General features: G+C 35.3%; 21 protein-coding genes and 1 pseudogene across 27 annotated transcripts; 11 read left to right on the plus strand and 11 right to left on the minus strand.

Moving 5' to 3' along the window:
- Window positions 1-3,363: 3,363 nt before the first annotated feature.
- LOC125195681 (ras-related protein RIC2) lies at window positions 3,364-5,914 on the minus strand. Its single transcript, XM_048093828.1, has 2 exons — window positions 5,511-5,914; window positions 3,364-3,954 (listed from the first exon to the last, which is right to left on the minus strand). Exons 1-2 carry the CDS (start codon window positions 5,729-5,731, stop codon window positions 3,522-3,524), a joined length of 654 nt encoding a protein of 217 aa, XP_047949785.1. The 5' UTR covers window positions 5,732-5,914; the 3' UTR covers window positions 3,364-3,521.
- A 1,141-nt stretch (window positions 5,915-7,055) lies between these two features.
- LOC125195680 lies at window positions 7,056-10,670 on the plus strand. Of its 2 annotated transcripts, XR_007171772.1 has the most exons (9): window positions 7,056-7,130; window positions 7,214-7,343; window positions 7,720-8,052; window positions 8,152-8,198; window positions 8,350-8,412; window positions 8,569-8,701; window positions 8,893-8,952; window positions 10,171-10,297; window positions 10,580-10,670. XR_007171772.1 is itself a non-coding variant. In XM_048093827.1 (8 exons), exons 2-7 carry the CDS (start codon window positions 7,232-7,234, stop codon window positions 8,907-8,909), a joined length of 705 nt encoding a protein of 234 aa, XP_047949784.1. In that variant the 5' UTR covers window positions 7,056-7,130; window positions 7,214-7,231; the 3' UTR covers window positions 8,910-8,952; window positions 10,171-10,383. The 2 variants fall into 2 exon arrangements, 1 of the variants encoding a protein (XP_047949784.1); XM_048093827.1 differs by lacking the exon at window positions 10,580-10,670 and having other exon boundaries at window positions 10,171-10,383.
- Window positions 10,671-19,227: 8,557 nt separating this feature from the next.
- Window positions 19,228-21,308, minus strand: LOC125191996 (protein GRAVITROPIC IN THE LIGHT 1-like). Its single transcript, XM_048089447.1, has one exon. It carries the CDS (start codon window positions 21,107-21,109, stop codon window positions 19,745-19,747), a length of 1,365 nt encoding a protein of 454 aa, XP_047945404.1. The 5' UTR covers window positions 21,110-21,308; the 3' UTR covers window positions 19,228-19,744.
- Window positions 21,309-26,080: 4,772 nt separating this feature from the next.
- On the minus strand, window positions 26,081-29,095 carry LOC125195994 (protein transport protein Sec61 subunit alpha-like). Its single transcript, XM_048094327.1, has 7 exons — window positions 28,962-29,095; window positions 28,211-28,584; window positions 27,860-28,087; window positions 27,386-27,740; window positions 27,178-27,302; window positions 26,892-27,027; window positions 26,081-26,613 (listed from the first exon to the last, which is right to left on the minus strand). Exons 2-7 carry the CDS (start codon window positions 28,552-28,554, stop codon window positions 26,374-26,376), a joined length of 1,428 nt encoding a protein of 475 aa, XP_047950284.1. The 5' UTR covers window positions 28,555-28,584; window positions 28,962-29,095; the 3' UTR covers window positions 26,081-26,373.
- Window positions 29,096-29,977: 882 nt separating this feature from the next.
- Window positions 29,978-32,330, minus strand: LOC125192632 (ER lumen protein-retaining receptor A). Its single transcript, XM_048090256.1, has 6 exons — window positions 32,075-32,330; window positions 31,306-31,571; window positions 30,933-31,048; window positions 30,529-30,602; window positions 30,388-30,451; window positions 29,978-30,310 (listed from the first exon to the last, which is right to left on the minus strand). The coding sequence occupies exons 1-6, from the start codon at window positions 32,163-32,165 to the stop codon at window positions 30,274-30,276; spliced, it is 648 nt and encodes a 215-aa protein (XP_047946213.1). The 5' UTR covers window positions 32,166-32,330; the 3' UTR covers window positions 29,978-30,273.
- Window positions 32,331-33,116: 786 nt separating this feature from the next.
- Window positions 33,117-36,021, plus strand: LOC125192898 (ubiquitin domain-containing protein 1-like). Of its 2 annotated transcripts, XM_048090572.1 has the most exons (5): window positions 33,117-33,261; window positions 33,357-33,404; window positions 34,313-34,435; window positions 35,577-35,696; window positions 35,767-36,021. In XM_048090572.1, the coding sequence occupies exons 2-5, from the start codon at window positions 33,359-33,361 to the stop codon at window positions 35,829-35,831; spliced, it is 354 nt and encodes a 117-aa protein (XP_047946529.1). In that variant the 5' UTR covers window positions 33,117-33,261; window positions 33,357-33,358; the 3' UTR covers window positions 35,832-36,021. The 2 variants fall into 2 exon arrangements, with proteins under 2 accessions (XP_047946529.1, XP_047946527.1); XM_048090570.1 differs by having other exon boundaries at window positions 33,135-33,404.
- A 5,837-nt stretch (window positions 36,022-41,858) lies between these two features.
- LOC125192507 (U-box domain-containing protein 17-like) lies at window positions 41,859-44,455 on the plus strand. Its single transcript, XM_048090102.1, has one exon. The coding sequence runs from the start codon at window positions 42,113-42,115 to the stop codon at window positions 44,258-44,260; it is 2,148 nt and encodes a 715-aa protein (XP_047946059.1). The 5' UTR covers window positions 41,859-42,112; the 3' UTR covers window positions 44,261-44,455.
- A 221-nt stretch (window positions 44,456-44,676) lies between these two features.
- On the minus strand, window positions 44,677-47,038 carry LOC125192509 (heat stress transcription factor A-4c-like). 3 transcript variants are annotated; one of them, XM_048090103.1, is made up of 3 exons: window positions 46,884-47,038; window positions 46,072-46,701; window positions 44,677-45,956 (listed from the first exon to the last, which is right to left on the minus strand). In XM_048090103.1, exons 2-3 carry the CDS (start codon window positions 46,285-46,287, stop codon window positions 44,970-44,972), a joined length of 1,203 nt encoding a protein of 400 aa, XP_047946060.1. In that variant the 5' UTR covers window positions 46,288-46,701; window positions 46,884-47,038; the 3' UTR covers window positions 44,677-44,969. The 3 variants fall into 3 exon arrangements, with proteins under 3 accessions (XP_047946060.1, XP_047946061.1, XP_047946062.1); XM_048090104.1 differs by having other exon boundaries at window positions 46,072-46,319; window positions 46,884-47,032; XM_048090105.1 differs by lacking the exon at window positions 46,884-47,038 and adding an exon at window positions 46,766-46,838 and having other exon boundaries at window positions 46,072-46,319.
- A 7,198-nt stretch (window positions 47,039-54,236) lies between these two features.
- On the plus strand, window positions 54,237-57,352 carry LOC125195914 (BES1/BZR1 homolog protein 4-like). Its single transcript, XM_048094201.1, has 3 exons — window positions 54,237-54,557; window positions 56,132-56,880; window positions 56,964-57,352. Exons 1-3 carry the CDS (start codon window positions 54,342-54,344, stop codon window positions 56,965-56,967), a joined length of 969 nt encoding a protein of 322 aa, XP_047950158.1. The 5' UTR covers window positions 54,237-54,341; the 3' UTR covers window positions 56,968-57,352.
- Window positions 57,353-58,999: 1,647 nt separating this feature from the next.
- Window positions 59,000-62,243, minus strand: LOC125191942. The gene is made up of 6 exons (XM_048089377.1): window positions 62,207-62,243; window positions 62,012-62,108; window positions 60,165-61,528; window positions 59,851-60,048; window positions 59,487-59,682; window positions 59,000-59,380 (listed from the first exon to the last, which is right to left on the minus strand). Exons 3-6 carry the CDS (start codon window positions 61,455-61,457, stop codon window positions 59,196-59,198), a joined length of 1,872 nt encoding a protein of 623 aa, XP_047945334.1. The 5' UTR covers window positions 61,458-61,528; window positions 62,012-62,108; window positions 62,207-62,243; the 3' UTR covers window positions 59,000-59,195.
- A 7,714-nt stretch (window positions 62,244-69,957) lies between these two features.
- Window positions 69,958-73,595, plus strand: LOC125191944 (aquaporin NIP1-1-like). The gene is made up of 5 exons (XM_048089378.1): window positions 69,958-70,200; window positions 70,261-70,485; window positions 71,980-72,177; window positions 72,460-72,521; window positions 73,175-73,595. The coding sequence occupies exons 1-5, from the start codon at window positions 70,078-70,080 to the stop codon at window positions 73,392-73,394; spliced, it is 828 nt and encodes a 275-aa protein (XP_047945335.1). The 5' UTR covers window positions 69,958-70,077; the 3' UTR covers window positions 73,395-73,595.
- A 2,257-nt stretch (window positions 73,596-75,852) lies between these two features.
- LOC125191945 (aquaporin NIP1-1-like) lies at window positions 75,853-78,945 on the minus strand. The gene is made up of 4 exons (XM_048089379.1): window positions 78,653-78,945; window positions 78,346-78,570; window positions 77,684-77,745; window positions 75,853-76,223 (listed from the first exon to the last, which is right to left on the minus strand). The coding sequence occupies exons 1-4, from the start codon at window positions 78,779-78,781 to the stop codon at window positions 75,986-75,988; spliced, it is 654 nt and encodes a 217-aa protein (XP_047945336.1). The 5' UTR covers window positions 78,782-78,945; the 3' UTR covers window positions 75,853-75,985.
- A 6,589-nt stretch (window positions 78,946-85,534) lies between these two features.
- LOC125197442 (probable carbohydrate esterase At4g34215) lies at window positions 85,535-87,063 on the minus strand. The gene is made up of 2 exons (XM_048096182.1): window positions 86,044-87,063; window positions 85,535-85,890 (listed from the first exon to the last, which is right to left on the minus strand). Exons 1-2 carry the CDS (start codon window positions 86,554-86,556, stop codon window positions 85,693-85,695), a joined length of 711 nt encoding a protein of 236 aa, XP_047952139.1. The 5' UTR covers window positions 86,557-87,063; the 3' UTR covers window positions 85,535-85,692.
- A 516-nt stretch (window positions 87,064-87,579) lies between these two features.
- LOC125197441 (aquaporin NIP1-1-like) lies at window positions 87,580-90,053 on the plus strand. 2 transcript variants are annotated; one of them, XM_048096180.1, is made up of 5 exons: window positions 87,580-87,844; window positions 87,926-88,150; window positions 88,522-88,719; window positions 88,936-88,997; window positions 89,717-90,053. In XM_048096180.1, the coding sequence occupies exons 1-5, from the start codon at window positions 87,716-87,718 to the stop codon at window positions 89,940-89,942; spliced, it is 840 nt and encodes a 279-aa protein (XP_047952137.1). In that variant the 5' UTR covers window positions 87,580-87,715; the 3' UTR covers window positions 89,943-90,053. The 2 variants fall into 2 exon arrangements, with proteins under 2 accessions (XP_047952137.1, XP_047952138.1); XM_048096181.1 differs by lacking the exon at window positions 87,580-87,844 and having other exon boundaries at window positions 87,920-88,150.
- An 850-nt stretch (window positions 90,054-90,903) lies between these two features.
- LOC125195401 lies at window positions 90,904-92,762 on the plus strand (annotated as a pseudogene).
- Window positions 92,763-94,821: 2,059 nt separating this feature from the next.
- On the plus strand, window positions 94,822-100,708 carry LOC125196869 (probable LRR receptor-like serine/threonine-protein kinase RFK1). Its single transcript, XM_048095530.1, has 24 exons — window positions 94,822-95,176; window positions 95,534-95,708; window positions 95,781-95,852; window positions 95,947-96,015; window positions 96,103-96,174; window positions 96,288-96,359; window positions 96,435-96,506; window positions 96,575-96,646; window positions 96,740-96,811; window positions 96,892-96,963; window positions 97,051-97,122; window positions 97,273-97,338; window positions 97,493-97,558; window positions 97,672-97,734; window positions 97,815-97,862; window positions 97,979-98,022; window positions 98,209-98,585; window positions 98,662-98,857; window positions 98,952-99,095; window positions 99,161-99,279; window positions 99,353-99,563; window positions 99,634-99,874; window positions 99,959-100,109; window positions 100,177-100,708. The coding sequence occupies exons 1-24, from the start codon at window positions 95,086-95,088 to the stop codon at window positions 100,555-100,557; spliced, it is 3,018 nt and encodes a 1,005-aa protein (XP_047951487.1). The 5' UTR covers window positions 94,822-95,085; the 3' UTR covers window positions 100,558-100,708.
- Window positions 100,709-101,597: 889 nt separating this feature from the next.
- LOC125196036 (MACPF domain-containing protein CAD1) lies at window positions 101,598-105,081 on the plus strand. Its single transcript, XM_048094387.1, has 6 exons — window positions 101,598-102,021; window positions 102,658-102,896; window positions 103,271-103,466; window positions 103,605-103,788; window positions 103,911-104,065; window positions 104,263-105,081. Exons 1-6 carry the CDS (start codon window positions 101,755-101,757, stop codon window positions 104,890-104,892), a joined length of 1,671 nt encoding a protein of 556 aa, XP_047950344.1. The 5' UTR covers window positions 101,598-101,754; the 3' UTR covers window positions 104,893-105,081.
- Window positions 105,082-107,313: 2,232 nt separating this feature from the next.
- On the plus strand, window positions 107,314-108,827 carry LOC125197141 (cyclic phosphodiesterase-like). The gene is made up of 3 exons (XM_048095851.1): window positions 107,314-107,698; window positions 108,176-108,230; window positions 108,483-108,827. The coding sequence occupies exons 1-3, from the start codon at window positions 107,396-107,398 to the stop codon at window positions 108,683-108,685; spliced, it is 561 nt and encodes a 186-aa protein (XP_047951808.1). The 5' UTR covers window positions 107,314-107,395; the 3' UTR covers window positions 108,686-108,827.
- Window positions 108,828-108,972: 145 nt separating this feature from the next.
- On the plus strand, window positions 108,973-112,461 carry LOC125197140 (integrin-linked protein kinase 1-like). The gene is made up of 13 exons (XM_048095850.1): window positions 108,973-110,113; window positions 110,354-110,428; window positions 110,529-110,624; window positions 110,713-110,795; window positions 110,887-111,007; window positions 111,069-111,148; window positions 111,289-111,351; window positions 111,465-111,583; window positions 111,661-111,746; window positions 111,826-111,947; window positions 112,022-112,133; window positions 112,204-112,312; window positions 112,391-112,461. The coding sequence occupies exons 1-12, from the start codon at window positions 109,805-109,807 to the stop codon at window positions 112,303-112,305; spliced, it is 1,368 nt and encodes a 455-aa protein (XP_047951807.1). The 5' UTR covers window positions 108,973-109,804; the 3' UTR covers window positions 112,306-112,312; window positions 112,391-112,461.
- Window positions 112,462-112,872: 411 nt separating this feature from the next.
- Window positions 112,873-114,567, minus strand: LOC125191753 (GDSL esterase/lipase At1g29670-like). The gene is made up of 5 exons (XM_048089166.1): window positions 114,303-114,567; window positions 114,083-114,210; window positions 113,737-113,979; window positions 113,343-113,592; window positions 112,873-113,265 (listed from the first exon to the last, which is right to left on the minus strand). The coding sequence occupies exons 1-5, from the start codon at window positions 114,544-114,546 to the stop codon at window positions 113,036-113,038; spliced, it is 1,095 nt and encodes a 364-aa protein (XP_047945123.1). The 5' UTR covers window positions 114,547-114,567; the 3' UTR covers window positions 112,873-113,035.
- Window positions 114,568-115,623: 1,056 nt separating this feature from the next.
- Window positions 115,624-117,595, minus strand: LOC125194490 (GDSL esterase/lipase At1g29670-like). Its single transcript, XM_048092736.1, has 5 exons — window positions 117,336-117,595; window positions 116,906-117,030; window positions 116,561-116,809; window positions 116,036-116,285; window positions 115,624-115,971 (listed from the first exon to the last, which is right to left on the minus strand). Exons 1-5 carry the CDS (start codon window positions 117,583-117,585, stop codon window positions 115,745-115,747), a joined length of 1,101 nt encoding a protein of 366 aa, XP_047948693.1. The 5' UTR covers window positions 117,586-117,595; the 3' UTR covers window positions 115,624-115,744.
- A 4,706-nt stretch (window positions 117,596-122,301) lies between these two features.
- LOC125194488 (F-box protein At5g07610-like) lies at window positions 122,302-124,924 on the minus strand. 2 transcript variants are annotated; one of them, XM_048092734.1, is made up of 2 exons: window positions 124,799-124,924; window positions 122,302-123,688 (listed from the first exon to the last, which is right to left on the minus strand). In XM_048092734.1, exon 2 carries the CDS (start codon window positions 123,685-123,687, stop codon window positions 122,482-122,484), a length of 1,206 nt encoding a protein of 401 aa, XP_047948691.1. In that variant the 5' UTR covers window position 123,688; window positions 124,799-124,924; the 3' UTR covers window positions 122,302-122,481. The 2 variants fall into 2 exon arrangements, with proteins under 2 accessions (XP_047948691.1, XP_047948690.1); XM_048092733.1 differs by lacking the exon at window positions 124,799-124,924 and adding an exon at window positions 123,953-124,770.
- Between the last annotated feature and the right edge of the window lie 1,002 nt (window positions 124,925-125,926).

Below are 125,926 nucleotides of genomic sequence, written 5' to 3' on the forward strand. Positions count from 1 at the left end.
AGTAAGTAGGTTCCACATTCTATTAACACATTTTATTCATATTTTATTATAAAATCAATATAAAAAAATGGATCTCATATTGCAATAACTTTTTCAATCCACTATTTTTTACATTTCTTAAAACATATGTCCACAATAAGAGTGACTCCGATTGTGAGACGAAGGAAGTAATATGTTGCCTAGAATATGATGTCTTGGGTCGAATAGTTTTACATGAATAAGTCATCAACATATATTAGCAATGAAATTATATCAGTCATAAAATTATAAAAATTCAATATTTCAACAATTTATAAACTGGCTTTAAAGTTCAAGTATATTACCATCACATACCCCTTTGTATAGTTATGATTAACTGATAGTAATTCTTAATGATTAGGAATGTCAATGAATAATTAAGAACATTATTGAGCATCTTTATGTGAATGTAAGAATAAAAAGAGTTTTAGTGGCATGATGTTATATAGTCGTGTTAATTAAAAAATCAATTAGGTATACCACGCTACCACGCTTTGCTAAGTGCTTTGTCCTCCAATAAAAACAAGTTCAAAAAACAAAGATACAATATTAATATTACAAGTCCAATTTTATTAAGACTTACCAAATTAGATTAAGTAACAGATATGCAGAAAATTGTGAGGAATTTACTAAACCTAAATTATAAATCTTGAGACCATGCCTTGTAATCGCATTACACATGTGTTTTTCTCGTTCCAAATGTAGTTAATTAGTTTTATATTTGTTTTATTTCATATAATAATCATGCATACCCAATCATTATTTGCAAACAAACTAGCAACTTGGACAACATATTTTCACAATTTAAACACTACATAATGATTGAATCTAAAAGGGAAATGAGCTCAAAAGTCTACATCTCAACAACATTGACTTTTTAATGTGAATCCACGGAATTTTGTTTCAAACCTCAGAATTTCTAATATCAACTACTCCTTCGACTATGAATATGCATTCCATTTTAACTCAGGCTCGAATTTTACAGAAGTGGAATAACACAGGTATAATTAGAAAATAATTCAACATAAGTATCACTTTTATAGTATAATAGTCATAAATATGAATTAAATAAATTAGTGGAATATGGATTATGACTTATTTACTGAATATAATAAAAAGTAAGACGTGGAGTGAAAAGAAAATATGTGATACACATTCACACGATGAAAGTAGTATATGCAAAATGTTACTAAAACAGTGACAAACGCAGGAAAAAATATTAATAAAGACTATACGTACTACTATATTTTTCTAAAATAAATAAATATAAAAAAAGTATACCAAACTTTTAACATGTATTTTCTTCGCATTTTCAATCCTCCTCATCATCCAAGCTCGATCATTTTGGTCTATAGTAGATAAGCTTAATTCGTTAGATAAAATCTCTATATTAAGATTCTTCTAATACATAAACAAGATACTCCTATTTGTGTAGTGTTCAAAACACCAATGTAAGAATGGGTAAAATATGTGAATAGCAAAATCCTAATTTGATGAAAACTACTGTACTATTATATTTTTGTGTAATGATGATGCATTTTCACTAATAAGGATAGATTTAGAGTTATATTTTATGGAAAAAGGTAGTAAGAAAAGACAAGTAGTAGGTGAGCTTTGAAGGACCACACAACTGGCCTTTCAATCATTAATTAAGATCCAAAAATAAGATAATTTAGTAGTGATTAGTTTGTCTATGTGATTGGTTGTAGTAAGAGTATAGCTTTATTACAGATGAGTCCCCACATGTTACACGTGCATCTCATCGCGTTGGGTGCGATTCCTAATTAACATTACATAATTATTGATTAACAGCTCTAATCCTCTGCCTTATCCGTTGTAGCATTGGGTGCATAAAATTATGTAAAGGCATCGCTTTTTTTGTCATATATTAATCGACCAGATATTCAAAATATCTAATTCGACGAGGTATAGTACATCGTAAAACAATGTATACTCGCTTTTTACTTTATAATAATAATAGTACTCCCTTCGTTTCCTCATATACAGTCATAGTTGAGACAAAACTTTTTAGCACGGAGTTTAATAAATAAATATTTAGTGTATTAAGTAAATAGTAATAGATAAAAAAATAAGAGAGAGAATAAAGTAGAAAGTGACAAAAAATAGAATAGAGAGAAACAAAGTAAGAGAGAGTAAAGTAAGAGTGAGAAAAAGTGTTACCATATATTGAAATGACCTAACTATGAGGGAACTATCCAAAATAAAAAAATGACTCAACTATTAAAGAACGGAGGGAGTAATACTTTGTATGAAAATAGTCTTGTTTTTTCGTTTAACACCGTCCATCAAAATTAGTTCTATATAGTTTTAATAACTTTTTCATTTGGTAATAGAATAAGTTTTATTTTCCACTAATAATATTTCAATTTTTTCTCTCTCTCAGTCTCTCACTTATTTTATCAAATCCTACCTCCGTCCTCTAAAATTTGTCCCACTTTGACTCGACACGGGTTTTAAGATATGTAATGGAAAGTGAGTTGAAAAAGTTAGTGGATTGTGGGTCCTACTTTTATATATTAGTTTTATAATAAAATGTGAGTATGAATTAGTTAGTGGAATATGAGGTTCATTACCAAAAATGGTTAAAAAGTGAATGAAACAAATTTTGGGTGACGGACGGAAATGGAAAAATGAGATAAATTTTCAGGGAAGGAGGTATACTTTTTAAAATCTTGGCACTCAAAAATTGATAGCTGGTAGTATTATTTACCATATAAATCTATTATCAGTCATATTACAAAGTACATAAAGCGATTAAACTATAAAAGTGCATATATAAACTCCAAAATTGAACACACAATTACACACATAAATGCATTTTATTTTACCCATAAAAAGTGAATACATAAATTCCTAAAGATATAATACAGCTTATATTTATCTGATCTTACTGGTAGAAATTCCATCGGAGAAAACAGAGTATATTCATTTTTTAAATGAATTTGATCAAAAAAAGATTGGGAAAGACTGGTAGCGAAGTAAAACTTAATAAGACCTTATTTAATCCATTTCTCTATTGTAAGTCAGCAATTCTTAATACAGTACTACAATGTTAATAGTCATGCCTCATGATGTATGAGTAAAATTATTTAGATTTAAATCATTTAATTTATTTCAATCTTCAAGTCAACCACTCTTAAATTATCATGTTATAAGTCACTGCTCACGCATGGGTATAGTCACTGAAGTTTAATACATTTTCATTAGTCAAAATATCTTTTGATAATTGATAATCATCATACAGCATTGACAAACTATAGAAAAAACTAAATAAATAAAGTAGTAGTAGTAAGATTTTTTCCCCTTTTTTCTTGAAATGACACGTATATTGATGTCTGAATCAGACAAACATCATGTGAATTTGGCATTCCATGAAAATAATACAAATTAAAGCATGTCCATATTTCTAACATCTGCAGAGGTAAAAGTTTACACCACAATCTCAAAGACGATGCAGCAGAAAACAAAGATGGCACCATACCTCACGAGCAGCAACCTCCTTTCTTCACATCCGATACGTCCTTGCTCACGTCGATTTTCTCTCCCTTGGTCGGGACAGTCTGCATGTTCCCGTCGTCACCTGCCTCCATGCTCTTCTTGCTCACGATGCGGTATATTTGCGTGAGAACCTCCGTGAATGCATTTTCGACATTGGTAGCATCTAGGGCCGAAGTTTCCATGAAGTAGAGCGACTCGGTTTCAGCAAATGAGGTCCCATCGTCTGTTGAGACTGCCACCAGATGCCGGAGGTCGCATTTGTTGCCAATAAGCATGACGACTACGTTGGGATCAGTGTGATCCCTCAACTCCCTTAACCACCTTTCGGCGCTTTCAAATGTGGAGTGCCTAGTGACATCATATACAAGCAAAGCACCAACAGCACCGCGATAGTATGCACTTGTAATGGCACGGTACCTGGAGAAAGGACGATGTTCAGAGTGGGTAAAAGGCAACAAGTGACAGAATAACTGAAACCATATCTTGTGTTCATCTATACGTTTGTTAGTTCCTGTAAACAGGAAAGCTATTTAATTCCATAAGTCCAATGTTTCCGCGGGTCACAATCAACCTTGACTCGTGTTCTTTTTGCTAGTTTAGTCTCTAAACTTGGATCTAACCTCAAGCCAGGATATGAAACCCTCAAGGATAACAGCTACATTTGATCTTACGATTTTGGACCCCGCAACGGTCTGACATGACAAGACAAGGTTTGTAACCATCAAGCCCATAAGGCATTGGAACTGTGTTGACTCATAACAAAAAGCTGATTGTAACTCATATCTCCATCTATTAATTAATTTTTTGGCTGAAACTTAACACCAGCCAAAAGAATAAAAAATGTGCCTCAAGATATCATTTTCCTATCATTTCAGTAACAATTACTCCACTCAAGACATGCAAAAAGAAGCCTGACTGACGGTTATAAGAAAATTCGTTGAAATAAAATGCTGAAAAATTGAAAATAATAAAATGAGAAAAGAGGGAAGCAAAAAGTGTAAATCTTTAGAAAAGCAAATTTTCTCTACACTCAAGACATGCAAAAAGTACCTAAAGTGGGCATTGCTTAGAATTAGGCAAGATTATGCCAAACTAGATTTCAACAACTCCTAGTTACCTTGAATAGATATCTTTTCTTTTTTGGCAAAAGAAGCCTATTTTTACTTTGATAATTATCAAAGACTTTTACACTTCATACATATCTTTAACCTTAGGCATATTATACAGTCAGCAATTTCATCCATGATTATTGATATTTTTGATAAAATGCCATATACACTACTACAACTTTGCAAGAAGGCATAAATTAATGAGACGAAGAAGCTGGGAAAATGGTTACAACTAGGTTCTAGGATTCTGAAGGCCTTGCAAGTAAGAAAATCATCAAGCAGATTTTGCACAAAACTTGCAGATTCATTTGCACTCCTTTGAGCATAAAACCAAATACGGAACTCCAAGCAAATATTTTTGCAGATATTCCATAGGATCACTTGCTTTTCGAATGACTCATGATCATCCATCACAGCTAGACGATTCTCATTTCCCACCATGAGCAGGAAAAGTTAAAGGCATAATTCAGTATATGACTGAATGCACACAGAAAACTAAGACTTGTACAATTTCGTATATTCCTATGAAGTTAGATAAATTATGCCAAGAATCTACCTTCCAAAAATCAAACATTATCTCCAATTATTAGCCCTAGATCACTTTACCCCTTTCAGCTGTTACTCAAACATCACCACAGCATCACACAGCCAATAGATCCATCCAAACAAACCCTCATCCCCCTAGATAACTTAAAAATCTACAAGCACAACTTCCATAAACAGCAAAATTCACAAAATCCATTGCTACTTAGCAATTCTGGAACAATATCACTAGATTCAGCAATTCTCTAACAATACAACTGAAAAAACAAATGCAGGAGCAGCAGATCAGGTGAGTAGCAAACAATTAACATAAATCCGCACCTCTCTTGGCCCGCAGTGTCCCAAATCTGAGCCTTGATCACTTTCCCGTCGACGTTCAAACTTCTGGTGGCGAACTCGACGCCGATAGTTGATTTGGACTCGAGGCTGAACTCGTTCCGAGTAAACCTAGAAAGCAAGTTGGATTTCCCGACGCCGGAATCGCCTATCAAAACAACCTTGAATAAGTAGTCGTAGTCGTCTTCTGCTCGGTAACCCGACATTGCTGCAACGGATTCGGATGGTAGCAGGGTCGGGTCCGCGGATCCAGTTCACTGAAGACGAAGCCTCTGCTGAGAAAGGTAAAGTAGTTGAAAATTGGGTGGGATTTTGGAGAGATTGAGGGAGATGACTACAGTGATAGGATTTGCTTTTTCAGCTCATTTCCTTCTTTTTCACTCCTCTATTTTTCTTTTTTTATTGCATACAAATAATTCCATAATTTTAGATGTCGATATGGCCGTTGAAATAGCAATACACACTTTATTGGAGTAATTACAATTCTCGTACAAAATATTTCCCCAATATTTCAATTGAGTACAAAATATTTTTAGTTAACAAATATCATACAAAAAATTAGTGTTACGAATTAGTACATTCCATCTAAAAGTCACTAACACTATTACTTTTTCTTATTTTTCTCCAAAATTATGCCCTAAAAAATATGATATTATTTCTCTAAATAATACCTTATACATTGCCATATGGGCATTTTATTAAACAATGAATTCACATTTAACTTTCGGCTAATATATGTAGCTAATTTTAGATTCTAAAGGATTAAAAATAAGAAAAAGTAACGATATTAGTGATTTTTAGACGGAATGTACTAATTTGCAACATTAATCAAACTTTTTGTATGATATTTGTTAACTTAAAATATTTTGTACTCAATTGAAACATTAGTACAACATTTCGTATGTAAAGTGTAATTATTACCCTCACTTTATTTAGTTTATTTTTATTTAAACTAAAATTACGCATCTATCATCTATCAATATATCTAAACATAGTACTATTATGTTATACATTTGATTTATGAATATATAAAATTAGAGTTGTTGGCAAATACTACATTTTGCAGCCCATATTAATAAATGTGGTTGGAACATATGCTTAATTATTTGATACATATTGTATATTGTCCAAGATAAACTTTTATCAGATAAATTATCGCAATTTGAGCAAAACCAAGAAACATCGTCAATTGAGTAATCACTTTTTCAATTCTGAGCATATCAAAAACCGGTGTATATTTACACGGGAATTCATTGGAAAATAAAGTTTGATTCATTGGAGTACAAATTAAAATGTGTTTTACAAATTTAAAATGAAAAATTAAATTTAAGTAAAACAGTTTTTAACTTGTCTTAATTGAGGGTATTTTTTTCCGTATATATCTGAATCAAACTTTTTAGAAATTAAGGATTAAACTGAAAATTTCCAGAACCTGAGGGATTTGAACCAAATTATCAAATGTGAAAGGACCTTGTGCAATTTATTTGAATTTTGAGAGGTTTTCCTATTCACAGACGCCACTTTTTCTTCCAAGGAGCTCGGCCCACCGTTCACGTCGCCGCCTCTGCCGTCTGGTCGCGCACCTTGATTCCACGATTAGTTGATGTATTATTGGAAATATTGCCTAAATTGATTCTCATTCTCATTGCTGCCCTTTTTGGTTGCTAATTTTGTAGGTTTACTCGCAGATAGTGTAAAAGGCTTCAATGGCAACAAAAAGAGGAAGACCGCGAAAGAAACCGCGTGGAGAGGAACAGAATCGCAATGATAAAATCGCCTCGCTGAAAGAGAAAGACGAGGCATTTGACAACTACGAAGGTATACTCTTCACCTCCGCAATATTGCTAAATACATAGAAATAGTGAAGAGTAGAAAGGGAAATCAGCATTTTTATCGAATTTTTATTGCTAAATATGTGAAATAGTATGAAGAATGGAGAGGGAAATAAGCATTTCTGTCGAATTTAGGCGCACCAGTTACCACAATTGGATGCTGACTGCTCAACTTTTGATTGACTCTGCAATTGCACATTCAGATTATTAGGTTAGCTTAGCAAAATTATGATATGATACTTTTCTTTTGAGTTGTGACAAACATCAGAAACGACCTTAGGGCTATACTTGTTCTTCGTTTGAAGTATGTATTGGTCATCAATTTTGGCATTTTGAATTTACTTGCATAATTTATTCATCAGCTGAGAGGCAATGTGCTGCAATCAGAGCTCTCCGGGATGTTGAAATCGAACGTTTTAGCACTATGCTGCAGTTACTTCGTTCTTATTTCAGTGAAGACCAGTTGCAGATTCCTGTATTGCAGTTTTTCGATGAAAAACTAACGAACCTAACCCTTGAAAAGACTGGAGAGGATGGCCAGTATGAAGTGAAATCGAAAGGGGAAGCTGTGGATGTGGACCATGGTGATAAAAGAACATTACATGCTGCTCTTCTACGTCGCTTGTCATTAGCTTATCCTGAATTCTCCTCAGGGATTCCTTCTCTATGCGGCTTCAAATTTTCAAATCAAGCTGGTATTGAGAAATCGTCTCTTTAAAGTTTAAACTAGATGACCCGATCTTCCGACCTTTCTCTACATGTATAGCTGGTGATGTTTTATCATTATGTCGCAGTGAAAACAAGCCTTTTTGCTGCTGATAAACTAGAGACCAGGAGTCTCGTATGCCCTGTTCTTTAATGCTTCCTCGATAAATTATTCATTACTATTATTTATCTGTGTTTTATCAGTTGCTTGAGATAGGTAAGGCCATTATTTGCTTTTTGTTAGCTGTTAGATACTCATCTCTGCTAACCTCTGTTAAAATTTTCAGGTTTTTGACGAGCCATCACAACCACAAATGCTAGAACTGAAGGATAACCTGCATACTCCAAATGTATGTAAATGTTTGTCATTATGACATAATAATATGTGGTAATCTTTGCTTATTGATGTAAAATTAGTAGTTACTCCATATTTGCTATCTCAGATTTCTGCATCTGAGTTAACTTCTCATTGATAATGTAACTTCTCATTGGTAATGTAACTACAGGTTAGTAACCATCGATTGTCAGTTGGGGTAACCCCCAAAACCACGAGGTTTCCAAAGTCTGGCGAGATGCTTCTGTCAATACGTGGCTCACCCCTCGGTGTCTTCAAGGAAGATAACATGGAAACTATAAAAGGTATGAGTTTCTTCACGAACAGATTATGTGAAACTCAAATTTTTGCAATGGGTCTGGTCTAAGTGGCTAAGCTTGAACACCAATAGTCTCTCCGTAGCGAGAGGTATATGGTTTGACTATGTTTCAACTAATTTGGGCATGGCCTAGTTTGTACTAGCTTGGTTGTTCAAATCTTTTCTATCGTATTATAGAGAGTGGAGATGGTTGAACTGCCGGACCCAAGACGAAGCATTTCAGTGACTTCAAGCGAGGTAAACGCTACATGTAAATTAGCTGAACTTTCTACCCGAGTCATCCCTGTTAATTTTTTGTTTTCTTGCTGCTTGTCTAAAACGGATTTGTGGTAGTCTTAGAATTTTGTAGTTTATTCGTAATATTAATACTTTATCAAATCTTTAAAATAATTATACTACTAACTTTGTGCCTAAAATAGTACTCCTAGACTCCTAGTAGCTGTGAAATATAAAAGGTAATCCTTAAATCATGTGTATTAATCTTCTTCATTATCTGATTATAACTGGTCCTTTTCTGGAAAATGTAGTCTGAAAATTCAGAACTTATTTAAAATCATGTAAAAAGATCACGTTTTCATTTCCAGTGAAGAGAACCTTGCACAAATATCCATTTCTTAACATGTACCAGATCTCGCAGGTTTTTTAATTTATAGTTGGATTTTTTATTAATAAAGTAATAATTTGAAAGGTAGTTTAGCAATACATCGCATCTTAGCAAATATTTGGATGCATCCCATTATTAATTGCTTCATATGAAACATGTAATCGATCACATTTAAAAACTCTGGTACCTAATTGTCATAAGGAATTCGGTTGTAACCGATTTTGCAATAGAATCTCAGCTCAGCTCAATTTGAAAAATCAATATTGACCTAATTAAGGTTTAGGAAACGACTTCTCCATAGTTGACTTTTAATACATGAACAATATATACATATACCGATCAATTATGATACGATATAAATTATTAAAATAAAGATGGTTGACATCAAGAATGAATTATAAAGATGCATGCACATGAAAATATATACACAGTCATATTCAAATTGGACCTTCCTTGATTAATTTATTAACAAGTCAACGAACGCACTACATAACTTAGTCCTCTGAAATACTATTTTTAAGGACATAAAAATCGAGACGCAATTATTTGCATTGGAAATTTTATAAAATAACAATAATTTAGGATGAAAAAAAAAATGTTTATAAATTAAGGATAGATTAACTTAATCTTTTGCTTTTTAGGGACGCTTTCATTTGCGTTCTCTAATTTCAGTTGCGACACTAACAATGACGTTTTTTGAAGCGTTGATGGTATATTTAGAAACATAAATTTAGCGTCCTTAATTGCATTAAAAGTTCCCTTAACGATTTTTTTTGTTGAAGTGATGGAATTTTATGCAAGTCCATCTTTCAAGTGCTACAATTTTATGTAAGGACAAAATATCTTTGCAGGACATTTGAGTATCATACAGATCTGTCAAACATGGAGTTAAGTTTCTTACCTATCAGATTCAAAGCGTGTCGATCGAATCTGTTGATTGGCAGTTTTCAAAGGAAGAATATATAAATGCAGACATATGTAAGTATGAATTGGCATATTGAATTTTTCTTTTTTGGTTTAATGGCGAATCCAAAAGGAAGTATTGACGGCAGCATTTGGACATATATATATACCACCTACACAGCTGCACTGGTCGATTTTTCAAACACAAAGTCTTAGTATTAATTTTTTTTACGATATATGCAAGGAAAAGTTCTAAATTCTAAGTAATTATTATTCTATTATGGAAAATGGTAAAAGAATTTATTCATAATCGAATTATGATATTGAATGTTTCTTTATATGAATACAACTTGACAGGAAGAAATGAACTTTAGAAAACGAGGGCCGGCCAGCTCAAGTGTGAAAATGAACCACAAAATGGAGAAGAAAAAGTAAATAGAAATTTAGGCATGTTTGAAAGCTACATCAATGGAGCTAGTCCCATGTGATTGGAAACTTGAAAATGTAAAATTACTTTCAAATTATTCTTTATTTCCAAAAGATTATTGGTATTAAAATCACGAATACAGTCGAATTCTAATATTTCTATTAAGTTTAAAGCAGATGAAAAAATTTTAACTTTGACCTTGTAGTTAACTGCTCACAAAAATGACTCTGACCAATGAATTCTGGCATGGGTTAGTGTTACGAACCTAAGAGACTAGTATTTTAGTATGAGTCCTCTTAGTTATATACTATTGATCATTTCATTGAGAGCCAAGCAACTCAGAATGGTGATCCAATCTGATCGTAACTATAAGAACGTATAACAGTTGACTCAGAAGCAGTACCCAACGAAATAGCAGTCTGACAAAGAACTAGTTGTGACCAACGAGGTTACGAGGATATTTAGGAGCTTGACTCAAAGTAAAACATGCACGAAATTAAAGACCAAGAATAAAATGGCCGGCGACTTATCTCACTTCCCCACCTAATTTAGCTTCCACGCGGCCTTCATTCAACTCAAATTACATCTCTTAGTAGTGCCATCCACCTTATTTTGTTTGACCTCACACACAAATTCAAACTAAAATTCTACCAACATTCGCATATTTCAATTTTTTTCCAATTAAATGCCGTACCCTTCAAGTTTGCATTAAAAACTAGTCATATTACATCTCAACACGCATTGAATAAAGTAATACTTACACAATAATATTATCTATAAGAAAAAACATTGAAAAAAAGAAGCATTATCAAATTTGACTTGGCCCAACCACCTTGTGTCCCACTCTTTTCCTAGTGTTCCTTATATAGTAGTTCCCACTTTTTATATTCCACTCAATATTCTATATATACATTCTCCAATTAATCTCTTCAAACTCCTCCTCCCTTTCCTCCACTAAAACCCTCTTTCTCTCTCAAAAAAAAAGAAGTTTCTTTACATCATTTTTACAACAAAAATGGCTCTAAAAGGTGTAGTATTTGTGATGGGAGTGATCATATTTTGCAGTTTGGTGTCGTCTACACAAGGAAGAAAGCTATTTATGAAGGTGGAAAATAGCAATATTCCACCTCACCGGGAAGACACGTCAGCAGCGGAGAAGGTGGAGGCGTCCGGCACCACCCTTGATGAAAAGCTCATCGCCCGCCACCTCGCCGCCCTCGATCGGATTTTGCGCTCCGTCCCTAGCCCCGGTGTGGGCCACTAGCTTTGATCTTCACAATTTTTGAATTCTTTTGTTGTTGAGGCAAATTAAAGGCCTTAGTAATATTTTGATTATTTGCTAGATTATTAGATGATTAAATACACATGTGAATGTATAGAGTAGGATTATTTTTTTTCTTTTCTATTTTATTCAATTTATTTTTCTTTTGATGCTATTTATCGACGTGTTTGTTCCGATCATGAAGACCATAGACAATGTGTGAATTAAAATCAAATTTGGTTACTAAATTGGTATCTCAATGAAAATTTTATTTTACTAAAAGATCTCGTAGATGTTGTCACATGGCTACGTTATACGAAATGGAACCGTGAAAAAACTCAACGCAGTGAGTATCACACATTAATTGCATGTAAAGCAAAATTGTGATGTTTTGTCGGAAAAATCGGGTTGTTCGATATGTGTGTAATTGAAAAAATCATGATGTTTTGTCAAATTATGATCCGTCATTAAATTTATATTTGTTAGCAAGTACTACTATTTCGACACAACTTCTGAGCTTTAATGAAATTGTATATGATATGACAGTCGGGAAATCATATATCTAAGTCACTGTCATTGACTAACACAACGTCGTCTATTCATAGAAAATGGACATTGTTCAATTGAAAATAAACAACTACAGTATATTTTACTGACGGGTAACCAGATTTTTCATTATGAGATAATTGCGATCAAGTTTTTCTGGCTGATTTTTCAAATTATGTATGGAACGGATTAGAATTTGATTATATTAATTATTAATAACAATTTGCCCCAGTTTTAATGTATAATTTGGTTAATTGTTGAGGCAGAATATACTATTAATGCATTAATTTGAAGCAAATCAGAATTTTGTAGACTGTTCAAACTCATGTAAACATAATGTGACATACATGATTATTTATTTATTTATTTGTAAGTATTAACATACAGCTATGTAGATGGCAAGAATGAGAAAGGCAAACATGTAAAGGTGAAAAGGAGACGCGTTTTTTTCGACTTTTTCCACCTGTCGTTATAATGTCGGTTAAGTGACATTAATACTAGTAACTTTTTAAGTAGTATTTTCTCTCACAAAAATAGAAATAAATTAGTAATAAAGTTTTTAAGTAGTCAGTGGTAACTGGTAAATACATCATACGAGAATGACCCTAATTATTCGTGTAGATTGCTCCAAGAATTTTTTCCAATTTTGGTAGATCTAAATTAGTTTGAATTTAATGAAGCAATTGTATATAGTAACATAAAATCGTCACAATTATAAATACTCATACATGTGAGTCATTGATGATCAACATGCTTGGAAGCGGATCAATTATATGTTCATTGAATTCGTGTACCCCTTTGTCATTAATCTTAGTCACTATTAGCTATTTTCTTTTTAGCAAAAAAAAATGCATTTCATTTTTCTTATATTATTTTATTTGCTCGTACTTTATTTTATTTCCACTTAACTCACTTTACACAATTTTCTTAAATCTCATGTCTAAAAAAATGTCTTGTGTAGAGATGGTTGGGGGGGGGAGGGGAGTATTTTTTTTTCGATGTTTAATTTACTAGGCAAGGTGTATTTGAATATTAATCTTTGAATTTTGTGAATTTAGATTTAGTAGGGGATGTTGGATTTTTAACGTGGCGTGTTGTTATCAAGTTGTGTCAATACTAAGTGAATTTTGTTGCTATTGGGTTCATGTTTAAAGGAATCAGTCAATCGGGTGTAATTTATATTCATGTCAAAAGCTTCGTTAACAATTTGTGTTTGGCTTAGGGTTAATCAGATAGTATCATTGTCATATCGACATGACAATGATAATGACCCGGCCCGAACCCACCAATTTGCAAGATCCATATGGCTTCCCTTTTAAGTGGCAAACTTTTTCTTTTCCAAAATTAAATGACCCCATACTACTATTAGATTTCATTGCCGAATTTCTTTGTGGATGGTCCTTTATGATCATTATATTTTTATTCACCAGAAATGCATACAGCTTATTTTTGTGGTGTGAAAACAAATCCTCAAGAATATATTCGACCGCACATCACATTACACTCTAATAATAAATAATTTTATTATCAATTTAGTTGAATTCGCAATACTTGTAAATCTACGAAATTGGCTGTCGGTTTTCCAAATTTGTAAAGTAATCACAGATTCACAATTATGAAGAAATGAATTCAATTATAGCTCTATTGATTAACGTAAAATACGTACAATTTTACAATTCGCTGAGACAGCTAACGTTTTATTGCATGTTTCAAACCAACACTTAGGCTCCACAATAATCTACCTTTTGAGGCATCAAATTAAATATTTAGCTTAAATATAATAAACGTCCTGTCACAATATTAGACTAAAGGCAACAAATTAATTTAGGGTATTATGTTGGGAGGAGGTATAATAATTGACATAAAATCCTAGATCAAATTTTAACTTTATCCTTTATCAATTTGGACATTCAATAGAGTTTTTCAACAAGTTGAAAACATGGAGATCTATATCACGTGCATTTATATCTCATTGTTGAATTTTATTTACATTAAATCAATATCTAAAATTTTAATCTGTGCATTCTATCACAAAAGTCGGATTTAACCGATTTATTTGATTTTTAGATAACCATCGTATACATATATGGTGGAAGTAAGAATAACATTAAAATTCATTGAAAATTAAGCAAAAGACAATTTTCTAAGCGAATAAAATGCATTTAATGAGTTTGGTTAAAAACATGGTCCTCACATTTCGTTGTGCTCATTAATCAACGACCAAAATTCAAAATTCATGTCAGAAGTTAGGTAGCAATTTTTCCAAATTCCACAAAGCCCGACGTTACCAAACAATTTAATTATATCTTCAATATTAGTTAGGGAGTAGTATATTTCCTTTGGAATAACTTTGCAAACACCGTTCTCATCTCCTTGTCTCGGCACATTGTCTCCACAAGATCTTGACCACATCCAATTTTCCGACGAGGCAGATGAAAACAAAGATGGGAATACATGAAGAAGAAAGCAAAACAAGTGCGTCATAGATAGCATATTGTGAATTCACTGTTTCATTGATTGAATTGTAAAGTTGGATACATTAGCATAACAAAGTAGGATCTAGAATCCGTTGCTAATCTATGTACAACCGGATCAAGCTTTGATTACAGATCTAATATAAACAGGATCATCGAACAATTTTCTTCACTAAACGTCTCTCTGTGTACCTTTGCGGTCCTCACTCTTAGTTGTTAAGTGACTCCATAATGTTATCCATTGTACGTATTGTTTTGGCCATCTCCCGTGCTCCAAACATCTTCACGATGCACTTCAACATTGGCTCGAACTTTAATTCTCTATACGAGTTTTATTATACCGTGGAGGAAATCACGAGAATCTTCATAGTATATGTGGATATTAGCGAATATTCAATCATCGCCAACCAACAAAAAAGTACTCTGTATTTGCCTTTTGCAATAAAATTACTGGGAGGTAAAAAACAAGGTACGCCATCGAGGCAGGCCTACATCCAAATCTCATATGCTAATTGAGACCAGTGAGGTTAATATTTCAAAAGAAACGTACATGAAGACTTGGGAGAGGGTTCACCACTGCAAAATATGGGTGGACACTGGTTCGACCGGACCATAAAAACGAGGCTGCGCTTTAAGAAATCGAATTGAATTGCAATAGCAACCCATGACTTAAACAATCTTACTTTTCTAAATGAAATATGATCCATTTCTACATTCCTCACTCATTTCAAAGTGACAATTAAAATTTAATGTAGGAGTTTAAATCAATGTCATTTTTTAGTATTTCTTTAGGTATAATTTTTGGTTTCAAAAAATGTACTAGCTGTTCGAATTTTATTTTATTATTTTTAATTATCTATTTTAATTTCGGGAAATTTTGAGTTATAGTAAAAAGTTATGAATAAAATGAGACTTGCTTATGTGACTAATATGACTAAAATCAAGTTTCTCATCTTTGGGAGGTTTTGATCAGTTTTTCTATTTCAGTGTTCATTACAGAAATTAAAATTTTTTTCTTGGAGATTAGGCTGTGTAAGCATAGATTAAAAACCAGCACATCAATTTTTTTTGTTTTCTTTTTGGCGGTTTTAATAGTAGTGTTGCATGAGATAGAAAACCCCATTTGAAAGAAATCAGATGATATGAGATTTTTCCTTTAGAAACAAGATTGCCCAATTATCACATTTTGTGCTTGTTTATGTTTATTTTGTTGACTATATACATTGTTGTTTGTTTGAAGGTTTTTCTTATTAGTAATAAAGCATCTTGTATATGTAGCTGATGTTGTTTTCTGTAAAGAGTAGTGAATGTTATATAGATGAACTCTGCTTGTTAGAACATGAATGGATTATTTGTGTTTTCGAAAGTGTTCAACGCAGAGTTCAGCTGTATTGGAGAAGGTCATCCCTTTAGTTAACTTGAATTACGACTGGCAGATGGTTTATTGATCTTGTGCTGCTGTCACATATTTGATATTTCTCCTGAAATTAGCTTACTGAATTTTGTTCTGTTACAGATAAGATAAGCTCAATTGCTACGCGAATCATGTCTTTTCACGACAGCAATTCCTTACATGATGATGAGACGGTTGAGCAGCAGCACGAGCGCAAGGTACAAGCAATAAAATTGTTTTCCTTGTGAGTTGTGAATCTAGTGAATACAAAGTTTGTGTTGAAGTAAGTAAGTAAAGGTTGCTACTACTAGTATTTTAAAAATTGACTTGATCATTATGCATTGCATTGCTAGACTGAAGTTGCAATCGAAGGAGAGACTGAGAAAGTATTCAGGACAGGACTAAGACTAGGAAGGTATATTAAAAGACTCTTTAGGATATTTGAGTCACTCTATTCGAAATTGTGCTGTTTTTCCTGAAATTCAAAATCGTCGATTCAGCAGATGAAACATCTGGTTTATGTCATTGAGAATGCCATACTAAATCTCCGAGAAGGACAGGAGCAGATGGCAGGGGTGATTGACTTCACGGGGTGGTCATTATTAAGCATGAACGCAAACGCCTGTTTGGACTCTGTGAGAGCATCTGTCAACATGATGCAAAACCATTACCCTGAGAGACTACCCTTTGATATTTGACGAATTCTGGGAGGGTTGTTTTCTCTAGTCTTAAGTCTTAACAGCGACTTCTATCCAAATGCTTCCATTTTATGCGCTGAGAAATCGCGCGTTTTGCCTGCATCCTTTTTCCTCGGCCACAATAAATGCACTCTTGCTGAATACTTCAATCTGCCAACATGATCTTTGATGCTATTCAGTGTTTTTCGTGATTCTGATGGTGAATATTCATAGCCCTTACTACCATTTTGCATCATACCCGAAGAGCAGAGACGTTGCAGATGTCCCGAGGGAGTATTTTGATGTGGAGCATCTCCCGACTGAGTTTGGAGGTACCGGTAAGCTGCATTACTATCACAAGTAGTTTTATCCAAGTGAATAGATCTCTTAAATTGTACTACATGATGAGATATTTTGTAGTATTTCTTGAAAAAATTATTCGATTGATAAGATTTAACAGGATTTTGTTTTCAGAACCTACTTTACTATGCATTTCATCATAATGATAAAACATTCAGATGAAATGTTAGATTATAAATCACTGTGATTTTTTCATTAGACAAAGAGAAAAGTAAAGACAAACATCATCAATGTTATTAACTCCTTACCTTATTTGAAAGTAAAAAGATAACGAATTTTTACTATTTCTGTTTTCAATAGTAGTAGTATTAATCTTTTGCATTTCTCTGAGTCTTTTTTATCTTTTCCTTTTTTTCCTTTCGATGTTGGCTTTAGTTTTATGCAGTTCAATATCTTCTAATCGTTACAATTTTGACAATATACTATACGAATTTTAATATAAATTAATAAAATATAATCAAGAGAAAGTTTTGTATTTAATAAGAGCATCCACAATGGATGCCCGATCGCGTGCCCGATCGGCCGAGATCGGGCTCAGGCGTGGTCGGGCATCCATTGCAGCCCTCAGTCACGCCCGAGCGCGACCGATAGTTTGGTCGCAACCGATCCCGAGCCCAATCGATTGGGCGTGAGCTCGGGCGCCTATTGCAGAGGCGCGCCCGAGCCCGAGCCCTATTTTTTTTTTTTTAATTATTTAACCCTAATTTAAACCACTATAAATACTCCATTTTCTTCACTTTTCACACACCAAACCTTTCACTTTCTCTTCTATATTCTCTCAATATCCTCACTTTCAACAATGGATCCGAGTCAATACCCGAGTCCGAATAATGTCGACGACGATATGCCGATATTTGGAGGAGGAGGAGGAGGTGGTTGAGTATAGGTTTATACTTGACGCCCAAAACAGCCTTCGTCAAGAAACCGATCCGGAAGTCCGACAGAGGACTAAGAATATGATCAAGAATTTGGCCCAGAGGTTGAATTTAGATGACTAGTTTGGTTTTTTCTTTTTTTTAGTATTTTAGTTTTAATGTAGTTTTTTTAGCTAAGTATGATGTAGTTCCACTTTTAAATTAAGTAGTGTAGTTTTTTTTTTTTTTTGCATTTGTAGTGTTTAAAATAATATATTTTGGTATTTTATAGTAATTAAAAACAAAATTAAAAAACAATGATTTAAAATTGAAATGAAAAGTGGATAAGAGATAGGGCATGCACTAGGACTCCACCATTGCAGAAAAATAGGACATGTTGACGTGGCAACCACTAGGACTCTCACTAGGACTTCCACTAGAGCATCCATCGTGGATGCTCTAAGCACAAAAATTTCATATAAAAAGTTTTGTTCATGTTTTATTTTTATACATCTCATTATTTACGTTTATATTATTAGTACTATCTACGTGAAGTATAACAGATTTATTATCACTTGTACAAAAAGGTGGAGTATATTATTGTTTTATATTGATAAAAAATCATTATTTGTATGTCACGTAGATAAATAGTTAATGTCGTTTGCATTCATATAGTGTCAGGAATCTATTGAAGTGACAAATAGCCGAAACTTTTGTATAATAATTTATTCAAAAATCAAATAGTTTGTACTCCAGCAAATTTGAAACAAATAGAAAATATTTATAAATAAGTAATTATCCCAAGAAAGCCGACAGGTATGGTAAATTAAACACAGGCAAATATTCCAAAGAACAGGCAAATATTCCCAAAAGGAAAATAATACTAATTTTTTCTCATCAATTTCATTCCACCCCGCGTTACGAATAATTAATGATTGCACTTGCACTCACAAATTCAGCAACGAAAAATAGTACTAGAATAATTGAAAATGATATAATGATGTTTCCTCTACTTATGTAAAACGTATACTCCATATTTAAATAATTATTTACATGACATTAATTTATTCCATACATCTCCGATCTGTCTTTTCCTCGTCATGAAATACAAAAACAATAATAAAAAAAACCACTACCATAATTTAACCATCTCTTTTTTCCGGCCAAAGGGCCCCTCTATTCTCTACTTTTTGCGCCGCCGCCCCCACCATCTCACCGCCTCTCTCCACCGCCCCCTTCCCGCCAAAAAAAACCACTTCATTTCTCCCTCATCCGTGGGCCCCACTTTAATTCTGTCTCACTACTCCCATCTTTTAAAACTACCGCATTTCATAATACGCCCACGCGCCGCCGCTGCTCCGCCGTCTTGAAAAGCGATCCTCCTCCTCACACCTTTTATTTCCAAGCGGACTGTCAACATCACAATCCTGAAAAAGAAAATCCGAATGGTGCAGAGGGGATCTAATTTCAAGATTGTGAGACCCCACCGTAGCAGGGGCGGCGCGTGGGAGAGCGCGTGCGGGGAGCTAGCTAGCTCTTGGCCGGAGAGTCTGTTGGAAAGAGATACACCTGGCTCTGCACCACCGTCTGCCCGACCTTAAATCCAGGAACCACCGTGAACGCCACCCTGACGCCGCCGTCTGCGGCGGCGAAAGCCTCATCCATCACGCTTTCCATGTACACTTCGGAGAATTTGGAATTCCGACTGATTTGAAACAAGCTGACTCGCCGATCAAACGAGAACGACAAGCTATGCAGCAGCCAAATCCTCCTCCCCATCTCCGCAAACGCCTTGAAGAATTCCGTTTCCGGAAACTCGCCGGAATTCACCATTTTCCTCTGGTTCAGGTTGCCGGAGAACGAGAATTCCATTTTCGGATGCACCAGCTGAAGGTATTTCGATTTTAGGAATTTTCCGAAAAACGAATTAGGGCTTTGCTTCACGAAATTGATCGCGCTCGCCGATCGCAAAACCCTAAATTGATCGAAGAAGAAATCGCGGCGCTGACGTGGCGTCTCTCCGCGAACGGAGGATTCGCCGCCTTGGACGGCGAATCCGGCATCGTTGAAGCCGGAGAAGATCTCTCTGCAAACAAACGATTCAAACGCGAACGCTTTATGATCTCTGTTTCTAAAAACGACGTCGTGCTGGATCGCATCTGCCGCGGCGTCGATGTCCCAATTTGCCGACTCCATTTCGCGAATTAAAAGCTTGACGAATCCGCGCACAGATCTCAACGCGCAGTGCAAAACTAGGATGAAATCGCGAGGACTGACGTCGGAGAATCGAACGCCGTCGAGAACGGAGAAGGATCCGCTGGCATTCATCTTCTTCTCGAGCGATCTGTTGCTCTCGGCGGATTCTCGGAGGCTCTGCTGCAGCGACGCGATTCGCGCCTCCTTGCTCTCGATCTCGGCTCTCATTTTCTTCATCGTGATCTCGTACGTCTTCATCAGCGACTGCTGCTCCTGGATCTCCGCCAGCATCAGCGTCACGTGCGGCGGCGACGAGTCGATCTGCTTTTTGATGTAGCTGTACTTGAGCTCTGATAGCGCCTTGAGCTGGTCGACCACGGCTTGATCGGCGCACTGGATCGCGTCGCCGTTGTAGGGGAACTGCGCCAATTGGAGCTCGGCGTAGGCGGCCTTGGCGGTGGAGATGGTGGCGAAGAGCTTCGCGACGAAGGCTTCCATGGCGGCGCGGGTTTTGCACTCCTCCATGGCTTCCTCTGCGTCTTCCTTCTCGAATTGATGCGACTCGCAGCATCGGAGCTTCTCCTGAGGGAGGAAGAGGCAGAAGCCTGGGTTGTTGGAGCGGTTTTTGGCGCTCGATTTGAGACTGATTACTCTTGAAAACGTTTTCGCGATTCTGCTGCGGGGCCGTGCTGGTTCCATTGCGAGATTTATTTGGCTGAATTGATGATCAATTCATGGAAAAAGGGAGAAGAAGATGAAATTGGATTTGGATTTGGATTTGGGGAAAAAGGAAGGAGATAAAGGGGGGTTGAGATTTGAGAGTGAGAGGAAAAAAGCAGGGGATTAGTATGTAAATAAATGGCGGGAAATAATTAAGCATGCGCGGAGAAGAAGGCATTATTAGGAATGCATTCATCTCGAATTTATTATAATTATTTATTTCTTATATAGTCTATGGCCAACGGTCGTTTTTCTATTTCGGCCTGTTTATAAAAATTAATTATCTTCCGATTTTGCTGATATAATTCATTACTTTCCTTTATTTATTTAATTTCAATTAACAATATTTCTAAACTTTTTAATCTTAATGTTATATTAAAAGGTTGTGGGAAAAAGAAATGGACCGCTCACAATAAGAGTCACAATTCACTGTTACAATAAGTAGTAAGTAGGTCTTACATTCCATTAACTCACGTCACTCACCTAAATTATAAAATCAATATAAAAAAATAGGTCTCATATTCCACTAATTTTTCCAATTCACTATTCTTTATATTTCTAAAAATTGTGTCCAGACCAAAGGTGACTCCTACTAGGATACGAGTTCAATGTATTTCTTGTGTGCTTTATCCTATTACTACTATATTGGACACAAAAAGACTCAAACTACTTTTCATTTGTTTGGTGATACTCGTTATTTGAATTTTGAAATGCATTAAGGAGAACCGTTAAAAAATACTCTCTCTGTTTCCCATTAAGAGTCACATTTTTCCATTTCGGTCCGTCCCCAATTAAGAGTCACACTTCATTTTTACCATAAATGGTAAGTAGGTCCCACATTCCACTAATTCACTTTACACACATTTTATTATAAAACCAATATAAAAAGGTGGGTCCCACATTCCACTAACTTTTTCAACCAACTTTTCTTTACATTTCTTAAAACCCGTGCTCGGTCAAACTATGACTCCTAATCGGGAACGGATGGAGTAATCACGAATGAAAAAAAGATACTCCAATAGTATTAAATTAAATCAATCAAATTCAATAAAATAGATTTGGCTTAGAAAACGTTGTATTTGTCGGAACTCAATTAGAATGTGAAAGCTACACAGATTTTAATTCACAAAAAAAATACATGGATTTGAGGGATTTTTTTTCTTATAGAATTTAACAAAGTAAATCATATCTAGAATTTGATTTGACGATTTAAATCATCACAAACATGTTTATTTTGGCTTACATGAAAGGACCATATAGCTCAAGGAAAGTTGAGAATCTATGTATCTGTCACTCTAATATTGCTAACTGGCAACAACGATATTTTATTTGTCGATTCCACATATAATTCCATCCCCCATTATATAGCATTATTCATTCAATTTATAAAAATAAGGCACAAAAAATAATTACTATATTATTTACTCATGCTACAAAACTTAAAGCAAGTCTTGGTAAGATAGGTAAAGTGAAGATGTGGACATTAAAGTAGCACTATTCATGGTCTAAAATCGAACGCAAAGTTTGACGTGTGTTGTCTCTCAATTTTCTTTACTACTCCACTTTTTCCTTTGTCTTCTTCAAGTTAAAGTTTCAAATTATATCAAATCGATAAATTAAATAAAATCATGTCTTATAAATATAGAACATACTTAATACTTTATCTCAAAACAATGTCACATATAATTAATCTTCTAATATAAGTCTTGATTTATGAAGACTAGTAACATATTCACTCAATGATGTAGGATTACCTATAGAAAATTTTATTTATTTAATTTTAAAAAAAATAAAATAGTAACTCGTACTCGCCTAGATATGAATCAAAGCAAGCAATAATTGATGAAGAAAAAAGGAACAAAAACAGAATGAATAAAATACAGAAACAAGATCCAACATTAAATGTAGTGTGCATGCATGTATTTGTGCAAGTGACAATGAAACCGATAGTGATGCATCACGTAGTAATAGTATCAATACCTTTTTCTTTTTGGTCAGAAAAAATGGCCCATTTCTTATTATTAATAACATAACATTTCTTTTTCTAAAGAAAGCTACAAACATTCCATGACAGGTTTAATGGCCAAAAGCTTCCATTTTATTAAACTTTAATACTCCTCCGTCCCACAAAGATTATCCCACTTTGATCGGACATGAATTTTAAGAAATTTAATGGGAAGTGAGTTGAAAAAGTTAGTGGAATGTGTGTCCTACTTTTATATACTATTAGTTTTATAATAAAATGTGAGTAGGAATGAGTTAGTGGAATATGGGGTCCACTACCAAAAATGGTAAAAGGTAAAATGGAACAAACTTTGTGGGACGGATCGAAATGGAAAAATGGGACAATCTTTGTGGGACGGAGGGAGTATATTTGTGTACGTTTTTGGGTTGCTATCTCTCTATCTACTTCTCTAATTTTTCACTTCAAGTTATCAATATCAAGACTTTTGATTGTTAGGTAGTAAAAAAAATGATTAATTATTCTTAGGCTTATTTTAACACTTAGAAGCACTTTATTGGGACTTATTCACTTGGGATTTGAAGTCTCCACTTTTATTGTCAAAAGGTCTTGTTTTATGGCTTCAATCCCAATGAGATAACAACATGGAAATAAACATGAAACATACTACCAAATTTTAGTTTTGTTAATCAAAAATCCTTTTGAAATGTAAAGAAACAAATTATGCATGATAATGTTACTAAAAGTGGTAATAGTAGTGCTGTCTAAAATAAGCAGGCAAGCTGAAGAATTTTTTTAATTGGAAATGCAATAAAGTAGTAAAACTTAGTTGATTACTATAGCTACTAATAAATAACTATCTTTATAGTATTATAAAAAAGAGTTTTCTAGTGGTAAAAGTATTATAATTGTGTGGCATGGAGTATGAACCACTGAATACACATGATTGTTTCTATCTTCCTTTTGTATTAATTAAGACTCAACGCTCCTTCATCATTACTCCAAATCAATATCTTTAGACAAACACATTTCCGTTGCCAATTACTTGAAGTATCAAATCACTCTAATGAATTTAAATTCTTTCAATGATTTATTTGCTCCATTTTTTATATGTAAAAGAAAATTCAATGATTCATTTCATTCGGATTTTCTCACTAAGACGAATAAACAAATAACTAATAACACCCCAAATGATTTAATCTATTTTTATTATATGTTCATGGACACTTTGTTGGCATTTTCACAACTTGTTCATCACATTCTATTGGTCTAAGTTGATTCGAATATAGTAGTTCATCACGATGCATGTCAAAAATTCATAATTATAGATTAAATTAGTGTTAATAATGATTGTAGAAATTTGATTAATCCTAATCAAGGGGGCCTACCATGTTATAAGTAAGACTGATCAAAATTACACCTACTAAACTTGAGAATCAAGTCTACTGCCAACATTTGCAATCATAATAATCATAATACTTTATTACTTATATTATTCGGCTTCTTCTACACCCATGGTTGGTCAGTTTGATTTCACGTCAAGCATTAGTCTAGGTATATACATACATACAAACCAAATATGGATATAATTAATTGCACAAATGATTTTAATTGCAATTGATAAATGATTAACAAAAAAACAATTTTTTAAAAGATGATTACCTAGTAAGTAGTAGCATGAAATTGCAATTGAAGTTTTTATCACACTTAAACATATTAGCACGCATGCTTGAGCTCACACGAAAAGGGCACTCCATCCTTTTGTAAGTGAGGTTGTTTTCTCATTTCTATTTTTATTTTGCATTTTATGTTCTAGTATTAAATTTAAGCAAGGCCAGTGATATTATGATATGACTATTTTTTTACTACTATTATGCTACATTTAGAGATAGAGAACAAATAAATTTGAGGAAGAAGTTGTGATAAGTTGAGAATCAAAGTTGTGGGTGTGAAAGTGATGTATTGAGGTAGAAGTTTTAAAGAGATGAAAGATGAAATGTGTTAGAGATATCTACATGTAGCTTATTCAATATAAAAAATGTGAAGTGAAAGTAATATCAACTTAAATATCTAATGATCAGGTTTATTTGGTTTTTTCTTCACTGATCAGGTACGTTTCAACGAATGAAAGCAGATAAAGTGTTTTAGTTTATCTAAATTGTTGACTTTTAATAGGGGGTAAATCTGATTCGGCCACATCGAAATAATGGGATAGATTGTTAGTCAAATGATTGTATATGAGATTAGTGGAAGATGTCATAAATAGAAAGAGTGGTAATGGTCCATCGTGTTTCAGTTTAATCCTTAAATACAGACACAGAGAGAGACAAGGATGACAATACTCAAAATCTATTGAATCCACACGTCTTACTTTCTCAGCATGCTTTCCACCAACAAGGCAACAACTAGTTGAATTCTCCCCACTTTGATACTAATCAAAATGGTATTTTATTTTCTTTTATTATTCTTTTGTGAATCAGGATAAATACACAAAAGGCTATGAAACAAACTTGGAAGAAAAAAAACAAGGAAAGATGATTGGGACAAATTAAAAGACAAAGTAGAAACCGCAGTTGCAGAATAATCCGAAGAGCATTCCCAGCTCCAGGCTGACAAACACTTGCATACATTCCCGAGAGAACGTAAGCACCAGCCTCGTCCATAGCAATTAAGATACCGAGAAGCTTCTGATCACCATCTCTGAGGCCAAAACACAATTCAATCGAGCCAATATGATACGGGATGTCAATTGGCCAAGAAAGGGGCGATAGATCTTCATGTGAAGAAAGTGAGCCGAAACTTCGATGATTTTGGAGGCAGCCAGGAGTTGCATCACCAGACCAGATATAACAATGGGTGTGTTGATACCCAGTTCAATGACAGTTCCACCAAGAATATGAAAAAAAGAAATATAATTTGATACTATAAAAAGGATCTTTAGTCTCTAGTTCCAATCCAATATGGCATGCAAATTCGAAAAACTAAAATAAAATAAACAGAGACGAGATTTTATTAAGTTACATCAAGTGTTTAAGGAAACAAAATTCGGAATTTATATAAAAAATAAAGATACAAAGTATCCGATGATTTAAAGCTAATACAAGACTAAGTAGAAAAACCTAGGCATATTTTGCTCTAAAACCTCGTGTCTTGAGAAAAAAACGAAGACATTACTACCACTAACATTACGCGGTGCAGTTTCTTTAAAGTTGTGGAAGCTCCAGCTTGTGCAGTATAAACTATCCATAACGGTTGAGGATTATCTTAATTGGCCTATGGCTTAAAAGCCAAAGAAACCAAGCTCACTTGCTTTCTCCTTCTCAAAGGTCTCAAAATATTGATAGATGATCGTCACAGCAAGAAGGATTCCAGTTCCTGAACCGATGGCACCCATGAAATCTGCCAACACAGTCAATGCACCAATGCACATTCCTCCAAAAGCTGCAGCAGTTGGGATATAGCGGTTAAGTTCCTTCTGTAAATTTGAGTCCCTGTGTCCAGGCATAACCATTTGTTGCTCCTGCAAATTATCAGCAAGATTGCGTAAAAATATCAGTAAGGCTTTTCTGGGATGTCGTAGCAGCATTCATGGTGCTAAACAAATAGAGCAAATTAATGGAAAGGGATGAATAGTAAATAAACTTTATTCATGATATCCAACAATTGATCATAGAGCTAAGAAAATTGAAATGTGGGATGATAGTATTCAGCAAAATTGAACTTCATAAGCAGGTGTTTTACTGTATGATGTATTGATGTACTATGTAGTTTATGAGTTCAGAAATTAACAATTCTTACCTTTAGCTGCTTAGCGACATCTCTGGCAGAGGATCCGGAAACTTCAATCCAGGTCTTTGAGAACAGGGCACACGCAGATAGCATGAATACAATATAGAAAAGCGCGTGGAAAGGATTTGCTGCCACATCTGCTAAGCTGAGAAAAGATGGTGGGAGATAACAAGATCAATATGAACTCATGGTCAAATAAACTTCAGATATCACACCAGGAAGGAAATAAAAGGTAGTCTTTGCATACATGCTAAAGAGACCTGTAAAAATCAACTAACAATTACAAAAAGTTTACCTTGATGGAGCAGTGACATAGTAAGCAAGGCCGCCAACTGGAATCGATTGGCCTGTATATCCAGAATCCTTCCATGTGCCCAACAAGTTGACCAAGAAATTTCCACCATATTTCTTGTATAGCAACTGCAAGGCGGTACAAAGTAATTAATGAAATTCAAGAGAGGCAACAAAAAAAACTAGAAATCAGAAACAAGAATTGGGCTTACCTGAGAAATGAAGTATAGATTGGATACAAGGGCAGACTGAAGAATAATGGGCATGTTGGAGGTATAGAAAAGCTTAATTGGGTAAGAGCCTTGTTGTCCACGGGCATTTTTAGATCTCACTGGCAACACCACTCTAAAGCCTTGGAAATATATCACGATGAGGAAGATCAGAACGGTAGCGAGAAGATTGGTCACATTTGGAAGATTCTGCCTGTAAAATGCCTCTCGAAGTGCACGAACTTTGTCTGTTCTTGTTATAAGCAAATGGAACAATGCAATGACAGCCCCTTCAAACTCAGCACCTCTGCCACTGTTGATAGTTGTAGGGCTGAAAGCTTTCCAGATAATACTTTCACTGCAAATGAGAGCAGAAAAGTTTATTGCATTGCCAAAAACTAATTTAGTGAACCATTAGTACCCTAGACTCCTACTAGCAAACCAACTAAGAAACTTAATAAAAGTTTAGTTAGTTACCAGATATTGGTAGCAATGAACAAGGAAATCCCAGAACCAAGACCATAACCCTTTTGAAGCAGCTCATCCAAGCAAATCACAATAATACCAGCAAAGCACAGTTGCAGAATAATCAGAATAGCATTCCCCACTCCAAGCTGGCCAACACTTCCATACATTCCCGAGAGAACATAAGCAACAGCCTCGCCAACAGCAATCAAGATACCAAGAAGCTTCTGAGCACCATTCCTAATGCCAAAACAAGATTAAACTGAGTCAAACACACACCTCTGATACAGATGAATCAATTGGAAGTTAAAGGATGGCCTTCGTGTGAATAAAGTGGCGGATAGCACAAAACAAATAACTTACAATAGCGCCCGGTCTTCGCGGACATTGTTGTCAACTTCAATGATTTTCGACCCAGCCAGGAGCTGCATCACCAGTCCAGATGTGACAATGGGTGTGATACCCAACTCCATGACAGTTCCACGGCTCGATGCGAGAATAGCACGCATCCAGTAAAAAGGATCACCTCCAGTAGTTGAATGTATGCCATACAGAGGAAGCTGGCTGCAGACCAAGAATATGAAAAGCGAAATCACAGTGTATATAACTTTCTCTCTAAACGGAATCTTCCTGTCCGCGGTCTGAACTTCGGGCAGAAACGAAAGGAACGGCTTCACAAGATGCAACACCCTAAATCCTCCTCCCATTTTGCAGAAGATGAACACAAACTCTCAAGCCTGCGCAACACACCATTACAAACATGCTATAATTAGGTCCAAATCGTTATACTACAAGCTACAATTGCAATTCAAAACTGACATTACGAGGAAATAAGATCGAAACAATGAAATTGCCTAAACAACAATAAAATTCTGCTCTATATGATTCCTAATAATCACGATTCACGAGTAACCTAGATTTTCGATAAATCAGGAGTAGATCTAAAACAACCTAATCTGGACTTCGAAAACTCCAAATTCGGTAACAATAAGTCCATCTAACTACTAAAACCCCTATAAATCGGAAAGCGTAAAAACGAAACAGATCAATCGAACAGCAATCACTAATTCGCAACAATGAGCTAGAAACGGATAATTGATGCAGCGAAACTCACCGTGAAGAAGCAGATCTGAATTGAAAGTGGGTAGACTTGAGGCGGAATGCCCCAACAACTGCGTAATGGAGTTGAGGCGTTACAATTTAGATATTTCACACAATAATCTGTTTGAAGCTTTCAGAGTTGACAAAGTCTAGTATTTATAGCCAAATAGGCCCACGCCCAAATTCCTAAACCAACTACTTCAAGGATTCTACACGACTTCTAAAAATTTTATTTATGGAAAATAATATATTTATTAACTTATTTACTACGATTTTCACATTTTTAGTTTATTATATCTCGATCTATATCCATTAAAAATGAAATAATCCTATTATTACCATACATAAAATTTCAAATTTTGTCCTCGTTAAACTAAAAAATCCTTCTCCTTTCCTTGTTCTGGTTCGCTTTGTTTAAATTTAGTGATTAAAAAAAATGAACATTCATATCTGAATAATTACTATATTTTGAAGTAGATATCTTCCGACAGAAAAAATGTTATATCTAGATAAGCTGCTCCATTATATATAGGAGTAATGTTTTTACACTTAATACTATAAATTCAATATTTTTTATATATAATTGTATTTAGGGTTATACATGACTTGATCCCAAATATCACTAACTTATCTACAAAATTAGTCGAAAGAATAATAAACTTAAGCCCTTATTGAATTTCTAACAAGTTTAATTTCAGTTCGGAGAAAAATGGAACTAGTGGAAAATTTACAATAAGCTCTAAGTTAATGATTTTTGTGATCATTTTAATTTTATTAAAAAAGATGTAATTTTATGAACCAAAAACCCTTGTATTTATGATACCATCATTTTTGTGATTATTTTCTAGTTTATAACACAAGATCATAATAATCAAGAGATGTAAACGAATAGATAGGAGTACATTTTTGCAACGCTATCCATTTGCAACTAATTAAATTATTCATCCTCAGATTTGTATTCATAACATACTACTATGATTACTAGTGTATTTCACATTGCATAACATTTCACAGCAACTTTACGAAGCGAATCCTCAAAAACAAAAATTTCCCATTCGAACACAAGTTGAATTTGTAAGCATGTAAACTAGTTAACAAAAGTTCCTTCAAGGATTTACATGTGCTGCATAATATACATATACTGACAATAGTTTTGTTTCATTGCATTTCTCAAAAGGAATTTGTAATCTTGGAACATAAATTTGTCATATCCTAAGATCAGACTCCACCTGAAACTCCATCAAAGAGACAAAACTTCAATCAAAATCATGGCATGAGCATATCAATGCAGACCGTCCTATCTGTATATGCGCCCCGTGTTTGTATCAGGCTGGCAATTTCAGCTTTGAATTATTTTTCCAGCTGCAATAAGAGAGTAGATCTTAGATATGAATATGCACAACATAATGGACAGGTTAGGAATTCCGTCAGCGAATCACCTGATAAAGTAATAGTAAAAGAAGTCTGCGTAAAGAGCTGTTTGGACAATCCCGGAGACACAAGCTGAGAAGGAAAAAACGCACAAGGTTAAACATCGATGATGACAAAAGAGCCGTGCAACCAATTTCTTCATGACTTACCGATCCATCTGCTGAAATGATCTTCAGTGAAATAGCGGTAGATCCAGTTTAGGATGTAGAATGCTCGATAGGCCCTGTTAAAGTGATGATACCACAGTTCTAATTATCTGGGAGATATGAGATTACTTAATATGTGTGCAATGGTTTCTCAGTACCTAAAACAAACAATATATGCTCAACAATGCTGAATGGTACCACTTAAAATTGCAGCTGAAAATTCGACATAGATTCAAAACGGAACAGTGATCCTAAGTTTTCAACTAAAAGTTTACTTTACGATCCTGCACCCTTCTTTCTCATCCAAGCATTTATGTCATAGTAATGTCATTATTATTTAGTGCACAACGAAAAGAGCTTATGGCGCAGTACAAATAAAGCTAAAAATAAGATAATTATCAAATTACCCAAGAAAGAAAATGTATTGTCCAGCCAGATTGTCCACATTTCCACTTCTTTGCAACAGAACCAACTGTGGTAGTATTGCTACAGCCTCCAAGTATATTGAAAATGCCCAAAATATCTGAGATGTAATAAAAAAAAGTTGTTAAGAAGTACATATACAAAGCACAAGGCAATATCTTCTGTAGGAGTACTACAATATAGGAAGAAGACAGGGAACGAATGAACAAACAGGACAACTGGAAAATCAAACAAATGCATCCAAAATTAGTTTCTAAGATTAAGATTGTAGACACTGAACATCTCTCTCGCAACCAGAACAATTATTATATACAATTAACTCAACAAGAGTTTCAAACGAGTGGAGATTTAACTAACCTCCTCAAACGAGAACTTCTCATTAACCAAAAGTGCCAAGAGAAAACATGCTCCCACCATAAAATAGTGTCTAAAGGTGTCCAGGTCACGGTCATAGGATCGCCTAATTACTGGGTGAAACCTCATGTACCAAACAATTGCCAAAGAGCTTGCAATGAACACTATTTTCATAGTGGAGTTATAAACCGAAATGAACTCGGTAAACAAATCGAGGTACCGAGTCAAGAAGACAATTGCATACAGTTCCTGAGTCTTTAAGGAGATCCCTGAATTGAATGTATTACTGTCAGTTTCACTATCTCATATAGTCACAGTCACAATACACACAAATGCCCAAACACAATATAATCTCTTCACTTAATCAGAGATTCAGAAGACAAGAAAAATGCACAGAACATCTCCATCACCATCAAAGGCTGACCTATCAACGACACAACTAAGGCAACAAATTCCACGGAGCATAAATGTGATCACAACTCAATTTATCGAAATCTCCTCGCATGATTGCCTCAATTACAAACATCAGTGGCTCTGGCAAATGCTACAGCTAGTGCACCATCAAAATGAAACCCTAAACTATGAAATTCTAGATACTGCATATTGCAACGCACAGTAAAAGGGGGAAATTCAACAGATTAACAAATTAAAGTTCACATAACTTAGTCAATCACTATCACACCATTACAGCTGAAACAAATAAACACGCAAAACGATGCATCAAACAGCTACAAGGCAAAATTAGGGCGAAATTGGGGGAAAATTGCGTGACCTGAACACGATTTGGTGGCATAGATTTTGAGGAGAAGCACTAAAATGCTGACCAAGTGCGTCATGTCGCCGATAAATCTGAAAATATTCATCGCTGCGAAGAGTTCGAGATTTTTTTCTTTCTTTTTACGTTTTCAGTTTTTTTTTTCTTTGTTGTTTCTTTGCAGAAAGAGAAAATAGACTGGGGAGGTGGAGGAGGTAATGGAGTTTAAGCTTTGACGCAAAGCAAAAATTAATTGCAAATATTGGAGTGGAATTGAGACGTGAAAGAGAAGAGGCGATATTTAATTATTAATTAATTTTCCGAAAATGAAATAATTAGCGAGCTGATGTGGCAGTTGGAAGCTCGTTTCAGCGTACACGAAGCCATTGTGCCTCTGACTAAAGTTCATCCTTTTCTATTTATATTTTAATTATTTTTTGATGATGAAATACTTACTTTAAAATATTATATTTACACAATTAATGATAGAGATATGTGGAAATTTATATTGCAATGGCGTGAGAATAACATAATTAAAAATGACTATAATATTAGTGCTTTTTTCAATCAAATAAACCAACATATTTAGGATATAGACATATAGTAAGAGTATTACTTTATCCCTAAACTTAATTGAAAAGATAATTATAATAATTTAAAAGAACTAAGCGAAAAAAATGATGACATCATCTAAAACAGTCTCATGTGAAACGTTCTTCAAGTTTCAAAATTCATGCTTCTACCTTAAGCAACTCAAAAAAAAGAAATAAAAATATGCTTTTCAGTCAAATATATTCCGTATTTGTTTATTATATTTGCCCCCGTAATACAAAATGAAATAGTAAAAGAACAACATTAATCATTTAAACTGATTATTCTCTTAAAAAGGAATTGATTATAATATGCAAAAGGGCCTTCAAAAGTCAAAACAAACAATAGTAGTATAAGAAAGCAAATTTGATTCGAATTAATTAGCAAGAAATTAACAGTAATTTTGAGCTGTATTGACTAGTTAATCACCTAAATACCTAATCCAACTCCGTAATTAAAGTAGTAAAAATTAACAAGAAATTAAGCAAAACCGTTGAAAGAGAGTAGACTCGCAGACTTCCCCTTCCCCAGCAAGAAGCTGTTTTAGAGAGAGAGAGAGGGAAGGAGATAGAAATTCGTGTTTACCCAAACACCAAAAATCAAATTGACTAATGGTCCCCCTCTCTGATTGTTTCTATTTTACTTTAATCCGGTTTTTATTGTTGACACTGGAAATCATTGACCGGACCCAATTTCTGTGACTCGACAGCCATGGGTTGCGCTGGATCGCGGGAGAAAGTAGTTGGCAGTGGCTCAGGTACTGTTTCGATTAGGTATTTGATTGATTGATTCATATCATTGCTGGATTGTTTCGTTGATTGTTGTAGCTGGTTGCTGAATGTGGCAAGGGTTTGATCTTAATTCTGCAATTACTGTTTCATATTTTGATCAGTTTGTTTTTGAATGATGTAGAGTGATATGCACTAATCTGATTGTAGACAAATCATGTGTTGTTTTCTTTGTGTTTATGTTTAATTTTTTTTACTGTTATTGATTGAAGTGGTCAGCAATTCTGTCGTATGTGTTTCAGCCTTGTGTTATCTGTCTTGTAAAGATTAGCCTAATTACAGTGTTTAGTTGCTCATAGAAAAGATAGCTATGAAGCCATCTGGTGCTTCGCTTGTGGTGCTACAAAGAAATGAAAATTTTTGGTTGATTTTTTTTTTTTTTTTCATTTTTCCTGTTTCTTGTTTGCACACCATAGCTGATTTGGTTGATTTGGATTTCATGAATGAATCGTTTCCATTTACCGTGCATTTTGATTCCTGATTTCAGAGTATATGAAAAAGAAACAGAGAAGCTATCCGCATAATAGTGTAATGAAGTAATGGAAGTACTTATTTATAGCTCTCTTAGCTTTCAAGAATGAGTGTACCTTGAATATATAATGGTGCAGCTCACCTATGGTTCTCTATAAAAAACCACATGGAATTCTCGGGTGCATAGTTGCTTACTAAGAGATTGAGGGTGAAAATTTAGTGATGCTGGAAATTTGTTCCTGAGACATGTCGCCTTGAATGATGAATGTGATATATATGCTCTCTGCACATCTATAGATATCTAGTTTTGGTAGTTAACCATTATGTAGAATCGTAACACTGTTGGTGAGTCTGCTTGCCTGATAAAAAGAAGCCCTTAATTATGCTTAATTTTGTCTGAAACCAGATACTTCAAAGAAGATACGGAAACCAAAGCCATGGAAGCACACAGAAGCAATAACCAGAGAACAGCTAACGCAGATGCGTGAGGAGTTCTGGGACACTGCTCCGCACTATGGAGGAAGGAGAGGTAATGTAACAGATGATGTCTTTCTGCAATGTGGCAATACATATGATCAAATTATGGTTCTGTGCACTTAAACTTGTGGGTTTATTCATCTTTAGGGTTGGCCATCTGAACTGGTATATACTTTGAAATTGTAAAGTCCAAATGGACCAACACTGGCCTGTTAGTCCGATTAGCTTTTTCGTCCTTAGCTGTATTCATATTTGCGCTGTTGATCACAAATGAAGCTATATCTGGAAAATCAGCATTATATGGGCCGGTGTGCATAAAATCTACTTTAGGTTGATGCATTTCATCTCATTGAGATCAACTCTTTTTGTTTTCCATCAGATTTAAATTGAACATGAACTGTGAGGCTGTTAAACTTAGCTGGATAAAGTACTTGGTGAATGTTCAGGGTAGATATTACAAGAAGAATACATTGATATGCTAGTAACTCAATCACATGTGTATTCTAAAATTAAGGGTGAAGTGGTTTTTAGTATTGCATACATCTTTGAAAGCTATAGTAGAATTTTATAATCTCCTTTTTGTTTGTTAGTGTAGAACATCCTACCTTATAATGAATATCATGTTTTAAGTATATAGTAAACACATGTATTGTTAGCTTTTGCTACTTTTGTTCATTTTAAACATCAAGTAAATTTCTGTTTCCATATTGAGACGTCTTCTTTGCTTTCACACACTCATGGTATCTTCATGTTGATCCCATCTCTAGTCTCTGAATGAATGGAACTGGTGAGATTAATTGCTTGACCTTTTATATTGAATATAAGGTGTGAGTTTGAGCTTACTCTTACTGCAGCATGATTGATGAATAGAACACTTGTGGTTCCATAATAAGACCACTTCAATGTTAGGTCCTATCGTCATGTCAGATCTTTAAACCATTTTGATGACATATTTGGTGAGGACTGAGGAGAGATTTCAATAAACAACCATACTGACTTGCAGGGTAAATTGTAGCAAAAAACGGTGTTGGTATAAGATCTATACATCTTATGCTTTTTTAGACTTCTGGTATGGTTACTATTCCTAATAAAATGAGGTTTGGTTCATTGTGAGTCAAACCAAACTAGAAAACACTTGAATTTAGTTATCTTTGCTGCTGCTTCATTTCCTTCTTTTTCTGTAAAATCAACAGAGATCTGGGATGCTCTCCGGGCTGCAGCTGAAGCTGATTTGACTCTTGCCCAAGCAATTGTAGACGGTGCTGGCGTTATCGTTCAAAATCCCGACTTAACAGTCTGCTACGACGAAAGAGGTTGGTGAATTTTCCTCTGCAATAATGTGCCATCCAGTAATCCATCCTTAATGGAAGATGTTATTTGCAGGTGCCAAATATGAGTTGCCCAAATATGTTGTGAGTGAGCCTACAAATCTGATCCGCGAGAACTGAAACGATATCACAGTGACAGTATATGTGTAAATCGACCTCGTGATTCTTGTTTCTGAATTCACCATCCCATTAAATCCTGCTCAATTGCAAATTTTAAATTTGTTGAACATGTTGTATGAAGCTCTTACCATTTTTGTACATACTTGCTTTGGGTGATTAACCACAACCCCACCTAAGGTTCTCTCTTGCATATGTTGTTCTGTTCATTTCATTTCTGGGTTTAGGATTTTAGAGAATAAATGAAACATATATCTCTCTCTCCAAAACACACAAACACACACTAGATCAGCTGGCAATTATTGATCATCTGGGCTGGCAAAGAGGGCCAGTTTGCCCATTAAGGAAAAAAAATATGCATGACTAATATAGATGACTCATCCTTTTTTTTTCTTTTTTTAAAGACAACTCATCCTTGAGATAAAGCAAAAAAGAGAATGAATTAACCCTGCACATGTAATATAAAACTATGTCCAATAATTTTGTTCTTCACTTTCAATTAAATTAATGTGTTCCGTATTAGTAGTAAATAATTAACTCCACAAGTACATGAACTCGAAGGGTTCAAAATTTCAAATAGTCAAGAATCATGATTTGGTTGCAAGATCGAAGAGTAAACAATTAGCATTCCCTAATTCTTTCATACTGCTTGGATTTTGACAAAAAGAGGCATTTATCAAGATGTTAAAAACATTCTTAAATAGTGATTCAGATTTGGGCCGTTTGTCACAGCTATTTTTTGTAATCTTATAACTTTCGCCTATTGTAAATTATTTTAAATAGTATCTTTTTGGGATATATTAATTCAACTGCCCAATTATTTGATCTGTTTTGCTATTATTTCTCAATATTTTTTCAGAATAATAATAATAGTAAAAAAATGCTATTATTTTTATTTTTACTATTATTATTAATTGGAAGTCCACATTTTCGTGTAACTCATGCAGGAACTATGTAAGTCAACTACAGCGTAAATATCGCGCCAATAACAGCGACGATTGTGATTTTAGAAAAAAAAAATAGGGTTACAATAATATTGACTTTATTTCCTAAGTAGGAAGGGAAAATATAGTTGGTTTAGACTTTTAAAAGTGTTGACTATTTAGACTACGTGGTCGGCTGCTTTGAATGTCATTATCCAATAGTCGTCCACTATTTTAGACCATGCATCGCTACAAACCAATTTAGTGGTGAAAGGTGTAAATTTTTCTATCGAATAATAGTGAATTATAAATAAATTATTGACAAAATGGTTCCAAATAAATTTATTTTGTTTTTAAATCTAAATTTAAGAGTATTCAAGTGATATCAAAATTTCAAGGAGTACTATTCATAAGCTATAAAATTATTCTTTATGATGTAGTCCATTTGAAATGTTGGTCTGGTATAGAGTTTCTAGCTTCTTCTTTGGTGCACCATATTGTATCAACATGTAATTTACACTTATTACATGTCAATGTTTATTCTTCCGTAAATTTCACTATATTAAATTTCATTGAACTTGAATCATTCTTAGATGTATCGTTTCTCTGTCTTTAGAGCATCTTCAAGGAGGGAAGGAATATAGAAAAAGAAATATCATATATTCACCTTCTTAAAAAATAAAATATACCCTTCTAAAAAATAACATATTTCAAAGGGAAAAGGTATATAGAAAGGTAAATTAATTCTTTTAAATAAAATAATCATACAAAATGCATTAAAAAATATAAAGTGTAATACCTTTTCAAATACCTTTCCCTTGGAGAATGATTTTTCATGAAAAGAAGGTAAATATGATAGTTACAAGATTTTACCTCTCCATTGATGGAGAGGTAAGAGCATCTCCAAGAGAAAGGATAAATGGAGTAAATAGAAATAACTACCATATTTACCTATTCTTCATAAAATTTCATGCTCCAATAGAAAGGGTAACTTCTTTCATTTTGAGAATGTATCTTTACTTTTTTAAGAAGGTATAAGAATCTTTTTGAGAAGGTAAATGAGAAACATACCTTCTCAATATACTTTTTACCTTTGGAGATGCTCTAAGGATACCTCTTCAAAATGAGAAAAAGTATAATAACTTCTCAAATACCTCTCCCCTTAGAAAATATTTTTCAAGAAATAAAGGTAAATATAATAGTTATATTAGTTTACCTCGCCATTTACCTCTCCCCTTGACTATGGTCTTACCAATAGTCTTCTCACAAGACATACTCGAACCTTTCTCAATTAATCCTTTCTAATGTGGAAGACTGAAAAATGTTACAACCACAAAGCATATACTCTGAATATCAAGAGATCTAAATCGGGCTTAAATTAATGCCATTGTTCATAAATCACTATATGAGAAATTTCTACAATTACAATGTTCCTCAATCATTCAACCCCTACACTATACTTATCTTTGAGAAAAACATACACCATTATATTAAGACTCGATCACAAGGGAAAATGAGGATATTGAAACTTTCCTATAGTTAAAATATTTTTAAGTATCAATAGTTCTAATTTTTATTATAAATCATTTCACTTTAGAAATAACATTTTTTTTATGTTGATCTATTTTACAAAATTGGTCTATTTCCACTTTTTTTTAAGTTTTTCCCTTTTATAAGGTGAGCCATGTTATTCACTTACAACTAAATGTCAATGTAAGCCGCAATCCATGGGCCGGTCCAAATAGCCCGCCAAATTTATAGGGTTAGGGCTTAAATTTTCTAGCCAGATAAGATTACAACCTGATTAGCCTGCACCCGATTAACCCGTAACCCGTTAGGGTCAGACCCGAAAACCTGATGGGCTGGCCCGGAAACCCGATAAAATTTCTATCGTTCTATTTGTTTGAGTCTAATTCGACACTTCATTGGTTATTTTATAATATAAATTACTAGAAAAATAACTTTTAATTTTATATATTAAATATATAAATTGTATATTACATTTTTATTAACATAATAATAGACAAATAAATTAAAAACTTCAAAATCACTAAAAAATATATTTAAATTTCTAAAAGATGCTTTAAAATTTATTGATGTTTATGGGTTATTTTGCATAAATCTCAAATATTAGTATTTGATCATGTTTACGTTTGAGATTAAGCATATATCTCAAATTTATCATAATTAAATATTTAACATTTTATAAATATAACTAATTTTCACCATTATTTATTGGATTGATCGCATGTCAATTTTTATCGGTAGCAACCCGATTAACCCGTTAGGCTAGCCCGAAACCCGAGCTTTTAGGGTTAGGGTTGAACTTTTATAACCTGAAAAAATACAACCCGATTAGCCCGCACCCTATTGTTCCACTTCCGCAACCCAAATAGGGTTGACCCGAAAACCCAATAGACTGGCCCGAATAACATCCCTACTTACAACACTCCTATCAGTATATATTTTCTATCTGTTTCGCTAACAATTTTACTTCAAACGCATGTTTTCTCAAGGTTTCTATTTTTAAATGATAGAAAGAATATAATTTAACAACAACATAAATATAAAAGATTGCCCATGTTAGTGGACATCTAAGTACTATCAATATACACAAAAACTCCATTTTCTATGTAACCAACAATATCTAATCCATCAACATAAAAAATAAAAACCGTTAGAGTAAGAATTGGTTTAATGTTATTATTACTAGGTTCAGTGTTCTCGTAGAGCTAACCATTAATTAATCCTAATCTTTAATGAGCTCATAATATTGGACGAATTATTACTCAATTAATCCCAATAAATAATAGAAAAGCATCCAAAGCAAACGGTCTGTGACGGCGGTGGTGACAGATGATAAACACAAGGACAGCTATGGCGGTGAGGTGGGCAGCGTCACAGCGCGGTATCTGTAGCTGTAATTAAATTGGGCACCGTTTTTGGGTTTGACTTTGGTAACCCGCCAAACACGTAAGCATTTATTTGACTGGTGAATCATTCAAACTACGTGGCGTGATCGCACCGAATTCTTACCAACCGTCGTCGTTTCTTTCCACAATTGGAAGTTGGAAATATTATCCGCTCCTTCGAAGAGTTGTGAGATATCCAATTTTTCATTTATTTTAGTGCATTCTTGATAAATATGGATTGATATGGTATAAATTATGGAGTATTTTGTTAAGTCACTATTTTTTTTTAATAAAGGGAAGAGAGTTACTACTGTAGAAATTTAAACTCAATTCTTTTATTAGTGCAATCGACCGCAAATCACTTCTAACGAATCATGCAACAACAAATGCACAAACTTCTTCATTAGCTCAGGTACCATTGTTACAAATTTTGATTTCACACTAAACTCGAGTGAAACTCTATCTACTTGATTTCAATCTTTATTAATAAGCATGGTTTATTCGGATAGATTCTCTTGTATGATGATTCGAATACTTTTCACCAGTGCAAAAACATTTTAGTTCAACATGTGCACAACAACCAAATTATCGTTTTTTACAAATAAAATTTGAACCAATCATGTATGAGAAATTAAAGCCTATCAGAAATCAATCATAATGCGGCTTGTAGTAACCGAGCATCACCCCATTCATATCGGATAACTAGTACTCCATATCCTAGACTATAATAAAAATACTAGCATAGCATTCTATGAGTGTGGAATCTCCGTGCTTCATAAAGCTCCGTCGATCTCTTGTATTAGTACTTTGAAAAATCTAATAGATTAGACTATTTATGAATTATAATTTATATAGTAGCATAATTTTTCTAAGTATATATATAATCTTCATGCTTTTTTTCATTAATTTATAATATATTTTCATTATTAGTATTTTGTTATTAGTTGCTTTGAATCTTGATAAATATTCGGCCATGTGCTCTGAGTAAAGTCTAAACCATATGAAAGAAAAAATAAATAAACGAAGATCAAAAAAAGTTCCTAAAAGAGAAATTCACGAGCATGAAACCGAAAGTGCTTCATAAGCACCATTTCAAATTGCACTGTTCTTATCAAGAAATATGCACATGTTCCACCAAAATACAATTTTCTTTTTACAATTTTTTTCATTTAACAAACAAATTGGGCATTTGTTTCAGTATTGAAATCAGGCACTTTGCTCAATCCACATTTCTGCTTTATTCAGCTTCATCTTGATCTTATTATCCTGTTATCTTTTCAAGAATTGACCTCAATTCCAACTCTAGATTGTTTTTAACAATTTCAAAATGAGAATTTTAGATTTGTTCAAGAACCAATTGTCACTCACTTATGGAATGGGGAAAGTAGATGCATTATTAAAAAAGTCAAAATGAAGTAATGATGAAGCTCTCAGTTCAAGTGATTCTCACCTTGGTTGTTGCCAACTTTTATTGCTCATTATGACTCGTTGTTTTTTTCCAAACAGAACCCTATGCCACTACTTTATTTATTTAGTAGTACTACTCCTACTACTATTTATTTATTTTAATATAAAGAAAAGTTAAAATATTATACTCACTCTATCCACCATAATTAAATTGCATCATTGTCAAAAATAAATTATTCACAATAAAAAATCTAATTTTACTTTTGTTATTTTGATCAAAGATGTGGATGTGGAGAGAGAAAGAGAAGATGAAGAGTGAAATTAAATAATTTAAAAAGAAGTCATATGTAGAAATGAAATTCAGGTAAAATGAGAGGATGGGACAACTGCTAAGGTTAAAAAACTGTTAACGTTAAGTTTCACTTTTGGCTTTAGTCAACTATGTGCTCAATTGCAAAACCATCCCTACTTTTATCATATCTCTTTTTCTTTTACTTTAATTACAACCCACAAGAATTAAAGCTAGTCAACCTTCATCAACCCCTAAGCATTCCCTTAACCCATAAAATTTAAATCACAATGTGTATAGTTACTTGAGAATTAAATTATTAAATACAGTTTAATAAGTTTGACATTGTAAAATTCAGAGAACTATATTTATTTATATATAATAAAAAGGAAAAATAAAGTTAGGTGACATAATAAATCCCTTATAAAAATAGTAAAATGAATGGACAGAAACACAGATAAATAGCACAAACCCACACCTGGTGTAGGCAAAGGTCGCTGTCAAAGCTGCCTGCATAGAAATTGTCGGAGAAAATTCAAGATTGTTTTTTTATCCCTATTTTTTCCCTATTGAAATTTCAGTCAAATTCTCCATTAATCAAATTCTTCCTTTCCTATTTCCTCCGCACGCGGCTTCTTCACAATCCACAGTTTGTTTTTTTTTTGTGCGATTCCCAAATTCAACTATAATAATCACCAGTTTCGTAGATTATTGAATTTCAAACAAAAAATTTGTTGTTGATTCTTCAAAATCATGGCATCGGCGGCGATATTCTCGTCTCTGCGGCGGCGGAGCTCGCCCTCGCTGGAGGCGTTTCTGGCGCCGGTGGATTTACCAAACGCCGCCGTTTTGGAGGCTCTCCGCGCCGTTTCGTTGTCGTCCTTCTCCGGTAAGAGCAAAAAGGCCCCCTTTTTTCAGGGCAAGAATTCGAGATCTTTAATCCGGAAAATCAGCGTCATCTCTGTGCTCCTCGACGCCCTAATCGATTTGGGGATTTCGGGGATTCCTCCGACTCTGTTTCTGTGCTTGAAGGAGTTGTACCTCCTGCTTTATCGGTCGAAAATCTTGATCGATTATGTCAACGGTTCTAGCAAGCTATGGCTGCTGCTGCAAAACCACTCGATTTCCGGTCATTTCCATGATATCAATCAGGAAATCTCCACCCTTTTCGATGTGTTTCCTTTGTCTGAGATTGCTACTTTGTCTGAAGATGTTCGGGAGCAAATTGATTTGTTGAGGAGACAGTCTAGGGAGTCGAAATTGTTGATTGATAAGCGTGATGAGTGTTCAAGATTGAAGCTTTACTATTTCTTGAATGAATTTGAGAATGGCAGAATCCCAGAAATGAATGAGCTGTACATATTCTTTGTGGAGAAATTAGGGATTTGCGATGTGAAGAGCTGTAGAAGTGAGATTGAGTTCTTGGAGGAGCAGATTGTGAATCATGATGGTGATCTTGAGCCCTGTGCCTCTGTTCTCAATGGATTTGTGGCTCTGTTGCGTTATTGTAGATTCTTGCTGTTTCGATTTGAGGATGGAGATGGGGATTTGGGGAAGTGGAAACGTAGAGTTAAAGCAAATGGATTGATCTCTAGAGAGATTGCAGACACATTTGTCACAATCCCTAAGGATTTCTGCTGTCCTATTTCGTTAGAGTTGATGCATAATCCGGTTATTGTGTCGACCGGGCAGACGTATGATCGTTCCTCGATTGCTAGATGGTTGGAGGAAGGGAATAGTAGCTGTCCGAAGACGGGGCAGATGCTTGTTCATATGAAATTGGTGCCAAATCGCGCGTTGAGGAACTTGATCTTGCAGTGGTGTGTGGCTAATGGGATCCCGTATGATCCACCGGAGAATAGTGCGGATGTGTGCACGTCTGCTCCTCCGAGCAAGGCTGCAGTCGAGGCAACGAAGGCGACTGCAGCTGTGTTGGTCGAGGAGCTGGCAAACGGGACACCACGGGCCAAGACTGTTGCTGCTTGGGAGATTAGGCTGTTAGCGAAAACGGGGAGGGAGAATCGGGCGTATATAGCTGAGGCCGGAGCCATACCTCTTTTGAAACTGCTGCTTCCGTCTGCGGATGCCTTTGCGCAAGAGAATTCCGTGACTGCGTTGTTGAACTTGTCGATATACGACAAGAACAAGAGCCGGATCATGGAGGTCGAAGGGTGTTTAGGCGCCATTGTCGGGGTTTTGAGAAACGGGCACACGACTGAGGCAAGGGAGAATTCAGCCGCGACGCTGTTCAGCCTCTCGGCCGTCCATGACTACAAGAAGGAGATCGCGCGGGAAGATGGAGCCGTGGAGGCTCTGGCCGGGATGCTGGTGGACGGGACTGCCAGGGGGAAGAAAGACGCGGTCACAGCTCTATTCAACCTATCCACGCACCCTGAGAACTGCGCGAGGATGATCGAGTCAGGCGCTGTGAGAGTGTTAGTCGGGGCACTCGAGCGCGAAGGCATCGCTGAGGAAGCTGCCGGTGCGTTGGCACTCATAGTGAGGCAGCCTATTGGGGTTGAGGCAGTCGGGAAGGAGGAGAGCGCGGTGCTAGGGCTGACCGGGATGCTGCGTTGTGGGACTCCGAGGGGTAAAGAGAACGCTGTGGCGGCGCTTCTCGAGCTGTGCAAGAGTGGGGGCGCGGCCGCGACGCAGAGGGTGCTTAAGGCGCCTGCGATGGCGAGCCTGCTGCAGAGTCTGCTCTTTACAGGGACGAAACGAGCTAGGAGGAAGGCGGCGTCGTTGGCGAGGGTATTCCAGAGATGTGAGAACACATCGTTGCAATTTGGGGGATTGGGTTTGGGGTATGCGTTTGCTAGAGGAAATGCGGTTGCTGCCATTGATACAAGCTTTGCTGCTGATGTTTCAATGCCTCTCTCCATTTCAGTGCCTGTGTTGTAGAGATGTTTCGTTACCCCATTCTTTTAAGTTCCAATTTTTTTGTTTTCTTAAATTTGTGATAGTTACAAAATTCATTCAAATAGTATATGGAAAGGGGGTTATACATAAAAGTTATTTGTGCCTGCACAGTTTGTTTCTACTGTCAATGTTTGTAATTACAATTATTGTTAGTATTAGTATTGATTGGTCTGAATATGAACTCACATCACTCCTCACTGGAATAATGTGACACAAAGCTACAGAGTTTCATTTCCAATACTATGCTATCTCTCTTGCATTTGATTAGAAATAAGAGAAGCTATAGCCTAAAACTGAAAGTGTACCTTATATTCTTCAAAGAACCATGTATCATCTCTCCATCTCCCCACGACAAGTAACATACGGCAAGTCATTCAGAGAACTATATAACAAGCATGTTCAAAATAAATAAGCAACGAGTTGACATAAGAACTCAAAACGCGGTACCTCTGCACGCAACACAAAAAACGCTAGAAAGCTAAGAAGCATTCCTCTATTATACAACAATAACTATGTGTACAAAGCAAAAAAACGTAGCTCAAAAGGTAATATGTGCAGGAGGGGAGGTTATAAATCGAATGTCTACCTACTGCGAGATCAAACTCATCTCTAAATCAACAGCCGTAGGCATTAGATATCAAAAGTGCATTCACCAAAAAAAAAAAGGAATACCATAAAACCATACTGTAGGTCAAGTTTTTTCCGCGGGAGTGAGATGCCCCAACTGTTCAGTAAGGTTATTCACACTCCTCATATTCCACCAGGGCACTCCATGATCGCCTGGTTTACTCTCATCTTTCTTGTCACCAGCATCTCTCTCTGACTGAAATTCAGATGAATTGTTCGAACCAGGATTTTCTGTTAGAAACTGTTCCCAAAATACATCATTGACCCCTGTTCTTGCAATCGTTGCTGTCATTACTGCCTGTTCTTCAGCAGGAGGTTGCATATCTTGGGCACTAACAGCTCTCGGTGTAGAATTCATGTCAATATCAGGTGTATTGCCTCCAACATCAAGATTAAGTTGGGTGCAAGATATGCCGGGGCTGAGCGCACAACTTGTTGATTCAACTAACTCAAAGGATGAATTAGATTTTCCTAAGCCTTCACCAACTTCAAGAATTATTTTCTCCCAGAACGACATAGAAGAATCTATCTGATCCAACAATTCCTTGTTGAAAGTCAAAAGTGCATCCGCATCTGAATTGTCGAGTGACAAATTTTGTGAAGATGGCCTCTGACAATCTTCATTACTGGTTTCTTCACATAAGTAACTGTTTCCAGGAAACCTTCTCTTTCTATCATGCCCTTCCATTTGCGGCACAAGATCAGGTTGGTGCAATGTCTCGGCTAAGGAGGATAGCATACTTGCATGATGTTGTTCCACATTTTGTGCGCGTTCAGCAAAAGCTCTCATTTGCAACGTAAGCTCTTGTTTCTCCTCCTTGTGTCTATGCAATTCCACATCGAGTGATTCTTTTTCACACTTGAGCCTCTCAATATCCTCCTTATATCCTTTCCTTTCTAACTCCGTTAGGGGAGGTAAGGGGGGCAGATTTGGTGTTGAGTGACTGTGAACAGGCTTGCGTCTATGAATATTCTTCAAAAGGTGTAGCTTTCCTCTAACAAAACCTTCATTTGCAAATTCCCATTGTTCAGGATCAACTTTTCTGAAACCCTAATAACACACAAAAATGGATCAAACACAGATAAGTTATTATAAGAATCTTTGATCAAACAAATGTAAAAGCACTAATTTAAACACATTTAGCTGTTAAGAACGAACTACTCACATATGTATTTAGCTGCCTAATAAAACTAGAGAAATTGTTGTGCTTGAAGTATCTGGGCAGCAGCTCCCTAGAAAACTCCGGAGGGTTCCATACAATGAAACTTGTATTGTTCTGACTCCAAGACACAATCGAGTCTGTAGATGGATCATCCACCATCTCATACGTCTTAGCAAGGAAAGGCGCCACCGAGTTAGAGCTACACGGAGCCTCATCCATCACGGTAACTTTATCTCACAGTGACAGATGCCCTAAACTATCAAGAAGAAACCAACTCAAAGGGCCGCTCAACGTTCAATGTCTCCTTGAACTTTCACCTAACATCAAATGGACTATCTTTTCGTTTCACATTAACAGCAATACAATCTTAAGCTTCCGAATTAAGACTAAAAACATTGGGAATCGAAAGCAAAGCTAAACAATTTTCAGAAAGGAAGATCTCACAATCGTTCACACTGATATTTTCTCCAATTCAATATCCCAACCCCTACAAATCGAAATGAACATCTCCTAATCAGAATCCCCTCAATCGAAATCAATAGCTCCCAAAATCCACTACTACGCCAATCTCTCCAGTAACTCGAGTTGATAACAAGTCAACCGCAACAATCCAAGCAACAACACCTTGCAATTCTACCGAGAAGAACATAAATACTCAAATCAGAACAACTAAAAAATGCAAAATTAAATTACGCACACATGAAAGTCGCTCAAATCTTCAAGCGAAAGCATCAACTTTGAGACTTGCGCGTTGTGAAAGATACTCCAAACGAATTTGTATACATAAAGAAATACGCATGTGTTGAGCGAATCACCTGATAAAAAAAACAATATGATTCCACCGAATACCTCCAATTTCTTAACGGCCGCGTGCTTCGTTTGTGTCGGTTGGCGTCGATTTATATATTGGAGACTGTGGAATTCTTTCCAAATCAGGTAGGGGTATTCTAGGGTTTACACATTGTAGGGAATTTGAGAGCATTTCTGTACGTAACAATCATCATCATCCTTCTCCTTATCTGTTGTGTAGGTTCTAGGCAGCTGACGAGTAAACTAATATTTACTATCGAACGCCCCTCAACTTCTCTAAAATACTGAAGATGCCCCAATATTTTCCGAAATTGCAAAACGGAATGTATACTACGATTAATTTTAACCATTTTAATCTGATTTGAGTTTTTATGTATTTATAAAATTGAAATTGCATCCTTGTCATTTCATTATATTCGGATATACTAGTATTATCATTTATCATCTTTGTAGATTTGTAGTTACCACTAAATCCTATTACTCATATACAGAGGGTTTTAATTGGAAAAAAGTGATTGCTCAAATCTGAAATGGAAATAAGTGGTTGTCCGAATCTGAATTGGGAATAAGAGCATCCGCAGCGGTAAACACTTTCGTTCTCATCCGTCCGTGCCGCTGAGCACCGCCTCGTCCGTCTGTGCCAGTGGCACGGCGCTGCTCTTAGCTAAGAGCACGTCCGTGCCGCTGAGCAGCACACGTGGCATCGCCTTATTCGCCAACGGCATAGCCGTTGGCTTTTATTTAATTTTTGTTAAATGTGAAATTAATTAAAAAAATGTTTTTAAATAAAAAAAATATTTTTCCACTTCCCAAAAAAATATATCCGTTTTCTTCCCACTTTTAATTTATTTTTCAACTTGCAACACATGAGTAAATGATCCGGGGTCTCAAGAGGCAATTGGGGTTAGAGGACTAGTCTTCCAGTGTAATTTTTAATTTGTAGGATTTTAATTATGTATTTTTTTTATTTTCTAGGATTTTAATTATGTATTTTTATTTTTTAGTATTTAATGATTGGTCAAAGCTGATTAATTATTTGAGAATTATCGAATGGATTTTAACAAACAATATTGGTTTTTAGTTAGTACTCCACTTCAAAAAAGAGTATTGATTTTTTCCCCCTATTTTTTCATCCCATTTTTTCATCCCAGTTATGTTTATTTGTTAAGTTTGGAACTATGTAATTAATCGAGGTAGAAAGGACAATTATGTTGATCCTGACCATAAGATTTCCAAGATTGAACCAGGTTATATAAAGAGGTTTTGGTGACATACCGATAGGCGATAGAAAAAACATTAGACATTCCCTCTCCGAACACTTCAAATGTCGAATTAAGATCAAGTAGGAAAAAATTAACGACATTTTACATTGAACTTATAATTAGCTTTTCGAGAATAATTTCTATAAAATCTACGGTTTATTATTTAATCATATCAAATACTTTACATTGAACTTAGAGTTAGTGGCAGATGCATCATATAACGATGAAAGATTTAAGCTCCTACAACACAATTTTTTTCTCTCGAAAGTGTACACAATCATCTTTAGTCCTCACTAAATTAACAAAGATGGAGATCAATTGTCCGAGGTTGAAGGATTAGAAGCTGAATTAGATAAACAAACAAATAAAAAGAAATGATTTGTTAAAAGAAAAAGAAAATGTCAAAATGAAATTTTTTTGGTGTGCTTTTTAATACACATATATACCTATTTAACTAAAACAAATAATAGTTACAATAAAACTTCTAGCAGCTCAGAGTATATCATAAGCAATACTTAGAGCATCTCCAACGGCGGACGTCGCGGTAGGACGTCGCGGAAGTCCTACCCGACATCCGTCATTGTGGAGCAAAAGGTCGGACACGCCCGTCCCATAAGCCCATCGGATGTCCTCGGATATCCTCGTGACGTCCTACCTGACGTCCGCCATTGTGGAGGGGGTCGGACGTCCCGGTCGGACTTCCGAGTTAAAATTTATTTTTATTTTTTTGTTAAAACTCTATAAATACGGCTCTATATATACGGCTTGTTAAATTCCGTAAATTTGAAACGTATTAATTGAATAATTGTGATTTTATTTTATTGGGGGAAGTCCTAGTGAAAGTCCTACATTGTGCAGTGGGATGGGAAGTCCTAGTAACGTGGCAGGAGGTTTTTGTGGGAAGTCCTAGTGAGAATGGCGCTACCGGAAATGCTCTAACAATTTGTGTCATTTTCTATTTGACTAATCTACCCATCGATAGTATTAACCATTTCAACATTTTAGATAGAAGATAACCTGCATTGCACCATCCAAATTGCGCCATAATATAAGGGCCTAGTGTGCAAATTTCACAAATTAAATACACAATTTTGACATAGAATACAACTACCGTAGATCGCGTAAGATCTTGGTTTTTAGGCACCAATTGCGGTTAGTAATTAATAAACCTCGGATTAATCTATTTTGAGATTTATTTTTCCAAATTTGTGACGCTACTTCGTTTAGATTAATACATTATCTTTTGATTGGGGAAGGGGAAAGCGCATGACTTTTTTAATTTTTATAGGCGTTGAAGTTTCGACGCGTTTTCGGCGTTTCAATTTCCCGAAGATTAATTGCGCCAAAGTCGTGTTAATGGATGGGAACTATGAGATGGGAATCAAATCCAATCAATTTAAATTTCTTTGAATCTTCCAAATGAAAATGACTTGTCATCATGGGTGAATCGTTCAATTTAATGCCATGATATATATGAGAGGTTTGAGTTCATGGAGACATGGGCTTGGTTTGAACCCATAACAAAAACAAAAAAAAAAAAATCAAAAAAATCAATTTAAACATTAAAAATGTCCAAAATGTTTGGCTATTCGCACGCCAAGCAAGTGGCAAGGGCGCGCGTCTAGGGACGTCCCTTCTATTTTTGTCCGTTGTGCGAGCACGTCCTGCCATCTTATCTGCAATTTGTCCTTCGTTATCTTGTTTCGCCTGGGCACACTTTCCACTTGCAATATTGTTGGCCTTTATATAAAAAATATTATAAATTCGTTGAAAATATTGAACTCGTTAGGAATTAGAAAAATTGGTTGACGTCTAAACAAAAATTTGATTTTATTTTTAAAAAATATCCTCTTCGTTTCATTCAAAGCAAAACTTTTTTCCGGCAAAAGATTTTATGTGGAGTTGTTTAAGAGCATCCGCAATGGTGCTTAGGCCAGCCATTCTCTCCCCTGCCACGTCAGCAACACTAAAAAAACCACCTGCCACGTCAGATTTAGGCCAGACCATAGGCCAGCCGCAATAAAAACAATTCAAAATATACTATATTTACGAAATTAAAATTGCAATATACGGAATTAAATTTACGACACATATACGGGAAAAATAATCCATTCCATTAAAAAAAAGTACAAAGATTTAAAAAAAAAAAGTACATGATTTTTTTTTTTTAAAAAAAAAGGGCTTCAACACACGAGCCCCGCCACTCTCTACTCCTCATCGCCGTCGCCGTCGCCGTCGTCCTCGTCGTCGCCGCCGCCGTCTCCTTGCGCCGCTGCCGCCACCCGTGGTATCTGAGCCCACGTCGGAACCCCCCAGCCGTGACCTCGCGATCTCTAAATCAGCACGCATGCTCTCGAGCATCTCGTAAAGAAACCTCTTCTCCCGTGGGGTCAGTGGCATTCTTCCACTCTCGGAAGACTTGTAACATCTGAGCCCGGATGCTTTAATGTGTTAGTTTGGGAGAGAATAAAGGTAAAAGACAAAAAAAATGAGAGAGTTGTATTTTTACTTTTAGAACCGTGTCACTTTGAATACGATGTTCCAAATTGGTAAATGTGTATTCATTTTCCTAACTTTTTTCTTAATATTTCCTTCCTTTTTATCGTGCCTCATTTTCCTCTTACTTAACAAATTGTATCTTTCAGTATCATGCTTTGAGTTTATAATCGTCAAATTATCATTGTGTTTAAGATGCATTTATATATTTGAATTTAGGGACATTGGCATGTAATATCATGGAACTTTCAAAAAGTTGAGTTTTTCTCATGAACTTTGAAATTGACAAATAATATCATGAACTTTACCTCGAGTTTGTTATTTCCCACAAAAGAAAAATTCCGGCACATAATGTCATGATACGGATTTTTTTTTTCGAAATTTCTCGACAACAACTTCGAGAGCTTCAAGTTTTTCAATATTTGAGGATAGTTTTTCTTGAAACACACCCTCCAAAATTGTTTTTCAATCTATTAATATTGCCATAATTTTTTCTTTGGTGGGAACTACAAACTCGGGGTATAGTTCGTAACATTACTTATTTGCCAATTTCAAAGTTCGTGAGAAAAAATTCAACTTTTTAAAAGTTTCATGATACTAGGTGCCAATATCCCTTGGATTTATTTGTAAATCTTTAACATTATTGGAAATTATAGTTACTACTAGTAATATTTAAGATTTGTGCTCTAAAATGTCATTTTTTACAAGTCTAATTGATTGAACCACAAACTAGTATATTTAGTGATTCGTTTGTCGATGTACTTTTTAAAATTAAAGTGATATAATCATTTATTTATTTTTATTTGGTCAGGTTAATAAAATGGTTGGCTCTCAATAAATTGCACTACAGTAAAATGGACAGCATATTGGGTGCAATATGGCCCATTCAACTCAATTAAAAAACTCCACTGCCGCCCACCACATTTCCCGCCTATTTTGCCGCTAATTTACCATTGATTCTTTTAATTTATACATTTGGATTATGGAGTACTCCATATGCTTTATTTCTAACCTATTTTAGTATTTGATCATAACTATAATTTAGGTAACGCTTGGAAATTAAAACTCGCGCCTACAAGTTAATTGCAGACCTATAATAGTGCGATTATTGCTCATCATTTGCTATTATCACAACTAATTTACTTTATCAATTTTCAACCAATATATTATTTCTTCTAGCACTGTTTAATTCATTTAAGTGATAGTATGCTGATCTTACCTAATCGAACTACAGATAGTTTAACAAGGTTCATTTATGTGCGAGATTTAAATATGTAATGTCAAATAAGTTAATTTAAAAGAGAATAAAGAATAAAATCTAAAAAATAATAAAGTAGTTAAATATTTATATAGGCTGAATTATACTTTAAAACTTTCGGTTTAAGAACTATTCTACCATTCATATTATACTTAAACTCATTCTATGTGTAAATATCACACTTAAACTCATTTTTAGTGTAAATATCATACTCCATTAAGTAGTGATTTTATTTAAAAAATTTATACGATCTTCATCCTTAGCTGGCCACTGTATATCTTAATTGAACACCCATCACAATACTGTCGAGCCGAGATATGGGGGACAGTTGGAGTTGGGGTTCAGCCTTTTTTGCAAGAAGAATTTAAAAGTATTCTTCATGTAATTATTTACAACAAAGTGACAAACCTTATTAGGTATGAAGGCCCATGCATGACGGTCCAACCGGCCGAATTAAGTAAATAAAAAAGGTTATTATTTGACTATTTCTATCCCAGATTAATTTTATTAATAATCACTCTGTTATGTTAATGAAACCCCAACTCAGTCAATGCAAATATCCTATTTAAAAGCATAGTAAGATGCTATTTTTGCTATTAATAGTGTATTTGCTTATCAACTAAATTAAACTTCGTCCTATATGACATGCACATATATGATAGATTGTACATTTGTACTGATTTAGTGTGGAAATATTCTAATCAAGCTCCTATTTATTTGACGCATGCCTTGCTTATTTTTGATTAATTTTTTAAAAAAGAAATTATAAAGCACCGAAAAATAAGTGGACCCCAGGATTAAACGGTGTGGTCGGACATAATCTTCGTAATCCAACCCAGTTAATTATTTCAAAGTCCTAATCCGCTGCGCACGTGCAAGTAGTTGAATATGTGATCATGAAACATGGGCCCACATCCAGTTGTACTCATCTCAAATTCGAAATTTCCCATCAATTTGGTAAATCTAACAAAAATAAGTTGGTCAAAAGGCTATATTTACTTGATAAGGATCTCCTCGTCCATTTTTCCTACTCTACTCCTCATTTACCTCTCATAATATAATAAAATAATATTATAATTATAATCAATTTTAATAAATGATAATGGATTATTTTATTGTGAAGGTGAATGAAGAGTAGAGTAAGGAAAGGGGATGAAAAGATCCTTACCGTTATTTACTAGTGACTTACTGTACGGTTAGTACCCAATCAAACTGATACTATAATAATTTAAAAATATACTACTACTTGTATTTACCAAATTTTTTAAATGTCCAAATTGACGATTCCCATATTTCTGCATTGCTCATGGTTAACTTTGACATGATATTTTCCAATGTGTATCATCTCAAATTCTCAACGATGAAATTTTAGTAATGCTAAAATATTGAATCATATTATCACTAGATTGCGATTACATTGATCGAAATATGCTTGCGTATATAAAATAAAGAAATAAGCGTTAGAGCATCTTCAAGGGTAGAACATATATAGAAAAGGTATATTATTTATTTACATTCTTAAAAAGTGAGATATATCCTTCTAAAAAGTACTCCCTCCGTTCCGGCTAAGATGACACATTGCTTAGCCGGCACGAGATTTTAGGAGTTATTGGTTAAAGTGTTTAATTGGAGAGAGAGAAGGTGAGTGTGAGTATTAAAATAGAAAGATAAAGAAAGATGAATATTTTAATAGGAGTGTAGGGTGCGGAGGATAGTCGAACTATGCACATATTTTTTTTAAATTTTTTTTTTGTATTTTCTTCTATATATTTCACCAACTTTTATTTAATAAATTTCACACTTTTCACTCCACTCTATTCCCCATTTCAATTTCTCTCTAAATTCAATAATGAATTCCGACGATTTTCCATTTTTGCAAGCATAAAAAATAAAAAATAAATATTGACAATAAGATTTGCCTTTAATTTGTGGTGTTTTTATATTTATTCTTGCTAATTGATATGTTTGCAAACATAAAAGATAAAAAAACAAATGCAAAATAGATGGATATTATCAAAAATATATATGGAGTATTATTACTGAAAAATGAGATCCATCTCATTAAAAAAATAATAATTCTTAAATAAAATTAGTTTATTTATTAAGAATTTTCGAAAATAATAATGTGGTTTATTTTTATTTTTAAGCGAGGGGTTTTATTTTGGTAAAAAACCTCCAAGTGCCTCACTCAACACCTGTCCCACTTCAAAAGACTAAACACGTGCACGACCCGCATTTCTAGGGTACATTACATTTACACACCTCAGTGGCACTCTTGTAATTAACTCCCTTTTCAAGCCCGAATTTCTCTCTCCCTCGTATTTATCTATCCTTTTCCCTCTCCTCTTTAATTCAGTAATCACACTCAACCCAAAAACCCCCCACAATCCGGTTCGCGAAGCCGGTTCGGATCGCCTCTTGCCGGAGCCATTCCCCGACCCGGACCGATGACTTCGGGCACCAGATTGCCGACTTGGAAGGAGCGGGAGAACAACAAGCGCCGGGAGCGCCGCCGCCGCGCGATCGCCGCGAAGATCTTCTCCGGACTCAGGATGTACGGCAACTACAAGCTCCCCAAGCACTGCGACAACAACGAGGTGCTCAAAGCTCTCTGCAACGAGGCCGGATGGGTCGTGGAAGAGGACGGCACCACCTACAGACAGGTATAAGCACCGATCGGAACTTCAATTTGCAAGTTTAGCTACCTCTCAGCTGCGGTGTATGTAGATCTTATTCACTGTCGATTTAGGATCGCGTGCGTGTGTGTGATTGTGTGTTTTCTGCGGTGCTGGTGCCTGCTAAAATGCGCTCGATGCGTACGGTAGACGTTAGCGGTGTCGATCGGGGGATGGATGTGGAAACGCGAGCTGCGTGACGCATCCGGCGCACGATAGTAGCGATGGAATCGAATCTAACCTGCTGAATTAAATATTATATTTAGATATTGCTTTGTGATTTTGAGGAGTTTTTTAATTAGGTTAGACGGCGATTAGGTGTCAAATGGTGCGGTGTCGAGGTCGAGAGCATGTGACGGTCATACTGTGTGTACAACAAATTTACGGTTTCTGAGTTTGATGCTTTTACTGCACTGCACGGCGTACGAAGCACGATTAGATCGTTTTGAGGGTGTGATATTTTGCTTTTTCAAGCACGTACCTTAAAAGATTCTTATCCTTTTTTTCATATTTGTCAGTCAATTTATTATTTAAAGAACATTGGGGCCTTTTTTGGATGTTTTTGCTCAACTTGTGTTTACCTAAACTGTTCAATTCGGTTGATTAGATCCATGAAATCGAGAACCGAGTGTTTCAATTCAAAACAATTAGTAATAAATGCACATGGCATGATGAATTATTCTCTTATAGTTTCTTAGTATTTTCTTTAATTAAGAGGAGGCCCTTTCAAATTCCATTTCGTGAAATATTTAGTTTCATATACTTGCTTCTCACAAAGTTCATAATTTATCATTTGTATATCTGATCGGCCACTTGCATGTAGTTGAGCTGTAAGTAGAGCACAAATAATATCTGCCAACTACTACATGCTAGCATAACAAAGGCTGGACAAATAAACATTTCTTTCATTTTTTTTGTGGGGAGGGTTGTCCGCATATGCTGAAACGCCATGGTACAATGTTCCAAAATACTAAATGCTTACGTGCATGTGCACACACACGCACAAGGTTCTTTTTTTAAAAGATCAGAATCATAGAGGTGACATTTATTTAACATATGCCAGTTATATGTTTTCACAACAACCATTGTCCAAGTGTACAATGCTGTGAAACATTCATTTAAAGTGCTCAGGTCCCTTTCCTAGTAGGAGTACAAAGAACCGTGCTTGAATATTTTGGTAGCATTTTCTGTAATTTCTGTAATGAGTAATGCTCTGGTAGTTATGGCATTCATTTAATCGTCTATGTAAAGCTAATTTTAATTGTCTCTGTAATACTCTTCTGTTGGCATGTTCTTGGAATTCATTGATGACAGTCATGGTTCAGCATTGGATTTTAGTGTTGTGTGCTAATGAAATAATCTTAATAGATGGTAGGTGTCACATCCTATGATTAAATATGAGCACATGTAGAATACTTGGTCCATAATAGGAAGATGGTGAACCTCTTCACTGCAATAGGTTTTCTTCAACTCCTGATTCAGCTTATTGTTTGTTCGATCTTCTGATGTGTACTATTTATGTGGAACGTGTGGTTCCTCTTAACGGGTCTCTATATATGCAGGGATGCAAGCCTGTGGAACGCATGGATATCATGGGCTCAGCTGCAGTAAGTCCTTGCTCATCATATCAACCTAGCCCAGGAGCCTCCTTCAACCCAAGCCCTGCATCATCTTCTTTCGCAAGCCCTTCCCATTATGGCGCTAATGCCAATAATTCGGCCGATCCCAATTCCCTTATTCCTTGGCTAAAGAACCTATCTTCTGGCACTTTGCCAGCATCTAAGCTACCCCATAATCTTTACATTCCAGGAGGCTCTATTAGTGCTCCAGTCACACCACCTCTAAGCTCACCAACTGCACGCACACCTAGAATGAACGGCAACTGTGATGACCCGGCGGCTGCTTCCGCATGGTGTGGGCAAAACTACCCATTTCTACCCTCTTCCACTCCCCAGAGCCCCGGTCTGCAAACTCCACCTGATTCTGGATGGCTCTCTGGGGTTCAGACTCCCCAAGATGGGCCTTCTTCTCCGACATTCAGCCTTGTCTCTGCCAATCCATTCGGCTTCAAGGAACCATATTCAAACGGAGGCTCTCGAATGTGGACCCCTGGCCAGAGCGGGACATGCTCCCCGGCCATTAGAGCCGGAGTCGACCATACAGCCGATATTCCAATGTCCGATGCAATTTCAGCTGAATTTGCATTCGGTAGTAATCACATGGGGCTAGTGAAACCGTGGGAGGGCGAGAGAATACACGACGAATGTGTTCCCGATGACCTCGAGCTTACTCTTGGCAATTCTACCACCAGGTATATAACAAAACCATCTACTCCTTCACATGGCGCTTACTCCTCCTTCCTTGAACTAATGATTGAAAGCGGTTTATTTTCAGGTGAAGTGGTGCACATTATTGTTGTACTACTAATTAGAGCTGATCTTTCTGGTATCCACTTGAAACCAAAATACACAGCAGGATCAGAATTGTTTTTTCTTTTTTTTTGTTTTTATCTTTGAAAAAAAAAAAATTGATTGTGGCCTTTGAGGATACAAAAGGTTGGACTATAAATAGCTTTTTCTCATGTCATGTAGTTGGGTCTGCAATTTTTGAGCAGATGTTTCTCATCCTCACACAATAGCCTGCATATTCTTTTGATTCTTTTTCCCTCAACAGTGATCGATCGTCGTCTTGTCCTATCTGTTTGTTTTGTGATTTTTTTTCCCTTTTTCTTTTGTAATTTGGTCTGTACTTTCAGAGTCAAAAGATCACACTCGTTACAGATATCTGTCGGAGCAACTTGTCTCTCTTTGAGTAATTTTTTTTTACTAATTACGCTTCTCCACATCTCTTTGATCTGAATTAAATTGAAATATAAAAATTTGTTTTTCTTTTTAAGTTTCGATTCAGTTTGAAATTTTTGACAAATTTTCATTTTTTGATTCGAATCAGTTTAGATATAGTATAAAAACTTAAAATTTCAAATTTAAATTTTAATACTACTATGCAATATTTTTTCAAATTCGAATCCAGTACTTATGTTGGTTATATTAGTAAGTGTTAGTGAAGTGAATAATACTACTCCCTCCGTACCTCATTAGCAGTCACAGTTTGACCGGGCACGGATTTTAAGAAATGTAAAGAAAAGTTGGTTAAAAAAGTTAGTGGAATGTGAGACCCACTTTTTTATATTGGTTTTATAATAAAATGTGAGTGAAGTGAGTTAGTGGAATGTGGGACCTACTTACCATTTATGGTAAAAATGAAGTGTGACTCTTAATTGGGGACGAACCGAAATGGAAAGGTGTGACTCTTAATCGGGGACGGAGGGAGTATCATTTAAGGTACTTAAATTATAAAAAAATACTCCCTCTGTCCCAGATAATTCGTCTCACTTTGATTGTGCACGAGTATTAAGAAATGTAATGAAAAGTGAGTTGAAAAAGTTAGTGGAATGTGGATCCTAATTTATATATTAGTTTTATAATAAAATGTGAGTAGGAATGAGTTAGTGGAATATGAGGTCCTCTACCAGAAATGGTAAAAAGTGAAATGAGACAAATTATGTGGGACGGACCAAAATAGAAAAATGAGACATTATCTTGAGACGGAGGGAGTACATCATATTAGGTAATATGATTAGAGAGATATAGAAAATATCAAATTAACTACCTATATTTAAAAGGATAAAAATGTCCTTCATGGCTAAGGGGCATTTTGGGTGTAAAAGGTGATAAATAGTGAAAAAGTATAATAAATGTAATTACACCTTAGTTCAGGGACTACCCACGATATTTTTAAAGTTTAGGTACCATTTGCGTACAAAACGCATAGTTTATGGACCATTTGCGTAGTTCACTCTAGATTTTATATGTTAATTGGTTGTGAGTTGTGACAACATGTTATAAATAGAAAAATAATACTCTCCTTTTGTCCCATTAGAAATGCAACGTTTTCCTTTTTGGATTGTCCCACTAAAAATGAAACGTTTTCTAAAATGGAAACATCACTCTCTCTACTTTTCCCTCTCTCTTACTTTACTCTCTATTCATTAACTCACAAAATAACACTTGCATAAAATCCTGTGCCGGAAACCAAATGTTTCATATTTATTGGGACGGAGGGGGTATTTGAATTTTTTGTTTTTTTAATTTTTGGGATAAATTTATACATCTCGATGTTTTTTTTTTCCAATTGGTTTTTGTAGTTTAGATTTTCTTTTGTCTGGACTTTTTAGTTTTTACAAAATTGTTTTTCAACTTGATTTAAGAAAAAAAAAATACTGAACCATAAACAAAAGCTTCATCCAAACTATTAATCCACGAGTCATAAAATAGGGAGGGTGATTCTGTACAAATTAATAATTGTAAATAACTTACGAAAGAGTTGCATTTCAGTATCATACAAACAAATTTAGTAAACAAAGAATCAGATAACAAATCAATAATCGAAAATGTGATTAAAATGGCACAATTACAGTTTCTTTGTATGTGCTTCACCATTGTATCCACACGCCATAACCATTTCCAACCACCAACTACTTTTATACAGCTAACAAATGAGTGATTCTGTACAAAGATAGACGACTGCAAAGTGCAAACTCCTCTTGCAATTTCACCATACATACAATCATCTCTCCATCTGCCTATACAAGTCTTCCAGTGCCCGGTAAAGAGTGGCTGCCGCAGGCGGCTGAGGTAACGAACCCAGAAGAATCTTTAACGCGTCGAGTGATTGGCTGCCATAAAATCTGGAATTCTCCCGAGCACGGGTTGTGACCACGCTTCCTTCGAGAGAGCACCCGATGAAGGCACCTGCAATACAAAAATCGAGCAAAATAAAACCATGTTATGAATTTAGATTTTCGGCCCTCTCGTTATTTCTAGATTAACTAATTAAGAGGCTAGACGGAGAGGCGACCTTTACTGCAGCTGTATGTATAGCAAGCGGCGTATCCACCATCACCAGCTCTCAAACCAGCTTCCGCAGTACGACCAATGGTTCCTACAGCAGCACTAGCACCGGCTCCGACTGAGACGTGTGCATCGCTGCAGAAGGTTTTCACAGCGTCGTATGTTCTCAACACGATTATGAAGTCGGTTAACTCTCCTCCTGCCTGCAGAGTAATATACATAAATTATTAATATTGAGCACTTTTTTATGAAGCTACTTCTGTAAGCTCTAGTCTCGTCGAAAACAGTTTCAATCACTCGTTTAAACACGATAAATGCAGAACCTCATGAACGAAACAGCTAATGATAACAAAGAAAGTAATCCACTTAACCTGTGCGCCCCAGCCGACACCAAAGGAAGAAATGGCGGAGGGTGGAGACCAAGATCCGTCTTCCCTAAGAGCAACCACCAACCCAGTTCCAACATTGTAGGTAACCACAGCTCCAACCTTCACAACTGTAAGTATCGCGAGCCCCTTTGCATCTCGCAAAATGGCTTCTGGAATTCTCTTCTCTTGTCTCAAACCAACCTGATAAAATGGCACAAGAAAATAACTTTGGGGTGAAAAAAAATTATAGTTTAATCGTATTTCATGTATGGACTTTCAAGATTACTAATAATAACCGTTGGGGTTAAGGTTCATACGCTAGCATAGCTACAGATTGTGTTTGCAGCCTTGTAAATCTCATACTCCATCGTTTGTCCCCATGGGAAATTCACCCAAGATCTTAAAGTGCTCAAGTCTGTCAAATCATGAGTTGGGAACTGCGAAGCACGACTCACTTGATTCATTAAGTAAGGCTGCACAGACTCGAGGCGCACACAGCATACATCACAAACTCTTTGAGGATCTCCGGTACGGAAATTTTCAGGCAACAAGCTCCTTCCTTTGGTACACTCATTACAAAAGATCCCTCCGCAAAACCTGCAATGATGCCTTGTGCACATGATAGGATGGAAACGCACACCACAAAGCATACAAGAAGAAGCAGAGCTATCCGGCAGCCATTTAGGTGGCTCTGATTCGAGAATTTCTTGGGTGCTACTGAAATTGGCCTCTGTCAGGGTCTGAGCCATTTCCTTCCATGCTTGCTCAACTAACTGGGTGGATATCAACGACATTCCTATAATATCCCCAGAAGCAAGAGAATTCAACTTTCCACGCGCTGCAAGTAACATCTCCACCACCACATCCCACATGGTCAATTCTTTATCTTCACCAATGTACTGATTCCAGCCCATATCTTCTTCTGGAACGTAACCACCATTTGAGCAGCGCCCTCTGGTCCACTCTTCGCGGTCATTTTCAGTCATTGGAGGGACAGAAACAGGTATCCAAGCCCCCGTGTCTTCACAAAGAGGTGTTTCATAATAGAAGTACTTCCCTTCTTCACAATTTCTGGAACCCGAATCTCCATTGCTATCAACCACTATATTTTGGGGTGACAGTGCCCCATTGATATTCATAGTGCCTATGTGTGGATCCAAAGTAGTATTCCCTTCATCATTGTCTACAGTTAACGAAGAATCAGATCCATTAGTCCTAGATATTAGATGAGCTGGATCTCCATTCCTAGTATTAGGCTCCCCTTCACACTTAAGTAACCCATCACCCGAATCAGCAGAACTGGATATGTCATGATCATAAACTGACTGTCCTACTCCATCAGGTGAAGACTTGAGGTCAAGTTTCCCAGTATCGGATATAATTTGGCGCATAGAGTCCTCGCTAGGATTTTCAGCCAATTCAAGAAAGTTTTCCAAATCATCGTGTTGGGTCATAGGACTCACTTTCATATTACTTTCCCGGTTTTCTTGCTTAGAACAAAAGTCAGAAACAGACACTTCAGCTAGGACAACGGAGCTTCTGCTACCCGTTACATTCTCCCCATGGTCCTTAAACGATTGAAGATCACTTGTTTCATGAGAAAAATCCATTCTTTAGCTCATAAACTGCCACTCAATTCTTTAAAAAGAACCCCTCTTCTCCTCAGATGATAATAGCAATCCTAATATCAGAAAAATGGCATCAGCCATAGAGCACAAAACAAGTCAAATTTAGTCTCTTAAAGATTTGGTTTTAGTCATCTCTCCGTTAATAGAATATCTCTTCGTAAAGAAACACATATCCACCAAACCCAACAAAATTCTGAAACAACAATGCAATAAGAAGAAGACAATTGGAAACGTTCATCCAAAAACAATGAGACACGAAAAAGAGGGAAAACAGACACACCACAAAAGGGCAACGGAAAACTACAAAGGAGGCATGTCAATCACCACTATCACATGATTTCACCTCAATTTCATTTCTGTTAGCTTTGAGAAAACTTTTAAACACCAAAGAATAACATAGCTTGATGAGCTAAAAGCACTAAACTGAGTCAAGAACCTCAACGAAAATCCAATTACATACAAAACTAATTTCAGAAATTAAACACCAAAGTTGAATCAAGAAATTCATATACGATCATCAGAGGAAGAAGACAAACCGTCTAAAGATTGGAATCAGATCCTCGGTCTTCAAATTCAGAAACGATTCTAAACTCGATCAATAAGCATTTCACAGCTCCAGCATACTAATCGAAACTAATATTCCCAAATTTTCGGTAGTCAATACAAAAAAAAAGATTAAATTTTGATTGCAAAACGAATCAGGGAAGAATATACACAATTTAAATATAAACCTCTATGAAATCATTTGCGGTGACGTCGAAAGGTAGTGCCGTGTTTGGTTTATCAAATAATTTCGGTAATCTTCGTTTGAGGAAAAGCTACTTATATTACTCCATAATTACAAACTGACCTCGTCCGGAATTTTCTTTCGCCCCCTCTTATATTATGTAAATTACAAACTGACCCCAGGTAGGAAACAACAGAAATTTCAGCTCTCTTACTTCAATCTCACTCTACTTGAGAGCTGGAATCGAGCTTACAGCAAGTCTGTGTTTTTCATCAAAATTAATGGAATTATTTCAATTAATACTTACAGTTTTGTTGCTGATCTTCTCTAATCCGTCACAAGCTGCTGTGATTCCCAATGATGCTTCTCGGAATCAAATTCGCGGGCCGAAGCTGAACGGCTCCGACGCCAGAAGTAGGAACCCTAAATCAGTCGATCCGAAACGTGGCTGCGGCGAATTGAGCTCCAGATCCGAGTGCAGTGAGAGCACCAAGTGCCGGTGGTGCCGGAGCGAAGCTTTGGATGACATGTGCTTTTCTAAATCTGAAGCTTGGCGATTGCCTTCCCAGGTCTTCTCTTGTGAATTGTGATTCTATCGCTTCCTTTTTTGATTCGTAGTGTTTCATTTCATTTTTCTGCGAATTGTACGAGCTGTAATCTGGATGTGAATGTACTGTTGTGTAATATGTGTAGAAAATTTTCCAATGTAATTTGAGCTTTTCTGAAATCTGAATTTAGGATTCTTTGATGGTTTCTTGAGGATAGAGTTAGCACTGGGCTAGATTATGTTACTGATTGTGAATGATGTCTGTTTATCATCATGAGGCTTGTTTTTTGGATGTGGTAAATGTTTGTTATAGGCTTGTAAGCATGTTTGAAGTGGAAAGACTCAAACTTTGAGAGAATTCCATTGAATTCTGAGTTTGAAATCAGTAAAAATTATATGGGTGATATATATTGATCTGGCATGTTGTGTCTGGTTTAGAGTTGATAGAATGCCAAGTGATGATTTTCAGTATTAATCGCTGTCGTTTATTGTCGAATGAATGTAGTTATGTTAAGTGTTTGAAACATAGGAGCCTCTTGTAGTTGGCCATAGTAAAGGGCAGCCTCAGTGATAGAACAAGTAGATGATGAAATAAAATCGAAAGAATCTATCTCCCCTTTTTGTTGGAGGTAACTTTGCACCTCTTCCATCAATGCTCACTGCAACATAGCAAAACTGAGAAAATTTAGGTGTTTTTTTTATTCTTCTTGATGTCCATCTGTATATCTTGTCTCTGCAACCTAAACAGACCAGTTCCTGGTGGGGCATTTTCATGTGGTCAGGCTTGGGGGTTACGGATGAATTCACATAGAGTTATCTTATGAGAAATTAGCATCTCATCATCAGGTCAGGGTTGTTGCTATTGTTCTTTTGATGCTGTTCCGTTGTGTTTGATCACACGACAAGTGTATGAGGTGATGTAGAACACTTGAAGCGCGAACTACATGAGATAAGCGCCCTCGGTTTTATCTATATTGCATATGTATCATGCCGCTTATGATGGCAGAGATGGATAATCTGGTGTTGTGGTTGGATTCAGAAGTCTTCCTATTTCCCAAGGATTGCTTAGTTTGTGTAATTAAGGAGACTAACCCAGTCTGTGTTTCTTTTTACAAGTTAAACATTTGTGGCTGGTTTTCCCCTTTGTAATTGTGATGGTTACGGATTCTAGTGAAAGGAAACTTGTCTCACATCGGTGGTGTAAGCTCGGTGTTTATAAACCGAATTGGCCATCTCCCTTGATAGACTAATTTTTTGGGACGAGTTCTCGTGTCATGTTTCTGGATTGGGTCTTGAATCAGAGTGAAAAAAATGGAATTAGAATCTAGCAAGTTTACATATTTTGGGTAGGAGAGAATATTTTCAGTAAATTTATCCAGAACCAATAAATCATTTTATGTCTTCTGAAAAAGTAAAAAAAAAAGTGTGGGCTGGCCTAAGATGAAGCCCAACGACTTGATCCAGTCATTTTGGTAGGAAACAAAATCATAAGCAGAGAATAAAATCCCCATTCTTCTTCATAATGACAAAATAAAAATAAATAAAAAAAAAGAAATTTTCATTTTTCACAATGTAGATTTGTGTTATATCACAAAATCTAGTTCTTTGAAAATGCCTAAACATTGCAAAGAAAGTGTAAAAAATTATAAAAAGAGGGAACAAGAGGGCGTTATCATAGATTTTTTTTTCCATTGTGAATGTTTTTGGATGAGGGGTCCCACTAATTGGTCTCGTCATAATTTAGGATCAATCATCAATATACAAAATTCATCACTTGATGCTGATATTAATCATATACCAAAATAATTTCTTATACCACTTATATAGTGGTAGTTGAGTGGTGAATACAGGTACACATTTATTTTATGGAATTAGGGGTTCATTGCATGAAGAAGTACAGATTGAATTCTTTTCACACTTCAAAATATGAATTACAATGGTGATATATAAATCGAGGTTAAAAAATACCACCAAATATTGTTAGTCAACACTAAATGACAAAATGCGAATGTCACTCATCAATGACATAAGTATGATTCAAGAATGCGATAATATGCTCATTTTCTTTCATAAAATTTGGATATTTTAAATACTCCATAATTTTTATAGTAGTAGTAAAATATTATAACGATGGTGACTTTTATTGTTTGTCATCAAATATCCATTTTCCCTATTTGGGAGTGTTTATTTTATTTGATGTGATGGATTTACCGAAAAATCCAAATTAATTTCGCGATTAGTTTGATGAACCGGTTAATTTTAAGCTTGTTCGATCATGTAATCTAGTCCAATCACTTTAGTGTTGGAAATTACAAATATAAAGTCGTCTAGACATACATCTCTACGATATATTAACTAAAACTAAACGTCCTAAAAAAGGTGTAAAGCAAAACAACTAATCGAGAAAACACTCAAAAGCGAACAAATTAAAAATTAAAAATTGAAACAAATGATCTCGGGTCAAGTCGAGGAGAAACACTCTTCACGCTAACAAATTGACGTACTATCCCTAAAGCTAAAATAATTTTCTTTAATTGTTTAGAAGCACCATAACCGCATTAGGAACTAGCAAACTTGACGGAATTTCAAGAATTGAGCAAACAAACTTCTAAACAGAACGCAAATTGATGTATGCACAAGAAAAAAATAAGGTTGATATATGTGAGATTTCTCACGTAATAATGTTAGTGGGGTAGAACTTAGAAGTATATTGGAGGAAAGTCAGATAATAAATCATACTCGTAACCAATTTGCAATAAATGAATACCTAGGAAAGTCAGAGACAATAAATCATACCAATGTTGCAACAAATTAACTTAACGATATATAATTATATATAGTATACCACATCAATTTATTGTATTGAAAATATAAATTAGTCATTTTCAAAATAAGAAGCATTTCATTTTAACCATTACATATAGTATATATTTTTTCAAGAGATTGAAGCAAGAAAAAATTTTAGTAGTATTAGAATTTAATTATTAATAAATCCCATTATAATTCATAATAATGATCAATCGCACTTAACCATCGAGAAACTTGTAATTCGTCAAAAAGTGCAAGAATTGTGGATGATAAAAATATAGCCTAGCCATGTCTACTAGCCTAAATTCAACCCCCGCATGCAAAAACCCATCTTAAATATTTTGGTGGATCCAATTTTCAAACAGTTGAAACCCATTTGCATTATTTATATTGGTCTATAATTTGGAAAGTTGCTGTAAATATTCTATTAATCCTACGTTTTCACATTGAATTCTTGCATTATTTTCATGTGTTGGAGTTGACGGTTGCATCAACGGTTTCTTATATTTTAAGATAAGATTGGAAAAAAATTGAAAGTGGTTAGGATCCCATGATTCATGGAGTTTCAAATGGTTGCTTTTTTGATGGCTGTTTTAACGCAGCAAGTGGCCGGCAATGAGCTCTCGTGATCTCTTATTTTTCTTCCCACATTTGGGATATTGTCTCCTTCCATTTTTATTTCAAAAATAAGTATGATATTTCAACGTGATTTGCATGATCCAGGGAGAGATATCCTTAATCAACATTTTGAATATAATATTTAGATATTATTGCAATTAATTATGCACATGTAGCTTCATGCATTTGGGGTCGTGCAAAATTATGAATAGTTTCTTGTCTTTAGCGGTTGTTTCAAATGATTATTTTACTAGTATAATACTAGTAATATTATGTTATAGAATTATTTTACTACTTTGAATTAGTAATTCTATTTCACGATAGTGTGTTAATTAGTCGATCATAATTAAATAATAATATAAATCAGCAATTTTCCCAAAAATGGTAAAACAATATTCAGAATTATGTGATATGGTTAAATTAGTCATAAAATTAATTACTATCATTTAAAATACAATCAGTTCGGTCCAATTTAAATATAAAGAGCATTATATACATACCATTTATGTAAATTTATTTTTTATATGAATTGGATTTTGGGGGTTCACATTATACTTTTCAAATCATGGACCCATGCTTTCTAAATCTTTAATAAAGGTTGGAACTTTGTTTCCTCTTCATCTGGATTTGATAAATGTCATTTATTCAACTACGTACTTTGAGTATATCCGAGTAAACGTACACGGAAATGTCTCCATATACGTAATCATTTCATATAAACAAGATAAAAATACGACACTTCATTATAATCAGATTTATGAAAATGAGAGTCGAATTAATAATTAATCATATTGACTGCAAATTCTTCAACGCGTGATTTAATCTAAAATGACAAGAGGGTCATCAAATACTACTCCATCCTATCACAAATCTATATTTATAGATACGCAAGTAAAATTTTACTACTAACTAATTTTTACAAATTCTGAATATACTATAGTAGGGGAGCACTAGGATGCCATCCCCCTTATTTAGAGTCACAACGTACATCCAATCCGGTGCTGCCATGTGACACAAAATATGCAATATTTTAAATACAAAAATGCAATCTAGTTGTATATGTATTTCTGCAGATTGCATTTTTGTTACATGCAGATTGCATTTTATAGTGTTGAGTTTTGCATTTTCACATAAATTGCATTTTATATTGTTAAGTTTTGCATTTTCACATATATAAATGCAATCCGTCTATATATAAAATGCAAATTAAACAGTCAATATCTAAAATGCAAAACTCAACAATAAAAAATGCAATCTGCATGTAACAAAAATGCAATCTGCCGAGATTCATTTATAGCTTCTACAAATATATTGCATTTTTTGTGCCACATAGCAGCACCAGATTGGATGCACGTTGTAACTTTAAAATTAGTTGTTATACTAGTACATCCCTACTATAGTATTTATATGTATGCATGTCTCAATTTTTCAATTTTATCATTTTCAAAAGTGCATTTATTTTTTACTTTTTTCTACATAATAACTAGGAATAAATTAATAAAAATGTATTTTTTCTTAGTATACGAGTTTATTTTGACAATGGTCTTGGATTCAATTAATTGTTGTCGGCTTCCAATAAGAGAACACCGACACCAACTGGCTATACTTCAAAATTTTTGTTTGAAATAACAAGTCGTCACCATAAAATTAATGGGCCACATTCTGGTTAGAGTTCATTACGTACTATGCTTCCATTTTTATAAAGTACTCTATATTAGTACTGTAAATATTTTTGGAATTTATCAAGTTAAAATGGTTTGCAGCCTAAAATGAACGATTCGAGGGGTGTTTGCCGTTCTTGCAATCTTGCCTCCCCTAAACCCGTTGATCACTACAACAAGTCCATCTTATAAGGACACAAATTTGGTGATGCAATTACTTGCATTGGAAAATTTCGAAACATTTATCAGCACAAATTAGAAACACGAAATAATATTACTATTATTTAAAAATACCATTTATACAATTATACCAATCGATTATACTTACTAAATTTGAAAAGAAAATATTATTCAAATCAGAGTAGCCAATGCGATTAGACATGCAACAAGAACAAGTCCAATGAAGTGGTCAATGATGACTTATAGTTATATGCATGAAATAAAGAATAGAAGACCTCAACCTCAAACAATAATAACACAGGTATTTATGATGATGCATTGTTATATAGTAGAAGTAGTATTTATTTAAATCTTAAAATAAACAAAACATATACGAAGCTGTATTTATACAATAAATAACCCTATGAGATTGCGTATATCAAAGATTACTCAGTCAAATTAAGGTTTTCTATGATCAGAAGCATGGTAATTTAATGGTTTGGTTGCCAAATGCATCAAAATAGATTTCTTATGCACATTTTCCTCACCTAAGTTGCCGCTCTTGGGAAAAAATAATTTGAATGAAAATGGTCACAATTTTCTACTTAGGAAATAAGATAGTAATATCAGCATATTCATGTTTTGGTGGTTTAATTGGTTATGAAGCTATGTAGCAGTTGTTTACCAACCAGTTTGCAATACATTGCCGGTCTTAATTTCTTATTTTTCTCTTAGTTTATATAAATAATCATTTAATTTTTTAAAGTTAATTCTCCAAACATTTTTGTAACGATCTCTGATTTGGACTATTTGTGGATGATGGACAGTGGTGGATTGGGGGCGGCCGGATGGCCAGTCCCACCCTGACCGTCTGAAGAACCTAGCTATTTGTCTCTTTAAGTCGACTCGAGTATAAATATATGTAATTATTTTCAATACATGTCGAATTTAACTTGGCAGTCAAATAATAAATTTTATTTTTTTCTTTTATTTATCCATATTATATCTTATCTCATGTTACTAAATCTTGTATCGTAGCTAGATCCGCCACTAACAATGGAATATGCAGTTTTGTTGTGCTTCGTGTTTGTCTTTTCTAAAGAAAGTACTTTGTAATACTGCGGTGTCTCATTTGGTTCGTCTATATATGAAGAAACATCAAGTATGTAACTTTCTAGTTAGTTTTATTATTTTATTTTAGTTAGAAGATATCGATGAGTTAGTGTCGTCGACATGCAATGGTTTGTCGTCTATCTCATGGAGTACTATAATAATAACCACATTGATAATTGCAATGATTGTCTTGATCAAATGTGTATAAATATAGGATATATATTTCACTAATTTATTCCATACATTTACATTTTTTATTTTTTTTGAAGAGCTAAAGTGATATATACATTTATTCATATAGACTATATAACCAAAGGATAATTGCAATGACTGTCATGATCATATACTCAGTAGTAGAGGATACGAGCTTTAATTCAAACATGAGAAAGTATAAGAGTAAAAAGATTAAAGTTGGTGTAGTTGGAAAAATATGGATAAAGCAGAAGAGGAAGATAAAAGTGATCCGTAATAAATTAAAGCAACTTTTTATTTTTCGTATGAGAGTAATGTTGATGGATGAAGAAAATAGAAAAAGAAAATGCTACACCACTAATTTTTTTTCCATATGTACACTTTAATGTATTATTTATAATTTGTGACGAGAAAAGAGATACTCCCATATTTAATTAAAGATAGTAGAGATAGTAGAGATCATACTTTTTTACAAAATTAAAATTCATTAATTCCAGGGGGTTGTTATAGTAAAAAAGTAAAATCTCGATATGAATAAATGCAGCACACTTTTCAACCAGATACTAGTATAATTTGAATGATAAATTAATCTCCAAATTTGTTATCTTTAGAGATAGAAAGAGTTATACCATGTGTCCATATCCATTGACTTGACTCGGCCTTCCTCAACAAAATTAAAGATATTCAATCACCCCATGCTTCCATAAATATAGCTACCTTCTTCCCACAAAATCTCACTAACCCAATATTTCTCCATCACCACCATCTCTACCTGTTATGGCTGAGACATCAAATGGAAACGGAGTTGTGGTGCACATAAAAGAAGACGATTTCAACCGCAACTCCGACGCCACCTCCGCCACCGGATGCTTCTCTCTCACCGTCCCCTTCATACAAAAGGTATGATCTAAATAATTAGTTTGGTTTTGAAGTGAATTTATTAAATAAATTGGTTGGCAGATAATAGCGGAGACGCTGGGGACATTCTTCTTGATATTCGCGGGGTGCGGCGCGGTGGCGGTGAACGCCGATAAAGACAAAGTGATCACTCTTCCCGGAATAGCTATAGTGTGGGGGCTGGTGGTCATGGTCATGGTCTACTCAGTCGGCCACATCTCCGGCGCCCACTTCAACCCCGCCGTCACCCTTGCTTTCGCCACCTGTAAAAGATTCCCCTGGAAACAGGTACTCTCTCCGTCCCATAAAAGTTAAGTCATATTCTTTTTTAGTCCGTCCCAACAAAGTTGACTCGTTTCCTCATTTTCTTTTTTTAACAAAAGACAAAACATCTAATTACTCTTATTTTATTCCATCATTTACTTTACTCTCTTTTATCTTTCATATTTTTTTTCATTTCTCCTATTTATTTAATATAAATTCTTAATCTATGTACCCAAAAATTTTGTCTATAGGACGAGGAAGTACCTTATTTTCTCACGAGTTTTAAGAAATATAGTTGAAAATTGATGATACTTTTATAATATATAATAATAAAATATGATTGAGATCTGTGATGTTCATTATTAATACGAACAGATAAAAATGATGAAGTGGGACATTAATGGTGTTTGATTTTAATTTAATTTCAAATCAACAGCATTTTATGTTGACTCTTAGTGTGTATGTATGTAATGTATGCATACAATTGTGATTGGTTTTTGTCGAATTGAATGTCTCAGTGTTCTCATCAATAATTTTCTCCATTTCACACTATATATATAATACACGTTGATTTGCATTTCGATAAGATAAAACCATATCTATCCATATTTACTAATTCGGTGCGGATAAATCGAGTATATGGGTTTATTTCTCAAAGTCAAACCAAATATTACCAAATAAATTGCTCCTCATTTGTTAGGTGATTATCGTCTCATAATGTGTTTCACTAAAAACGTTAATTTGGTCCAATAAGGAATGTAATTTGTGTTTTTAGACACATGATGATATACAATTTTAAAAAAAAATGTTTAATTTTGGTGTCTCAATTAAAATTAAAGAACATAAATGAAAGCATCTCAAAATATACAAAAATTAGTCGTATTAAGTTATAGTGGACAATTGAATCGTCAACTTAAGTATATTTTTCATGCCACCCTCAATTTTGGTCATTTTTCAAAATATTTCAACGCATGGCAATTGCGTTTTTATTTTGTGTTTTTATAATATAAGTTCGTTATGGTGTTTATTTTTCGTAGTTGATAAAACAAATAGTAATACTATTATAACTAATTTGTACTACCAATTACTATAATTTTTCCAATTCCACGTACGTATTTAGTGAGATATAAGAATTAGGTAAAATTGATTTAAATAGAAGTTATCACGTGCTTTGGGATAATCCAAAACTTCAATTCTTTAAAGTACTAAACAAGGTCTTTTTTATGTATATAGGTTTAATCGATAGTAAATGTGATTTAAATCATTTAATGTTGTCTAGTTTAGGCAGCTAGGACAGGTAGTGAATTCAAAGTCTTACAGTAAATATACCCCACAAAGACTCGACATTTATTATGTTTAGTTTTATATTTGTATTAATTCTATTTCACAATAATTTCGCAATTTTGATCTATGTTTTGTTATTGCTTTTCATTTTAATATATTGCCTACCACAAGTCACAGAAATGCTGTACATGAAAAGTACATATTGAAATAAGATGTTCATAAATATTTTTGTAGGTACCTGCATATATAGTCGCTCAAGTAGTTGGATCAACCCTAGCCGCCGGAACCCTACGGTTATTATTCAGTGGGCCGCACGATCACTTCACCGGAACCCTACCCACCGGCACGGACGTGCAGTCGTTGGTTGTAGAATTTATTATCACATTCTACCTCATGTTCGTCATCTCCGGCGTTGCCACGGACAACAGAGCTGTAATTATTCTAACCCTAATTATTGGCCCATAAAATAGTTAACATAATTTAATTGGAAAAGACAGCGTAGAGTTGGCTCAATTAGGTTGGAATATTAAGATGATTGGTCCACCTACATAATATTGACATAAACTATAATTAAGTCTAACGATTTAGACCATTATCGTTAATAAATGGAGGGTTTGGCATTTATTACATTTTTTATAATTTAATTGATGGTAAAAGCGAATTTAACATAATTGATTTCATACTTGAGAATTGAGATTAAATTTACTGGTGCAGATCGGAGAACTTGCTGGCTTGGCTGTTGGAGCAGTTATATTGTTAAATGTTATGTTTGCTGGGTACGTAAACTCTTCATTTTTTTTTAACTTCAAATATGCACTTGTGATGTTATATTACAATATCCTTTATTGTCAATAAGAAGCATGATAATTGGGGAAAATAAATTCTATATAGGAATACAAAAATCTCTTTTGAACCAATAACATTCAAGAATTAACTCTCTATTAAATGAAATCATATTTGTGCGAAGCCAGTATATATTTTTCCACGTGAAAAAGTCTAATGAGTTCATAAAAATATATGGACTAGCGTCGCAGAATATACATACTTTGTACGATTAACTTTCTTTAAAAATAAGATTAATAATAGTAGTTCACTGTTTACTTACTTCGCTATTAATGGAGAGAAAACGTTTTACTAACTAAGTTGCGCTTGATTGTACTATATTAAATTGCATGTATAGGTTTTAGTCAAATCTCATTTATGTCACAACACATTAGTTTATGTCAATGCACGATATATACCATATCTGAGCACATGGCCTGAGATATGGCTATAATTGAGATACAGATTACACAATATCTTATTCTTAATTTCTCATTTATGATTTACCATAAAAAGAGTCTTACAAGCTAAGTTACATTGTCATTATTTGTACTCTCTCTTGTCTTATAATAAATTAATTAAGCTTCCTATTTAATGGGCTTTGCAGGCCGATATCGGGAGCATCGATGAATCCGGCAAGGAGTCTCGGGCCGGCTATAGTGTCGAACAATTTCAGAGGCATATGGATCTATTTGGTTGGCCCAACAGCTGGGGCCATTGCTGGAGCCTGGGTCTACAATATCGTCAGATTTACTAACAAACCTCTTCGTGAAATTACCAAAAGTGGGTCGTTTTTGAAGAGTTCAGCCCGCAATAATTCAAGCTAGGCCCAATCTACGGCACACTGTTTCTTGTAATTCTACAGAACAAAAAAAAACAGAGTTTGATTGGTCTGAGTATATGGTTATGTTACTAATAATTGTAGGAAACTAGTGATCACATATCCATATATTTTGATGCTCAAAGGGTAATATTTTTAGGGGGATCTCATCTTTAATGTAATGAAGAATTAAAAGTCTTTGGAGTTATGTAACAGACTCAATTATGATTATATCCGTATCATAACAATTAACAAAATAAGCTCAATTAAGTGAAAAAATCTGGACCATAATTCAAGCTAGGCCCAACTACGGCCCACTATTTCTTGACCTCGTTTGATTATGATGAAATAAATTAGAGTTAAGATTGTAGGGGAGTGATCAATTGCTAACTTTCTTAAGTTGCTAACTTGCTAACTCATCAACGCAGTGTATTAAAAATGTCAACACATAATTTTGTTGAACTTCAATATAATATGTTGATATTATGTGTTGTGTTGACATTTTTAATACACTGTATTGATGAGTTAGCAGGGTTAGCAATTTAAATAGTTAGCAATATAACACACCCCTAAGATTGTATTGCAAATAATTGTAGGAAACTTGATTATCACACATCTATATTTTGATGCTCAATGGGTAGTAATTTTGTGTCGTGCCAATGCAATTTATATACTATGTTAAATATTATGTAATGAAGAATTCAAAGTTAGAGCGCAATCCAAGTGAGAGGTTCAACAAAGCTTTACCGGATCTGGATGCTTCTATTTAATAGTCTCTCCGTCCTAGTTTAGGAGTACAATTTAGTTAGGGCACAAGTTTTAAAAAATTATTGGAGTATGTAATAATTGAAGTGGGGTATTGAAAAGTGAGACACTTTTGACTTTTTGTATGTTTAGAATTTTGTTTTGTTTTATTTTTATGAAAGTAATGGCATTTGAGTGTAAATTTCATAAAAAATGGGGTTAAATTTTATGTCAAAATATGATAAATTCTAAATGAGACTCTTAAACTGAGACGGATGGAAATAGCAAAATATGACTCTTAAACTGGGACGGAGGGAGTACTATATTAACTTAGATTTTGAGTTCGAATTCAAAAGCAACAAATTTTCTATATTTTTAGTTCAAATTGATGGCGAATGCAATAACTTTATACTTCATTGCATTCTTTATCACATTCATATAATAAAAGATTGATGCAGTTTCAGCATACAAAACTTCGGGGCTAAACAAATTATTTTTTTGGAGTTTTTAGTTATTTTCTACTTAGTAGAATTAGTAGATAGAAAAAATATTAATAATCGATGATTCTTGGATTGTTGTGTGAGATCTTACATCCTGTTAATCGGCTTCTTATTGTTGTTCTATACTTTCATTTATAGAATAATTATCTCAGATCTGTTGCAAGTCCTTTTCAATTTCAAATTGTAAATATTATTGAGTTAATATTCTTTGCTAAATTAATTTAGTTTTCTTCCAAAAATGTTTAGTCAAGAATGGCTGATTGATGGATATGTTTCTCCTGTGTCTTTTGACTAGTCTACAATTAATATTATTAATATCTTCCAAAAATATTGTTTAGTCAAGAATCACAATGTCGATGTGATGATTAAGGTGGAGATTGAGATATAACCATGCATCACTTGATGAGGGCAGTTGGATGTTCAAGAAGGAAGATCCCATTCGCATGAGCTTGTTGATAGCTGTTTGGATCTCATGTTTTAACTCTGTTTCAGTTTCAGATCCACAAGCAAAAATAGATTTTAGTCATAGTTGGAGTCACATTTAGTGTGAGCACGGGTTTTAAGAAATATAAAAAATAGTAAGTTTAAAAAGTTAGTGGAATATGAAGTCTACTTTTTTATATTGATTTTATAATAGTAGGTGAGTGAAGTAAGTTAGTGAAATGTGAGACCTACTTACTATTTATAATAAACGTGAAATATGACACTCATTGTAGGACGGACTGAAATAACAAAATGTCACTCTATTGTCGTGGGACCAAGGGAGTATTTTGGATTTAGTTACAATTTCAGTTTGGATGAATGCGTGGACTGAAAGTGTATTTGCATGCAATTTCCCTTTCAATTTATTTAGCTCAAGCCCTTGAAATGTTCCCGAGTGATTACCTTTGAAACAACCATTTCTTGTGGGATCTGTCTTGACTTGTTTGTTTACATTTATAATTGGCTAAGTCAAAGATAGAGTAAAAAGCTCGCATTTAAATCAAAAGATAATAGTAGTATATATATATCTGTTCATTTTAAATCGTCAAATTATGTACACATGCGTATATAGTAATATAGTATGATTAATCCATAGCTTAAGTTGGTCTGATAATAAGCTCTGAGCCGTTCGAATATGAGCCAAACTCTTAAAAAAAGAACCGTTTCTAGGCCCTTCTTAGTATGATAGAATTGAATTAGGGTGGAAAAGAATTAAGGCAGGAATGAAACGAAGATATGTATAAAATGATATTTTCTTTGAATCTGCTTTGCAATTTCATTCAATTCCCTTATTCATTCCATTGTACTAAGCATATGAATAGAATGAAAATAGAAATCACTGAGTTAAGACATTTAATAGCAGAAACATCCACTAGTTATTAGCGAGTCTTGTGTAATGCATTCCATCATTCCATTCCATTCTCCCCAAAAACACCTTAGTGATTTCACAAAGAGGTTTATTAGTATACCTAATGAGATTATAGGCCCATGCACCAGCAATCGCCCCACCTGTTGGGCCCAATAGGTAGATCCATATCCCTTTGTAGTTGTTTGATACTATAGCTGGCCCTAAACTCCTTGCTGGGTTCAATGATGCCCCCGAGATGGGCCTGCAGGCCAAGGTCAAATAATGTAAATATGCACGTAATTTTAAGAACTACTCTGTTCGTCAATATACACTTTGGGTTGTGCATAAATTTTAATGCACAATTGAAAAGTAAGAGAGGGGTAGAAACAAAAAGTAACTAATTATATTATTGCTCGTGGAGTATGGGTCCTACCTCTATAGAGAATTTTTTTTTCTTCTATATTTAGAAAGTATATATTCTTGTGGGACGGACTAAAAAAGAAAGAGTGTATATTCTTGTGGGACGGAGAGAGTACTATTTTCTTATAAATTTTTAGAATTTATGATTAATTTTGCTTTTGCATACATATTTTATACTCCTTCCGTCCCATATTAGCGGTCCTATTGACTTTTCTGCACTTATTTTATAAAAATGATAATAAATATTTAAAGTGGAGAAATAGTAAAATAAGAAAAATAATAATGTAGAAAAGAGTGAGGTGTCAATTTCCCAGCCTTTAGCTAATGTGGAAAATTTTTGCACAGGTTGCTTGTTGGGCTAGTCGGGAAATTGACGCGGACTATAAAGAACTATTTTGAAGCGAGAGATAGAGAATAGAGAGCTGAGAGAGCGAGGTGGAGGAGGTGGAGGTGGAGGTGGAGGTGGAGATGGAAGAGAATTTGAGAGAAATTCTAATTATTAATGTCATGTTATTAGTTTGATAAAACAAATACTAAGTGATGTTCCATGACATCGATTAAAAGTCAACTTGTCTTTCGTATCATTTTTAATAAGCCTGAATATGTTATGAGTGTGAAATTAACACCCTAGTCAAAGTTAGTGATATTGGCAAAGTTTAAAATTCGTGGAACAAATTTAAATTTTCGGAAGTTGCGTAATATTATAAGCCAATAACCTTTTATAATTTGCATGCTAGTTTCTCAACTTTAGATTTGATATGATTTCATAACCGATTAAGATTTTGACATAGAGTTGCCTCGATTTGCTGATCAACTGATTTGAATTCAATTTTCTACTCCATAATACAAATTGTTTTTCACGTTGTTGTGACACATGAGATAAATAATGCCACATTGATTAATTAGCATGTCATGTCGGTACCAATGTGCCGGATTTTAATCGATTATAAATTAAACTCGATCATAATTAGTTCAATATAAATTAATTTTGATGGAAAAAAAGTTATAGATGGTGTTAATGTGAATCAGTTGTCATCTATATGTAAGAGACTATATATAAAGTCAAATCAAAGCATAAATATTTTATGGAAGCTGGTAGCATCTCAATTAAGTTTATATTTAAATAATTAGTTTTTGTATCGACTTTTTTTTATTTTTTATTTTTATGTTGAATACATTTCATTCACGCATCGCTTATTTATTGACTTTATTAGTATTATGTTATTTAAATGTCAACTAATGAATATATGACAGCATATTTTGAAAGATTAAACAAAATAATAAAGAACAATTCACACTTACCCAGCAAACAAGACATTTATCGATATGGTGGATCCAATGGTTATCCCAGCAAGCTCTCCAATCTGCCAATGCCATATCACATATCTCACTTTCACCACATGTTAAATTAATCAAATAATGACGTATTATCGGTTTTAAATATATAGTAGCTTAATTAATTAATTTCTATCAAAGTCTATTCTGTTTTCTTTTTAACTAATTTAGTGATTTACATATGCGGGTACCTATGTACAAATGTTCTTATACATAAAATATCATGACAAATTGCTAGGAAAATAGCGAAACTAAATAACTAATTGATCAAAGTTTTGTTTTAACACTTTCTACAATCGTCCTTTAAATTGATTGAATCGTATTTGATGTGAAAACCAAAATTCGGGTATATATCTTCATATATTCAGAGTTTTGCATCAATTTAAGAAATGTATGTGTCAAAAAACAATATTTTACATGTAAGTGACTGTATATTCTATCATGATATAATTGTGAATGATGTTAAACTTCATACTTTTTCGATTGTTTTTTAAAATTGCATGTCAGGCCATAATTTAACAAAACTTCTTTTTTTTTTTTTCATAAAATTCCATCCCTAGATGAGTTATCACCCCTACCAAACATGCCATAAGTGTTTTCCGATACTTTAATTTGATTGGTTATGTTACCTGTCTCCAGGGGAACCTGTTGGTGGAGGCGAAGGCAATGGAGACGGCGGGGTTGAAGTGGGCGCCGGAGATGTGGCCAACGGAATAAATCATGACCATGACGACAAGGCCCCACACCATGGCTATTCCGGGGAGCGTAACCACGCTGTCTTTATCGAGGTTCACGGCCACGGACCCGCAACCGGCTAATATCATGAAGTAAGTGCCCAACAACTCCGCTATCAACTGCATTCCAAATTGTTCATATATTAATTCCAATTTCCACATATATATAATTCAACCATTCAATAAAATTTGTATACCTAACCTTTTGTATAAAAGAGACAGTGAGGGAGCAGCATCTTGAACAGTGATCATCGGAATCTTGATTGGAATCTATAATGTCCACCGCCGCCACTCCGCCGTTGCCATTTGCAGCCGATGATATCTCAGCCATAATTCTTTTCTAATTAATTGCTAACAACTATGTATGTATAATGGATTCTTCTTTTTCTTTTTCTTTTTCTTCTTCTTTTCTTATGTTTGTGACCATATTATAGTAAGGTAGCAAGATGATCTATTAACAAAATATCTCTATTAATTTATGCAAGTCAATCACTCCATCTATACCCCTCCCTCTCTCCCTCACTAAAACACAAATAAGAACTTCTCTATGATTAAATTATACTACTATCAACTTAATTACATATATGTAATCCAAAAATAAACTAGTACTATTTGACTTGTATCTCGTAGATACATAAAATATCTCAACTTGTGAAATATAATTGAACTTTAAATAGTTGATCACTACTAATGATTTTATCATTGTGCACATCAGCACATGTATATTTATGAAAGTCAACGAATGATTTCGATTTTTAATCAGCAAGAAATTGATATTCATTGTAACGTGGAATGAACCACCAATGTTGTGTCGACTGTTCATTAGAACTTTGTGAATTGTGATTGTGTTGCAGTCTTAACAATGTTTGGAAATTTGTACAATTACTGATAGATCATATTGATGGGGCTGGATTAATTCTGTTACTATTAACATATTTGCTGTTGGTGGATTTAAATTTATATTTCGAAGTTATCTTGACAAGTTCTCATTTGAGAAAATGTTCAAGTGTTATGTAGTTTTCAGCTGTTGTAGTTTTTTCCGATCGAGTTAATTTATGTTTCATTTAAGTTTATTGTAGATTTGTTAGATAAAACTTTCAGATCTGATTTATTTAAGAGTTTGCTTTAGAAATTGATTTTCGATTTTGATTTTAGTTTGTCGGGATCGAGTTCTTTAAGATTTGCGTGAGTAGCTTATTTTTCAGATCTCATTCTAGGAAGTAGTTCGTGGGTTTTGAGTTCATATTTTGGTATGTCTTGTTATTCCTGCATACAAAAATGGAATTAGGGTCAATTTTCCTGATTTGAAAGTTATTTTAGCTCATTTAGTTAAGCAAAAAGCTAGTTAGTTTGTTTATTTTTGGAAAAGTTTTCTTTCAGGTGTAGTATCTGTTTCTACTGGAGTTAATTATTTAATTAAGTTGACTTTTAGTTAAAGTAGTTGGTAGATTATAAGATATTGAGTCTGACTTTTAATTAGTTAAAGAAGTTGGTAGAGAAAACCAAAAAATTAAATGTGACGGCATCGCTAAAAATCTTGAAGTGTAAAAATAAACTCTTAAAATACTTTCATAAAATCATCCTTCATTTTTATAGTATAAGCACACGTGATATGTATTAAGAAATTTTTTAAAATCAACTAGTTATAACAAAAATAAACTTACTAAATAAAATAAAGAAAAAAAACTGGCATTTACGTTTCATTCTTTATTTGATGCATTTAGTGCGCAAGAATTGCTTCTGTAATTTTCAATTAAATACACCAAGAAAATCGATCAAACTATTATAATTTAAATTTAAATTTATATATAAATTATTTAGATGAAAATTTTTTGTATGCATCTTAATGGTTGTTTATAGAATTGTATTTACTTGAATATTAATATATTATTATATTTATTTTATTGTTTAAAAATATAGGGTGTTGAAAATAGTGAAACTTACGAGTGAGTTGAAGTAGTCCAAGTTTTGTTCCATTTATTTAGGATTTACGTTTCTGTGTTTTAGTTAGTGGTATTCTATTTAGCTGATTTAGTTATTAGTTAGTTAGAATTTTATGGGTTTCATTTTCTCTATTTATACTTTGTAGTTGTTGTCATTTATCTATCTCCAAATTGACAGAGCAATAAAAACGTTTACAGTTCTCTGTACTCTCTTGTCTTCCTCTATATTTTTGCTTCCATATTTCTTTACATGGTATCAGAGCCTGGTTGCCTATCAGGTGTTTGATTTTATACCTCAAAGAAGATGAATGGTGGAAGTAGTGCCTCTGTAGATAAGCTTGTTGGTGACAATTACAGTTATTGGAAGTTATGTATGGAAGCTTACCTACAAGTACAGGATTTGTGGGATCTTATATCCGGTGAAGATGTACTTCCGGAAGATACACCACAAAATGGAGAAGCAAGGAGAAAGTGGAAGATCAAGTGTGGCAAAGCTTTATTTGCTTTGCGGACGTCGATCAGTAAGGATTATATAGAGCATGTTCGTAATATACAATCACCCAAAGAAGTGTGGGAGACACTTGACAGATTGTTCACTCAAAAGAACACGATGCGGCTCCAATTTCTGGAGAACGAACTTGCTGGTACGATTCAAAATAAGCTAACGATTTCAGAGTATTTTCTGAAAGTCAAAAGCTTGTGTTCTGAAATTTCAGAATTGGATGCAGAAGGTGCTGTCAAAGAAGCTCGATTGCGCCGCTACCTTATTCGAGGATTACGTGAAGAGTTTATGCCATTTATCTCTTCAATACAAGGGTGAGTATATTCAACCATCCATCATAGAATTGGAAAATTTGCTATCAAACCAAGAAGCATTGGTAAAGCAAATAATTGGTGGTAACAGCCAATCTTCGTCTCGTGTTGAAGAGGTTCTTTATGCAAAAGACAAAGGAAAGAATAAGTTTACAGCTAAATCTCCATCAGCTGGGGGTAACTTTTCCAAAGGTGAAGGGCATTCGAAGAAATCTGCTCCAGAATGTTATAGATGTGGAAAGCTCGGACACATAAAGCGCAATTGTCGTGTGAAAGTGAAGTGTGAACGGTGTGGGAAAACTAACCATATTCAACGCAATTGTCGCACAGATTTTGCTAAAGAAGGAGTGAATGTGGCTTATGAACATGATGAGCATGAACAACCAAAGTGGGATCAATGCTTATCTATTGAAGATATATGTCAAGATAAGGTGCCAAAACCAGTTGCAGATGCTGATACGAGGGCTAATGTTTCTATAGACTACAACTATGAATGGATCATTGATTCGCGATGCTCTCACCATGCAACTGGAAATGATTCTCTACTCTCGTGTGTTCGTCCACACAATCAAAAGAAGGTTATTGTGACTGCAGATAATTCACTACACCCTGTAGTAAATGAAGGGCAATTCTGCGTCGAGAAGGATGTCTCTCTTGACGATGTTTATCACGTTCCAGGCTTGAAGAAGAATCTAGCATCAGTTTCTCAAATTGCGGATTCTGGGAGGTATGTTCTTTTTGGTCCACATGATGTGAAAATTATTTCCAACATTAAACATCTTGATGCTAATGTTCTTTTTACGGGAAAGAGAAAAGATGCGCTTTATGTATTGCCTGCAAATGAAGCATATATTGAGAAAACAAGTCAATATGCTAGTGCTACACTTTGGCATGCTCAATTAGGCCATGTTGGATTTCAGTTATTGCAGAAAATTTCTGAAAAGAAGCTTCTTGAAGGTGTCCCTCAGTTCAAGAAAATTTATCCAGATGTGGTTTGTTCCGGCTGCCAATACGGAAAATCACATCGACTCCCCTTCTCAAATTCAAAGAATAAAGCTTCCGCTGTGTTGCAGCTCCTGCATTCGGATTTGATGGGGCCTACAAAAACACCAAGTTATTGTGGCTATCGTTATACGATGATTATTGTGGATGATTTTTCTCGATTCTCATGGGTCTTCTTCTTAGAACAGAAAAGTGAGGCATTCTCCAAGTTTGTTCAATTCAAGGAGCAAGTGGAGAAAGAATTTGGGCAGAAAATTAAGTGTCTGCGCACTGATAATGGGGGTGAATTCATGTCTGATCAGTTTCTTAATTATTGCGAAGAAAATGGTATTCGACGTCAGATGACTTGTCCCGAAACTCCACAACAAAACGGAGTTGCTGAGCGTAAATTGGCACATCTTACATCCATTTGCTTATCATGGATACATGCAAAGAACCTTCCAAGAGAGTTATGGGCAGCGGCAATTCAGTCCGCGAGTTATGTTGTGAATCGGTTACCTCCGTGGCCAGGTACGGAACCATGCCCCTATGAGCTATTATACCATCATAAGCCAAATGTGAGTTTGTTTCGAGTCTTTGGTTCGATTTGTTATGTCCATGTCTCAAAGTCTAACAGGACTAAGCTTGATCCGAAGGAAAAAAGATGTATTTTTGTTGGCTATGACACTCACAGGAAAGGATGGAGGTGTATGGATCCAGAAACAAAGAAAGTTGTTGTCTCTCGTGATGTTGTGTTTGATGAAATTTCATCTGATCACATTGGTGCAAATGATAAAAGTATCATGGCTGACCTTCTGCCCGTTTGTGGCGATACTGAATCAAATGATAAGAGGAGCATCACTACTTCAGGAGAGAATGTTCAGCAATCTGAGACGATAGAGGCTGGAGCTCGAAGATCTGATAGACAGAGAAGACCACCTACTCATTTAGCTGACTATAAAGTTGAGGTAAATCTTTCATCAGTGATTTATGCCTTTCTAATGGGAGAATCTTGCGATTATGAACCAAAATCTTATGATGATGCTAAAGACGATCCTAAATGGGTAGCTGCAATGAAAGAGGGATATTTGGCTCTAATTAGGAACTGCACATGGGAACTTGTTAAGAGGCCAAAAGATATCCAACCTATTACTTGCAAATGGGTATTCAAATTGAAGAAAAAGGCTGATGGCACAATTGATCGCTATAAAGCTCGTCTCGTTGCTCGTGGTTTTTCTCAAGAATATGGTCAGGATTATGATCAGACTTTCAGTCCCGTTGCTAAAATGGCAACAATTTGAACCATTATTTCGCTAGCTGCTTGTAAAGGATGGAGACTTTGGCAACTAGATGTGAAGAATGCATTTCACTATGGAGACTTGGATCGAGATATTTTTATGGAGCAGCCTGCTGGATTCATTTCGAAAGAGTTTCCTGACTATGTGTGTCGTCTTAAGAAGTCCTTGTACGGCCTCAAGCAAGCTTCACGTGCTTGGTATGGTAAAATTGCTCAATATCTTGAATTTTGTGGTTATAAGTCTTCTGAAACTGATTTCAGTTTATTTATCAAGAAAACATCTTCTTCTTGTATAATGGTTCTTCTCTACGTGGATGATATGGTTATTACGGGTAATAATGATACTGAAATTACTCGTCTTCAAGAGGCTTTGTCTGTTCGTTTTGATATGAAAAGCTTGGGAGAAGTAAGCTGTTTTCTTGGCCTAGAAGTGACAAAGTCAGATGGATTTTTTGTTTCGCAACAAGGATATGCTTCAAATTTATTGGATCGTTTTCGTATGCGAGATTCAAAGCCAATGACTACTCCTATGGAATCATACTTGAAGTTAGCTAAAGATGAAGGGAAGTTGCTGGAAGATGCAACACTTTTTCGTTAGCTTGTTGGTAGTTTATTCTACTTATCTATCACAAGGCCTGACATTTCTTTCTCCGTCGGAGTAATATCTCAGTTTATGGGAGAGCCGCGAGAGCCTCATCTGATTGCAGCAAAGCGAATTTTTCGCTACATCAAGAATACTCTGAATTTTGGACTGCATTATAAACAAGGAACTACATTCTTATTGAGTGGTTTTGTAGATGCAGATTGGGCTGGTGATATAAATGATAGACGCTCAACAACAGGGTATTGTTTCGATACAGGATCAGCAGCAATCTCGTGGTGCAGCAAAAAGCAAAACACGGTTGCCCTATCAAGTTGCGAGGCTGAATATGTGGCAGCATCTATGGCTGTTCAAGAGTATGTTTGGCTCAAGAGGCTTGTCCAAGAAATTTTCTATGACTTGAAGTATCCGGTTCTGATTCGTTGTGATAACGAAAGTGCTATTAAGCTTGCTGAAAATCCAGTGTTCCATGCTCGAACAAAACACATTGAAGTGCATCATCATTTTGTTCGGGAAAAGGTTTTGAATCAAGAGATCGATTTGCAGAAGATAAGAAGTGAAGATCAAGTTGCTGACATTTTTACGAAGGCACTTGACCGAGCTAAACTTGAAGAATTCCGAGCTGCTCTTGGCGTTGTTGATAGTAAGTTTTCACTAAGGGGGAGTGTTGAAAATAGTGAAACTTACGAGTGAGTTGAAGTAGTCCAAGTTCTGTTCCATTTATTTAGGATTTACGTTTCTGTGTTTTAGTTAGTGGTATTCTATTTAGCTGATTTAGTTATTAGTTAGTTAGAATTTTATGGGTTTCATTTTCTCTATTTATACTTTGTAGTTGTTGTCATTTATCTATCTCCAAATTGACAGAGCAATAAAAACGTTTACAGTTCTCTGTACTCTCTTGTCTTCCTCTATATTTTTGCTTCCATATTTCTTTACATATGGAGTATAAAATAATTGAATTACCGGAGTAGTATTTAGTTTCGGCACCTCCATTTCCATATTTTGGATCGGCCACTATATCAAGGTGGGACTATTTACTTTGATATACAACGTATGGTAGGGGGTGTTCGGTTGACAAGACTAAATCTCATGATTAAATATGTATCATGTTTGGTTCATAAGATTGACCCCCTCAACTTAATCCTAGATGGATAGTCCATGATAATTAGTCATAGCCTCCCCCTCTAACTAAAATAATCCGATAACTTAATCCTAGATGGATAATCTCATGATTATTAGTCATAGCCTCCCCTCCAACTAAAATAATCTTACAACTTAGTCCTAGATGGATAGTCTAATGATTATTAGTCATGACAATCGAACGCCACCGTAGTATTTAGCTTGTCAATGTTAGCCTATGATCTATTATAGTGTGATACAAACAATAATAGAGTTTTGGATGTATAAATCAACAAAGAGGACAATAATATTGTACGTACACATTATGTATTGTAACGAAATCAACACCCAAACCAAATACTTATATATAACATCATACATAATGTATGTATAAATTGTTACGTCACACCCAAACCATATAAATAATATCATCAAAGGAATTACATTATGATACTAGCAGGAAAGGAATAATAATATAGTAGTGAAATTTATTGGGTAAGGAAATGGGTGACATAGGAGTGTGCCATCATATGAGCCAGCTGAATATGGGCCTCAGTAGTGATATGAAGATTGTCTTGTTGGAGAGGAAGTCCCAAAGCGTCCACGCAAACCACATTGTGCGCACTAATTGCTTTTTGTGCCTCTCTAACCTTGTCTAGGTACTCCCTTCCTGACGCCAGTGCAACCTGCACCAACATATATAGGTTTGTATTAAAATAACAACACCTCTTAAATGACACTGTGACACTACGTATCCAGCAATATTATAAACGCTACACAGCAATAGCAATAGCAATAGTGTACATATATATATAGAGAGAGGAATTAATTATACTGACAAGGATGACAGGAAGAGAAGGCGAATCGAGATCTTGACGGAGGTTGAGAATAAGCTTCTCAACGTTGTCTCCATACAAATCAGCATCCTCCTTGAAGAATGTGTCCTTCTCCCCTTGATACCACAGCACCGCCGCGATCTCCCCACCGCGCTCCGCTGCCGCCTTGGCCCGCTTCACCATCCTCTCGTAGAGCTCCCCGCCTCTCGCCCAGTCCTTCATCTGCGTCCCAGCCGCCGCGCAAGGCACCAGCCCTATGGCTCCCACGCGCCCCTTCACCGCGTTGGCGAAGGCCAGCCCGGGCCCCACGCCACACACTCTGTTGGCGTCGAGCCCCTGGTGGAGGGGCTCGTGCGCCGCCTCCCACTCAAGGTCCGCGTTCAGCCGGAAGATCTTCTCCCCGTCCGCTGCGGACTCCGCCGGGACCACTCCGTCCCATTCGTGCTTGTGGACCCCGCCTCGCCCCGACATGTTGCTCTGCCCTGCCAAGATGAACACTTGTTTCGATCCCTCCATCTTACTTATTTTTCTCTCTCTTTTTTTATGAATCTTGAGTTGATCGCAAATTACTAGTATATCATATATATGTATAGCATACCACTACTCCATACCGCAATTAATTAATGACTTTTGTGAATAAATGTGACCGAGTAGAATGGCTTAGTAAAATGTGTATTTAATGGGACCGGAGGCAGTATTTGAAAATTTGTGGCTTCAGTTGACTTTTGTAGCAGGTATATTCTTGTTTTTAGTTGACTTTCCTGTTTAGATGTCAACTCTTCATTTCTTCATTATTAATTGTTACTAGTTTAATGCCAGCTTGAGTGTCACTCCATATGATTGTTTAGTTTTATTCATGAATGCGTCATGGATGACCCAATTAAACCCCTAAATTTGTGGATCAATTAAATTAGAGGTCTCCTCAGTTAAACTTAACAGACCAAGCTACACTTAGATCCTGATCCGATCTTAGACTAATTTAGCAGTTCTACAACTATTTACTATCAGCTGCACACTAAACACACACAAAATTAATTAGTTGATGAGAACACAAAACGTAACTACAAGTAATCAATAAAGAAAGACAAGTGAATGATCCAAGATATTGAGGCCAGCCTATCAATATTTATGATCTAAACATTGTTAAGACTGCAACACAATCACAATTCACAAATTTACTTCTAATTAAACAACAGTTGACACAACAATATTGGTGGTTCATTCCACGTTACATGCAATGAATATTAATTTAAGTTCTTGATAATTAATAATCGAACTTTCGTGAATATACATGTGCTGATCGTGCACAATGACGAAATCGTTAGTAGTGATCAATTATTTAAAGTTCAAACATATTTCACAACTTGAGATTTTTTATTTATCTACAACATGACAAGTACTCAAGTAGTACTAGTTTATTAAATGTAAGTCAATAGTATAATTTAATCATAGACAAGTTCGCATTTATGTGTTTTAGTGAGGGAGTGATTGACTTGCATAAATTAATGAAGATTTCTTGTTAATAAAGCAGCTTGCCGCGTTACTATATTATGGTCACACACACAGAAGAAGAAAATTAAGAAGAAGAAAAAAGAAAAAGAAGAAGTAAGAAGAGAGCAATACTACATTAGACATACAATTTTTAGTAATTAAATATATTAATTAGAAAAGAATTATGGCTGAGATATCACCGGCTGCAGATGGCCACGGCGGAGTGGCGGTGGTGGACATCATAGATTCCAATCATGACTCCGATGACCACTCTTCAAGATGCTGCTCCCTCACTGTCTCTTTTATACAAAAGGTAAGTATACAAATTCTATTGAATGGTTGAATTATATATATGTGGAAATTGGAATTAATATGTGAACAATTTGGAATGCAGTTGATAGCGGAGTTGCTGGGCACTTACTTCATGATATTAGCCGGTTGCGGGTCCGTGGCCGTGAACCTCGACAAAGACAGCGTGGTTACTCTCCCCGGAATAGCCATGGTGTGGGGCCTTGTCGTCATGGTCATGATTTACTCCGTTGGCCACATCTCCGGAGCCCACTTCAACCCCGCCGTCTCCATTGCCTTCGCCTCCACCAATAGGTTCCCCTGGAGACAGGTAACATAACCAACCACTCAATCAAATTAAATTAAAAATCAATCGAAAAAGCATGAAGTTTAACATCGTTCACAATTATCTCGTGACAGAATATGCAAGTCACCTACATGTAAAATATTGCTTATATGAAACATACATTTCATAAATTGATGATATTACTCTCTAATTAGGTGTTAACTATCAAATGTGTTGTCAAGTTGATGAAAACTCTGAATATATACCCAGATTTTGGCATCAAATATGATTCAATTCAAATTAAAGGGCGATTGTAACAAAGTGTTAAATTTTCATGTTTTTTGTTATTGTTATTTAGTTTCACAATATTCCTAGCAATTTGCCCTGGTAATTTATGTATAATAATATTTGTACAGGTACCTGCATATGTAGCGGCACAAGTAGTTGGATCAACAGTAGCAGCCGGAACCCTACGTTTATTGTTCAGTGGGCCGCACGATTACTTCGTCGGCACCCTTCCTGGCGGCACCGACCTGCAGTCGTTGATTTTAGAATTTATCATCACATTCTTTCTCATGTTCGTTATATCAGGCGTTGCCACTGACAACCGAGCCGTAATATTTTAACTCTTTGGCTAGCTAATTAACTAATTATTTTCCAATCACTAAATTAGTTAAAAAGTAAATAGAGTAGACTTTGGCTGACTTCGATTGGAATGAATTAAACTACAATCATTTGCCTATTAGTATTTAAAACTGAGAGAACGTAACGACATTATTTGATTAATTTTACATTTGGTGAAAGTGAGAAATGTGATATGGCATTGGCAGATTGGAGAGCTTGCTGGGATGGCCATAGGATCCACCATATCGATAAATGTCTTGTTTGCTGGGTAAGTATATGAATTGCTCTTTATTATTTTGTTTAATCTTTCAAAATTTACTGTCATATTTATTCATTAATTTATAGCTGACACTTGCATAACATATTACTCTATAAAGTCATAAAAAATCTGCATGATTGAAACGTATTTAACATAAAAAAAAAAGTCGTTACAAAAACGAATTATTTAAATATAAACTAAATTGAGATGCTACCAGCTTCCATAAAATATTTATGCTTAGATTTGACTTTAGATATAGTCTCTCACATAGATTACTCAACTGATTCACATCCACACCATTTGCATTTTGAAATTGCCATAATTATTTTTTAATTGAATTGTAAATTTTTTTTATACGAATACTGAACTTATTATCTTACAATCGATTAAAATCAAGCAAATATCAGTACCGACATGTCTTGCTAATCAATCAATGTGACATTATTTATCTCATGTGGCATTACACTGCAAAAACAATGTTGTAGTACTAAAGAGAGAAGTGAAATTCAGATCAATGGATCAGCATATCAAGTCAATTTTAATACATGTCAAAATCTTAATTGTTTGTGAAATTAGATCAAATATAAAGTTTAGTGGAGCAACTAGCACGCAAATATAAAGTATGTAGTATGTAAAAACACAATTAATAAATTTTTTTTAGAAAATTTTAGGAAAGTAGTTCTTAATTTATGTGCATATTTAATGATTTAATTGGGTTGGGCTTGCAGGCCTATCTCAGGAGCTTCGTTGAACCCAGCAAGGAGTTTAGGGCCAGCTATAGTATCAAACAACTACAAAGGGCTTTGGATCTATCTATTGGGCCCAACAGGTGGAGCGATTGCTGGTGCATGGGCCTATAATCTCATTAGATTTACTAATAAACCTGTTCGTGAAATTACTAAAAGTGGCTCTTTTTTGAGGGGTTCGACTTCGAATCGTATTCGTGCTGCTTAGAGCCTTATCATTTTGTACCAACTTGAGCTATGGATTGATCATATTATATATGTGTGTATAATTTGACGATATAAAATGAACATATATATACTATCTAGTTGGTTTGCGAAAGGAATCATATAAATATGAAATCCAAACTTGAACATTTCCACAAGCCAATGGAAGATATTAAAAATTGTGCGAATTGAGTAATTTATTTACTTCACTAAATTAATACTACCTCCCTCCTGTCGCACAATAATTGTCACTCTTTTCCATTTCAGTCTGTCCCATAATAATTGTCACACTTCGTTTTTACCATAAATGGTAAGTAGGTTCTACATTCCACCAACTTACTTGACTAAATTAATACTTCCTCCCTCCGTCGTACAATAATTGTCACTCTTTTCCATTTTAGTCTGTTCCATAATAATTGTCACACTTCGTTTTTACCATAAATGGTAAGTAGGTACGACATTCCATCAACTCACTCCACTCACATTTTATTATAAAATCAATATAAAAAAACGGATCCCACATTCCACTAATTTTTCCAACTAACTTTTCTTTACATTTCTTAAAACCGGTGCCACCACCAAGAGTGACAATTATTGTGGGACGGAGGAGTATTTGTATTTGTTGGAATGAAGAATTCAATTAAGAGAAAATTAAGGAACCAAGAAGCTTTGAAGAAGTTCTTTGCAAATTGAGTATCAGAAATTCCACTACTCAATTTGAAGGGGAGTGTTAAAAAAAGGAAAAATATTAGGTTGGAGATCAAGAAACGTGTTAGCTTGGAGGACAAGAAACATATTAGCTTGGTGCCCAAGAATACTTGGAGCACAAGCTTTTTAATACCCTATATAAGAGTGGCATATTATTGAAGAAACCAACCTAGCCATCTATCAAAACATAGTCTTCAAAGTTCTTCAATGTTCGTTAATTTTAGTATTTACATTTCCGCATTTCAATTCTATTAAACATGGTATCAGAGTAGCTAACTATTCGTTAGTTTGTTCCAAACCAAAAAAAAAATCAACTAAAACCTTCAAAGGGCCAGATCCCGTGTTCGATTTGTGGCGGATATGTGTTCCATTTGGTCGGAAAAAAAAAACAATATCAAAACTCATCCAGTTCTATAGCAACTTCCTTACCTTCCGGCCCTCTCCAACTCAACCTAGTTACAGATCCGATCCAACAAAAAATATTATAATCAAGATCACTCTCCCTCACTGTCTCATTTATACAAAAGGTACGTCTAATCTATTCGATGATTGAATTATACTATGTATGTGAAATAAATTAATTAAGCAAGGCTTTGCAGTTGATAGCGGAGATGTTGGGTACATACTTCATGATATTAGCTGGTTGTGGCGCGGTGACGGTGAACCTCGACAGAGACAAGGTGGTCACTCTTCCCGGAATAGCCATGGTGTGGGGCCTCGTCGTCATGGTCATGATTTACTCGGTTGGCCACATCTCTAGCGCCCACTTTAACCCTGCCGTCTCCATTGCCTTCGCCTCCTGCAATAGGTTTCCTTGGAGACAGGTAAAAGAGCACGGATTACATATGGATTTACTGACGAATATCTGTTTGTTGTTGATTTACTACGAATTGTAAATTTACTCGGGGATGAGAAATAGGTATCACAACCAATCAATAATACTAGTAGTTAGTAAAAAATCGACTACAAAAGTACGAAGTTTAACCTTGTTCGCAACTTTTTGCATGCGGAAATATTCAAGTGGTCTATGTGTAAATATATTGTTAATGTGACAAATACATAAATTCGTGATGTGATTAAGTAAGTGTTAAGTCTGTTGTCAAACTAATAATGATTCTGAATATAGGGATTTAGATAAAGATATAAATCTAAATTTTGGCTTTCTCATCATACACGATTTCACACAATCAAAGTATATAGGGCAGTTCCAATTTTTTTTAAAAATGTCATGATTTTTCTGATAGTTTGACATAATATTTGTAGGTACCGGCGTATGTTGCGGACTTGCAGCTCAAGTAGTTGGATCAACAGTAGCAGCCGAAACCCTACGATTATTGTTCAGTGGGCCACATGATTACCCTTCCTGCTGGCACCGACCTACAGTCTTTGATTTTAGAATTCATCATCACATTCTACCTTATGTTCGTCATTTTCGGTGTCGCCACTTACAATAGAACGGTAATTATTTTAATCTATTTGCTAATTGAATAATATTGCTCAATCACTAAATAAGTTGAAAAATAACAGAATAGAGTCGGCTTACTTTTCTTCGAATTAATTAAACTATGATAATTTGTTCATTATGCAAATAAACCGAGTGCACGTCATTATTTGATTAATTTATGCATTTTGAGATTGACATATGTTAATCAGTTGACTTTTATTTGATGCAGATTGGAGAGCTTGCTGGGATGGCCATTGGAGCTACCATATCAATAAATGTCTTGTATGCTGGGTGCATTTGAATTGCACTCATTATAGTACTATTGATTAGTTAAGCTGCGCATGATTGTATTTAACTGATTTAATTGGGCTTGGCTGCAGGCCCATTTCGGGAGCTTCGTTGAACCCAGCAAGGAGTTTAGGGCCAGCTATAGTATCAAACAACTACAAGGGGCTTTGGATCTATCTATTGGGCCCAACCGCTGGAGCGATTGCTGGTGCGTGGGCCTATAACCTCATAAGGCTTGACCTGACCTGCTAAAATAACACACAACTCGAATACAACCCCAACATGATATTTTTTAATCCTAACCCGACATGTACATGGCACAGTAGAATATGGGGCATTAACTGTTAATGTGCCACCACCCTTAAAATAACACCATACCACCATTCCTAGCCAATCATTTGTACACGTGGACGAATAATAAGTTGCCACGTTAAAAAAAAAAAAAAAAAAACTGAAAAATACGGTCAGCAAAAATTTGCTGGTCTTTATATAACAATATTTCTTGTCCAGCAATATCCGACACACTATACAACAATCTATAGATTGCTGTGTAGTGTTTGTAATATTGCTGTGTAACGTTTATAATATTGTTGTATAAGTGGAATCACGGTATCATTTTAAGAGGAGTTGTCATTTTAACACAAACCTTAGAATATAATTGACAAGATACGATAAGAATCCGGACCTAATTAATATTACATGATTAAACATGATTTTTGAACCTGATTTACACGATAAAAACAAGATTTACACGAATAGAGAATAGAACTAATTAATGTATATATATTTTTAAAAGAATAACAATTTAAATTAATATTATTTTTTAATGAGTCACCCGAACTCAATCTAAAATTATCAGATTCCTAACGGGTCAACCCAAAAAGCGCCATGAACCTCAATCCATTATGTTTTATCAAATTTTCGTATTGTATTGAAACTTATCAGCCATATGGATCATAAAAGAATGATATGCTCTTTATTCAACGTGACGTGAGCCAATTTTGTTGGTGGCATGCTCTTCATTCAACGTGAGCCAAGTTTCTTGACTTCATATAACTTCGATGGCACGTATCAGAAACATTAGAATAAAAAACATTGCAACATACCGACTTGTATGAATTCTCCACGACATGAATTTTATATACATGGAATTGTATTTTACTATTAATAGTAGGTGACTGTCGAATTGTCAACCGTGAAATAGTTAATTCTTGTATAGGAAAACGTTAAAATACTTAATGCCAGAATTTAATTTACACTGATGAAGTAGCAACGACTCAAAACCATCATATTTTCCCTTTGGTTAGAGCAATCTTAATTAGGGAGAGGGAAGTCCTTGTCTTTTTTCATAAAAAATTATTTAGAAAAAAAGTATTTGAAAAGATATTACTATAATTTTCTTATTTTAATGAGATATCTTTACTTCTTCATCAGTAGAGATGTAAAATCTTATAACTATCATATCACCTTCTTTTCATGAAAAATCGTTATTTAAGAAAAAATATATTTGAAAAGGTATCATACTTTTATATTTTGGAATACATTTTGAATTATTATTTTTATTTTAGAAAATAACCTTTATCTTTGGAGTTTGTTACTCCCTCCGTCCGCCATTAGGAGTCTCATTCATGGGTGGCACGAGTTTTAAGAAATGGTAAGAAAAGTGGGTGGAAAAAAGTTAATGGAATATGATTCTTACTTGTACTATATATTAGTTTTAAATGAAATGTGAGTGAAATGAGGTAGTGGAAGGTGAGATCCTATTACCATTTATGGTAAAAGTGAACCAGGAATCCTATTTACTGATGGACTAAAATGGAAAAACGGAACTCCTATTCACGGATGGAGGGAGTACTTTTTAAAAAGGTACTATATTTTTTCTTTTAAAAAGATAAATAAATGATAATAGTATATCTTTTGTATATACCTTCTCTCGTTTAATTATTAAAGATGATGTTAGTAATTATAGTATCCAGAGTTTATCATATTAAAGTATAGATACACATGAAGACGATTTAGGTTCCCTTAAATTTAGTCAAAAACAAGCTGAACACGTGCTTCAGGCTTCAGCCTTGAATTGCTTCGACAAGTAGTACCGTACAATCATTCAAAGCGTCTCATGATCATTCAATTATATCCAATCATCATTTCAAGAATGTGCATTGAAAGAAAAAAAATTCCAAATTTCAGCCGCCAGACTGCCCCTGTGCATAAACGAATTAAAAGAGCATTTGTTTGATTTGATTTTGAACATTCAATATTCTTGAAATTATTTCAGTGATGATTAGGAAAATCACCTATATTTGGCTAAGGCAAGATCACCAGAAAGTACTTGAAAATTCAAAGTTAGCATGTTGCGGTTGAATATTATAATAAAAAATCATTCTTTACAATCATAAAATATAGTAATAACTGTCACGACAAAAAAAGATCGACAGCCCGAATACTAAATAGTTACTACGGAAAAACGAAATCCCAAATCCAGCAACAAGTGGATTTAATTATATTAAAGAAAAGTCTGGATTTTTGTTACCGCAACTTCAATCCTGTTGTTTTCTTGTGCTGACTCTGCGCATTCGCTTTCCCATTCCTACTCAGATACGGAAGAAATATCAAATATGTGTATGTAATTGCATCGCATTTGCACTGTAAACTAGAATTTTTAGTGTTTGTTGTAGTAAAGTTGCAGTCTTGATGCTTGAGAACGATGTTTGTGGGAAGAAGTTTGTGGGCTGTTGCGGTTTTCTGTTGCTGGTGTTTGAGGTTGTCGGAGTCGCAGAAGGTGCCTCAGGTTGAAGGTTAGTAACCGCTTTTCTCCTTCAATTTTGGAGTAGTGTTTGGTTAAAGTGGAGGATTAACTAAGAAGCAGTGATTGGTTGTTTGTGTTTATGATTCTTTTCTTTTCATACTTTGGAACTCATAGATATTGGATTTCTGGGTTTGAAAATCCAGAAAGAATTGAGGTGTTTATTGTAAATTTTAATGCTGATAAGAAACTGCAGTGATTGGCTATTGTTTTGTGTAAGAAATTGAAGTAGTTTTCTGTTGTTGGCATAGTTATGTAATGGAACCACAATCTACTATGAAGATGATGATTTGGATTTGTTGATTCCTCCTTTATTCACTTGGAGATTTTGTTCTGTTTTTGTGCTTAGTTGATGTCTTCAAAGAGATAGCCAACGAGTTGGGCGCAGTGTATTGGTCATTCAATGCCGATTTATGTGAAATGGAGATGGGTGGGATGACACAAACTCCTCCTCCGAACTCTGATGGTTATGTCGAATGCAATTGCAATTTCAACAACAACACTGTCTGCCATGTTACTACGCTGTATGGTTCTCATATCTTGATCATTTTATTGTAACTCTCCCAGCATTTATTCATGTTTTCAACTTAATGCAGTGTGATTAAGAGTTACAATCTCCCTGGAGTTCTTCCGTTGTCAATTGTAAAGCTTCAGTACCTCGACCATGTGTAAGAACTGACTCCAACACCAGCTTTACCTCAAATGTGGTGACTTAGTTTTTGTATACTCATTGCCTTTTGTTTTTGTTTTTTTGATTTTCAGTGATTTTGCATATAATCTCCTAACTGGTACGATCCCGGAAGAGTGGGCTTCAATGCAACTTAATTTTATGTAAGTTGTGTATTGCACTTGTTATTTTGCTAAACTACAACAGCGTTTCTCTCATTACTGACAACGCTGCCTGAACTTCCTGTGCAGCTCTGTGCTCGTAAACCGTTTATCTGGAAAAATACCAAACTATCTGGCAAACTTTACTAGCCTCACATACCTGTATGTAAGCAGTTTAATCTTCTCTACTTGTACAATGGCATTGATTTTTCACCAAGTTTTTTAAACAAAACAGTTAAAAGCCTTTTCATATTCTGCACTATTGTGTTCATCAGGAACATCGAGGCAAACCAATTCTCGGGGGCTATTCCTCCTGACATTGGAAGAATGGCAAATTTAACGAGCCTGTAAGATCACGTGTTTCAGATGAGGGATGCTCAAAACCAAAACTAATATCGATTTACTGCATTTCTGAATTACAGGCTCTTGTCGTCCAACCAACTGACAGGGGAGCTACCGAATTCGCTTGCAAATTTAACAAACCTAAAAGATTTGTAAGTTCTTCAATTTATCTGTTTCTTTTATGCTCTAGTGTTTTCAACAGTTTCTTTTTGCATCGCAGTAGGATAAACGACAACAACCTAAGTGGACCAATACCCGACTTCATTAAGAACTGGAAGCAACTTACACATCTGTAAGATCTCTATGTACCCTTAACAGTAGAGACTAGAGAGTAGTACGGATAACTCCTCATATACTTCTATTAACATCCGTTTTATCGATGAAGAGAAATGATTGCTAGCGGACTAGTGGGCCCCATTCCTTTGAACATATCTCTTCTTGATACGTTAGAAACTCTGTGAGTACACAACATTCCCTTCGTCGCTATTTCTATATAGTTAACATTAATAAGTATTCTGACGGAGCTTCAATGCACAGGAGGATTAGCGACCTAAAAGGGCCGTCTCAGGGATTTCCTTTGCTGAGGAGCACTACAGGCCTAACATCGCTGTATGCGAGTAACTCTAAATTTGAAATGCTTCCTGGTTAATTTCTCACCCTCTATAACAGAATAAGGTGATGCATTGTTGGAAACAGGATACTGAGAAACTGCAATATCACTGGCGAAATTCCTGCGTATGTATGGAAGCTTAGACTTCTGGAGATGTTGTGAGTAACCGCTTCAATGAATACCGGTTTCTTTTATCGCTCGATGTGGATTTTATGTTTGAGAGAATGAATATGTGAAAGTACTAACTAACATAAGTGACTTTTGCATTTTTCTAAAAGTTCATTAGTTTCTGTCTATGTTATCGACAGGGATGTCAGTTTCAACATGTTAGAGGGCACGATTCCTAGTCACATCGCACGAAAACTGAAAGTAGTGTATGTTTTCACTTATTCAGCTCATCTTCTCTCACTACATTTATCCTGCACCACTTATCGCTTAATGAAATTTCTCGAACTTATTTCCCTCGAGTGGCTCTTTCTGGTTGCAGTCTTCGATCTGAGAGGTGAGTGTTTTCTTTCCTGTTATCAGGTTTGTGACCGACAACAGGCTGAGTGGAAAGATACCTGACACACTATTGAAGGACGGAGGCAATATGTACGTTTTTCGTTTGTAACACTTTTTGCTCCTTCTTTATGACTTCACTGCCATAGAATATGCTATAACTAGTGTTTACAAAGTTTGTAACATCTAGATTTATTGATATGCAGCGATCTGTCCTACAACAATTTTACTTTGCAAGGCCCCGAGGAACCTGCTTGTCGACTAGACATGTAAGAAAAACCATTGAGTTTCCCTTATTATATGAATACGTTGATGGTAGCATTTCATTTTCTATGTTTCTCTGAAACAGGAATCGAAACGTAAACTTATTCAAAGGCTCATCTCAACTGGATACATTGTAAGATGCACTTTCTTCTATCCTCTCTTAGTTATTTATAGTTTACCAACAGAAAAAAAGTGAAGTTGCTAATATACTCAATTTCTTTCGTCATGCTCACTCTTAAACTTCAACAGGAAACGAACTCTTCCGTGCATAGAAGATGTCGTCTGCCCCAGATGTAAGTTTATTAACCCAAGATGTAGCCTGCCTCTAGATTTGGCTTATTTCTGCTCTAATTTGAATATTTGAGTACATCCAATTTGGTAGAAGTGTTTAATAGTTCGGATTTTGTGTTTCTGAAGTTGTACAGCTTCTATGTTCTACGCAGAATATGTACCTAGAATGTTAACTTCGCCTCTTGCAGATAAATGTTCGTTGCAAGTTAACTGTGGTGGATATGACTTGCACGTCAAAGAAACAGATAGAAAAGTTATATACGAAGGAGATGGTGGAGTTGATTCTGACAGATATCTAAGCGCCAACTACTGGGGCTTTGTTAGCACCGGTGACTTCTTAGACGAACCTTCTTACCAGAGATCACGTGCAGTCAACATTCCCACGCCAAATATCCCAGAATTGTACAGTAGTGCCCGCCTTAGCCCTCTTTCGCTTACGTATTTCCATTATTGCTTGGAGAATGGGGTGTACAATATAAGCCTGCACTTCGCTGAGATAATTTTCACAAACGACAACAGCTCGTATTACAGTCTTGGAGAGCGGATGTTCGATATATACATTCAGGTTGGTTCGACATATCATAAAACTTATTGTGTCACCAACATGCTTTAGTGCTTTTCTGATACTGTTTCTGCATCAGGAGAGATTAGTGCGAGAAAACTTCGACATTGAAGCTGAGGCTCGTGGAGCTCAAAAGCCTGTTGCAAGACACTTTAGTGCTAACGTGACTAATAATACGTTGGAGATCCGGTTTTACTGGGCTGGTAAAGGGACTACTCGGATTCCCAACAGAGGGGATTACGGTGCTCTTATCTCAGCTATCTCAGTCGATCCAAGTCAGTACTTCCGTTAATCTTGTTTCATATTCAAAACATATGTTCTTTGTTCGATAACTTTTTTAATCTCTTTTTCGTCTATTTCTTTATGCAGCTTTTAAGGTGTGTTCATATGGAAACAAGAAGCATGTAACTGCATATGTAACAGCTGCAGTTTTGCCAGTGTTTGTTGTTCTCTCAATATTCGGAATCCTTTGGTGGAAAGGTTACTTGACTGGCCGAAAACACGGTAGAAATGGTAAGTCAATTGATTTCTAGTGCAACTCAAAGTTGAAGGCATATTGAATGACTTTCTCCTGATAGATCTCGAAGGTCTAGAACTGCAAACGATCGTGTTGACACTCAAACAGATTCGAGCTGCTACTGACGATTTTGACGCTGCGAATAAAATTGGAGAAGGTGGTTTTGGCTCAGTATATAAGGTGCTTGCTCTGTCATGGAAGCATTGTTTTTTAAGATGTAGCCTTCTTTTTACTGATAGATGTCCCGTTGCAGGGTCAACTGCCCGATGGCACTGTCATTGCAGTGAAGCAACTCTCGTCTAAATCAAGACAAGGGAATCGCGAGTTTTTGAACGAGATTGGCATGATTTCGTGTTTACTGCACCCGAATCTTGTGAAGCTATACGGATGCTGCATTGAAGGCGATCAATTGCTGGTGGTATACGAGTACATGGAAAACAATAGCCTTGCACACGTCTTGTTCGGTACGTACATAGGCTTATTCCCTAACTTCTATTCGATTAGATGATTTTGTTGACAAACACTACACATCAGAATCAAACGGGAGAAGCCAAATGATGCTAAACTGGCCAACGAGGTTCAAGATCTGCGTTGGAATTGCAAAAGGGCTAGCTTTTCTCCACGACGAATCAAGGCTGAAAATCGTGCATCGAGACATCAAAGCCACAAACGTGCTGCTGGATAGCGATCTGAATGCTAAGATATCCGATTTTGGACTGGCTCGTCTCAATGAAGACGAGAAGACACACATTAGCACGAAAGTTGCTGGAACAATGTAAGTTTTCCATCTCCTTATGCTGGTGACCCTCTCTTCCCTGGCTTGACACGACACTAACAAGCGCTCCCGTCCCTTTTTCAGAGGATACATGGCGCCCGAGTATGCACTGTGGGGTTATCTGACCGATAAAGCAGACGTCTACAGCTTTGGAGTCGTGCTTTTGGAGATAGTCAGTGGAAAAAGCAACAACAACTACATGCCTAGTCACAATTTCATCTGCCTTCTTGATTGGGTACTAAACATATTTACATCTCAAGGGATTGTTTCCATCTGCTTAATCTTTCTTCGTGTTGTTGCAGGCGAGCCACTTGAACGAGAGCAAGAACATCGATGACCTCATTGATCCGAGGCTGAATGATGCTGGTGGTGCCAACAGAGAGGAGATAGAGAGAGTGGTGAAGATAGCTCTGCAGTGCACGAATTCAACTCCCTCCGTGAGGCCAACGATGTCAGAGGCCGTTGAGATGCTCGAGGGAAAAATGGACATTCCCGTTGTAATGCCCGAGGGGAGCACGTACACTAACGACGTGAGGTTCAAAGCCATGAAGGACTTTAAGCAGGAGAGGCTGAGTGCGAGCAGTGCTACGAGGGGAGGTTTCCAGATTTCGACGACGATACGAACCTACTCTTCATCCACCTCTGGTTTTAATGAAATCAGTGAAGATAGTATACCTTATTGATGAATGATTTCTATTTTCTTGCTGTGTTATATTTTAGATGTAATGTAATTTAGTGTATTTTTTTTGGCGGGAGAGGTTATTTATTTGTACAGTTTGTACAAATTATTGCACATATATTCCTGCACAGTCAATTCAATTTTGTTGGATTTAAGTTTACTACTACTTAGTATGAAATAAAATGAATAATTTAGATCATTTGATCAGTCATTTTATTATTCTAATCAAACATTTATGTTTGAGAGTTATAAATCTATGTTTGGAAAATTCAGAACAATAATTTAGTACTTTTGAAATACAACTTGCTTTTCTGTTTATTCCAGTTATTACTGACTAAATCAATTATACAGATTGGAACATCAATCGTGACTAAAATCGAAGGGAACTTATATTATACTATTTCAGTTTTCAAATTTGAAAATAAGAAAAGTAAAAAGAGAACTTTGTTTGAATGTAACAATCCCTTCTTTCAACAAGATCGCTTTGTTTGAATGTAACAATCCCTTTTCACTCACTATCCTAAAACAGACAACACCTAAATTTTCTAACATATAATTCGCAAACAAATTAATGAATCCAACTCATAAATGACTATCAAATACTCCCTCCACCCACCATTAATCATTCCTTGCCATTTTCGGTCCATGAATAATCATTCTATTTATTTTTTATTATCGTTGGTAATGAACCTCATATTTCGTTAACTTTATTTCACTAATTTTTTTAAGCCGTTCTCTGTTACATTTCTTAAAATCTGAACCAAGATAAAGTGAAACTTTTATTGGCGGAATAACAAAGTGAATCCAACCTTCGGAAATGTAGAATGGAGAAGCCACGGTAGGCTAAACACTACATTTTCGAAAACAATAAGTGGATCGGCTTTCCAATCCTACTTAAACCCGTCATTCCTTAATCTTCACCCGAGCCTTTCAATTGTAGTGGCTTTGACAAAAGAAAAGAGGGCAAGAGATGGAACCAAGGAGTTGAGCTTCTCCCTGAAAAAGGACAACGCGTTTCTTGCATTATTATAGTCAAAGAAAGAACTCCACAACACAAATTAGGACAGCATTTGTTAATTTCAAAGTCCAACCTTTGACTCCACCAACACCGCCATTGCTGCCCTTTCTCAATCATTTATCAACAAATCCTCCATCCCCTCTTCTTCTTTTTCGCAAATGAGGCATTCTTGAATACCAATCCATGGCTTCATCTGGCTCCAACAATGCTCTAATCGCCACACTCAGCAACTCAATCCAAGCCCTGGGCCGTGGGTTTGACGTCACCTCTGACATCAGGCTGCTCTACTGCAAGGGCGCACCGGGCTCCCGTTTGGTGCTTATCGACGATGCGCAGACGAGGAACCTCGAAATCTCCGAATCTTGCGTGATCCCCGATGTCTCCGTTGACATTGAATGCAGCAGTGGTCGGAGTGATAACAAGAAGACCCCTGTTTGGAGCTTTCATGAGGTTTTGATTTTTTTGCAATTACTCTGTTTGGTTTTCTTTGAACTTGATTTTGCTTTCTGGGCTTTCTTGTTTTTTGGTTGTTGATTCGTTTATAGCTGTTGAAACGGGGGATTGTGTCATGATTTTATTAAAGATTGGATTTTTATGGCTGATTGTTGCTGCATAGCTTCATTGGTTGATTTCTATTTACTGTGTTGTGATTTTGTCTGCATAAGCTTATCATGTAAGCCCAGATTCTGTAGCATTGACATGTTGTTTGTGAACTTCAATTTGCAGATGGCTTGATTTTTGTGTCTTGATTTTTTAAAGAAGGGATTTTTATGACTGATTGTTACTGCATAGCTTCATTGGTTGATTTTCTTTTTACTGTGTTGTGATTATGTCTGCATAAACTTATCATCATATAAGCCCAGATTCTACAGCATTGACATGTTGTTTTGAACTTCAATGTGCAGCTGGTTAAATTTTTGTGTCTTGATTTTATTAAAGAATGGATTTTTATGACTGATTGTTTGTTGCTGTATAGCTTCATCGTTTGATTTCTGTTTACTATGTTGTAATTATGTCTTTATAAACTTATCATGTAAGCCCAGATTCTGTGGCATTGAAATGTTGTTTGTGAACTTCGATTCGCAGATGGCAGGATACTTCAATGAGAATTCAGGTTTACCTGGTCAGATACCACTTGGATGCTTCAATGCCATGTTTAATTTCAGTGGCTCTTGGCAACTCGATGCGGCAGCTACGAAATCACTTGCAATGGTTGGATGCACTATCCCGTTGTTTAGTGTTGAACTAGTGAAAGACGATTTAAGTTTGCGTAATGAAATCAAACGTGCAGTTCCGTATTCTTGGGATCCTGCATCATTGGCAAGGTGAAGCATTCTGCAAACCACTTTTATGGGCTGATATTGCTCGCCTTTAATATCATACTATGTGTGTATGGCATCTTTATTCTGTTGCAATTATAAAATTTTTGTGAGATACGAATTTACGAAAATGTAACTGACTTTATAGGATGCGGAGTAGCGGTAAGTGGATGGACAATTTGTGTTGCTATTTTAGAATGTAATTGTCTTGTCATGACTTACCTGTTCAGAATCTCCTTCAAGCACCAAAGATGTTTCTACGGTTTGCCTCTTTTGGAAACTCGTAGGAGAAACTTTTCAAAAGGTCATGCTGTAAATTGCGCGTGGTAAAGATTGACCGCCTAATTTCTGAGTTCCTGATATGATGCTTTGTCTCACAGCTTTATCGAAAATTACGGAACCCACATTGTTACCTCTGTAACAGTTGGTGGAAGGGATGTCGTCTATGTTCGACAACACCAGTCGTCACCTTTAACCTTGTCCGATATTGAGAACTATGTGAAAGATATTGGAGATCAGAGGTTCTCAGATTCAAAGGTCAATACAAATGCTGGTTCTTTAAAATACAAGGACAAGGTTAGTGAAACAGCACTGTTATCGAGTAAACATTTATATTTTTATATCGGTGATTATGTTTGTTCAAAGGCGATTCCCTTGCATTGGTAACTATCGGTGATGAATGTGGTGAAGTGAATTATGTTATTTTACATGTAGGATGTTACGGTTATTTTCAGAAGGAGAGGGGGAGATGACCTTGAACAGAGCTACTCTAAGTGGGCAAAGACCGTAGAAGGAGCTCCTGATGTGATCAACATGACATTTGTGCCCATCGTCTCTTTGCTCGAAGGAGTGGCTGGGATAAAACACTTGGCTCGTGCTATCGAGTTATACTTGGAGTGTAAGGATTTGACGTTTGTTATTATGATCAAGTTTTTTTAACTACGTACTTCGATTTTTTTTGTCATTTATATGCCATTGTTTTTATGTATTCTAAACATGTGTTGTATCCACTTTCTGTAGACAAGCCACCTATTGAGGATCTTCAGTATTTCTTGGACTTCCAAATTTCTCGGGTGTGGGCTCCCGAGCAGAACAATTTGCAACGAAAAGAACCTGTTTGTCAGTATCTTCAGTTCAGTTTAATGGGTCCTAAGCTTTATATAAGCCCAGATCAGGTATACCACTCTAGAAATGCATTTTTCGTGTTTTTAACTATATCCGATTTTCCTTTATAACGTGTTGTCATGATATGTGTCTTCATTATCTTCATCATCTTCATCAACAACCGAATTGTTTCCGTATCGTTTGCTTCTTCTGGCTGCTTCACAAGTAAATACTTGCTAACGATTCCGAAGTTTTCATCGCGTTTCAGGTTACAGTCGGACGTAAGCCTGTCACCGGACTCAAGCTCAGCCTCGAAGGAGCCAAGCAAAACCGCCTTGCCATCAACTTACAACATCTAGTCTCGCTTCCGAAGATTCTTCAGCCTCATTGGGACACACACATCCCCATCGGTGCACCTAAATGGCAAGGCCCCGAAGAGCAGGACAGCCGATGGTTCGAACCAATCAAGTGGAAAAGCTTTTCCCACGTCAGCACTGCACCCATAGAGTGCACAGACACGTGCATTGGCGATCTCTCGGGCGTCCACATCGTCACAGGTGCACAGCTCGGCGTGTGGGATTTTGGCGCCAAAAGCGTCTTGCACCTGAAACTGCTCTTCTCCAAAGTCCCCGGGTGCACAATAAGGCGATCCGTCTGGGATCATAGCCCCGCAAATCTGTCTGGTGCGCAGAAGCCTGATGGCTCGTCTTCTTCATTATCGAATGAGAAAGGGGATGGCTCCGGCCAAGCTGGGAAACTGGCGAAGATTGTGGACATGACAGAAATGTTGAAGGGGCCGCAAGATATGCCCGGCCACTGGCTCGTTACGGGAGCCAAGCTCGGAGTCGACAAGGGCAGGATCGTTTTACGTGTGAAGTACTCGCTTTTGAACTACTGATAGCTGTTGCTTTTTTTTTTTCTAGGATTTTAGCAAGATTTCAGCATTTTTTGCACAGGTGACACTATTTTGTCTATTCTTGTGTAATCAATTGATATAAGTATTTGTTGTGCTTGAGCAATTTGGGATTGAGTTGATGGTTTTTGTTACTTGTTGAGTTACTGGCCAATAAAATGAAATTATATTTTCTGTTTTGGTTCCTCACATCATGTTTGTTTGCTGTATTTTCAAGAATTGCTCTGCTGCTGCTACAATGTTAACACAATACTAGTTTTATTGCAAGAGAATTTGGATCCATTAATAGAATGCAGTGGAAGAGAATTTGATGATGCTTTTTTTATGCCTGTCCAATTTTGAGTTTATAGATTTCTAAGTGTAAGCCGGCCTTTGGCAGTTCCGTTGCATCCACGGCCCCCAAGCCCCCGTGCGTTCTTTAGGTCGAGAAGGGCAAGTGCTTTGCACGCACACATGTAGAAGAAGGGGCTCTGTCTCGCCAAAATGATTATTAGAAAAAATGATAATTTTGGAAGTGATAACGGACAACATAAGTATCGTCTCAATAATAATTAGAAAGTTCATATATTTATAATTCGATAACGGAAAATATTAATAATTTTTTTTATTTTTTAAATGATTCTTAAATCAATATTGCAGCTAAATTAATTTTAATTATAGTTATACTCAGAAGTCTATTAAATAAAGATTCAATCAAATTAAAAAAAAATATTAAACAAAATGTATTAAAATAAAGAGTTGTAAAAGGACCTAGTAAAACAAAATGTATTGATACAAAGAACCAATAAACCAAAAATTTGTAGAATAATCAAATGAAACAAAATGTATGAGTACTGAGCCTTTGTATCTATAAATATATAAAAGGAGAGTTCTGTGAATAATTACATGAATGCCATTAATAATATAAAAAGATTTTTTAATAATTATAATTAACTATCCATCAATGACGTACATTGTCACTTACCCACTAACCTATTAACTTTGGGATTTATATAGTCGTCAAATTATGAAGAGATTAATTAAAATATGGATGTGGCCAAAAACTCAAGTGGGTTACTGTGTGTTTGTCAATGACTGATTACAGATGTACAAGTCTCAGAGGAATGGAGTGTTGTGCGTTGCGGCCTGCCTCCTTTACTGGTAAAATCCCAACTTCATGGCTCTGAGTTTGTCAGCTTGAGTCTTGCATAGTATTATTGTTACATTTATATTTTGCCTTTGAATTTTTGGTGCAGGTGCATCTTCCGTATTTGTTGTTTATGTTGTTCTCCTTGCAGGTCTTTATAGTGGAACCTATAATTTTTTTCATGTAGTGCTCTATATGAATATTAGGTTGGTGGCAACTCTTATTCATTTGTCTTTCCCGGATATAGTAAGGGCGGTAGCAGCTACACAGGAAGTCGGTGATGCGGGGTATACTATTAGGGTATGCAACCAGTAGTTTTTTTTTTCTTCCCCGGCTAAATGCATGCATATTGATATCGGTTGTATATTCCATGCTATTTTGCTATATTTTTGTTGATGATTTTGATCGATTTGACTATCTTCTAATATATATTTATACATTATTTTTATTGACATGTGTTTGTGATTGATCTTTTGTAGTATACATCTAAAAGTGATTTAAATGATACTCCCTCCGTCCCCGAATACTTGATATGGTTTGCCCCGGCACGGGTTTTAAGAAATGTAATGGAAAGTGTGTTGAAAAAGTTGGTGGGATGTGGGTCCTACTTTTAAAGTATTAGTTTTATAATAAATGTGAGTAGGAATGAGTTAGTGGAATATGAGGTCCACTACCAAAAATGGAAAAAGTGACTGTGTCAAGTATTCGGGGACGGGACCGAAATGACAAACTGTGTCAAGTATTCGGGGACGGAGGGAGGATGTGATTTGTGTGCAATTTTTAGTTTATAAACTTATTTGGTTATATGAGTTTTTATTGGTACAATAAATTGCTATTGTATAAATTTGTGATTTTAGAACTTGAAATAATAATATTGTTTCTCATTCTGCATATGTGTTATTTTTTTTTCTTTGTTTGATTTTATATTTTTTTAATAATTCTTTTTTATTTTATATATTTATGATTTTAGATTTCATACAATAATATTTTTATGAATTTATAAAATTATTTTATAGTATAAATAAGTTTAAAAAAAAAAATTGAGGGTGATACTACTTTTGACTAAACTTAAGTTATGCATGGAGACAAAATTTAATAAAATTACATGCATGCATATTAACTTAATTAGTGGTGCAAGTATATTCCTTCGCGTATCAACCAATTTAATTCTTTTATTAATCAAAGACTAACCATCGAAATAAAACAATGACTTCACAATAGTTCAAGGGACCCACCATGAACCCACCCCGCTAAATACGGTTAGAATGAGAATAAAATACTTCAACTAACCAAACAAGCCCCAATTTGAAGATCATTGGTAGTCAATTTCCACTGAAACCGTCGCCATTTCCGCAAATCTTCATGGCCAGCACCACCGGCGGAGAAGTCAAGAGAGATGCGTATTCCGTGTGGGCGCTGCCGCCGGAGGAATTGAAGCCTCGCCTGAAGAAACTGATGAGCGGTCTCCGATCGGAGTTCGGCGGGCCGGAGTTCGAGCCGCACGTGACGATCCTCGGAGCTATCAAGCTGACGGAGAGCGAGGCGCGTGATATGTTTCAAAAGGCGTGCGAGGGCCTCAAACCGTACACAGCTACAGTCGACAAAATCGCCACCGGCACTTTCTTTTATCAGTGCGTTTTTCTCCTGCTTCATCCCACGCCTGAGGTAGCTTTTCTTAATTTCTAGGGTTTTTTTAATTTGTTTTCTGAAATTCATGCTGTGAAGTTCGAATTTCTGCAGTAGACATGATGGTTAGAGTTAGAGAGTTCGTTTTGTGTGTCAATTTCAAGTTACATTTGTTCCATACTCGTAGTATAGCCTAAAATTAGATAAGGGTTTGATAAAATAGAAAGAATTGGGGCTTTTCCCAATGATTTGGAAGGATGGTAATTTTGTTAAGTAGTTTAGCTCTCTGTTTCTGCTAATAGATTGTGAGTCATTTATGGAATGTTTTGCTGTTTGTGGCCTTGAAAAGATTCAATATTTTCTGCATCTCAACTTCCATGGAAACAAAGATGATAGCCATAAAACTGTAATACAAGGAAGAAACATTGGCTTCTTTACAATCATGCTTTGCTTAAATATAATAGTATGTAATGAACTCTACATAACATCATTTGTGATTGTGCAACTCTAAAACAGGTGGTGGAGGCTAGTGATCATTCATGTGTACTCTTTGGTTTCAAGAGATCAACTCGTAAGCCACTCATCTTGAATTCACTTTCGCCTCTCTTCGAATTTCTCCCTGCACAAGGGAGTCTCGAGAGCAGAGGCTATATACCTCTCTCATCAATATCCTTAGTAGTATTGTTTATGCTCAGCTATGTAGATTCTCTTAGATGTTCCTTTATTCTTGTATATTTTCAATTTCCTGGAAATGGTTTCAGACTGTTTAGCAGCTGTGTTAAGTGTATGACGTTGTGGTGTTGAAATGCTCTTGTATTTGCAGCTTATATGCCGCACTTGAGCCTCCTCTACGGCGATTTAACAGAAGAAGAGAAGAAAACCGCGCTAGAGAAAGCTTGTGCTCTGGATGACAGCATAGGCGGTCTGAGTTTCCAGATTTCGCGTCTGGCACTGTATAAAACGGAAACTGAAGACACAAGCTGCAAATCGTGGGAGAAGGTGGAGGAGTTCGAGCTCAAACCTTGATTACTAGGTACATCATATTGAGCTTAGGTCAATGTCTGATTTCCCTTGAATAAGAAATGAAAAGTTGCAGCTCTTTGCTTGTTGTTTTACCTTCCTCCTTTCTTATTGTAAATTATGAATAAAATTACATTTCATTTGCGGATGCTAAATTTTCATTCCAAATAGTCTTCTTCTGAAGTTTTGTTTTGTGACAGTGGTATATTATGAAATGTTTTTGTACCTTTTGCATAAGGTAATTATACCTTTGCCTTTTTTAGATGTTCCTTAGCTGATATCGTTTGTCATTTTTTAAATGGAATTAATCTCTCAAAAATCTGGGTTGGGCCATTTGGGCCTGTGAGCCTGTCGGCATTCTTTTTTATTCTTTTCTCTACCGCCCCTTATGGCTTATGTGAGCACCATTCTCGTTTAACGCACGTTTAGTGTTCATTTCGATTTATATATTAGTTTGATTATAAGACATTAAAAAATGTTATTGAAATTTTTAATTTCACAAAATTCATAAAATTTAAAGCCCGATTTGCTCATATTCTCCTTAATTCCAAATAAATTGTTACGATGTATGTTCTTCTTCAACGAGGCCATAGCTTTTATTACACGAGTGTTGCTTTATACACCCCAAGCTTTCTTTCACTCGTCACGATAGGGACTGATAATGTTGAGTCATTAAAAGGCAAAACAAATCCATAGATACTTTGATAGATTTTTGCAGTGTTTAATTTTTGTTATAACAGGTCATTGTTATTTTAAAATCTCATTTCATTTGATCGTTATTTATAGCATTATTTCATTTCCCATATCATATCCTACAATTTGATAGTATATGTATCATAGAGAAAATAATCCTGTGGTCAATCATCAACTTTTATCAATATTACATGAAAACAAACCCTAAAATCTCTTGGCCAAAACGAAGCAATTTATTTACCTTACCAATTATAAAATGATGTTCTCATAATCTAGCGTAAAATAACCTCGGTTTTCAATCTTTGAAAAACCTAAGGTTTAATCGCTGGATTTTTTTTAAATGAATTAAAAAATGCAATCTTGCCATCTTGCATGAAGATTTTCTTGTAGAAAAGGGTTTTCTGACTCTTTATTTCAACCCGAATCGTGTCGATGATGCCTACGAAACGTGCTCCGTTGAAGCAATCATCAATGGCGCTGCACGGGGAGGGAGATAAAAGCAACGCAGGTGGTGGTGATCTGAACGACATTGATCCTGGATTGAAGATATTGTATAGGGCCAACGAGCGTGATTTGGATGGCATCAAGGAGCTTCTAGCCTCTGGCATCGACGTCAATTTCCGCGACATTGATGACCGGACTGCACTCCACGTCGCTGCGTGCCAAGGGTTTAGCGATGTTGCCAAGTTCTTGATTGAAAATGGAGCCGATGTAGACCTCAAAGATCGCTGGGGCGGCACGGTATAATATTGCTTCATTCTTCATTGACATACATGTTTCGGCTCTTGTGTTTGCTTTCCCATTGTGATGATTTAGCACTTGTTAGGATCGTTCGACTATACATTAGTTTGATATTGTCAGCCTTGAGTCAAGCCTTGGACATCTTGATGAATGTTTGTGTAGCTTTGGAAACAGATGTGATTGATTGTGAAATCCTTGGTGAATATCATAATTTAAGTGATTTACATCTTGGTTAAACAGCCTCTTGCAGATGCTACACACTACAAGAACCATGATGTGATCGAGCTCTTGGAGAAGCACGGTGCGAAGCAAGTGGTGAGTCCCTTTTCTTCACGAGTCGTCTCCTTCTACTAAGTGAAAGATCAGACTTCTGTTTCTTCTTCTACATATCTTGATGATTGGTTTTCGGTATTAGCTGGCTCCATTGCAAGTAGAAAATGCTGGCCAGTTACCAGATTATGAGATCGATCCCAAAGAAATCGATTTCACAAACAGCATCGAAATATCCAAGGTTCTTTACTGTGATTCACTGCCCAAAAAATGCTTGTTTTCTGCATATCATGTTTCTTACTTTGTATTGTCATATTTCATTTTCCAAGGGAACCTTTAAGTTAGCTACTTGGGCTGGAACGCCGGTTGCTGTGAAAATATTCTACGAAGGGGCTGCAGACGAGAATAAAGTGTGAGGTCTTCAAACATGGGGCTTCATTTTTGTTTTTGAAAGTTCTGTTCTGTTATCTGTTCTCTAAGACTAAGGCACTGATTTTCTGCAGGAGGGCATTTAGGGACGAGCTTTCGTTGCTTCTGAGTATAAGGCATCCAAACGTCGTCCAGTTTCTTGGTGCTGTGACACAAAGTAGTCCTATGATGATTGTGACTGAATATTTACCAAAGGTATCCATCTCATTTCTGCTATTATAGTCTTATGTATGATATTTGTTCCGTGTATGTACAGGGCGACCTTCACGAGTATTTGAAAGAAAAAGGCTCCCTGAAGCCTGCAAAAGCTCTCAAATTAGCTCTGGACATTGCCAGGTTTATGAAATATTATGAGAATCATGTATCTATGTGAACTGTTGTCTAAAAAATTACTCCACCAGCATATTTCTGAGATCGAATATAGATGAAAACTGATTCTACATAACAAATGACTCAAAAGGTGCTTGTTCTTATAGGGGAATGAGCTATCTACATGAACATAGACCAGGAGTGATTATTCATCGCGATCTTGAGCCTTCGTAAGCTTTGCTTTCCAACTTTTATGCCTTGTGATGAACTGTCTTGGATTCAATTTGGTCTCATTCAGTAACTTCTTATAGAATTCTGTCTTGTTATTCGACTAAGATAACAGAAATATCTTGCGCGACGATTCTGGACACCTCAAAGTGGCAGATTTCGGAATCAGCAAGCTTCTTAGAGTTGCAAACAGAGTTAAAGAAGAGAGGCCTCTGATCTCTCAAGACAGTACATGTAAGTACGCATTTCTTCGAATTAGCTTTACCACAGTCGAGTACTTATTCTTTCGAACGTTGCACGTGCATCAACAGGTCGTTATGTGGCTCCCGAGGTTTTCAAAAATCAAGATTATGACACCAAAGTAGATGTTTTCTCATTTGCCTTGATATTACAAGAGGTAATGTTTTTTCTCAAAAGTAGAGTAGTTGCCTTGCTTCAGACATGGCTTTTGCTTTAACAAATCAATCTTTCTGTAGCTTATCGAGGGATGCCCTCCGTTCAGCGGGAAGAAAGAGCAAGAAGTGCCAAAATCTTATGTTGCGAAACAGCGCCCTCCCTTTAAGGCCTCAATGAAGCATTACGCATACGGCCTTAAAGAGTAAGATGAAGCAACCAAACTATACAAATTGATGGCTGCAGATGGCATATCAGCGTGATCGTGTGATGAAACAGGTTGATCGAAGAGTGCTGGAGCGAAAAACCAGTTGATAGGCCGGCTTTCAAGCAGATCATTCCCCGGCTGGAGGAAATGCATAGCAGATTCGACCATAGAACCTGCTGGAAGGTTCTTCCCTTCCCCTTTTCGCCCCCTCCAACGTCGTTGTCTCTCTGTTTTGATCCCCGGTGGCATGCAGGTGATACCGTTGGACTGCTTTCATCACTGGAGCTGGAGCAAGTGCCATCACCGTTCCGGCAGCAGCACTGATTCCAACAGATCTCTAGGGAGCGACGTCTAGATTCTTCGTAAATATTGTGAATTTTTGTGATTTTCATACTGGACTATTCAATGATTCAAATTTCATGTCACAATGTTATGTGCAGATTCTAAAAAGCTCTGCACCAGGAGATTGGATTTGCTGTCTGAAATAATTTCACTCCATTTTTTTTGTAAATATTGGTAAGATCATGATTTTTGTTAGTTATAAAATCTTAGATAGATTCAACTACGTAACTGATGTTCGTTTCTTGGTATATAATACCATATCAGATGTATAATATTCATAAAGCCCATTGTAAGATCATTTGGATGTGTATAACAATTGCTAGAATTTGCTTATGTTTTTTGTTAATGAATAAATTTGTGTCTCAATCCGGATAAAATGGTGTACAAGAATTTCTGGATGACTTATTTCACTTCATTTAGATTATTGCGCATTGCAATTCAACCTTGTCTTATTAGTAAAGCCTACTTTTCTAGTGAATAAAAAAAGTTTTGCACAATCACAATCTTGCATTAGCGTGACAACATGAATTTTAATACAAAATTTATAAAATAAGAAAATGTGATTAAAATATTATTGATGCAAAATGAACTCACTTCACTAGATTATAAAATAGTACTATCACTAATTTATTCATTAGACAAAATATGATAAGAACACTTATAAAATTTTAGGTGAGATAACTCCGAGATTGAGGAGTTATCTACGCTAGAAAACGCACTCTAAAGATAAGAAGAATCCGTTGTCACTTCCGAACAAGATGTTCGATGTCAACCGGGGAAGCATCGGTGGGCAGAAAAGCTCTGTAAGCTCTTGACGCCGTAAAGATATTTGAAATCTCCGTTGGATGAAAATTATCAAAGAATATATACTGATCCCTGTTTTCGCACACCGCTCCATTAGGCAAACACTGCCCGGGCGCGGGATCCCCCGCCTTCTGCACCTCACAGCACGGATCATTCACCTCAGTCACACCTGCAAGTGCAACAATCACATCCATCCATTTAATTTTTTTCTCCTGAGTCGCTATAATCTGATATAAATAGACCTACCAGCGGGGCCAGGGCCTCCTAGTGCAATGCTGGTCACGTTTATGTAAGTGAATTGGGCATTTGGTAATTTGGTGTTTAGTTCTTTGATGAGTGACACGAGCTTGCCATTGAATATCCCGACCGCAATGTTGCTGTCGTCGACGCAGGGTGATCCGTTGGTGATCGGATATAACAATATCTCTTGAGGAATGCACCCGATTAGACCCACTCCGAACACTGCAACTTTTCTCGATCCGAGCTCGTACAAGCTCTAGAAAATGAGAGACCGTGACGCATCAAATTTGAATTCACATAATTCTCTCGACTTCGAATAATAGATACTTTATTAAAAACTAATTTTACGAGGAATCTAACAACAATTTGATAGTGTATTTTAAAAAATGTAATTGCTAACCTTTAGTTGTGTAGAGAAGGCTGCGATGACTTCGTCGGCGAATGCTTCGGGTGTCAAGCTATTAGACGGCGACGGCGGCTGCTGAAAATAGTTGTTGATATAGTCGTTGCTGCCGATGTTGACGACGTAGAGACACTGATTCAGGTAGGCGTCCGCCGACGTCTGGTTCCCGAGCAAGGGGGCGATTTGGGCGATTGTCGCCTTATGATTCTCTAACTGCTTCTTCATGCATAACCGATCACCCTACACCACAAATATGAGCCTCTCATAATTTAGTATATGTAAAATTTAATGGTTTCATAATTAACTATGTGTGTGTGTTTTTTTTGTGTGGTCGATAATTTACCAAGTTTCTCCCGGAGCTATCAAGGATCCCGGCAGCTCCAGACGCGTAATTGACTCCTTTGAGGAGGGCGGGGGGGCCTTCTGCGGCCGCAAAAGGTGGGATCGGATCGCGAAGCTCTAAAAACTCCGCTGCGAAAACCAAGAAATAATTAATTTGTTTGGTGGATTGATGGTCAGAACTTCGTCTAAGGTTTGGATGTATTCAAATAAAATTTAATTACCTAGACAGTCAGGGATATTTTTTCCGTTGGTGAACCGGCCGGTGGGGATGGCGCCTGGGAAATCGACCCCGTAAGGGGGATAATTGGCTTTGGCCTTTGTGATAAGGGGGTTGTTGTTGCCATTGTCGGATTGGGAGTCTCCAAAAATGAAGAGACAAGGAACTTGTTGGGCATGTGTTAGGGTTAGAATGATGAACATGTTGAGGGATAGGATTATCCATTTTGTGATGGAAATGGCGGCCATTATTGATCGGATGATTAAAGAAGCGATTGGTGAATTTTTTTAAGTTTTTAACAGATGAATATGAGTCTTATTATAGTTTGCCATGCATGAGATGTGTGTATTATTTAAACCCCATATCATTGACAATACCAACCTTATCCTACCTAACCAACTAATATCTCTTAAAATACACCTATTTAAATTTATGCATGAATCTAAAATATATTGTTTAATACTATTATTTTTATGATTTATACGTAGTTGTTAGGATATACAGCATTTAGTAATTTATTTTCTTTGGTTGTATATGATATTTTAATATAAATATAAGTGGAATACTCGATAAGAATTAATGAATAAAAAATAAAATTATTCTTTTCATATAATTCTCAATTGAAAAAATGTCATTTAAACACAACTTTTGATCGAATTCTGGTCAATCTAATTATAACTTTCAAAAATAGTTAATTTTGAAATAAGTTTTGTATATTTAAAAATTGTTCCTTGTGATTAAAATTTTGAATGATAAGTTTCATAGGAATTGTAATCGTATAGGACAATTGCAAATTTAACCTTAATTCGAACAAATTTTATAATTTTCGACGGTTACGTGAGTTGGCGAATGGAAAGTCAACTTTACACAACTCATATTAAACTTCAAATAATATATATACTACTTCATCGTACACGCAATTTAGTGTTTACTCATTATAACACGAACTAATAAATAAAGGCAAAAACATCTGAATATGCTTATAATTTGCATTTTATAAAGAGCAATCCACATAATTTTAACAATATGTGAAAATATATTTTTATAACAAGCTCTATCGCATAAATAACTTTATTGTCATTAATTATGACCGTTTATTTGCGACGACCAAAAGCTTGAAGACATATGATATTTTTTGAATCAAGTGCCAAAAATATAAATAGGAGTATTACGAAGATGTAAAAATTAATTCCGCTAATTGCCTCATATAACTTGACCTTGTTTTTTTTTTATATATATATTTTATTACAAAAGTTAAAGGTTGAGTCACATTAGAGATCAACACTTTAATACTTTCATTCCCCAAATAAAGTGCAAAGATCGAGTTCTCAACACAAAACTTTTTATTCAATACATAGTCATAAACAACCCTCTTACTTTATTATTTATTCATTAATTTATAAAACAACATTACATAAAATCCCGTTTGAAAAGTAAATGTTTCAGTCACTGCCGAACAAGACGTTCAATGTCAACCGGGGACGCGTCGGCTGGCACCAAAGCTCTGTAAGATCTCATCGCCGTCACATTGTTCGAGATCTCCGTGGGATGAAAATTATCGAAGAATATATACTCTTGTCTGTTGCCGCACACCGCTCCATCACGCAAGCACTGCCCCGCCGCGGGCCCACTCCTCTGCACCTCACAGCACGCAGCGTTCAACACCTTCACACCTGCAACAACAATCCATCTATTAGTAAATTTTTTTTTTCGAGTTTTGATTTTAAATAGACCTACCAATGAGGGAAGGGTCTCCTAGTGCAATGCTGGTGGCGTTTATGTAAGTGAATTGAGCATTTGGTAAATTGTTGTTTAGGTTGTTGACGAGCGACATGAGCCTGTCGTTGAATAGTCCGACAGCTACGTTGATTTTGTCGACGCAGGGAGACCCGTTGGTGATCGGATATAATAATATCTCTTGAGGAATGCACCCGATCAGACCGATCCCGTACACCGCAACTTTTCTTGATCCGAGGTCGTACAATCTCTGTAAAACAGAAACAAAAAATACGTCAGTTAGTTAAAATTAACCAATTTCTCTTTTCAAAACTACATAAAACCTTTGAATTTAAACTACAGTACTTTTGTGAGGAATCTTACTAATTGTATTAGTATATGTTCAATTTATAAAATTTGATATCTTTTCGATAATCAGTATTGTATACATATAGTATCAATTTATGTCACACGCAATTGGCATTATACATGTACTAATATTAGAATTAATGTAACATAGTAAAAGTTTATTTCGTAATTGCTAACCCTTAGTTGTCGAGAGAATTCTGCGATCAATTGGTCGGCAAATTGGTCGGGTGTATAGAGAAGATTAGACAAGGACCGCGGCCTCTGATAATAGTAGTTGTTAATATAGTCGTTGCTGCCTATGTTGACGACGTAGAGACACTGTCGCAGGTAGTTGTCCGCGGCCGTCCGATTCCGGAATAAGGCGGCGATTTGACCGGTTGTCGCCCTATGATTTGCTAACTGGTCGTTCATGCTGAACCGAGGGCCCTATACCACAAACATATATAGGCCTCTCATAGTTTAGTATAAGTAGAATTTTTATGGTTTCAGAAAATTGAATGTGTTTGTTTGGTCAATGATCACCTGTCGTATCCCGGAGATGTCAAGAATCCCGGCAGCTCCGGATCCGTAGTTGAGTCCTCTGAGAATGTCAGAGCCTCTCGTAGACGCAAACGGCGGGATCGGATCGGAAAAATCTAACAACTCAGCTGCGGAAATCAAGAAATAGTTTATTCAATAGATGGTCATAATATATAGTACTCCTTCCATTCCCATTTTGACTTGCACGAATTTTAAGAATACATAAAAGAAAGTGAGAGGAATGTAAGTATCAATTTTAAATATTTATTTTATAGTGGAATGTTATTGTGATAAATTAGTGGACTGTGGACCCACTTACCTAAGCAGGAAAATAAATTAAGTGTGACTTTAAATTGTGGACATACCAAAATGACAATTGTGATATTATTTTGTGGACACAGAGGGAGTATAAATTGGTCAAGAAAAATTATACCTAGGAAGTCGGCGATATTTTTGCCGTTGGTGAACCGGCCGGTGGGGACGGCGCCGGGGAAGTCAATCCCATAAGGGCGATAATTAGCTTTGGCAGATGTAGGAAGGAGATTGTTGTTTCCATTGTCCATTTGGGAGTCTCCAAAAATGAAGAAGCAAGGAACTTGTTGGGCATGAGTTAGGGTTAGGGTTTGTATGATCAAGATGTTGATGGATAGGATTATCCATTTTGTGATTGTAATAGAGGCCATTGATGGGGGGATAAAGTGATATATTGGTGAATTTTAAGAGACAAATAAGAGTCTTATTTATAGTATATAGTTTGCCATGCACTCAACTTGAAGGTCTATACGTTCGACTAAAGTCGAGTAATTAATATTATATGCATGTATGAAACGTGTGTATTACTACTATTTAAAATCTTAAACCCCATGCCATTGACAATAGGCAAGTAGATTATCCTTACTAACCAATTCTCATGATCGAATAACTGAAAATTGTATGCATCTTGAAATGGTATATATACTGATACGATATTTATTTCATTTATAAGTGAATTTAAAATATCTTATCTAATTTTATCTTTATAATTTATTTTCATAGTTATTAGAATTTGATTTAGTATTTTTAGGAGTAGATGATATCTCTTTGTATAACTAAAACATATATATTGAGTTTGGGAATATATAATAAACTACATGAGATTGAAATTATTCGTGAAGATATATAGTCTATGTTTAGCGTTATTAATTTTGTTTTATAAAATACATAAAAGTCAAAGATTACTGTTTTGTTATCTATTTATTTGAAGTTTGTAGAGAATATGAACTTATCAAGTTTTGATTTTTTTTAGTGGGGTGAAATTAATGACATCAATAATTTGCGGTATATATAATTGGATTAACTATACAATATTTTGAAATCTATGTTTATCTTTGTAAATATCACCAATTTTTAATTTTTTGAAAAATCTATCGTTGAATTCATTAACATAGCATTCCGAGGCTTAATTATGTGTATATCCTTGTATGTGTCATTTTCTAAAAAAATATTTACACCTCATCTCATATATAAGCATGCCATATTATCAATGTGATGCCAGAAATTGAATCTGGAGGTATTAATAGATTTTGAGAAATTAGATATAAAATTGATATTTTGAAAAGGTTATACTAATAGATTTGAAAACATTATATAAAATTGGTATAGAAATTATAATAAATCCTATATAATTTGACCTTAATTAGGATAAATTTCATAATTTTTGACGGTTATAAAAGTGAGCTGGAGCAATGACGGAATAGCTTTCCTGCCCATGCCTAAAAATAGAAGTCAGCTTTACACAGCCAACCCAAATTGAATACTAGTATATAGGTATTTTCTAAAGTGCAACAAATATAATTTTATACAATGTGTTAAAATATTTTATAACTAGCACTATCGAATAAATAACTATTATTCATCGTTAAAAATGAGCGTATTTTTACGCGACGACTAAAAAGGCGTAGGAAATTTCTGAATCAAATTTTGCCATTAATTGATTTTGTAGGTTTGGCCGAAAAATAAATAGGGGGTACTTCGAAGATGTGAAAATTAATTACACTAATTGCCTAACATAATTTGACCTTGTTGCTCCCTTAATTTGGAGTCTTGGAGATATTTAGATGTCAAACTTCAGTAATTTTTTTTCCATATTACCATTAATATAGAACCTTGTGTTTTAATCAAACTAGTTTTAACCCACGTGCGATGCACGACGGAATATTTTTTCTATCATACACAGTTTTAAATTCTTAATTGATTATTTAAAATAAGAAATAATATAACTAAATAATATTTAAAAATAAAAAAATATATATTGTACTACTATATAATAACAATTCAATAAATATATGCTCCTCAATTCATTTTATACATAAACACATAAAATTAAACATATTTGAAATGGAGTAAAAACAAACACAATTATTTGGACAACGATGAAGAGACTATATCAATTGTTGACACTTTTGAAAAACAATCCTTCCTATTTCTATACTAAAAATAATGTAAATCACACTTTTAACTAAATAATAAATTGATAACTCATAATATTGAAAATGTCAAAATTATGACCATAAAAAAATCAAATGATAAACTACACAAAAAAATATTATATTAATTGGTTGAATTAACACTATTATATTAATGAATAATGATAACTCTTTTGAACGTTTATAACGTTTATCTTTATTTATTGCACTTTTAAACGTGGTTTGTTGGAACATGAAACATATATACTCGATCTACTATTTTTTATACTACTTTATAATTTTAAATACTGCAAAATTTCTTTTTGTAAAAATATAGTTCTTAATAGTATAATATACTATCTTACTCAGCATGATCACCTATAGATAAGATAATTAGATTTTAATATAAAATCAGTTGTATCCTAGACTAATTAAGTGTCAAATCCTAATTTCAACAATAATATTATTAGTAAAATATTATTTTTTGTGACACCACTTAATATAATTATAGCGTCAGTGACAATATAAATATACAAATGTAATAAATTGTGTTAAGAAGAAGATAAATATTATACATGTTTCGAGTTAAGGATGTTACAATTCTTCCATCTCTAAGAATTGTAAAAAATATTAGGATAAAATTCTCGAACCATATACACGCGGTACTCTAACTATTGTAATCACAGGAAAAAAAACAACAATAAATGAAATGGAAATTACAATGAAAATTATAAAATAAACCGAACTATAAGTTTGGTCGAAAAAAAACCTCTTTCCGCAAGACAAACCGTGATAAGGTAAGAAGTGACACTCATACCATCCTGTCATGGAAAATACATTCTAAGGATATTACAATGGTTTTGTCTCCACGTTTAATGAATTCATAGACACACGACATCGTACTCGAATGAGTGACGAAGTATTGCTAGGTTGTAGATTATCAAGGAAGATGAATTCCATGCTTTCAACAAATAAAATAAGACAATGAAGAAGTGATTATAATCTTGCACATACTACATATTTATAGTGTAGATGAACAAATAAGAGAGGATGACCGTTACTTTTATGCAATTGATTATGATATTGTAATTGATTAGTGGTTAATTTTTTGAATTAATCATTTGACCATCATATTAATGTTTATTGACTAACAGTGTAATCAACTTTATAATTTCGTATGTTCTATCAATATAATAATATTGTAATTGATTAGTTTGTTCATTTGAATGTAACCGTTTCAATTCATATGAATGTAACGGTTTCAATATTGGAGTCATTTATATTTCAGCCGTTATTCCATATTTTATTAGCGGCTATTTAAATATTTAATTTCACACCCTATATTTACAAATATTTAAATTTATACTCAAAATTCACAAATATTCAAAAACGGCCCAAAACTCGCCTTTTATATATGTATAGATGCCCCACACTACTTTTAGCATATTCTATAATATGTTTCATTATATATGCAAAAAAATCACTTTAGCATCTGCATTAATGTCGTTGTTTTTGTAAAAAATGAGAAGGGTTGATATTAGTATTTTGTGTCTCAACAAAATTTTTAATTATTCAAAATTTGAGAAACTATTTTTGAAACGCTAAAAGTTTAGGACAAATTCTTGAGTATGCTAAAACTTGGGGATATTTTTTTAAAATATGCTAAAAGTTTAGGAAACACCATAAATTTTTTATTTTTTTTGCTAAACGGCGTGTGTTTTATACATTAAGATAAAAATTCTACCTTAGATTATGACGAGAAGAATCGGCTTTTCGTCAGAATTTTGTATTGTGGGACATTTTATGGAAAATGATGAAGGCTTAAATGTTTTTTAAAATACGCTTGGAAGTAAATGTTTTGTTATATGATTATTTTTTTTGGTAGAAATTGTTATATGATTATTTAAAATAGTAGATATGAGAGATGAACTAGCTAGACCTCCCAAATCCCAATCACAATAAAAACAGACACATATAGTGTTTTGAAAATTATGAGATTTTGCAAGAAGCATCTATATATAAAACTTATCTTGCTGAATTTACTATGGTGGCATTTCAAGTATCCATACGTTGCATAAAAAACGGAAGTTTTCTTCCAAACTTTATGCAAAAAGTTGAGGAAAGTTTTCATATTTTATATTCATTTAGTTTCTTTATTAATTATGATTACACTTATCGAAATAAGAATGTGATCAAATGAAAACTCTAAATATTATGCAAACTCAAAACTATGATATGGACCATTGAAAATTTTTAACAGATCACAAAAAAGCATCAACAGAAAAACGTCAACAGAATTTCTACGGTAGTCAATGATTGATGTTGTGTTGATACTGTGTTGACATTAAAATCTTAAAATTTTACACTGTTGATATTGTATTGAAACTGTGTTGAAGCTGTGTTGAGGAGTTTTGAGTTTGTACAATATATAAGTTTGCATTTTATCACTACACTATTAAAATATTACTATTATTTCACACACCAACTCATATTGCCAACTTGATATGTGGACGAGAGAAATGTTTTTCTTCAGCAATAGGAGAGAGTGCAATCAAATTAACGAGCAACTTATGGCTCGGGAAAAAACTTTTAATTTAATTTTTATATTTTATTCTCATTTTGTTTAACCTTTACATGTCAATATTTTAAATTGCGTGCACAAAAGTAGTTAAAAGTGAATGAAGTAAAATGTCAATGGAAAATCAAAAAATTATTGGGATGAAAGGATTATTAGTTTTGTAATAAAATATTAGTAGAAAGAGTAAGTGAATATGTACGGTTCATTTACCAAAAGTAAAATTCACGGAAAATGAACCACAAGACAAGTATTCATGGACGGAGAGAGTACTATGTTACACAACTTGGCCTGGAAATGAATTGATTTGATGAGCTTGACTCTAAACTTCAAGGTTTCGAACTAACAAATCTCGTACTTAAACGACTTAAGATGCATGATTAGGAGCTCAAATAAAGATTTTTCATAAACGCAAAGTCAGAAAATAAAGAGTGTTCATAAACACAACGTAAAGATAATAAAGAAAATGTTGCATACTTTTTAAACACCTAACTAAAATTCTTCAGCATAGAGCCTTCCCACATAGTAATATCATCAAAGTCTAAGTTGCATCTCATCCCTCAAACCACAGCTAAACATGCAATAAATTCATACATTTTCAACTCAGGACCCCATACATCCATGTGGAACAGTTGGCCCGTCAAATCAACGAGCACATTATGGCTCTTGTCGATGAAACTATAGACGCTGATCTTCCCGCCCATATGATACAGTACACTGCACGTCTCCGTGCCATATGGTCCCTTAATGACTCTCAAATGATCAATATAACCAGTTAATGGGGAGGTCGGTTCATGTTGAAGGATTGTTTCATTGTGCCTCAACACCCACTGCAAAGAACCACCTTCGCCCATCTCCAACTCAAACAGCTCAATTGACAGACATTCGTTAGCCTTTGTGAGACATCTAGATATGTATAGACGACCATTTGCCTCATGGAGACAGTAAGTGGTATCCCAATGTACCATTCTTGTCTGGAACTGGTAAGATGAATAACTAGGCTTTAATATACAGTCGAATTCATTCTTAGCAATATCATAGTAGACGACTGCATCCAACATCTCCCAGTATATCCAGCCATTACAATACACACCCCCGTATCCACCACTCAATTTAAGCCTTTCAGGAAACACAAATCGCAAACTGAGCTTCCAAGCGCAACTCTCCGAGTCATAGACCTCGATCCGACAAGTATCTACCTTAAGAGGATAGATGCGATCCTCTACGGTTGACTTAATGCAAACAACCTTGTAGTGGAGTGACTTCGAAGGATCAAAAATTAAGGCAAGTGCCACAATATTGTCCTTATAGGAATCGGTAACCCAGATCTTTCTTGACAGCTTAGTGGTCGGATTATAAACATATAGAGTCTCATATGTACGGTCCGATTTTAGTAGCATCAGGCCGTTACAAGAACAAATGATTGTGGGGTTTGGAACAGAGAAGGTGTATGGTATCATCAGCTTTTCGCCATTCATGATTGGATCAAAGTTAAAGATGTGCGAGCTGGGATTCCTCTGGTTCAAGTTCAGGAGAAGAGACGGCTGCACCTTTGGGGAGCGCAGGGTGTGGAGATGGCAGAATTTCTCAGAGGAGACCAGTGCGAGCCAATGTTTGCATACTAACTTGCATCGGATAATAGATTTTGCAGGTAACAGGATAAATATTTTCATCAAAAGATCGATGTTCCAGATCAGTCTCATCCATCTATCACCATAATCCTCCTCGGGAGTTACAGCAGGAACGTTGGCCTTCTTCGGATTCATGCTGCCAAATCAAAGCAGTCAATTTAAGTATTTAAACCATAAAAGAAATCTTTCACCTAATTCAGAAACAAATCTTTAACTACTAATAAGTATGAGCTACCAAGTGCTAGATTCTATCTCATACACCTCAATCCAACAAGATCAGGATATGAACTAATGAAACAAGGGAATAATGAGAGATAGAGAGAAACAAAGCCATTATTTCTGATACTCAATTTTCATTCAGATACGGCATATTGTTCAATACAACAGTGTAGATACTTACATAAACATATTGAACCCGAACAAATAACTCACAGCTAAAACACTAGAGGTAAGAGGATCCTTTCCAGCCACAACAAAGAGAATGAAGCTACACAAGTGAGAAGGACTAGCTGAGTTGAGAATCTTCTTTTTATCACATTTTCATCATCTAATGGCAATGTTAACACTAGAAAAAGAGCAAAAAATCTTGTAGTGAAGCTATTTTTTATGATCAAAATCCAAGTTTACTTGACATGATCAGTTTGGAGAGTTCAAATGACTATAGTTAATTTCACATCTTGTTATCACTCAAATCAATATATACACGAACTCGAAATCATTTCACTTGCATACAAATCCTAAAATCACTATGAGCCTCCCTATTATTAACAACAGGAACTTCAGCATTGAAAATTCATGCTGTTAATCAGTCAATTGAAGTACTCTAGCCATGACTCACAACACAATCTAATTCCTAATTCATAAACAAATTCTTGAACCCTACAAATAAATACCACTCCTTCCTTCCGTCCTACGTTACTTGATGCATTTCTTTTCGAGATTTAAGAAAATTTCGTTTAATGAATTAAATAAAGTAAATGAGAGAATAAAGTAAGAGATAGAAGAGAGAGTAAAGTAAAAGAAAGGTGATTAACTATTTTGTTTTTAACGAAAAAGAGAAATGACTCAAGTAACTTGGACACTCAAAATGGAATCGGTAACTTGGGGCGAAGGAAGAAATAACAAAGCCAAATATTCATCTTTTACAACAAGTGTGTGGATTTGGTACCATTGTTAGTGTAGAAAAGAGGCAAATAAGAAAGAGATTTTGACATCAACGAAACACAGAAACTGCAACCAACTTCACCTGAGTTTGTCGATCACAAAGCCGCCGGAGACAACGGCGGAAAAATAAGGCTTTTCTTTAACGTAATTGTAGACAAATCGACTGTGTGTCGTTGACTAGCTTAACCTAAACCTAGAGATAAATTCGTTTTTTTCAAGAGAATAAAGTACTATTAAGAATCATGACGGACCTTATGCATTTAACTAATGGGCCAAAAATATAAAAAACTGCTTCTAAGCCCTATTGAGAAATTGATGAGCCTTGAAGTACTACTCCACTTTATTTGATGCACTCTAGATAGAGCATTTCTTATAAAATGTGGAAATTTATTTGGTTTTTTTTAGCGAAAAGAGGATAAGTAAACTTATTGATGTTTTCTAGTCTAAAAAGTATATCCATTAAAATAGATATTTAAAAAAAAAAAAAACTTTTTTCATCCATAAAAATAGACAAGTTTTACTATTTTAGGCCGTCCACATAAATCAGACTAATTCTAAAAATTAAAAGTTTTAAACCAATATACCAACCAAACACATCATTCTAAATATGTATCCCACGATCCACTAACACTAGTCTCACCATATTTTCCGTTACTCTATCTTACTTTCCCAATTATATATTAATAATATGTCATTAATAACTTTATTTATTTGTGTGGACGGAGGGAGTATCACTTAGAGTGAGACGGATTGATGTGTATATATATACAAGGACCAAAACTACCAATGGGCTTACAAAAGATGGGCTACTTGCCTAAACTTCTTCCATACTTAGCTAGTAATGCATGAGTTTCTTACTTGTAATACTTCCTCTGTCTCGAGATTCTCGAGATGAGTGAAGTCCTTCTTTTGGGCATGGAATTATGGAATTAATATTTAAATAGTTAAAGTATAGAGGATAAAGTATGAGAGAAAGAAAAATAAAGAAGTAAAAAGAGAATAAAATAGGTGGAGAATAAAGTAAGAGAGAAGATTTTTTTGCTAAAAAGGAAAATAACTCACTTATAATGTGACATCCCAAAAAGGAATGTGACTCGCTTATCTTGGGACGGAGGGAGTAGTACTTCCTTGTCAAATGATACATTTGGGTAACAACATGATGTTTTAGGAGTTACTCCCTTGTTCCCTCATAGTTGAAGCAAAACTTTTC

The sequence above is a fragment of the Salvia hispanica genome, chromosome 6 (assembly GCF_023119035.1).
Source record: "Salvia hispanica cultivar TCC Black 2014 chromosome 6, UniMelb_Shisp_WGS_1.0, whole genome shotgun sequence".
NCBI lineage: Eukaryota > Viridiplantae > Streptophyta > Magnoliopsida > Lamiales > Lamiaceae > Salvia > Salvia hispanica.

Bases quoted from the DNA above. Each gene is read 5' to 3' on its own strand.
- LOC125195681 (XM_048093828.1), bottom strand. From the start codon at position 5,731: ATGTCGGGTTACCGAGCAGAAGACGACTACGACTACTTATTCAAGGTT. The intron at 3,955-5,510 runs GTGCGGATTTAT...TCCTTTCTCCAG, and splicing joins GACACTGCGGGCCAAGAGAG to GTACCGTGCCATTACAAGTG.
- LOC125195680 (XM_048093827.1), top strand. From the start codon at position 7,232: ATGGCAACAAAAAGAGGAAGACCGCGAAAGAAACCGCGTGGAGAGGAA. The intron at 8,053-8,151 runs GTATTGAGAAAT...ATTATGTCGCAG, and splicing joins CAAATTTTCAAATCAAGCTG to TGAAAACAAGCCTTTTTGCT. The intron at 8,199-8,349 runs GTATGCCCTGTT...TAAAATTTTCAG, and splicing joins AACTAGAGACCAGGAGTCTC to GTTTTTGACGAGCCATCACA.
- LOC125191996 (XM_048089447.1), bottom strand. From the start codon at position 21,109: ATGGAACCAGCACGGCCCCGCAGCAGAATCGCGAAAACGTTTTCAAGA.
- LOC125195994 (XM_048094327.1), bottom strand. From the start codon at position 28,554: ATGGGAGGAGGATTTAGGGTGTTGCATCTTGTGAAGCCGTTCCTTTCG. The intron at 27,028-27,177 runs GTAAACTTTTTG...ATCTTTTCTCAG, and splicing joins TATGTCACTGCTCCATCAAG to CTTAGCAGATGTGGCAGCAA. The intron at 26,614-26,891 runs GTAAGAATTGTT...GATAATTTGCAG, and splicing joins ATGTCGCTAAGCAGCTAAAG to GAGCAACAAATGGTTATGCC.
- LOC125192632 (XM_048090256.1), bottom strand. From the start codon at position 32,165: ATGAATATTTTCAGATTTATCGGCGACATGACGCACTTGGTCAGCATT. The intron at 31,049-31,305 runs GTTAGTTAAATC...ATTACATCTCAG, and splicing joins AGAAGTTCTCGTTTGAGGAG to ATATTTTGGGCATTTTCAAT. The intron at 30,311-30,387 runs GTGATTCGCTGA...CTCTTATTGCAG, and splicing joins TTTTACTATTACTTTATCAG to CTGGAAAAATAATTCAAAGC.
- LOC125192898 (XM_048090572.1), top strand. From the start codon at position 33,359: ATGGGTTGCGCTGGATCGCGGGAGAAAGTAGTTGGCAGTGGCTCAG. The intron at 33,405-34,312 runs GTACTGTTTCGA...GTCTGAAACCAG, and splicing joins AGTAGTTGGCAGTGGCTCAG to ATACTTCAAAGAAGATACGG. The intron at 34,436-35,576 runs GTAATGTAACAG...TAAAATCAACAG, and splicing joins GCACTATGGAGGAAGGAGAG to AGATCTGGGATGCTCTCCGG.
- LOC125192507 (XM_048090102.1), top strand. From the start codon at position 42,113: ATGGCATCGGCGGCGATATTCTCGTCTCTGCGGCGGCGGAGCTCGCCC.
- LOC125192509 (XM_048090103.1), bottom strand. From the start codon at position 46,287: ATGGATGAGGCTCCGTGTAGCTCTAACTCGGTGGCGCCTTTCCTTGCT. The intron at 45,957-46,071 runs GTGAGTAGTTCG...GTGTGTTATTAG, and splicing joins TTAGGCAGCTAAATACATAT to GGTTTCAGAAAAGTTGATCC.
- LOC125195914 (XM_048094201.1), top strand. From the start codon at position 54,342: ATGACTTCGGGCACCAGATTGCCGACTTGGAAGGAGCGGGAGAACAAC. The intron at 54,558-56,131 runs GTATAAGCACCG...CTATATATGCAG, and splicing joins ACGGCACCACCTACAGACAG to GGATGCAAGCCTGTGGAACG.
- LOC125191942 (XM_048089377.1), bottom strand. From the start codon at position 61,457: ATGGATTTTTCTCATGAAACAAGTGATCTTCAATCGTTTAAGGACCAT. The intron at 60,049-60,164 runs GTATGAACCTTA...CCATTTTATCAG, and splicing joins CAATCTGTAGCTATGCTAGC to GTTGGTTTGAGACAAGAGAA. The intron at 59,381-59,486 runs GTCGCCTCTCCG...TTTGTATTGCAG, and splicing joins TACATACAGCTGCAGTAAAG to GTGCCTTCATCGGGTGCTCT.
- LOC125191944 (XM_048089378.1), top strand. From the start codon at position 70,078: ATGGCTGAGACATCAAATGGAAACGGAGTTGTGGTGCACATAAAAGAA. The intron at 70,201-70,260 runs GTATGATCTAAA...ATTGGTTGGCAG, and splicing joins CCGTCCCCTTCATACAAAAG to ATAATAGCGGAGACGCTGGG. The intron at 70,486-71,979 runs GTACTCTCTCCG...ATATTTTTGTAG, and splicing joins AAAGATTCCCCTGGAAACAG to GTACCTGCATATATAGTCGC.
- LOC125191945 (XM_048089379.1), bottom strand. From the start codon at position 78,781: ATGGCTGAGATATCATCGGCTGCAAATGGCAACGGCGGAGTGGCGGCG. The intron at 77,746-78,345 runs GTAACATAACCA...TGGCATTGGCAG, and splicing joins ACAGGTTCCCCTGGAGACAG to ATTGGAGAGCTTGCTGGGAT. The intron at 76,224-77,683 runs GTAAGTGTGAAT...CTTGGCCTGCAG, and splicing joins ATAAATGTCTTGTTTGCTGG to GCCCATCTCGGGGGCATCAT.
- LOC125197442 (XM_048096182.1), bottom strand. From the start codon at position 86,556: ATGGAGGGATCGAAACAAGTGTTCATCTTGGCAGGGCAGAGCAACATG. The intron at 85,891-86,043 runs GTCAGTATAATT...ATGTTGGTGCAG, and splicing joins CTTCTCTTCCTGTCATCCTT to GTTGCACTGGCGTCAGGAAG.
- LOC125197441 (XM_048096180.1), top strand. From the start codon at position 87,716: ATGGCTGAGATATCACCGGCTGCAGATGGCCACGGCGGAGTGGCGGTG. The intron at 88,151-88,521 runs GTAACATAACCA...ATATTTGTACAG, and splicing joins ATAGGTTCCCCTGGAGACAG to GTACCTGCATATGTAGCGGC. The intron at 88,998-89,716 runs GTAAGTATATGA...TTGGGCTTGCAG, and splicing joins ATAAATGTCTTGTTTGCTGG to GCCTATCTCAGGAGCTTCGT.
- LOC125196869 (XM_048095530.1), top strand. From the start codon at position 95,086: ATGTTTGTGGGAAGAAGTTTGTGGGCTGTTGCGGTTTTCTGTTGCTGG. The intron at 96,812-96,891 runs GTGAGTACACAA...TTCAATGCACAG, and splicing joins CTTGATACGTTAGAAACTCT to GAGGATTAGCGACCTAAAAG. The intron at 97,559-97,671 runs GTACGTTTTTCG...ATTGATATGCAG, and splicing joins TTGAAGGACGGAGGCAATAT to CGATCTGTCCTACAACAATT.
- LOC125196036 (XM_048094387.1), top strand. From the start codon at position 101,755: ATGGCTTCATCTGGCTCCAACAATGCTCTAATCGCCACACTCAGCAAC. The intron at 102,897-103,270 runs GTGAAGCATTCT...TTTGTCTCACAG, and splicing joins GATCCTGCATCATTGGCAAG to CTTTATCGAAAATTACGGAA. The intron at 104,066-104,262 runs GTATACCACTCT...ATCGCGTTTCAG, and splicing joins TTTATATAAGCCCAGATCAG to GTTACAGTCGGACGTAAGCC.
- LOC125197141 (XM_048095851.1), top strand. From the start codon at position 107,396: ATGGCCAGCACCACCGGCGGAGAAGTCAAGAGAGATGCGTATTCCGTG. The intron at 107,699-108,175 runs GTAGCTTTTCTT...ACTCTAAAACAG, and splicing joins TGCTTCATCCCACGCCTGAG to GTGGTGGAGGCTAGTGATCA. The intron at 108,231-108,482 runs GTAAGCCACTCA...TTGTATTTGCAG, and splicing joins TGGTTTCAAGAGATCAACTC to CTTATATGCCGCACTTGAGC.
- LOC125197140 (XM_048095850.1), top strand. From the start codon at position 109,805: ATGATGCCTACGAAACGTGCTCCGTTGAAGCAATCATCAATGGCGCTG. The intron at 110,429-110,528 runs GTGAGTCCCTTT...TTTCGGTATTAG, and splicing joins AGCACGGTGCGAAGCAAGTG to CTGGCTCCATTGCAAGTAGA. The intron at 111,008-111,068 runs GTATCCATCTCA...GTGTATGTACAG, and splicing joins TGACTGAATATTTACCAAAG to GGCGACCTTCACGAGTATTT.
- LOC125191753 (XM_048089166.1), bottom strand. From the start codon at position 114,546: ATGGCCGCCATTTCCATCACAAAATGGATAATCCTATCCCTCAACATG. The intron at 113,980-114,082 runs GTAAATTATCGA...TTTGTGGTGTAG, and splicing joins ATAGCTCCGGGAGAAACTTG to GGTGATCGGTTATGCATGAA. The intron at 113,266-113,342 runs GTAGGTCTATTT...TTGCACTTGCAG, and splicing joins AGGAGGCCCTGGCCCCGCTG to GTGTGACTGAGGTGAATGAT.
- LOC125194490 (XM_048092736.1), bottom strand. From the start codon at position 117,585: ATGGCCTCTATTACAATCACAAAATGGATAATCCTATCCATCAACATC. The intron at 117,031-117,335 runs GTATAATTTTTC...TGATTTCCGCAG, and splicing joins AAATATCGCCGACTTCCTAG to CTGAGTTGTTAGATTTTTCC. The intron at 116,810-116,905 runs GTGATCATTGAC...TTTGTGGTATAG, and splicing joins ACATCTCCGGGATACGACAG to GGCCCTCGGTTCAGCATGAA.